Source organism: Prionailurus viverrinus, chromosome X (genome assembly GCF_022837055.1).
Source record: "Prionailurus viverrinus isolate Anna chromosome X, UM_Priviv_1.0, whole genome shotgun sequence".
NCBI lineage: Eukaryota > Metazoa > Chordata > Mammalia > Carnivora > Felidae > Prionailurus > Prionailurus viverrinus.
The window spans coordinates 1,675,480-1,797,375 of NC_062579.1; the positions used below are offsets into that span (position 1 = coordinate 1,675,480).

The 121,896-nt window shown below is 41.5% G+C and overlaps 1 pseudogene; it reads right to left on the reverse strand.

Moving 5' to 3' along the window:
* Positions 1-25,431: 25,431 nt before the first annotated feature.
* Positions 25,432-121,620, reverse strand: LOC125157690 (trifunctional enzyme subunit beta, mitochondrial-like; annotated as a pseudogene).
* Positions 121,621-121,896: the final 276 nt, after the last annotated feature.

Genomic DNA, 121,896 nt, shown 5'->3' on the forward strand with positions numbered 1-121,896 from the left:
GTTCTGGAATTTTCTGCAATATCTTTCCAACATTCCTGTAAATGTACTTTTGTTCTGAAATAAAAAGTTCATTTAAAAAAAGTAAAAGGTAAACCTTGACTCTTAGGCTTTTCCGTATATTTTGCAGATGGTATAGTAGCATTGCTTCTGTCCTAGAAATGTTTCTCTTGCTCCAATGTCAAGCCTTAACCAGTTGAGTTGTCATGCACCCCTTGGGACATTTGTTTTCAAGCTTTAGTGCCACTCAAAGCTTCATGAGTTCAGAGACATTGGCTTCTAGGGTTTTTTTTTTTTTTAGTTTATTTATTTACTGGAGAGAGAGAGAGAGTAAGCATGAGCAGGGGAGGGGCAGAGAGAGGGAGAGAGAGGATCCCAAGCAGTCTCCATTCTGTCAGTGGGGATCCTGATGTGGGGGCTCAATCCCACCAACTGTCAGATCATGACCTGAGCTGAAATCAAGGGTTGGATGCTTACTCAACTGAGCCACTCTGGCATTCCTGGCTTTTAGTTTTAATTTTGTATCTGCCTCAAAGGATATGCTCTTTTTATTTTTATTTTTTCATTATCATCTGATATCCATAGTTTACATTATAGTTCACTCGTGACATTGTGTATTCTGTGAATTTGGACAAATATATAGTGACATGTATCCACCATTACAATATCATACAGAGCAATTTAAATGGCCTAAAAATTCTGTGTCCCAACTATTTTATTTGTCCTCTTGCCCCCCAACCTCCTGATAACAAATAATCTTTTTATAGTCTCCATAGGCTTACTTTCTCCAGAATATCATGCAATTGGAATCAAGCAACCTGTAGCCTTTACAGATGGGTTTCTTTTACTTAGTCATATGCATTTAAGGTTCGTCCATGTCTTTTCATGGTTTGATAGCTCGTTTCTTTTTAGTGCTGATAATATCTCAGTGTCTGGATGTGCTGTAGCTTATGTATCCATTCACCTACTGGAGGACATCTCGGTGGCTTCCAAGTCTTGGCAGTTATGAATAAAGCTGTTATAAACATCCATGTGCAGGTTTTTGTGTGGATGTTAGTTTTCAGTTCCTTTGGTTAAGTACCAGGGAGTGTGATTGCTGGATCTTATGGTAGGAGTATGTTTTCATCTTGTAAGAAATGCCCAAATGGTCTTCCAAAGGGTCTCCACCATTTTGCATCCCGTTTGCTGTTTAATATACTTTTATATGCAGGACCTTGAATGGCATCTGGCACTCAGAGGATACTAATAAATATTTGTTCAATACTGAAGCACCTGGACTCTATTTAAAGTGTGGATTTCCCAGCCAAATCTGTAGAGACTCTGATTCAGTAGGTCTGGAATGGGTCCCAGGAATCTGCCTGCGTAATCAGTATCCAGGGAATGCTAACGGGCATGGTCTGAAACCCATGCTTTGAGAAACACTGCTTTATGAGCTCATTCTGGCAAACTTCCCTGTCCTGCCTAGTGGCTTTGCCCACTTCTGAAAAACGGTAGTTCCTAGTTTACCCTGTGAATATGTCACTGTGTTCTGGGATTGCTACTAGATTGTTTTTTTTTTTTTTCTTAAAAAAAAAACAAAACAGCCTGCTGTGATGGCAGGTGGAACTGTGGTTCATTTCAAAAAATCTTTCATTGAATGAAAATCGATGAGCATGTATGTAAATTCTGAGTGTAGAATAGGGGGTAACATGCAAGACAGCAAGACTTATCCAAGTATTCGACTATGCTCTCCTGCAACAAATTCAAAACTTTGCACAGATAAAGGCCAAATGAATAGTAAATACTAAAATAAGGCATTCTCTTACTTGAATACATTTCAGTGATCAAAATCAGAAACTTAACATCGATTCAATACTATTCTTTATCTGGAGACCTATTCAGATGCTGCCGGTTATAAGACTGTCGTGCATTATCCTCCAGTTGCTCTTTCTGTTTAGTGTTTTTTTTTTAATGTTCTATTATTTTTGTGAGAGTGTGAGCAAGAGAGCGGACAGAGGATCCAACGTGGGCTCTACACTGACAGCAGTGAGCCCTGAACTGTGAGATCGTGACTTGAGCCAAAGTTGGACACTCAACTGATTGAGCCACCCGCCCCCCCCCTAGCATCTTTTGGTTTTGTTTTTTAATCCAGAGTAACTCCCGTATTTTTGCTGGTATATCACAACTTGACACTTTTGAAGAGTGCAAGCCAACTGTTTCACCAAAGGTCTTCGATTTGCCCTTGTCTCGATGTCTCCTTATGATTACATTCAGGTTAGGCTTAAGAAAAAAAATCGAAATTCACAGGCAACGTACTTATCCCTTGGCCTCAAGGTAGGCAGCGTAAGGGAAGATGGATCGCTAAAATGTGTTTGAACACTCTCGAGATGAAATTCTGGTTTTCTATGTCTATATTTTCTATATCTGATTGTCGGGTATCTTTCTTCATTTTTTTCTGTATTCCAAACTGAGAGGATAGAGTGTGACACATCACTGAAAGGTACCTTTTCTTCACCCATGTTCTACTCTTTTTCCATGCCATTAGTTTCTTGGGAAAACTATGTCATTTCTAGTAGAATTATCTGTATTCTAGACTTTGATGAATGCTTATTCCTGTTGTGTTTCTAAAAAAATTTTTTTAATGTTCATTTATTTTAGACAGAGAAAGAGACACCCATGGAGCCTGAGTGGGGAAGGGGCAGAGAGAGAGGGTGACAGAGAATCCGAAGCTGGCTTCAGGCTCTGAGCTGCCAGTGCAGAGCCCAACACAGGGCTCAAACTCACGAGCTGTGAGATCATGACCTGAGCCCAAGTCAGACGCTCAACCAGTTGAGCCACCCAGGGGCCCCTCTGTTGTCTTTCAAAATGGAGTTCCTCTCAACAAAGTAAATATACATGAGTAAGCGATATACCAAAACCTGGGCCAAATTTTACAGCAGTTGCTTAACCACTCGTCATTTAAGCTTATGGCAAAAATTAACAGTATGAAAGTCACTGATCTAGAGGAGGTGACTGCCAACTGCACTCTATAGGCCTAACCTTGCCCTTCAGTTGTCAGATGCCTGGGTATAATGCCCTCAGTGCATTTTAGGATCCACTAAGGTTTGTAATGCACATTTGAAAAATAGTATTCTGGGAGCACCTGAGTGGCGCACTTGTTAAACATCTGACTGCCTCAGGTCGTGATCTCACGGTTCATGTGTTTGAGCCCCACATTGGGCTCTATTCTGTGGGCACGGAGCCAGCTCTGGACCCTGGGTCTCCCTCTCTCTCTGTCTCTCCCCCACGTTCTCTCTCTCTCTCAATAAATAAATAAATAAGCTCATTAAGAAAAACACTACACGGGATTTGTATATTAAGGGGAGCCCTTACACGCTGGATATATGACTGAGAAATCTCCATCTCTACCCATCACAGTGTTGCTCATTTGCACAAACCATGATTTTCACCCCTAGTGAGTGCTCAGAGGTGGAAGATGGTTTCCCATGAATAGAGGTTGCTCTAGATCTGAGGTTGTGATGGCCTGACCACATGTTGTGTTCCATTCATGAGGCTAGAACATTCTTCATGTGGGTAAATCGGGATGCACTTATCTGGAGACCACCCCTTCTGAGCCTGGAGCTCCTCATCAGGTGTGAAGTAATATCAAGCAATATTATTGTCCGTACTAGAATCCCTTTCTCCTATACATTTTTAAACTTGGACCTGTAGGAATAGATTAAAATTTTTTTTTACATTTATTTATTTTTTGAGAGACAGAGAGAGACAGAGCACAAGTGGGGGAGGGGCAGAGAGCAAAGGAGACAGAATCCAAAGCAGGCTCTAGGCAGGAGCTGTCAGCACAGAGCCTGACATGGGGCTCAAACTCAGGAACTGTGAGATCATGACCTGAGCCGAAGTCGGTGCTCAACTGACTGAGCCACTCAGGTGGCCCTCAGACCCTTAGAATAGCGGCTGCCCCAGATTGCTGGGACAACACGTGCTTGACAATTTTGCCTTCGCCACGTTCCCTACCACAAGTCCTGACGCATCAATATTTCTCAAATGGGGTCCCATACTCCCGTTGGGGAGTTTGTTACCGAATATGTTTCTATCTTGGGCCTATGGGAGGAAGAGCATGCCAACTGTTGGTCCTCAGGAAAGCACTGTATTTCCTTGTAAACCTCTAAGGGATTGCATTCCGACTCTCAGCTGTCACAGTAGATGAGCTGCTTTTATGACAGTAATGGCGGCCCCAAGTTCATGGTGAAATAACACACCTCCCACAAAAGGACAGAGAAGGTGGATTCCATAATAGCTATTCTTAGATGTGCCAGCTCACAAAGGGAGACAGGAAATCATAGAGAGATTACGAAGATTGCTTTATGGCGGTGGCCCTATAATTACCCTGGTAGAACAGTCCCTTCCCACCTTTTGGTTCTAACTGAAACATCCAAGTACTTGAACTGAACACTCCTTGCTGAACTCCATCTTCCATCAAAGCCGATTGAAAATGCCATTTTGTTGCTCTCTTTTGCAAAAAAGCCCTGCTGTCAAGATACCTCTAATGCCTTTGCACTTCTTGTGCTAGGAATCACTTCAGATGAAAAGCTGCAATTATATCCATACGACTGTAGAATTGGGGTAAGGGTAAAGAGGTTTGTGCATAAAAATACCTGCTTTCAATGTTCCTTTGGGATAATCATCGTATGTATCTTGGAGGTCATTGTGAACAAACAGGGGTTCGGAAGGAGGCAACTTAATATTTATCTGGCGGTCAAACTCAAATTCTGGAAGTGCATCTTTAGTAAGAAGCAATTCTGTAAACATATACCTCTTCTCTCTTTAAATTCCAATGGCTAATTCCGTTCATTTTCAGTTTTGGTCAATTTACATCTAGATCTGACTGGTTTTTTTCTTTTCTTTTTTTTTTTAATTTTTTTTTCAACATTTATTTATTTTTGGGACAGAGAGAGACAGAGCATGAACAGGGGAGGGGCAGAGAGAGAGGGAGACAAGAATCGGAAACAGGCTCCAGGCTCTGAGCCATCAGCCCAGAGCCCGACGTGGGGCTCGAACTCACGGACCGCGAGATCTTGACCTGGCTGAAGTCGGACGCTTAACCGACTGCGCCACCCAGGCGCCCCTGACTGGTTTTTTTCTAGGTAGAAAGCTACTGTGGAAAAAAGAAAAGAAAAGAAAAGAAATGATTGCTTTGAAGTAGTTATTTGATTTTTAATATTTTCTAACACTGTGCTATGCACTATGTTGAAAATCATTTGGGAACAGAACACGCACGTCCACACACATATATTCCCTTATTATTTATTTAAAACACTATCTAGCATTAATGGAAAAGATAAGGTATAAGGGGAAAGAAGATAAAAACTTGTTTTCAATCATAGGAAAGCTTTAATTCAATTCGCTTCTTAATGTATTTTGAGGGGCGCCTGGGTGGCTCAGTCAGTTAAGCGTCCGACTTCGGCCCAGGTCATGATCTCGCCGTCTGTGAGTTCAAGCCCCGCGTCGGGCTCTGTGCTGACTGCTCAGAGCCTGGAGCCTGTTTCAGATTCTGTGTCTCCCTCTCTCCCTGACCCTCCCCCGTTCATGCTCTGTCTCTCTCTGTCTCAAAAAAAAAAAAAAAAAAAGTTAAAAAAAGTATTTTGAGAGGATGTCATACTCTGTGTCAATATATTGCAATAAAATTCTGTTTCACTGACACTATAATTCATTTATGCTATGAAACCTCTGATGTTTCCTTAATTGATTAATCCTGTATTCATTTGAAATGTACATGAATTACTTTTATTTATATTTGAAGTGCCACTGACCGAGTTTGGATTCTCATGTCTGTAAGTGGAGATCTATCATTTCATTACAGCCACAAAAATTTATTGGTTTGCGGCAATGATTGCACAGAGGGCTAAATGACTTTAGACTTTACACTATCTGTAGCTGGGGTTGATTAATGATGGTCACAGACTTGTGCAGTCATCTTCATCAAGAGATGGAGTCTATGTTCCAACCCCATGATAAGGACTGCCGCCATGGTTGGCTGTCACCAATAAAATGCAACAGAGTGTTATTGTTTCAAGCTTCCGCTTCTAGAATTCCACCAGGCTTTGCACTTGGGCTCTCTCTGAACACTGCTGCTGTGTGAACAATCCCGTGCTAGCCTCCCGGAAGAAGTGAGATCCGATAGGCAGACACACAGCCATCTTAGCTGTCCCAGCTGAGGCCCAGAAAGATGACTGATCCTAGAGATGCCACTAACCGTCAACTTGAGCCATCTAGCTGAGCCCTGCCCAATCATCAACCCACAGTCACATGAGAAAATAGACAATTGGTGTTTTAACCCATGAAATCTTGAGTATATGACTATGCAGCAATGGGTAATTGAGACACCATCCTCTACCAAACATAATCAGAAAATTAATCGCAAAATGTGTCTAGGTAAAGGCTGACAAAAGATAATGACATTAAACTCAAACCTCAGTTGGTGTAGAAATTACATTTATGTCCTATTATTTTCTCTGTTCTTTTAAGAGGAAGATACATTATAAAATTCTTTGTTTTAAAATCTGATAAACGCATTGGTTAGATAAACCATTGTTTTCATGATGCCAAATTTCAAGAGGGTTTTGTCTCATCAACAGTTTATATATAGCAGCTATGTTAGAGAAAATACAAAAATTGTTTGTATCTGTCTCATTCTTAAAAAGGCACAAATGAATACTCAGAGGGCATCTAATGTGAAAGGGATGAGTATTTCTGGGGACATAGCTTGATAAATGATCTGACTTTGAAAATCTATTGAACATTTAAGATTAATATGGCATTTAAACTACTTTTCCCAACCTGTCTCAAATTCCAGTTGTGTTTTATATTAGAAGTTACAGTCTAAATTCAACATTGCACAGTGTGGCCATGGATGCCTTTAATGGTGATTGTTCTGGAGGGTGATGGGAGCTCATGTTGTAATACTGAAAGAATGATCATTATCTCCATGGCTGTCAGGAAGGAAAGTCCTTCCTGATGTTTTTCTTCGACATCCAATTTTTATCAAGATTTATCTCCTGAAATTGTAGCTGTCCAACGGTGCATGCAGTTATTCATCTGAGACTTCATATTCCTGTGATTTGGAGCAGGAAGATGGTATTTTGGCTTAGCAAATGCTGTGTACCTGTTGGACATTTCAAATATATAAGCAGAATGCCATAGTAGGTAGGCATTTCTGACTTGGAGCATCATGGTCTAACCAGGCAGCTGCCAGGATGAATTGGATGTGAAGGGTACCCCAAGTAGCAATGAAACAGTGAAAAACGTTTGCTGTGAACAAAACTTTCTAGTGTCTACATAGCTGTTGTCCACCTTTCTACTAATAATTTTCCACCAAATTCCAGTGTTTCTTCAGGTGTAGAGATTCCCTTCATACTCTCACATTCCTTACCTCTTCCCGTGGCCATACTCTTCTCGATGTGACTCTGTCACTCCTGCCAGCATTGGTTCCAGGGAGCTCCACACACCTTGAGCTCACATTTGTTACCGGCTTTTGGCAGTGGGTGTCCATTTTGTGACACAGCAGAGGTTGGGAAAGTGTTTGTGCTTTTCTGTTTCTGCTTTCTGCTCTCCCCCATCTTGCGGGCACTCCTGGGCTAGCTAGAGCTGGATGGGGCCACTATCTCAGCAGACAGCCGGGCAACTGCCTGGCATGTGAGTGAAGTCAGCAGAGCGTTAAAGAACTGTTCAGCTGAGCCCAATCTAAATGCCTAACCCACAACCTCATGAGCGAAATTACCGCATTGTATTTTAAGCCCCTGAAGTGAGGGATGTTTGGTGTGTGGCATTATGGTGGCACTATATCACCATTCATTTATCAGATTTGCCCATTTGAATGGCAACACAATGATATCACCCCAATAGAATGCAGAAGAGAATGGGTGTTCCTTTTCCCCTTGCATGTGGGCATGGAATCCATCCATTGTTGTGTTGATTTAATCAACTCATTATAAGTTAGTCATGTAATGTTCTCTGCCCCATCTTCTGTTAACCTGCTAACAGTGATAATAACTGTGTTAATATCAGAGGGATAGAGTTCAACTGTGTTTCAGATCACATGACATTAAAGCTGCTTCACCAAGATGACAGGTGGGTTCGAGGCTTATCACTTTTTAGGCATGCTTGTATTAGTTCATCCGGGTTCCCTGTGATTGAAATCAACTGATAAAGCAGGAAAGTCTTTTAAAAATCTCCAAGTATTCTTAATAACACCAGGCTATAGGCTGAATATTCAAAACCAATATGGAACCTGTGTTGTCACTTACATTGTTTCCAGAAGGATGAAACGACATAAGGGACTTTGTGCTATCACATGGCAGTAAGGCATACGTAACTTTGGAGCAAAGGAGCCCTGTGTACATGTGCCACCAGAATAGTTTATCATTGTTGGAAATGTGGATATAATCCTTAAAACCTCTGAGCATCAGCTTTCTCTTTAAAACACGGAGTTATTAATGTTACTTCCATTAGAATGTTGCTTTGAGAATTAAATCCAATGATACATTTAGAATGCTTAGCAGAACACCTGAAGACAGTTAACTGTTCCGTAAGTTATTGTTATTTTATTATTATTATTTGGTTTGTTTATTTATTTATATATTTCTAAATTACAGTTAACATATAGTTTAGTATTGCTTTCAGGAGTAGAATTCAGTGATTCATCATGTACATACAACACCCAGTGCTCATCACAAGTGTCCTCCTTAATGACCATCACCCATTTAGCCCATCCCCCACCTACCTCCCTTCCAGCAACCCTCAGTGTGTTCTCTGTATTTAAGAGTCTCTTATGGTTTGCCTCCCTCTCTGTTTTTATCTAACTTTATTTTTCCTTCCTTTACCCTATGTTCATCTGTTTTGTTGCTTACATTCCACATATGGGTGGAATCATAGGATATCTGTCTTTTCTTTCGCTGACTTATTGTTTAGCATAATACAGTGTAGTTCCATCCATGTTGTTGCAAGTGGCAAGATTTCTTCTTGATCGCTGACTAATATTCCATTGTGTGTGTGTGTGTGTGTGTGTATACACACACCCTACATTTTCTTTATCCATTCATCAGTCGATGGACATGTGGGTTCTTTCCATAATTGAGCTATTGTTGATAATGCTGCTGTAAACATTGTGGTGCATGTGACCCTTAGAATCAGCATTTTTATGTCCTTTGGATAAATACCTAGTAGTGCAATTAATGGGTTATAGGGTAGTCTATTTTCAGTTTTTTTTCCAGAGTGGTTATACCAGTTTGCATTCAAATTACCAGTGCAAGAGGGTTTCCCTTTCTTTGCATCCTTACCAACACCTGTTGTTGCCTGAGTTGTTAATTTTAGCCATTCTGACAGGTGCAAGGTGGTACGTCATTATTGTCTTTGATTTGTATTTCCCTGATGATGAGCGACGTTGAGCATCCTTTCATGTGTCTGTTACCATGTGGATGTCTTCTTTGGAAAAGTGTCTATTCATGTCTTTTTCCCATTTCTTCATTGGACTATTTGCTTTTTCGGGTGTTGAGTTTGATAAGTTCCTTATATATTTTGGATGCTAACCCAGATATCTTCTCCAGTTCTGTAGGTTGCCTTTTAGTTTTGCTGATTGTTTCTTTCGCTGTGCTGAGGCTTTTTATCTTGATGAAGTCCCAATAGTTCATTTTTGCTTTTGTTTCTCTTGCCTCCAGAGGTATATGTAGTAAGAAGTTGCTGCGGCCGAGGTCAAAGAGCTTGCTGCCTGTTTTCTCCTTTAGGATTTTGATGGTTTCCTGTTATTAAGACTGCTTGCTGCTCATATAAGCCTGAAAACTTGGGAGCAGGAGTTTATTGAGAAGAACAGTGGTGTAGAATTCTGATGAGCTATGCAGAAGAGTCATGAATCACAATGTTTGTGACACAGAGTTGCCTCGTTTTGAAAATGGTGCAGATGATTTTTTTTAATCCTAACAGACCCATGCCCAAAGGATAAGAAGAAGCACGGTGACGACTGAGGTGTGTCTTGTTTATAATAGGATGTGAAAATTTGGGGGAAAGCTATCATCCCGAGCAGTATTCAGTGAGGCTACTTAATCATACGAATTACAATGTGCCAGGCAACATTCCTGATGCTACCAAGACCTTGGTTAATTTTGGAGTCACATGAAGCCTTTACCAACTCTATTTTAAGAACAGTTCCAATGATAGAAATAATTATACATTAGGAGAATAGTTGCCAATACAGACAAGTGAAAAGAAAAAAAAATAGAGATCTCTCTTTTCAGAGCATAGATGTTTTGATGGATTATCTCCCAATCTTTCTGGATGTTTAAAGGAGAACCACAAACTAAATTAAAAATTATTTCAAAGGAACTAGTTTTGTTGTTTTTTTGATTTTGTTTTTAAGAAAACAAGGTATTACTTCCTTGTCTCTGACAAAGGAAGCTGAGCGATGAACCGTGAGATTCCAAAGACAACATTCCAATACAATATCAAAGTTCTTGTTTGTACCCTTAGAATTGCTGTAATAGACCTTGACATTTCTGAATCCTTGTTCTGCTGAAAAGTGCGAGGAAATGGGAGTAGGTGTCTCACATAAACGATATTATATTAAACTGCCCTATATTCGTAGGTTGGAAATATGCTGATGAAATTAAATTAACAGTATCTTTTTTAATGTTTATTTATTTTTGAGAGAGAGAGCGAGAGAGAGAGAGAGGCAGAGCATGACCAGGAGATGGGCAGAGAGAGAGGGAGACACAGAATCCGAAGCAGGCTCCAGGCTCTGAGCTGTCAGCACAGAGTCTGACACGGGGCTCAAACTCACAAGCCGTGAGATCATGACCTGAGCCGAAGTCGGACGCTCAACTGACTGAGGAACAGAGGCGCCCCAACAGGATCTTGAATAAAAATGAAAAGTACATTTTCTGGCCTATAAAAAAAAGCCCAATTCAGAAATTTGCCTTGGTTTTAAGTTTATGGGCACTCTGACTTATAGAAGGGATATTCAAAAATGATCTCATAATGCTTCATATCAGCACAATTCATGAATCCTTGTGGCAGAAACGTACTTGATTTCCTGATGCCAGTTTTAATTAGTCACGTAAGGGCATCCTGGAAGCTTCATAGTAACAGCCAGAGTCTTTGTAGGTCATGCATCCAAAAGGAAGTCGAACACAGTGCAGACTGACCCTAGCTAGTAGGCTGTTGGAAAGGTCCATGGGTGATTTCTGTTTAAAGATTTACATTTGGCTCCGTGTCCTGGATTGAAGCAGGTGTCCTGATTGAAGTGAATTCCTGGGATCCCATAAAAAACATCTTTCCCTGCACTCTTATAACCCGGGTCATGCCAGACACTCTCGGGGCTCTTACCTGATTTATAACCACCCAATGGCTCAACGAGCCAGCTGTGAATGTGCACAAGTGCTTAAGTGGATCTGGACTTGGCCATACACAGCCCAGGACAAGGAAAGCTTCAAGTAGATAAAGGAAGTTGCTAGCTGACCGCTTCCATGACTCAAAACCTAAGCCATATTAAGAGAAGCCTATTTATCTTCACCACCTGTGCCCTGCAGAGACCACGGAATGATGGAAGAGGATGCACACATATGCCAGAGATGTGAATTTCTTGCAATGCATGTGCCCGAGACATGAATTTCCCTTTCGATTCTCTGTAGGGTTTGTTTCCAAAGACACAACAGAAAATAACAGAGTGATGCATCAGTGCCTGGCAGATCTATAACTCTCAACACAGAGGAATGACTGGTGGTCGGCCAGATGACGGAGGGATTCCTTTTCAAATTATTGCGTTAGCTCAGATCTACAAACAGTTATTAAAAATGCAGAGGAGGAGGTCCCAAATCACCAGCTTTCAACATTAAGAACCAGAGAACTCATCATCATCCATTTGCTTTCCTAGAAAATATCTCCTTTTGCCATCTATTAATGAAGCACTTACTTGAGTCACTCTGTCTCTGTTATCAGCATGTCATGATTTTGGCATTTCCTAATTGGTGCCCACCCGTTAAATGGAAATTTCACCTTTTTTGACTTCAATCAGTCAAATGACTGATTTACTCTACAAATATATACAAACACTCAAACTATGAGTTGAGAGCAGTGCCTTAATGGGATTTCTCACACACCATTCCAGTATGTCACTAAGGAGCCCCATGCTTTATTTCCAGAGTATGCTCTTTGCTCAGTGCAGATAGATGAGTGTAAAAGAAATTTAGCTTACTTCCCTGTCCACAAATTGCATTGGCTCCCTGCCCCCCCACCCCTGCTGGCTTCTCTATTTTCTTGTTTTTGGATTCTATTTATTTATTTATTTATTTATTTATGTATGTATGTATGTATGTATGTATGTATGTATGTATTTATTGACAGAGTGAGCAGGGGAGGGGCAGAGAAAGAGGGAGTCAGGATCTGAACCAGGCTCTGCACTCAGAGTGGAGAGCCCAATACAGGGTCGAACTCCTGAACCTTGAGCCAAAGGAGGACGCTTGACCGACTGAGCCACCCAGGTGCCCCTAAAAGAAAGATTATAGTGTGAAAGGCAAGTCTGGGTCTGGGCTCTGAAAACGTATGTGGAAGAAGAAGTTAGCAGGTGTGGTCTTGGTGGCATTAGCATCATAGGGCACCACTGACCAGGCATCACCCAGGCACTGGAGTTCTGGTGTTTTCCATTCCTTTCCTTGCCCGACAACTTAAACTTATTAATGATTAAATGGAAACATCTATCCATCAGGTGAGGTGATGAGGAACCGTCACTTAGGAAGCGTTGGAACATGTAAGGATTCATCTAGAAAAGGCAGTGTCCTGCTGTTGAAATAATTGAACACCACAGGGTGGAAGAAATCAACGTAGGCATCAGATTCCAAAGGGCAGATGTAGATCTCAGAGGCATAAGTTACCAGGAGGTCGAGTTACCAAAAATGTAAAAAATATTCTAGGGAATAGAATTCTAAATATACCTCCGTTTCATAACGAACATTCATTAATATCATTATGATATATATTCCAGCAGTTTTCCAAACAATATTGATATTTGCTCATAATAGTTAAAAAAAATTTTTTTTTAATGTTTCTTTATTTTTGAGACAGAGAGACAAAGCATGAATGGGGGAGGGTCAGAGAGAGGGAGACACAGAATCTGAAGCAGGCTCCAGGCTCCGAGCTGTCAGCACAGAGCCCGATGTGGGGCTCGAACTCACAGACCATGAGATCATGGCCTGAGCGGAGGTCAGACGCTCAACCGACTGAGCCACCCAGGCACCCCAACTCATAATAGTAGTTTTAATGCCTTTCATGCTGTCCGCCACTTAAGACATGTTCAATAAGTACTATTATCCTTATCCCTTCTGTTATTATTCTTATTATTAATTCAGAGTTTTCTTGGATATTAATAAAGACTTTGCAGACACAGATCATCTATCACCTGCTCACTTCATTATCATCGGTACTAAGCTTATTCCTGACACGGTAGACACTGAATTAATGCTGGTTCAGTAATAAAAACAAAATAATGAAAGCAACATACTCTTTTTTGTCTGATGGTTAAATAAATATAAAAAGACACTGGAAAGTATATAGAGAAAGCAGGATATAATTATATTAGGAACCACTGTGAAACAGTCACTAATATTGAGCAATATATTTAGTCCCGACAGAGTTTTCTGTAAATCGAAGCAGGCTTGTTGCAGGCTTGCACTGTGTATTGAATAATGGAGAGATTCACAAAGATGTCAACTGGGTCCCTCAGGAGGGTCCTGCATATTTCTGTTTTGATGTGTAAGACACCAGGAAACACCCGAATGATTTTTAGAACAGTGTTAGTGCTATGGATGTGTCATTTTAATCTAATAGTATATGCCAATCTTTTTTTTCCTTTAATAAAAATTGGTGTCATATAGAAATATTTCCTCAATTAACTAGATACCTTAGAGCAATGACTATTTGATAAACAAATATATGGATATGGATATTAGTTTATAGTCTCCTTTGGATATGGATGTGCTAGTTTATACACTAAACTAACCTGGGTGTGAGTAAGCTGGCCTACAGACTTGACTGGATATGAACAAGCTAGTGTATAGGCTCCATTGGGTATTGGTAAGCTAGTATCTATACATTTTAGTGGATATTAATAAGTTAGTCTATGAACTCCAATGGGTATGAAAAAACTAGTCTATAGACTTCACTAGGTATAAATAAAGTAGTCTGAGACTCCATTGAATATGGGGAAGCTAGGCTATAGACTTAACTAGGTATAAGCAAATGAGTCTATAGACTCGATTGGGTATGGGCAAGCTTGTCTAGAGACTTCAGTGGATACACATAAGCTAGTCTACAGACTCCATTAGAAATGGGTAAGCCCGACTTCATTGGGTGGTGTAAGTAAGGTAGCCTGTGGACTTCTTTTATAAAAATAGATCCATTTAGATGGCAGGGGTGGGAAATGCACAAGTGAACATGACGAAGTGAACATGAACAGGATGAGCTAATATTCTTAGGAACAAACACTTGGATTTTAAAAATCAGTAGTGTTTGTGCACTGGGCACAAGCTTGCTTCTGTTTGCCATGTGTTGCGATAATCACCAGGTACAGAATTAAGCAAAAGAGAACAACATTATAACTGGTGCTTTCTCATGGTTAAGGACTCAGAACCGCAAGCTACTGCCTGATGCAAGTAATAATCACAGAAAGGATGGGGCGCCTGGGTGGCTCACTTGGTAAAGTGTCAGACTTCGGCTCAGTTCATGATCTTGTGGTTCATGAGTTCTAGCCCTGCCTCGGACTCTGTGTTCACAGCTCAGAGCCTGGAGCCTGCTTCAGATTTTGTCTCCCTCTCTCTTTGCCCCTCCCCCACTTGTGCTCTGTCAAAAGTAAATAAAAACATTTTAAAAAATTAAAAAATATTTAATCACAGAGAAGACAGTTATGTTACTAAAGTGTAATGTGAAGTCTTTTGGCTGATGGAGAAATTTTTCTCAATGGGTGATTGGTTAGAGAATCCTTCTTTGAACTAAGAATGATTAGTTGTGTTGAGGGTTTAGGAAGACCTAAGCAATATAGGACAACCAAATTGTTTAGTTTTTAAAATATCGGTAATAATTTGACCAATACATTTTTTTTAATGTTTATTTTTGAGAAAGGGAGACAGAGCACAAGCTGGGGACGGGGAGACAGACAGGGAGACACAGAACCCGAAGCAGGCTCCAGGCTCTGAGCTGTCAGCACAGAGCCCCATGTGGGGCTTGAACTCAAGAACAGCAAGATCATGACCAGAGCCAAAGTTAGGCGTTTAACTGACTGAGCCACCCAGGTGTTCCATATATATTTTTTGATAAGTTTATATTTTTTCATTTCTTTACATTTTATTGCGTTGAGAACCTCAAAATTGGAACTCTTTTTTGTTTTTAAAGTGGATTTATTTATTTTGAGAGACAGAGAGTACAAGGTGGGGTAGGGCAGAGAAAGAGAAAGAAAGAGAATCCCAAGCAGGCTCCACAGTGTTAGTGCAGAGCCCGACATGGAGCTCTAACGCAGAACCATGAGATCATGACCTTAGCCAAAATCAACAGTTGCATGCTTAACCTACTGAGCCACCCACTCACCTCTGATCAATATGTTTCTAATTTTGATAATTATAACTAGATAGCACATAATGAATTCAGTCATTTAAAAGTCACATATTTTGAACTTTTTCTTCCATAGGCCATAAACAAATTGTAATAGGTTGAGATTAGTCTTTCATGGTAACATGTCAGTGATACTACTTAGCTCACCGATTATTTTTGTTTCTCCGTTTCTGTTTTCTCTGACAGACTGCCTAAAAGAATATTAGACGTCATAAATGTGAAGAAACTGTTTAAGCATTGTCAGGGTCTAAGGAAAAGTCAGGAAAATCTGACCATTTATTTCCTATGTCACAAATGCTTCCTAGTAATTGTGTTTCTTGGCTAAGTCTGGTTGAAACAACAAGTTATTTATACCCCTGTTGTAGATGAGTGTCATCACGCCATGTTAGACCCCCCAGTTTGTATGTTTTGAGACTTGCTAATTGTGTAAGCAACCAGTCTGCAGAGTCCATATGGATAGGCTATAGGGATAATTCAGATGGTCATGAGTTTGTAATGCAGGTGAACAAAGACTTTGTTTTATATAATACTACGCCCTGGACTCATTAGTAAACATTATTTTTCTATTACCTGTTGCAAAAAGATGGAAGTTGTTTAAAATACAGTATACCTATTATATGCTGAAATTAAAGAGTCTTTTATGGCATTAAAATATCCCACGGATGGAGAGAGTCCAAATCACTGGACTCAATTCACAGCTTCACTGAGCCCTGACAGATCAATTTAATATGTGAACATCATTAACGTCAACATTTCTCGTGCAATTTAAGGCTCCCACCATATAATACAGGGGCAAAGTCAGGGTTTGGACTTGGACAGATAGTTTTAAAGAAAGCTATTAAGATTTAGGAATATGAGAAATTACAGTGGTTAGTAAAGTAATATGAAATATTCTAGAAGATTCTCCATTTTTAAGATACCACACACTAAATATGGAGTGAAATTTACTACAAATCAGGTGGACAGGTTTAGATAATTGTTTCAGAGCTCACATTTGAGATTCACTCTATCTATACTTTATATCTAATATGTATGCAGTACCTGTATAGACACAGCTCGTTTCATCCCCAATCACCATTCTCTTTCACCATCTCATTTCTTGTCAGGAACAGAGGCTGTCACAGCAACATGGAAATCTGTTAGAGATGGACTGATCTTGCTTTTTAGGCACTTAGCCCTAAAATAACATTCCTTTTGTCTTTTACATATGCCAGAAGAAGAAAATCTATAGCTATTTAGAACCATATGTACTTTCTCAAATACAAAGACAAAAGGCATTCATTTTATGCAAATAAATATAACCATTTCTATCAAGTTTTAAAAACAGCATAATCATTTTTAATATCCAATATTTTCTACTGCAAAGGATAGGTTTTTAAATCATATCACAGGTCTTTGGTCTTGTAATAAAAAATCATAAAAAGATTACATCCACAAAGGATTTGACATTAGGCACTTTAATTGGGTCTGTTAAAAAAAACATAATAACGTTAGGGACGCCTGGGTAGCTCAGTCGGTTGGGCGTCCCACTTGGGCTCAGGTCAGGATCTCACAGCTTGTGAGTGTCAAACTCTGGGCTGACAGCTCAGAGCCTAGAGCCGGTTTCGGATTCTTTGTGTTCCTCTCTGTCTGCCCCTGCCCCACTCATGCTCTGTCTCTCTTTCTCCCTCAAAAATAAATAAGCATTAAAAACATTTTTAAATAGTAATAATAATAACGTTAGAAATTTCAAATACTTTTGACTTCATCTTACTCGCATTTTAAACGGAAATAAGACTGTATTTAGAAAAGGAGATCAAGTGTAAAAACCATGCAACTCACCTCTAGGAAATGTGGAATGATGATTAAGGTATGGATGACTTACATTTGGGAACATGACTTCTCCCAGACTTCATTTCGCCTGGATTTTCTCATTGTTGCATAGTTGTGATATCATTCTTCAGACATTCTTGCACACAAGAGAATTTGAGATCCCTATCACAGAATAATGATTATTCTGTATTTAAAGGTCCATATTTCAGAACATTTTTATTGTGGAACCCTTTTTAGTAGATTGTGCACATTTAATCATGTAGTTAATGAGATTTTTTTTTCCCCTTCTGGAATGATGAGACAAATTTTGAGAATTTTTCCCCATGGTGCTTCCCTTTGCCTTTCTTAATAAATGAGATGTCAATAATGAGCGATAGCATTGTTATTAATATGGGTGTGCCGAAGGGAAACCTTTTTGATTTCAGCCAGTCTTAGGGGGAAATTACAGTTCAAGAAGTTCTCAATGAATAAGCAAGAGTCATTGAGCAAAGCCATCCCGCACCGATGTCGCATAATCTCCTAGTCAGTAGTATGAGTTTATATCTGAATTTTTTTCTGTGCATGTTCTGTCATCAGGGGGATCAGAAGGTAACTCGGGGCCACAGAGGGAAATTGTGGATTTCAGGTATGGGAATTACCCTTGAGATTGGGACTTCTTTTATTTGTTCATCTTGACACTGCCCCACATTTCCAGGTGATACCAATGCCGTTTCTAGCCAAGAATTATAATGACACCACCTTGGTTTTTGTAAAGGTGGGATCTAATTAAAAGGAGATTCATTAAATTGAGAAACTTGGAATTGTTTTCTTTAGTACATGTTCCCTCATAAATGAAATAATGCTCCATACATGATAGAACCTCTGCTATATATGTATGTATATATTACATGCATGTATAAAATAGCACATATATTACACATATGTGTGTTTTGTATATGCATACAGATATTTGTATCTAGATCATGTATATTATATACACAATAATATGTATCATGTTGGAACATGTATACGATATGATTATATATCAGAGACTCTGGGTCTGGAGTTCTCTCTTGTCCAGCAAGAGAGCGGACGCAGGATTCAAATGAGATAGAGGCCAATGTCCGGGAAGAGGCAAGAGTCCTGAGTAAGGTTCCTTGCTCCATTTTTATTAGGATAAGAAGGCTTACAAGCATGATGAGCATGCACAAAGAGACAATGAAACTGTGAACGTTAACTCATGGGCCTTGGGAAAATGGGGTTTTTAAGATATGTAGTGTTAGGGTTTGGGGTTGCTAGGTGGAAGGTTGTTTATAGCAGACATGAGGCACCAAGTCTGTTTACCTAAACTAGCCTAGGGAACAAGAAAGACAGAGCATCCTACCTCAGGGTCAACAAGGCACCTTTCTTTTGCTAATTAGCTCCACTTAGGGCATCTTCTGCCCTGCTTTACCTATTTACCTATTTGGGTCCTTCCTTCCTATGAAAGCAGCTTTCTGCTATTGTACTAAGTTGGTCTTAGTTAGGGACGCCTGGGTGTTTTTGTCCTGAATACCTAATCTTGTTCATCCTGAGATGTCTTATTCCTATACGTTTGTAGTATACTGAGGGCCTTTGTTTACCTAATCTTGTTTACCTCATCTTTTTACCCAGACTTGTGTGTGAGCATCCTGTGCTTTCTAATTCTTTATGCCTTGTTAACCCATTGGTGCAAGCTCAGGGAATTCCTAAGCTTATTCCCCACAATTATTTTTCTTCTTTATATTTCTCTTGCTCTCTTTGGCTATTAATTCCAGTATTTTAAGATGTGAGAAGATGTTTGAAATGATAGGATGTTTAAACCTATCATGTAAAAAGATTCTAACAGTGCTATGGAACTTACTTTTCATAGAATATTGCGAATTCGGATTTGGTTACTTGATCAAGCTCAGTTAAGCCAAGCCATTGTTTCTTTAGAAATGGAAACCTGTTTCCAGATCCATTTCACTCTCTGGACTTAATGGATGAGAATGTGAGCTGTTCACTTTATGCTGTACCTGCTTTCACAGCATAAACACAGAAGATACAATATAAAATTATCTACCAGATCTGAGGGTGTCGAAAATTCACAAGGTGCCCTTCTTAAATAGCCAGCCATATGGATTCATTGGCAGTTTACATGAAAAGTATGTAGGTTCCCTATAAAGAGTGTTACTTCTCTGTTTTTGTTTTTGCTTTGTTTTGTTGTTTTTACACAGGCAATGCATCTTAACGTATAGGAGAAGAGTGCTCATGCTATGGGAAGCTTGCGTTTGCAAGATTTTGAAGTAACCGTTACTTTTGTGCAACGCGTGTGATTAAATTCAGCCTTTTCCTTGATTAGATCACCAACAGTTTTCTTTATTCTCTGTAGCTTTTCTAAGAGTAGGGATAAGGGACATCATAAACCTACTGAAATCCTGTTTCAACTGGATGGCTAAAAGTGAGCTTAGGGATTGCGTTCTTAAATCTTTTTTTTTCTTTGAAACACACATAGTAATTCGGGCCGTGTTCTTCCCTAGAAACCTTGAAGTAAGGAGTTCTGAAGCTTGAGGCTGGTGGTGACCCCAACCACTGCCTGTTGTGGTGGGTCAGGAGGTCAGGTGTCTCAAAGAAGAAACTGGTCTTTCAAGTGTGGTACCCTGTCAGATATTGAGCGTTACTTAATAATTACTGAGGCCTCAGGGCGCCTGGGTGGGTCAGTCGGTTGAGCGTCCGACTTTGGCTCAGGTCATGATCTCACAGTTTGTGGGTTCAAGCCCCGCATCAGTCTCTGTGCTCACCTCTTGCTCAGAGCCTGGGGCCTGCTTCAGATTCAATGTCTCCTTCTCTCTCTGCCCCTCCCCTGCTCACGCTTTGTCTCACTCTGTTTCTCAGAAATAAATAAATGTAAAAAAATTTTTAAATTTTAAAAAATAATTACTGAGGCCTCAGCAATCAGGGGAAGAATGCTTCAAATCATATATACTATACTTAACGAATTTGTATTGTTGTGTAGGGACTATAGGTCCTGGTCTAAACTTCGGAATACTGATGCCAATGTGGAAGGAAAGGAATACTCTCAGATGAAAAAGTGACGTGTGCATTTGAGAAATTCACCTGCTCTTTTTTCTCCTTCCCATTCCCCAAGTGCTAATAAAAATTGAGATAAATTTTTAGAATAGATTTTTTTCCCTCTTGCTACTGTTATCATCTTTCATAGCAGTGGTATTTCAAATTCTTTTTGAGATTTTTATTACACCTATGGGGGATATGAAGGAAAAAAAATAACAATGTGCTTTTGTCTGTTTGTTTTCTGAAAACATCAACAGGTGGCTCATGAAAAGGATTCTTAGTTGTAATAACATTTTACTATGGTACATTATTAGTGGATGATGGCATGAGGTGTTCATTTCTGTCACAGTCAGGAAAACCAATCCCTTGCTGTGCTCTCAATTTAACTTAAACCTTATGATTTCATGTTTTGAACAAACACCTACTTAATTTCTGGCACTCACTTCCTCCCACTGACAGCAGATGCCTGGTGGCCGTGATTATTAACTCATACAGTGATGGCCAGAGGAAGGCATTAAGTCAAACCTTGACTTCAGGATAGTGAAAATCACTTAAAGTGTAGCAACACTTACCCATATTAGTGAAAATATGTTATATCACAGAGTCACGTAGTTTAGTTTTTTCACAATACTGGTTCTTTCTTTTTCCTTTGGTGTATATGCATGAATCCTTCCTTTGGGAAATACACAGGTTTTGACTTTTTACTAAACTTAATGAAAGAGGAATTGAAACACAGAGTGACCTACAGATAGCTGCGATGCTCCTGAATCGTGGGTGCTCTTTGAGTATTTCTTCTCCATATACATCTGGGGAAGTTGGCAGCAAAGTCACATTCTGCACAAATGCTTCTTTCGGAACATGCAGTTGTACTGATGGGAGAAACGCAACAGATGCTGATTCTGACGAGCACAGAAGACTTGCATCTCACGTGAGGACATCCATGCAAAGTCGGAACGTCAGCCTGCTGCGTTAACGTGTTGTTTATATTCCCCTCCAACAAATGGTATATGACAACTTCCTTCACATCTATTCAGTGTCAGGTTTGTGTTGTGATCTTCTGAATGTCAGGGTCAGCCTCACAGCTTCAGGTGAAATAATACCTACAGAAAATGGCTTGTGTGCACATAAAGCCTGTGTCTACACTGAGGGAAGGGGCTGGGATCTCTCCATTTGCTCCTTTTCAGTCCTCCCTGTACCTACTTCCTTGTGGTGTGGCCAAGGCCAACACCAGCCATCACTGATTCATAGGGCTGACAAGGCTTGTGTTCTTGGGTCTTTACCACTCGATTTTACTTCCTGCTTGTTCTTGCCGCATGTGATGTTGCCCTGTATTCGCAAGGCAAGTGACCTCAGATTCAGTCTTAAGGCTGCAGAATTTTCCAGTGCACACAGCTCTGTTGCCATATCCGGACAATAGCCACGCCCCGAGAACAGCCACGCCCTCAGAATAATGACGAATCCCAGTCCCCACCTCCTGCCATGCATCTTCTCTTGTTGGGGCTGCATAGATCCAGTATTTGGATCTATGGACTCTTGAGGATGTACCGATGCTGACCTGGAATTGAGCCCACATGCTAATGTCTCCTTGTCCTTGTACACCTAAGTTACTCAAACATCCTGGCTCATCTTTAGCCTGATCAGTCTAAAGAAAGCAGTTTAACGCATGACAGTGAACTCTACAGAGCTTGAAAATTCAGTTTAAAGGAGTTATGTCTCATGTTTCAATAAAGGACATCTGTTTAGCCTTACACAGTTAATTGTCGATCAATCAAGGCTTGAAAGTCCTTTGAAACACGTGAGAAGCAATCAATTATATTTATTAAAAGGTTCCTTTTAAGAGGCGCCTGGGTGGCTCAGTCGGTTAAGCGTCTGACTTTGGCTCGGGTCTTGATCTCATGGTTGGTGGGTTCGAGCCCCGCGTCGGGCTCTGTGCTGACAGCTGGGAGCCTGGAGCCTGCTTCTGATTCCGTGTCTCCCTCTGCCCCTCCCCTGCTCATGCTCGGTCTCTCTCTGTCTGCCAACAGTCAATAAATGTAAAAATAAATAACTAAATAAAAATAAAAGGATCCTTTTAAGATAAAAGTCACTAAAATAGTGTCCAGAATATGCACACACGTATTTTATTAATGTGACATATTGTGTAGTATTAAATAATAAATAAATATTTGGTAATTATGAATAGAAAAAGACCTCTAAAGTTACAGAGGTCCAAAATGTGTGCCTATGAGTAGCACCTGTATTATTAGTGTCAGAAAAGCACACAGTATAAAAATATGCACCGGGGTGATATGATTTACAGAGTTTGTCACTGTCCATTTCCAGAATGCATTGTCACATTTCTCACTGCTGAGAAGTCCCACTACCACATGGCAGGATGGCAGGATCAATGCTCATCATTAACAAGGGGTGGCCAAAGCCCAGGAGCCAATTCATGTTTGGGGATCCCTTGTTTCCTCCAGAATCCTTCCCCTCCTTTCCTGAATCTCATGAGGCTATGATTCTGTGTCTGGCATTGTGTGTGACTCACTCCGATTCTCCACACATCTTTTCCTGCCTGTTCAATGCTGGTGACATTCCTCAACATTGGACACACTGGTAAAGTGATGTTAATACAGTGGGTCTTTCCCACACCCAGCAGGACATCCTGGTTAGCTCCCTATCGTTAGAAAAGTCCCCACTGCAAAGCTCTACCCCAGAGGGAATGCAGTCAGAGGGCTGAGGAGAATCACAAATCCAAATGTGGGCACAAGGACAGTGTCGCATTTGGGAGTTGGCTGTGGTTTAACTCATCCAATTGTCTCAGTGACCTCCTCCATCCATATTGGCTGTTACCTCTTATTTAGTCAATCTGCACTATCAGTACATTGGCTGAAACGCTCCGGAGAGCATTCCAGGTTTCCGCTCAAAATGTGCTTCCGAATGAGTCTGGGCAGCCCTCTCCTGGAAGAGACAGAAGACCCTCCATTTTGGCTTCAGACCCTGATTCCAATCTTGGCTGTGTGGTCCTCCTGCAAAGAACATTCATGTCTCACTTTCTTTCTCTCCAGATTCTACCTTATTTCAGTGTGTTCCTGTGAAATGTGCAGTGAATGTAAAAAGGTTTCCAACACAGAATACCTGCGGGGCTCAGTCGATGAAGCATCCAACTCTTGATTTCGGCTCAGGTCATGATCTCATGGTTTTGGGATCGAGCCCTGCATCAGGCTCCATGCTGACAGCGTGGAGCCTTCTTGGGATTCTCTCTCTCCCTCTCTCTGTCTCTCTGCCTTTCCCCCAACTGGTGCACGTGCTTACGTACTCTCTCACTCTCCAATTAAATAAGTAAGCATTAATTATTTTTTGTCACGCATTGGCATGGATCCAGGCATGTTCCTCCAGCTGCTGAGTAGTGAGGAGGTAGCTGCAGAAATTGTGGCTAATGAAAATCTGAAGGTGAACTGAATAGTGGAAGGTAAATATGTGCTCACCTAGTCAATGGAACAAAGGTATTCTAGACTAATGGTTCCCTCTCCTACATCGAATCTGTCACCCTTCAACTACAACCTAGACCTTCAGAACATTCTCTTGAAACGTGAATCATGCATTCACTTTTATTGATCACCTCCACTGAGAAAGGCATCGTGCTATTCATCAGGAGTATCGCTTTTGGGGCACCCACGTTGCTCAGTCCAACTTTTCGTTTTGGTTCAGGTCATGGTCTTGCAGTTCATGAGTTCAAGCCTCACATCAGGCTCTGCACTGACAACATGGAATCTGCTTGGGATTCTCTCTCTCTCTCTCTCTCTCTCTCTCTCTCTCTCTCTCTCCCCTTCTCCCTCTCCCTCTCCCTCTCTCTTTCTCTTTCTCTCTCAAAGTAAATAAATAAAAACCTTGAAAAACTTTTTAAAAAGTTTTCACAGCATCTCAGTAAATATTAATGACTCACAAATCCCCATCATAGACTTCGGGAATTTACCGATACCCTAAACTTTTTTTTATTTAAGAAAAAATGAAACACAGTATATAATTTCTTTCATTTTTCTTCAATGCTTTTTCACTTGATTAAGATTTACATGGTACTTATGTGCCTAAATACTTACTGTACGTTTTTAGTGACATTTAAACTCTGAATTATCTTTTCATAAGTTTCTTTAGGCACATTGGTTTCTATTTTATAGGAAACCCTTATCTTTACGTCACAAATAGGAAGGTATATGGTTCTAAATTTCAGGTAACCCTCTTCCCGAAATTGCAACTACTCATTTAGTCTTTAATGAAAACGGAAAAACCAAAAACAATTGCATTAACGTGTCACTGTGTAGGGGCACGTGGCAAACTCAGACAGTTGAGCGTCCAACACTTAATTTGGGCTCTGGTCATGATCTCACAGTTCTGAGATCAAGCCCCCATAGGGCTCCGCACTGAGCGTGCAACCTATTGAAGATTCTCTTTCTGCTCCTCTCCCCCACTCTCTTTAAAATAAATATAAAAGTAAAATTTTATTTTTATTTCTTTTAATGTTTACTTATTTATTTTGAGAGAGACAGACTGAGCAGGGGAGCAGCAGATGGAGAGGGAGAGGGAAGATCCCCAGCAGGCTCCACAGCTGCCAGTGCAGAGCCCAATGTGGGGATCAAACTCACGTACTGTGAGATCATCACCTGAGCCCAAACCAAGAGTTGGTGGCTTAACTTTAAGCCTTTGGCACCCAGACACCCCTAAAACTAAAAATTTAAAGGTATCATTGTATCAGAATCTGGTGACTAAGAAATCCCTCAAAGAGCAGTGAGCCAAGATTACTGGGAGACTTGGAACACTAGCAAGGCTTAACTGCAAAGAATTTAACAAGTGGCCACAAATTTTCCTACGAGGAGCTAGGAACTGCAGATTGCATTTGGTGATACATCTAAATGGCATTGCCTAGTGGTACTGTTGCACAGAAACTCCAGGTCACCTCCTCTGTCTCTATTAATTTGGATAAGCTCCCACTAGCAAAGCATGACCCCGCCCTCCAGTTATACAGGCAGCCAGTAAGCAATACTGGTCTCCATCCTTCCATAATCTGTCGGCAGCTGTCATGACCAACCGGCAGCCGGTGGTTCCAAATGAGTGTGCCAGGGACAGCCCTCCATCCCAGTTGTTAATCTTCACCAGAGGAGGTAATCCAACCTTGGTGTTTCTTCCCAAGTATTTTGCAAAAGCCAATCTGTGACTTTAAAATCAGCCACCATCTGACCTGAGAACGCTTCCTGAGACTCAAAGACATCGGTATCATACGTTGTTAATACTGCCTTTTCCGGAGCTTATGGAGCATATGTTGACCCAAGTATAAATGGATCTTTTGCATCCTGAGGCACATGCATAAAATCTCTCAAATATGCCTTCGGTTTATAACATCTGGCCAGAGATTTTTTCCTCTGCCATCATCAGCGTCTCTGAAGCACCACCAGTCAGGAAAGAAGAATTTGTAGCTGAATGCCCTGATCTTTGAGAACTGTATCTTTTCCCGGTAGTCTGAAGGGGACAATATCAGCTAGGAGTCCTTCATCCAGTGCCTTCTTGGCCAGGCTGTGCAAGTACAGCACGTCCTCACCCTGGTCCAGTCAGGAAACTGCAGAAGCGGTGGCCAGCCCATCTGCAGAGTGGTCCATGGTCTCACCAGTGCAGAACTCCACCAGTGCGGGGAGCTTGGATGATAGGAAATTCAGACTGACCCAGAATCTTGGCCTTATTGAGACCAACCATCATTTTCCTTACTTCCCTTGAGTGGTGAACAGGGACGTCAGGCAGTAACTTCATGACCACATCACACTGCCCAGAAGCAATCCATCCAATACCTGTAGTTATGGTTGGTTGGCAGAGATGAAAGGCATGGTGACCGTGGGAGCAGGAGTCTTGTCTGAGAAGCCAGCTCGGAGCCCAGCCTCTCCAGCCACACTGCCAGTTTTCATTTCCCATGTAACTGTGCCAAAGATGACCCTATCAGCGGCTTCCTTTGGGGCATTGGTCTGACGCTTCAAAGCCAAAAGTGCTGCTCTATCCAAACCATGTGGCATCAGATCCTTCGCTGATGTGTCTAATTGCAAAAGTGGAATGTTAACACCAGCCACCACTGCGATGCTCCTCGTGTTAGGTTTGGCTAAGGGGTTCTTTAATTTGGTCTTGGCGACTGGGGCACCCCTTGCTTGGAGGAACAGCTTCGAGGTCTTATGGAAAATCTGAGGCCCCATTCTAGTGCACTGGCAACATTTTTAAATGTGGCAAGACTAGACTATAACTTATTTCTTAAGCAGAAGAAAATAATAGAAGTACTTGAAGGTCTGAATCTGATTTTGTTATTTTTTAAATGTTTATTTTTGAGACAGAGAGAGATAGAGTGTGAGCAGGGGAGGGGCAGAGAGAGGCAGAGACAGAATCTGAAGCAGGCTCCAGGCTCCCAGCTGTCAGTGCAGAGTGTCATCGTGCTTGAACTCATGGACCGCGAGATCATGACCTGAGCCGAAGTCAGACACTCAACCAATGGAGCCAATAGGGCACCCCTGAATCTGTTTTATAGACAGACTATTTCTAGAAGTATTTAAATATGCTCGTTTGGAGTCTCAGTCTTTGTACTGACCTAACGCTTTTCAATATATACCAATCGGTGCTGACTATTGGTTGATCAATTCAACAGTTGGGAATGATAGACTGTTCACGATACCCTCTATTCTTGACTTTTATTTCTTTTCTTTGTCTTTCTCTTTTTCATATAGTAAGGTGGCAGAATAAAACAGCTGGATTTTTGTGTATGTAGAATAATCTTGAACTATTTGATAGGTCACAAATCCTCCCCCTGAGATCTGCGTTCATAATTCCATCCTGTAAGGTATGTGTGCATACACTCATGCACACACACATACACATATATACACAGACTCATCAAAAGCTGATGGTCAGGGGCGCCTGGGTGGCTCAGTCAGTTTGGCATCCAACTTCGGCTCAGGTCATGTTCTCACGGTTTGTGGTTCGAGCCCCGCATCGGACTCTGTGCTGACAGCTCAGAGCCTGGAGCCTGCTTCCGATTCCGTGTCTCCCTCTCTCTGGCCCTCCCCCGCTCACACTCTGTCTCTCTCTCTCAAAAATAAATAAACATTAAAAAAAAATTTTTTTAAGTTGATAGAAAATAAATGATGGTTATTGGCTTCTTCATATACATTTTTACTCAGGTGGAATTATGAGTAAACAGTTTGAATCAGCACTGAAGGCTGTTTCATTAATGTCATTTTTTTTTGAAACTCTATAAAACTTCCTGATAATTATTATTTTCCAGTCTTTGGATTCTTCGCTTCTGGAGTTCTGCTGACAAATTTGCTTTCTCTTCATTTGTTTGATACATATATCTGGTTTCTGTGCTGCAGTAAAAATGCCCACTGAGATTTTTCTTCTTGTTTTTTCCCTTCTGTGAAGAATTTTTGCAGAGCTCCAAAGGACATACAGAAAATACAAGATAAGCTACTGCATGAAATAAAATTCATAAAACGCCCTTCCCGAGTGGTTCTCTGAGAAGCATGCACCTCTAGTTTCTGAAGACTGCCAAGTTTATCTCTTTGATTCAATGGTACGAGCCACCCTCCAATTTCGTCCTGCGGATGTAGGATAGTTTACTTTTCAAGTCGGTCATAAAACACTCTGTTTATAAAGTACTTAGCTACAGTGCACCATGCAAAGAATAACGTGATAAAACACACAGAAGCTCTTTCTTAAGGAATTTGATTTTTGAAAGCATCACAGCACAGTGAATCATCCTCAAAAATCTGCCCTGCAGGATTCATGGTTTCAATTAACGAACGGTTTCAAGGGCCAACACTCCAAAATTCGCCAACTCAGGCTGACATCTGCTCTCCCGTCCTACTGTCTTTGACAATAGAGCTAAACACAGAATCCATTTCCCAGTTTCAAAAAGGCAACTATTCACACCAGTTGCTTGGTTAACATGTTTCATCATACATTAGCCAGTGATCCATCAGTGAAGTTGTTCAGAATTAATTTTGTGACAATAAATAGCACATGTAGCAGACATGATCTGGAGTAGGAGTTCCCCAAAGGTTTCACAATGTTGCAACCATTGACATTGGGGCTGGGCAGTGCTTTCTCGGGGGACTTGTCCTGTGCTGTGCAACGTATTACACAGCATCTTTGGCCTCTACCTTTTCCATACAGGTAACCAACCAACCCTCGTCTGCGTTGTGATAACTGAAAATGTCTCTAGACACCGGGGAGGGAAAATTTGCCCATGTTGAGAAGAGCTGGAATTCTCAATTTCAAGATTTTTAAAGCACTATGTTAAACCACCCTGGGGGATTCCAATATGCAGCCAACTTGGAGAATCAGAGGCCTATTCCTTCGTGGCTCAAAGTCTTGTCTCCAAACAGGGATAATCCCATGACAGCTTGTTAGGCATGTAGAGTGATGGGCCTACAGGATCAGAATGTGCATTTTTCCCAGACCCCCCAGGCCCTATCCGTGAATATCAGGTCTTCAAAGCATGTTCCTCTCTTGTCTGAGAATTCTCCATAACTCCCAAGTCCCGCCAATTGGGCAGTCCCTGCTTTGGTCAGCAGGTCAGGTGGGAGAAGATACGTGGCTCGAGTGTCGGAATTGGGGCAGAATCCATTCCTAGCGGAGAGTAAATCAGATTTCCCCTAGAGAGTTTATGTAACTGGAAAAGACTCAAGAGTTTGTGTGGGTTCTTGTTGGAAGACAGGAAGGAAAGGAGCTGAACAGAGCGGTGTGTGGAAAATGGCCGATCATGGAGGAGTGCCTCTTGTTTTTGTTCTGCAGAGCTTTCTCCCCTTTCTTTCTTTCTTTCTTTCTTTCTTTCTTCCTTTCTTTCTTTCTTTTCTTCTCAGCCCTGCTTTACAGATTTTCCTTTGCCACCAGCTGTTGCTGAACAGCGCATCAGCAGATTTTGAGTTCGCCTGCGAGGGCTATGCTCCTCATGACCAGTTATACCCAGCCAAAAAATGATTCTATTTTAATCAACGTGGAGTGGGGTGGGGGATAAAATAATGATAGTAACACTATGCCATTAAGTTGATAATGAAAATTCTATAGTCACACATTGTTGCTTCAAAATTTCTGAATGGCCATGTGATGACAACATTTAAAACGGGCATAAAAATGGACAAGTACTTTACTGCCTAATACTGTTTTAAAACAAACACATATTTGTTTAAATATTTTAAATGAACACATATTTGGAAATAACCCAAAAGAATGAAAAAGGAGAGTTAAAAACAACTCCGTGCTAGTGAATAAATGAGTAAAAAATGTTTTGTAAACTGATAGAAAGATCTTACAGCCATGAAAACATGTGGCTGGAAAATGTGTGGCTGTATAAGGAGGGAAATGTGAATGAAATACAGAGACGAAGCTTTGTTGTTTAAAAAAGAGATTGTGGGGGCGCCTGGGTGGCTCGGTCGGTTAAGCGGCCGACTTCGGCTCAGGTCAGATCTTACGAGATCTTGCGAGATCTTACGAGATCTCGCGAGATCTCGCGTGATCTCGCGTGGTCTCGCGAGACCTCGCGTGGTCTTGCGAGACCTCGCGTGGTCTCGCGAGACCTCGCGTGATCTCGCGTGAGTTCGAGCCCCGCATGGGGCTCTGTGCTGACCCCTCGGAGCCTGGAGCCTGTTTCAGATTCTGTGTCTCCCTCTCTCTCTGACCCTCTCCTGTTCATGCTCTGTCTCTCCCTGTCTCAAAAATAAATAAAAAGTTAAAAAAAATTAAAAAAAAAAAAGAGATGGTGCACATTTTTAGTTTTTTGTTTTCATAAAGTTAGTCAACCCACGAGAATGTGCATGCGTTTCTAGGATACAGGAGACCTTAGATAGAGTGTGATTGTCTGTAAGACTTAGATGGCACAAATTCAGGTAGCATCTTGTTTTAAGTAGTTTTCAATCTACAGTAAAGATATAATGGTTTCAATGTAATTGCTTCAAGCATACCCAGGTGCAAGAAATAGGAAACAAGTTCTTTGTCTATAGTATTGGATGTGTTTCCAGAAACAAGTACTTTGTAGCATCAGATGTGTATCTGAGCCACGTTTAACCTATTGCTTATTTATGTTCTCACGAGCACAAGTTTGGATGTGGATAACTTGGGTGTGCCTGCCTTCAGAAGCTTGATGCAGTTAATGTGACTTTTTGAACTCGGCAGTATCTCTAAGCCTCTACCTCTTGAGGCATGAAATTAGATGGCTAGAACAGTGGGGCACAAAGGTTTTATTAAAGGGACGTTAACACACAAGACTGAGTGGAGTGCCTGGCAAATTATTCTCACTTAATGGATAGCAGGTGTCATTCTCATTGTTTCCAATTATGTCATCAACAAGTTCATATGTGAGAAGATAATTGTGTGGTCAGTGCCTTCTTTTTTACAGATTTTAAGCGCTAGTGTTTTATTATGATTCATAAACATTAATATTTTACTATTTATTAATATATTAAGGCATACTTATTAAACTTCAATTGATAAAGATGGTTTAATGAAATTGATGGAAGAATACCCACTGATCTTTGAATTACTGTTTGAAAATCTGGCTTGATTAGATACACACAAAGATCAAATTCCTTTTTTAGAAGCCCTAATGGAAAAGTACAAAGTTTTTCTCTAAATTTTTTTTCTGTTATTACATTTAGATGACCTAACCTATTGGAATTACTTAGAACTCTAACAAACCAAATTGTCCACAACTTCTGTATGCTGTTTTTTATTCCCTTAGAAATGTGTTCCCGGTGGGGTGCCTGCGTAGCTCAGTTTGTTAAGCGACCAACTGAATTTCGGCTCAGGTCAGCATCTCAGGGTCATGTGATCAAGCCCTGCGATGGGCTCCTCTTTGAGCGCAGGCCTGGTTGGGTCTCCCTGTCTCCCTCTTTCCCTCTCCCCCGCTCATGGTCTCTCTAACCAAAGAAAAAATAATGTCTTCCTGGGGAGATACCAGCACCACAGTAGTTTTCAATGTCTACTTCCTGTTATAAACCATTCATTTTCCTCCAGCTCAGGATTGCTGTCCTGTAACCTAACCCACAGCACATGTACACACCCATCTTAGCATATTTGCTTCACCCCTAAAGACATTGGGGCAGGTGGAAGTGATGAAAACAGGATAAGTGCTCCGGCTCCTTGATGTGTTGTGAATAATAATCTTTCCTTCACCTCTGACCCAAGATCTCACGTATTCTGCCAACATCCATGAAATGGTGGCAGGCACCTCACTGAGTTGCAAAGAGGGAAAAATTGAAAATCCTTCAGATCTTGATGTGCGTAGGAGTCCACATCCTTAGATACTAAGTTTGAGATGTTTGTATGGCACTTAGGAGTAAGCATTCTTAGCATTTAAAAGTTTCACTTGTCACAATATTGTCTCTGTTCTCTTTGCAAAGATTTTATTTTAAGTATCATTTATTTATTTTGAGAGAGAGAGAGAGAGAGAGCATGTGTAAGCGCAAATGGGCAAGGGGCAGAGGGAGGGAGGGAGAGAGAATCCCAAGCAGGCACCACACTCAAGAGGCGCCCTACACGGGGCTTGATCCCATGACCATGAGATCATAATAAGCACAAATCAAGAGTTAGTTGCTCAACTGACTGAGCCACCCAGGCACCCCTCTTTGCATAGATTTTCAAATCCACCTAATCTATGTTTTTTTACACTATTTCCATTTTTAAATGATTTTTGAAAGATTTTATTTTTAAGTGATCTCTACACCCAACATGGGGCCTAAACTCACAACCCAGAGATCAAGAGTCACACAATGTTTTGCCAACCAGGCACCCCTACACTGCTTGCATTTTTAATTCTAATCACCCAAGATCAGATCCTTGGTTCTTTGTAAAAAAAATTTTGAGTGTGGTTACATATATACATACAAACCAATTTTTATATTTTCTTTTTGCAAATCATAGGGATTTCTTTTATTTTATTCTCAATACTAATTAAAACAGTTCTTTTTTTAATTTTTTAATGTTTATTTTTGAGAAAGACAGAGCATGAGCAGGGGAGGGGCAGAGAGAGAGGGAGACACAGAATCTGAAGCAGGCTTCAGGCTTGTTGCTGTCAGCACAGAGTCTGAGTTGGGGCTTGAGCCCACGAACTGTGAGATCATGACCTGAGCCATCCAGCCGCCCCCTAATTAAAACAGTTCTTAATGTTAGCAGTTGCATATTAGCCTAAACAATGGGCATTTTAAAAAAAATCCCAACGCCTCCCTAGAGCAGTGTGACAAAATCTCTTATTAAATCTCTTAATGCAGTTTGTAATGTGTTTCCCATTTTTATTTTATTTATTTATGTTTATTGATTTTGAGAGAGAGAAAGAGCATGTACACATGAGTAAAGGAGGGGGATAGAGGATGTGGAGAGTGAGAATCCCAACTGCGAGATGTGGGTCTCCATCCCACAAACCACGAGATCATAGCCTGAGCCAAAATGAAAACTCAGATGCTTAACCAACTGAGCTACCCAGGTGCCCCAACGTGTATCCAAATTTTAAAACCATTGGACTAAAGTTGCAAACGGAGCTGTCCTTGCCATGCCTCGCTTGTGTGCTTCTCAAACTTTAAGGTATGTAAAAATCACGTGGTGATCTTGTTAGGTTTCAGACTGTCATTGTTTGGAGGGGGAGCTGTTAATCTGCACCTACAGTAGGTCCACAGTTGAAATCATTGTTCCTGCCTCAAGTTGAAACTTTGAGAAGCAATATCGTAATGGCAATTCCTGCCAAAGAAAGCTAAAGCAAAATAGTATGAAAGAAAGAAAGAAAGAAAGAGAAAAAAGAGAGAGAGAAAGAAAGAATGAAAGAAAGAAAGAGAGAGAAAGAAAGAAAGAAAGAAAGAAAGAAAACATGACCCAATAATCAAACATTTCACCTACTGAGATGTAGAACATGCTTTTTATTTATTTTATTTTTTATTAAAATTATTTTTAATCTTTATTTTTGAGAGAGAAAGAGAGACAGAGTGAGAGCAGGGGAGGAACAGAGAGAGAGGGAGACATAGAACCCAAAACAGGCTCCAGGCTCTGAGCTGTCAGCACAGAGACCGACGTGGGGCTTGAACCCATGAACCGTGAGATCATGACCTGAGCTGAAGTCAGACGCCTAACCGACTGAGCCACCCAGGCTCCCCACATGCTTTTTAAATGACCTTTTTTTGGTGAGAGCACTGAGCAAAAATCGGAATCTAAGAAAAAGATAGAAATGGTTATGCCAGGGTGTCAGCAGACTGTCAGTGTCTATCCAATGCACTGAGTTTTGCTACCTAAATCAGCGTCTGGTACAGAAAAAGCTCACAGAAGTGTAAAGTTGTAACCAACTGAATGCCCCCTGCCTTGTCTTGACATTTATGTAGCTGAAAGGGGCCATTACTTTAGGAAGTGCTCTCTCTGAGGCGTGATCTTCATTAGAACCACAGTGTCGCTTCAGTCATATTTCTTGAGTACACTGTCCTGGACAGACAAACATTGAAGTGAATTGTACTGTGACACCCTTACCATGTGGGCCATGACAGGTGGTCTTAATGTGGTTTTAAAAGCAGACTAATTGAAACACTGGGACAGTACCAGCTTTAGAAATACCTTCCCTGTTCATGTTAACCCTAAACAGTGAGTCAAGTTCAAAAGGCAACGAGAAACGCAAATGACGTGTTGTAGCTCAAATCATACACACACACACACACACACACACACACACACACACACACACAGAGAGAGAAAACAGAGATGACTATACAAGTATAACATCAGGTATGGGTATGTCCAAAACACAGAATATGAATAAGAAAATAAGCATGTTAACCCATGGACACACATACATGTATCTTCATTGATGGGATGTAACTCAAACTTGGAATATAGCAGTCACAGCAGATGTATTGTTCAAATGATGGATACACATACTGTATGTTGGTGTCTGTCTGTACCTTTAGAAGGCCTGAAACTTACATGAGCCTGCAAACCGGACATGGAAAGTGCAGTGGAACCCTTTAGGATTGAAACAATTGGACAGCTGTATGACCTGGTGTGATAGGAGCTTATGTCAAGGGTCAGTGTCCACAGAGCTCCTATGGAGAATTATTTTTCGTTTCCTTTCCTTTCTTCTTATTTTCCTTTCCTTTTCTTCCCTTTCCTTTCCAGCTTACTGAATTATTTATTTGTTTACTGAATTGATCTCTACACCCAACATGGGGCTGGAACGGATGACCCCAAGATGAAGAATCTCATGGTGTTTTGACTGAGCCAGCCAGGTGACCCTGGAAAATGTTTTCTAAACAAAAACAACAAAACTGCACCACAAATGATAAGCAACAGAAGGCCACTTTCTGTGACAAATAGAGCATAAAAGAGTCTTACTTGCTGAGATTTTGACCGAAGAAATGGCAGTGAAATGATATTTATTGTTATGGACACATAAACGTGCATGAGTGTATATGTATGTATATGTAAGAATATGTATTCACCGGGTATACGCGCATACTAGGTGTTTTTACATGTGCAATTTTTGAATTTTTACAAGACCCCGTGAGGCACTTACTATATGGAGCTGAGGCAGTACACAGTGTGAGACCTTAAATAATTTATAGGGTGTCAGGCAGGTAGTAAGTTACGAAGCTGGAAATCAACCCCGTAAGTTGTTTTTTAATGTATTAAGTGAATTTACTGGTAGTGTCCACTACTAATTAGACCAAGAATAGGTTCCTACACCCTGGAGGGCTATATGCTATTAACTAATGCACGAAAGAAACCTATTATTTAAAAAAGAAACAAAGAAATTAATAGTCCCTCATGTTTATACTAAACAGGCAGTACTATCTTTTTTTTTTTTTGAGGCAAATGCTTTCTAAAATTTATTTATTTTTTATCATTTACATCCATGTTAGCACATGGTGCAACAATGATTTCAGGAGTAGATTCCTTAAGCCCCTTACCCATTTAGCCCATCCCTCCTCCCACAATCCCTCCTGCAACCCTCTGTTCTCCATATTGAAGAGTTTCTTATGTTTTATCCTCCTCCTTGTTTTTATATTATTTTTGCTTCTCTTCCCATATGTTTATGTGTTTTGTATCTTAAATGCCTCATATGAGTGAATTCATATGATATTTGTTTTTCTCTAATTTTGCTTAACATAATACCCTCCAGTTCCATCCACGTAGTTGCAAATGGCAAGATTTCATTATTTTTGATTGCCAAGTAATACTCCATTGTATGTATATACCACATCTTCTTTATCCATTCATCCGTCGATGGACATTTGGGCTCTTTCCATACTTTGGCTATTGTTGATAGTGCTGCTATAAACATGGGGGTGCCTGTGTCCCTTCGAAACAGCACACCTGTATCCCATGGATAAATGCCTAGTAGTGCATTTGCTGGGTCCTAGGGTAGTTCTATTTTTAGTTTTTTGAGGAACCTCCATACTCTTTTCCAGAGTGACTGCACCAGCTTGCATTCCCACCAACAATGCAAAAGAGATCCTCTTTCTCCGCATCCTCGCCAACACCTGTTGTTGCCTGAGTTGTTAATGTTAGCCGTTCTGACAGGTGTGAGGTGGTATCTCATTGTGGTTTTGATTTGTATTTCCCTGATGATGAGTGATGTGGAGCATTTTTTCATGTGTTGGTTGGCCATCTGGACATCTTCTTTGGAGAAGTGTCTATTCATGTCTTTGGCCCATTTCTTCACTGGATTATTTGTTTTTTGGGTCTTGAGTTTCATAAGTTCTCTATAGATTTTGGATACTAACCCTTTATCTGATATGTCATTTGCAAATATCTTCTCCCATTCTGTTGGTTGCCTTTTAGTTTTGCTGATTGTTTCCTTTGCTGTGCAGAAGCTTTTTATTTTGATGAGGTCCCAGTAGTTCATTTTTGCTTTTGTTTCCTTTGCCTCTGGAGACGTGTCGAGTAAGAAGTTGCCACGGGCAAGATCAAAGAGGTTTTTGTCTCCTTTCTCCTTGAGGATTTTGATGGCTTCCTGTCTTACATTTAGGTCTTTCATCCATTTTGAGTTTATTTTTGTGTACAGTGTACGAAAGTGGTCCAGGTTCATTCTTCTGCATGTCGCTGTCCAGTGTTCCCAGCACTACTTCCTGAAGAGACTGTCTTCATTCCATTGGATATTCTTTCCTGCTTTGTCAAAGATGAGTTGGCCATATGTTTGTGGGTCCATTTCCGGGTTCTCTATTCTGTTCCATTGAGCTGAGTGTCTGTTTTGGTCCCAGTACCATACTGTCTTGATGATTACAGCTTTGTAATACATCTTAAAGTCCAGGAATGTGATGCCTCCTGCTTTGGTTTTCTTTTCCAAGATTGCTTTGGCTATTTGGTGTCTTTTCTGGTTCCATACAAATTTTAGGATTGTTTGCTCTAGCTCTGTGAAGAATGCTGGTGTTATTTTGATAGGGATATGTAGATTGCTTTGGGTAGTATGGAATCTTTTCCCATTTTTTTGTGTCTTCTTCAATTTCTTGCATAAGTTTTCTATAGATTTAAGTGTATAGATTTGTCACCTCTTTGGTTAGATTTTTTCCTATGGGTTTTAGTGCAATTGTAAATGGGATCAATCCTTGATTTCTCTTTCTGTTGCTTCATTATTGGTGTATAGGAATGCAATCAATTTCTATGCATTAATTTTATATCCTGCAACTTTGCTGAATTCATGGATCAGTTCTAGCAGTTTTTTAGTAGAATCTTTGGGTTTTCCATATAGAATATCATGTCATCTGTGAAGAGTGAAAGTTTGACTTCCTCCTGGCCGATTTGGATACCTTTTATTTCTTTGTGTTGTCTCATTGCTGAGGCTAAGACTTCCAATACTATGTTGAATAACAGTGGCGAGAGCAGACATCCCTGTCTTGTTCCTGACCTTAGGGGAGAAAGCTCTGAGTTTTTACCCATTGGGGATTGTATTAGCATTGGGTCTTTTCATATATGCTCTCTGTATTCTCCCTCCGCCCCCCCTCCCGCCCCCCACTGCATCTCTGTCTTGTCTCTGCAAGCAAAAACCTCTCCCTGCCCTCCTCGGCTTCTGTCTCCCCCACTTCACCTCTCCACGCCGCGTACCTGCTCAATTCTTTTCTTCAGGTTATACAGATTGTTGTCTTAATCCTCCAATCAGTTTTCTAGGTGTGCAGGATGGTGTAGTGTTGATCTGGCTGCATTTCAGAGGCAAGAGATGCAAAAAAATGTCCATGCCTCTCCACCATCTTGGCCCCTCTCTGCGCAATAGTGTCCTTAAAAAGAAGTTGCTTCTACCTAGGACAGTATTTGTGGTGAGGATTTGTGTCTGACCCTACAGGCGATGCTGATAGTTAGGTATGAGGGTCCTCACTTTGTCCATGAGGAAACTGGGCCCACAAGAGGTTAATCTGTCACCTGGTAAAACACCTAGCAAATGACAAAGTCCCTGACCTGCCTCTTCCTTGTTCTGTGGTGTGGGCTCCATGATACCTGTGCACCTTTTCCTGCAGAGAGCATGTCCATTTCCATCCCTGTTGGCCCTGCCCTGGCCCCCTGGGTGTATGTAGTTGCTTCCCTGTCTCCATTCCCCATCGCCAGCTGTACCTGGATGCCCACATGTGTCTCTCTGTAGGCAGGTCCCACTTCTCTTTTCCTTCTGTCCTCCTACACATTTTGCAAGAAAGCAGTTGCTTTGGTGCCCTGCATTCACCCAAAGACAATGGGGGATCCAGAGCCTCATTTCAAATCCGAGTGAGATGGCTGGGCTCCACATCGTCTTTTATGTCTGCCAACACGGTCCTGCTCAGAGGAGTTATCTCTAATTAGGAAGATACGATGCCCATGGCAGGTTGTAGCGTTTAAACCGCTCAGATGCTATTATGTGGACAGTTCATCTGGCCGGCAGCCACAGACCTCACTGTGCCGAGCCCTGCTCATAGCCCTGTGAAGGATCCCCTACTTTCCACCAGGCAACTTCCTCTTTCATTTTATCAGATTATAATATTGGACTTAGTTGGACAGTGGGCTGTAATTCTTCTAGTGATCCCTCTGTGCGTCCAGACAAAACATTCTTGCCCAGCAGTCCCAGAATTGAAATTTTGCAGTGGGCCAGAATAGAGGACCCCCAGGGGCCTGAAAATGGATAAATGATCAGTTCCCAAGCTTGGTCCTGCATGAAATACTTTGACCTCCACTCAGGTATAATGCAGACCTGTTTGAATGTCATTGTAGGAAGGGTTTTATCTGCAGGTGTAAGGAACAGCATGGAGTATCATTTTAGTACCCTGGCTGGTACATATTGCTTGGGGGTGGCTCCATCGTTAAATATTAAAGAAAAGAGTGAAGAAGGCATGAGATGAAATTGTCTGGAAACCCAGTGAATATTCTTTTACTCAGTGATGTTCTTTGCTAAGTAAAATGTGACTAACTAGCACAATATTTTTGTTTTCATTAATTTGGTTCTCAGAGGACTTGAATAAGAATTGTCAATAGCAATCTCTGGCCAAATCTGGCTTCTTCAGTGGTGTCTTGAAAACTTCTGCCCCTGTCTCATACTTTCGGGCTGCTATAACAGATACCATGGACTCGGTGGCTTAATAAGCAACAGAAATTCATTTCTTGTGGTTGTGGAGGCTGCAAGCCCAAGATCATGGCACAGGTAGATTCAGTGTCTTGTGAGAACCCATTTCCTAGTTCATAGATGGCCGTCTTCTTGCTATGTCTTCACATTGCCAAAGGGGTGGGAGATCTCTCTGGGGTCTATTTTATAAGGGAACTAATTCCATTTTGAGGGCTCTACCCTTATGACCTAAACACCTGCCAGAGGCCCCATCTCCAAATACCAACCCAGTAGGGAAAACCATTTAGAGGTGGGTTTTGGCTGGTCACAAACATTCATGCCATAGCACTTCTTAAGACTGGGCTGGCTTCTTGGCACCTTCTTGAAGGGGGATATGAGATAGACACAGGTAATGAATTGAGAAGCCTACAGTGTGTAGTGATTAGAAACCTCATTTTCCCCAACTGAAAATGTCCTGGAATGCTAGAGCCTGTCTCCCTGGTGTCTACTGGGGCCATGACAGTGCTCTCAAAGAAAGCCAATTGTCACAATGGCTTGTGGTCTCTCTCATGGTTTGGGACGGATACAGAGATACTGCCTGAGAGTTGTGACTTCATAGGTTGGAGGAGTGGGGTGTGGCTCACCTGAACTTTTGTGTGACATGTAGGGAACGTAGAAGTTTATGTAAGTGTAATGAGGAGGTACAGAGGTGCTGAGAATGGCACAGTGTCAACAGAGGCTGCAGAGAGGGATTGAAGTCTTCCCTGTACAGACTTGGGAACCAGGGGTGCATGGCACACCTTCCCAGCAGGATAGATGACACAGATATGACCAAGTCCAGGATCCAGACCGCATGGGTTTCTGTGTGAGCATTCAGGGAAGCAATGTGTATCCAGTCTTCCTTCTCCTGAGCACCATGAAGTCATAGTGGTTTGCCAATGGACACAGATGTCATCTTGGAGATAAGCGTTTCTTAGTGGGGCCATGGTAGACTGAGCCCTTATCCAGAAGACCAAGCCATGTAAGAACATGAATGGAAGGAACTGTCCTGCTCAGATTTGATGGGTTGACAGTGTGTAATCATCTCCCTCTCTTAATGAAGTGGGGAGGATTAGATCTACTTTTCAATAAATCAAGATGTCATAACATTTGTTTGCACATCTGAGTATAAAATGAAAACATTTTCAAGTGGGGAAGAGACAATGGAATGTAGGTAGATGCTTAATCTCATTCTCTGTTAATTAAGCAACTAGGTAAAATACGAATTAACAAGTTGCTTTTTCAATAAAGCCCACACAGTAACCTTGGCATTTAGGTCATTTTTGGTGAAAGGTTGAAGAGAAGTCAAAGTTTAGTTATATATTGTGTTTCTAGGGGCAGAAGAAGGGCGTCCCTAAAGACATGTACAGGAATAATTCTTTCTAGACTGGAGAATGAGTTCTAAGGCTTGCCTTGGCTAAGTTTTCCAACGCACCTATGTTCTTGCAGCTGGCTCCGGGCAGTATAGCTCCCATGCGGTCTTTATGATAGAAACACCGCAGTGCGGACCATGAGAGTGAACACTTAGGGTTGTATTATTAAAAACATATTTTTGCTAGAGAGTTTTCAAAAATGAAATGTCTTGCTCCTATGGGTCTTAGGAGAGATCTGGCTAGTTTACAATATCACAATTACAGAACCTGGGAAACAGTCATTTATCTGTGCGTATCAGTGGGCCTTGCACACAGATCTCTTTCCTACGGTGTCTTTTAAAAATGGCATAGCTTGTATACAAAAATGTTCTTTTGAGATTCTTCCGCACATATTTAACTGAAACCTAGGATGATTTCAGAGCTGTTTTTTATTCCCCTAATGGTTTAATTGCTATGGGAACCTATTCCATTCTCCACATCATAGTTACAAACAGAAGCCCTTTATTTTCCCAGATCCATGCTGGGGGAATATTCCATTTTGACCACATCCCAATTAGAGGGGGAGTCATAAGGGCCATGTGCAATTTTAAGTTTTAATAATTGTATATGAACAGAGGATTGATGCAGATACCTTAGTCTGATTGTTCATTCATCAAAACCCAATTCTTTGGAGGAACTCAGGGTCAAGTTCACAAACTCAATTTACAAAATTGCTCAGCAGTATCCAGGGAGCATTTTCACTAAGTTAGAAACTTGTAAGCCTGAAAACTTGGAAAATTTGGAAGAATGAGTAAGGCATTTGCCCTTAATGGAACATGCTTTTATGTATAGAATGAGATTGTTTCAATCATATGCACACATGAGCTTTTTAAAGCTGAAGGGAACCCAATGAATATCACAGGCAGAACAACCTATCTAATAGAATGCTGGGTATTTCTTGATGGATTAGGTCCAAAATATATTTTCCCTACCCCGAGAAACGTTACAGTATATTTTCTCATAAAATCCTGTAACAGGTTTCTTTTTCATGTCCTTCATCTATCAGTAATGAGGTTTGTTTAAGATATAAAATGAGGGGCGCCTGGGTGGCTCAGTCAGATAAGCATTCGACTTCAGCTCGGGTCACGATTCATGGTTGGTGAGTTTGAGCCCCACGTCGGGCTCTGTCTTGACAGCTCAGAGCCTGGAGCCTGCTTTAGATTCTGTGTCTGTGACTCTCTCTCTCTCTCTGTGCCTCCCCTACTCGCCTTCTGTCTCTCTCTGTGTTTCTCAAAAATAAACATTTTTTTAAAAACCACAGAGATATAGTTCACAATTAAGTCATGGCTTTCACTATGCAAATACAGCTCTTAAAAAAAAAAGACATGAGAGGAAAAGTCCAGGCGTGTGTGGGTAGTGGCTCAATCAATTAAACATCCAACTCTTCATACCGCTGAGGTCATAATGTTGTGATTGTGGCATCGAGCCCCAGGTCAGGCTCTGTGCTGAGCGGACCCTGCTTGGGATTCGCTCTCCTTCTCTCTCTAACCCTGTCCCATGTGCACTCTCTCTCAATAAGTAAATAAAACTTAAAAAAAAATAAAGACATGAAAAGTAGTCCATGTCCCTTAGCTTTTCGATTGATCAATTGATAATTGGTGATCATATTAATTGATGAGTCCCCAAGTTAGTGCATTGCTACCTCTATTAATATCCTTTTTCCATACATGTATCGGTGTGTTTCAGGATGAGTCTATTCATTCTTTCCAATGATTAATTGTCCATTGCGAAACAACAATTGTACCTGACCAAAGAATTTACCTAAGTCTACTGTAAGGTGTTTCTCTATAAACTTCTAGCATGTTTAACTTTACAAGATACCAGACATTGGATGATAAACCATAATTTTTGAAAATATTTATTCTAAGTCATTTCTGATAACTTTAAATGCAATAAACTTTTGTATTGATCTTATCGTAGCCCAACCTGGTAAATTCTACCATTTGTTCAATAATTGGTATGCTGATTATTTGGGGGTTTCCACATAGCGATCATTTCATCTCCAAGCCTTTTATTTGTTTTCTTTCCAATCCTTATCCTTTCAATTTATGCATGCATTTGCTTTGTTATTACATAGTATGTGTCCTTCCATGTGTAGTACAACACGAATGATTTCTGTCTTGCATTTGCTATGAACTATACGTTTGTAGTAGTTGATTAGGTAAGATGGTTACTTCTTGTCCTGTTTCAGTAATGGTCACTATCACGAATGAGTGTTGAATTCAAAGTTCACTAAATGTTCTCTAGGGAAACTCTGACTTTTTTTCTTAAAAAATATCATATGTATAGCTTGTAGCCAATAATAAGGTAGGTGTGTAATATTGTGAGTTCATTCCAGTCCTTGTGAAGACTAAAAATTAACCTGCTTTTAAGAAGATACTGTTGAAAGGATATAAATAAGGATTAATTTGGCCACTAATCCTTAGAAATTATGGTGTCATTCATACTTTATCCGGACAAATTATTGATAGTTTCTTACTGAATTATGACACATAATGTGTCCATGTTACAGTTCATAATACTGAAATGGATTGAGTTAGTGGTAGCATTAAGATAACACCATGCATAATAATTTATTTATCGGTTTTCTTGAATGACATTGATAAGTATCAGTTGGTAGAGGTACAAAATTTCAAGAACGTCATGTCTTGTATAAATTTGCTACAGTATAGGGGCGCCTGGGTGGCTCAGTCGGTTAAGCATTCAACTTGGGCTCAGGTCATGATCTCACGGTTTGTGGGTTCAAGCCCCACATCAGTCTCGTGCTAACAGCTCAGATCCTGGAGTCTGCTTCGGATTCTTTGTCTCCTTCCGTCTTTGTCCCTTTCCCACTCATGCTCTATCTCTCTAAAAATTAAATAAACATTTAAAAAATAAATAAATTTGGTATACTATAATGTTAATGCAGTGTTCATACAAATTATATGCCTTTCCTGAAAGCACCTGTTCCATAATAAAATTTGTGAGTGTCCCTAGATGTTGTTGTGGAGGGACATACTGGACACTGCACAGACCCGAACCATGTCACTGGACCGAATCAGGTGGCTTTGTCCATGTGGAGTCATGGGACAAATAAGGTTGACTTCAAGTCTGTGGTTCAGACATAGCTTCTGGTTGAGCCTGCTACATGCTTTCCAGTTGAGGCCACTAGTGTGTATTTGTTCTCCCGAATTTCCTGTCCTGCTGCAATGTGCTTTGGTGGCTAGTGTCATATGGATATCATCCTCTTCCTGTGAGAAGCCCCCCAAGGTGACTTTTAGAAAAGAATGCACACAAATTCAGATCAGATGGGCAAGCATCACTTCCCAGCATGTCTGCTGTTTCATAGTGAAATGAAGACTTCTGATCTTCAGGGTAAGAATGTGATCTCCAAGCAGGGTTTTGGTCATCACGTACTGAAATCCTCTGTAATTGAATGGTCGGGAGGTCTCATCAGGGCCCCCATTTAAATCATATATTTATTGGATATTTTAATCTCTCTGTGTTTTGTTCAACTCACAAGTCGCCAAGTCTTCTCCAGAATGACATGAGAACTTTCAATGAGGGCCCATTTGGACAAAGTCATTGTCTCTGCTGATTAGTGATGAGAACTCTGTGTTCACTTAGAATAGGCAATTATTTGTTTGCAAGAATTGAGGTCATATTCTTTCCCATTTGTTGCATCTTGTTAGAAGGAATTCAAGTTTGCTATTCGGACAGGTGTCCTACGCCCAGCCTTGTCATGACATTTTGCCTCTGGAAAGATATTACCATTGTGCGTACTTAAGGACAAAATATGGGTGACTCTTCCTTTGGGACAGAAAGAGGTCCATCTATTTTGTGCAAAAAGAGGCCAAAATACAGATTCCATTAACTCCTTTAACTTTGCTGACATAGTGTCCTTGTTTACCAACAAAATAACGTATTCAAGAGAACTCCTGAGTTGAAATGAAATTCTCAGGGATTTCCTGAGGTTCTGATTTTAAAATCTTTCAAAGAACAGTGTTGGCTTGAGGTCCTCAGTGTGTTCCTTTAGGGCATTCAAGTGAAAACCTCACCTCCCAATGACGATGGATGCTTACCACTCCTGACTCCTCATTTCCACAGCCTTTCTCTATACGTTATTTTAGTATCATGAATTTGCATGCTGGAAGTCCTGCATGGAAAATAGCAGCACTCTGGGATGGAGACCCTCCTTCATGATACAAACATTTTCTAGAGTAAATCAGGCCTCAGGGTTGAAAACATTATATGTGAGTAATCTCCCTCCAACATGTTTCCAAGGAGAAACAGATGCCATCTGGGTCCTGGGAGCTTTAAACACGAAGAATCCAGATTTAGTTTAAATAGGTACCACCCTCTACTTTGGCCATGATCCCAAGCTTTGGGACTCTTTCTCTGTATACAATTTCTTACTAATCAAAGACCTATTTCATGAAGCTTACCGGTAGTATTTTTTTCTAATAACAAGTGGTGGTAGAAAGACACTTAAGAAATTACTCTGAGGCCTGAGAGAGAGAGACTGAGGAAAAGTTTCTTCTCATTTTTAGCCAGTGTGCCTGGAGCTCAGGGTCAAGTTTGTATATAATTATAGATTCCCCAACTTATTTTTTTAATGTATGTATTCACTTTTATTTTAACTTCTTGGCTTTTGCCTTCTTAGTCAGTTCTTAGTGGTGTGGGATTTTCTCTATCCAAATCATTTATTATTGAGCATTTTCAAATATTTGTACTATAAAATATTAAAAAGATCACTTTATAGTTTTACAGTAAAATAAGATCACTTTACAGTTTTTTAAACTTAATCTAACCTTCATGTATTCGAAAGTGCTAGGCCAGACATCGACAGCAGCAAATGTTTTCTGTTTGGGACCAGAAAGTAAATACTTTTGGCTCTGGGGGCCTTGTGATCCCCATTGTAATTACTCGGTTTTGCTGTTGTAGAGTGGAATTAGCTACAGGCAACACTTATCCAAACAGGCAAGGCTATGTTCAATAAAACTTGAGTGTAGACACTAAATGTTGAATTTCATATAATTTTCACATGCCATGAGATATTGCCCTTCTTTTAATTTGTTCCCTGATGATTTAAAAATGCAAAACCCGTTCTTAGTTTGTAGGCTAAATGAAAACAGGCAGGGGGCAATGAGTCACAGTTGCCCAAGCCCATTCTGAGTCAATCCCAGTATCAAACATGATGAAGTGCCCATTTTGGATCATACCTAGTACGAACATTGAACAGGTGCTTATTCTGGATGTACTCAGTACCTATCATGAAGTGGTTCCCCTTCTCGATTGTAGATAGTGCTTCCCTTGAAGAGATGTCCATTCTGGATTGTACTGAGTATCTACTTGGATTGGGTGTCTAACTTGAAGCGATGCCCATTCTGGATCGTACCCAGAACCTACCCTGAAGAGGTGCCTATTCTGTACTGAAGCCAGCACGTACCTTGAAGAGATGCCCATTCTGGATCATAATCAGTATTGAACTTGATAGGTTACCCATTCTGGATCATACTCAGTACTTTGCCCTATCTGGATCGTACCCTGTACCTACTTTGAAGAGATGCCCCTTCTGGATCACACCCAATACCTAACTTGAAAGGGGGTTGCCCATTCTCGATCATACCTAATACCTAACTTGAAAGGGTACCCTGACAATCCTGCATTCAGCGCTCCAAATTTCTCACACATCTGGACAAAGCATCAAGAAACATCTACACTGTCTCATGTATTTACATTGAGAGGACATTGTTGTTTGTGTCCTTGAGGGAAAGTACATGGGAGTTATTTACTCGTATTAAAGAACAAGTTTTGAGAAGATAAACCACATATGAAATAATGTAGACATATACCTTGTATTGATTTTGGATAACTAAACGTATTCAGTAACACCAAAGAGCAGACAGGTGATTTATTAGGGTGATGATTTTTTTTTTTTTCATAGAACAAACCATTCGGGTTTACCTAATGATAATCTCATTCTGCCTTAAAAAAAAAAGTATGACCATTTTCATGAATACATTGCCGTTGCATATTTTTTGGGAAAATGTTCAACTGTCTTGTGATATATGTGGATTTCCAGCAAACCCAAAGTGATAAAGTTTAGCATTCACTTTTTAAAATCTTTTTTAATGTTTATTTATTTTTGAGAGACAGAGAGACAGAGATAGACCGTGAGCAGGAGAGGGGCTGAAAGAGAGAGGGAGACACACAATCTGAAGCAGGCTCCGGGCTCTGAGCTGTCAGCACAGAGCCCATCACGGGGCTTAAACCCATGAACCATGAGATCATGACCCGAGCCAAAGTCGGACGCTTAGCCATCTGAGCCACCCAGGCGCCCCTACTTAACATTCACAGGACATTCACTCTGCATCTCTAGAAATCTGCTGTCTTCTAGCACTGCTGTGGAATGCTTCTCAAACACCACCAAGACTTCCTGATGACAATCTCAACAAAATCTTCTCATTTCTCATCACAAATAATGGAATAATATTGGCAGGCCCATGATGGATCACTTCAAGCTATGGATATTGTGCCCCCAAGTCCTGATGGGGAAGGCTGGTATAACTTTTTCAAACAATTGCCTGTGACCATGAAATTTGCTTAAACATTGCCCTGGAGTCCCTCTTATCTACTTAATGAGCATGCATTGATTACCCATTGTATGCTAGACTTTGTGCCTGGCTCTACGGGAGCAAGTGTTTCTGCTCCACTCTTACACATGAATGGTTAAGGTGGAAATACGTTCTTCATTTACTTGAAATTTCATGTTTAAAAAGTACTGGGCGAGCTACCAAGTCCAGTTTGCTATTATACTACACTTGAGTAAATCCATACCAATCTACATCTGCCATGTTCGAATACCAAAGTGAGCACTTGGATTTAATGTTTATTTATTTTTGAGACAGAGAGAGACAGAACATGAATGGGGGAGGGGCAGAGAGAGAGGGAGACACAGAATCGGAAGCAGGCTCCAGGCTCTGAGCCATCAGCCCAGAGCCCAACGCGGGGCTCCAACTCACGGACCGCGAGATCGTGACCTGAGCTGAAGTCGGACGCCCAACCGACTGAGCCACCCAGGCGCCCCAGCACTTGGATTTAAATGTCAAGGTTTGGGGCGCCTGGGTGGCTCAGTCAGTGGAGTGTCTGATTTCAGCTCGGGTCATGGCCTCACGGTTCATGGGTTCGAGTCCCACATCAGGCTCTGAGCTCATAGCTCAGAGCCTGGAGCCTGCTTCAGATTCTGTGTTTTCCTCTCTCTCTGCCCCTACTCCGCTCGCACTCTGTCTCTCTCTGCCTCTCAAAAATAAAACTAATAAAAAAAAATAAATGTCAAGGTTTCTGAAACTCTCCAAATGATATGTTCAACACTGCTTAAGCAAAATGCATTTTAAAGTTATATTTTGCCATACATCACATCACCAAATTGTGAAATATCTTAACTGCACACACTGTCAATTAACTTACCACTTAGCGTAAGAATATATGATGAAATCAATGAAAGCTGATTATTTCAACATGCACTTTTCGAGGTGACTGTAAGTCTGGCATTTAGACCCAGGTAACAGACATTTAAATACCCAAACATGACTACTGCATACATTTAATCTTGAAAATGAACTCACACAAGATAGCTTCCCATGCTGATTGCATCATCTCTAAATGACTGTAATCCAACTGCATAAATATTGATGAACTTCTCAAGTTTGGAATTGCTATTGCTGAATTTTACTACGTTCCTTGGCGCTTCTAAAATGGAAATTCTTCTCTCGATCTTGGGAAAGTTCCATTATCAACGTGCCCAAAACAGGTCACATGCAATGATGTAGGTGATAAGAAAGAGCAGATGTGTGAATTGAATCATGTTATATGCATTTAGCTCTGTCTGTCTCTTAAGTATGCCTGAAAAGTCTGTCTTTTGACAGGCCCTGCAGACATAACCAGGGACCATTATTTCCTGTGAAGACACCCTCAGCAATCAGAGTTAACTTTTGGTTATATTAAAGTAGCAATCTACTTACTTAACTACCTATTTCAGAAGTCGTCCCACGGAAGTTCACCCTGAGTGAGGGGTGATTTTGCCAAAAATTCAGGGAGTCCGAAGACCTTGGACCATCATCAGTATGACACCTACAACAAAACAAATAAGATGTTATTTTCACAGGCAGAAAAGCTAATGTGAAGAAGGTAGCTTTCCTTTCCCTTGATTTTAGACGCACAGGTCTGGGGACTGTGAAGGGTTTTGGCTGGAAGTGTGCCTTTCATTTAGAGATATATTCCAAAGCTATGGACCTATCACTTAGGCACTACCCAAAGCTGTTTGCGTTTTTATTTGTTTCTTTTGGCTCTAGAATTGGGAAAGTGCCAAATAGGTATGGGCTTCCGTTCTGCAGATTTGAGACAATTTCCATGTATTGACATTTATCTGGAAAGAGTTGCACAGGGACAGGGAAAGTGTAACAGAATACTTTTTTTTTTTACTATGACAGAAGGGTTCAGGGATTTTTAATATTGTTTTCAGGTGGGTTTACATGCTTCACACTCCCGTCTCTTCCCTTTCAGTCTTAACGCTGTTCTGCCTTGTCGGCAGACTTAATGTAAGTTAAACATTACAATCTCAGGTTGAGTGAAGATGGCTAAGTGGACATACATGGGTCAGTGGGTTCCCAAGGTGGCACCTGTGCCCACCCAGCCATCCAACCCAGACTCACTGGTAAGAGGCCATTTTGAGGGACATGAAAAGCTGTTACCCACTGAAAGATGTAACAGAAGAAAGTCACACCAGTTTAAGTAAAATGCTTAATCCCAGGGGAAGGAATGTCCAACCTGATGCTCCGTGGCTACCAATAGGAGCCATGTGTCCAAGAATGTCCAGGTTGGGAAAGATACCATTTGATTGTGTAAGATCTCCTAACAGTTGTGGACAAAGTCTTGGATGGGCTTCTTGGATGGGATATTGATAATATTGGACCTTCTGCTGGTCTATGTGAGCTCTAACTGTACAATGGGACATCAGTGTGGAATTTAACATGCTGGATTCACTCAGCCCATATTCACACTGTCCCCAAAGATCACCCTAGTGGGTATTCTCTGATGCCAGGTAGGAGCAACCTGGACATGCTGGGCTGGTACTTTGCTAATGATCCTCAACCAGCAACAGTTGGAGTTGATATAAAATGTCCCAGCTTCTTGGCCCCTTCCTTGGACAACTTTGATACATTTTCTCCTAGAGGATTGAGTCCCTGCTTTCCACAGGGGTACTCACTTGTTAACACAGCCTTCATTGGCTTTTCTCTTTCCTGTCTCACCAACCCACACCTTCCTTAAGAAGAACCACCTCTCAAATAAATGATGTGAGTCCTCATCCTTACCTGGGAGGGTGGATTTGATTTGGGGGGAGTCACAAGACAGTGCCTGTGATGGAGAAGCAGGACCGTCAATGCACTGAACCGGTCGGTGAACACATCCACCAAGGGCTAGTACTACTGTCGTGTAACTTTTGAATTAACACTCAGCTGAAAGATGCGTTTGATGGAGCCTACATAATAAGGAGGATGTCGACCCTGCATTTTATGAGATTTAGTTCCAGACCCTGCATTATCATTTGCTACCCTCTCACACACAGACACTCACACATCATCCACTGCTTTGCTCCATCAAGGAGCGGTGGTGTTATCTAGCATCAGGTTGCCGGTCTCTGTTGGTGGAATAGTAGGTTGCACATTTCTGGTTGAAATACTAATCGTATCATTTTCTGACTCTGTGGACCAAGCAAGTGAGATCAGTAATTTTCTATCTGGGCTTCAAAGATAAGACTTTGGACGGCAGTTCCTGAAAATGGACTGTGCTTATTTAGGTCATCCAGAAAACACTCAAAATCCTCTGTGATTCTGCCTCCCTGGCCCAATTTAGCTCTTGGCAGACTTTAGGGGAATGGGCCCAACAGCGCTTCGTGTGTAGGAGTCAGCTTCCTGCACTAAGGGAAGGGTTGCTCATTGTTGTAACTCTGAACTGGAGGTCTGGACGGCCCAAGGGTAGGATTTCCCTTGGATCCTAAGCCAAAGTTCTCGGTAAAACGAGATGTAAAAATGTAAAACAAGTCAATAGCAACAATAATGGTAAAGAAATAATAATAATATCTTGGACATTGGGAAAAGCTGCCTCTCAGACTCCATTTCATGCAGAGCATAGCAGGAGGCTTGTCTGAATATAACACGACCCCAGAAGTACACTGGTAAAACCACTTTCTGGGTGTAGGTAATTAGGGAAGACACTGCATGTAGCAGTCAAGGCCATCAGGGAACAGATGACATACACAAATTGGGTCACTGTGCTACACGTCTGAGTTTTAACATCACGCTGAACTTTCCTTAATTAGAAAAAGATTTACATTATATTTTAATTGTCTGTTTGCTTGTAGCTTTCACTTGTAAAGTCCCTAGTACACTGGAGCTAATCAATGCATAGATGTTTTTCAATGAAAGAATACATTGTGTGTGTGTGTGTGTGTGTGTGTGTGTGTGTGTGTGTGTGTTGTTCCAGTTGATAACTTTTCACTAATCCCTGAGTACTCCATTGTATATATGCTTTCTTTTACTTGGTCCAAGTGATATAACACAAAAGAGCTTTCCCACATTTGCCTAATAGCTCAACAGTAGCAACAGCAATAACAAAACACTCAAAATGGTGAATGTGTGCTATGTGCCTTTGGTGGGGGGCAGTATGTAAGGAAGCATTACCATATACAGACTTGGATGCAAAGAACACAGTGTGGCAACTGATGGGTTTATTTCAACAGTTCCCATGCTGCCTCATCTGCCTGATTTACTCTACTGTAATCTAAGTAAATGCTATAAGGACTAACACACGGTTTCCCAACCAATGCTCGATTCAAGAGTTGAAGCTGAACTTTGACTCAATAAAGTGAAATTAACAGGCAATGACTGTAAAGACTGGCGATTGAAAATAATTAAATATGGATACCCAGTGCTGCTGTAGACACAAGTTAGATGATGACACATGGAAAAACTTGGATATTTCCTCTTAAGCATTTACATATCCATCATTACTAATGTGTAAGTGACATTTTGTAGTTTTCTTTCACTTTTCCATACAGAATCTCCCACGTTTACAATTCCGTACACCTTGCCTGGCTGCTTTAATTTCCACAGTTTGTTGGAATGAATTATAAATGTCTGTCTAGTAAACTTCTGTGACAATCCTGGTGATACAATATGTTGCTGTTGGTGTTTCAAGCTGGTAAGAACCAACCCAGGGTCTTCCTATAAATACAAAGTTTTGGAATAGGGTGGATCTGAGTTGGAAGTCCTTCAAATGATTATAATTACCCAGGGCACTTCATTAAAACAACGTTCTTGTCTAGGGGAAGTCCCAGGATATAGCACTCAAAACACAAAGTGATAAACAGTAGTGACCTTCATTATCTTCCTAGTGTATGTATTTGGCCAAAAAATATTTGACCTACAACCAGTCTTTTCTATTAGTTCTCATTCTTTGGATGTCATGCAATTGCCTAATTCCCAAATCTCAAGTGTTATTATAAAAATTGTTTGTTTCTTCTGGTAATTGTTTTTCCATCCTAACGCCTTTTTATAACAATTTTCTGTAAAAGAAATGGTAACCTAAGTGATTTTTAAAATGAAGGCTTGGATCTCTTTTAATGCCTTTTATGACCAAGAATCTTTGGTTAATGCTTAATAACTTTTACTGTCAAGACATCCTTTTTAATCTCACACCTAACCTTCCCTTGTTGGCACTTAAATCCATTTATTCCTGCTCTATGAAGATTAGGAAGAGTTGGCCAGAGTTCTCTCCATAATGACTCTTCATTTGCTTGACGACAGTTACTGAGTCAGCCTTCTTAGTAAATGTCTCCAACCTTCTTTGCCTTCCCTCAATGCCACTTTCACTCTTGCTCACATAAGTTGTCCTAGATGCAGTGATGTTACCAAAGCAGGGCGTGAGCTGCCTGTGAATATCTCATTGTATAGCTTCCTCCCCCTTCTCTGGAAATTGTACCTGAGAGAGGTTGGCCCCAGTGGTTATGCCCAAGTTGCATGAGCATTGCTGTTTTGGGTAGCTGATTGTTTCAAGTTTGAGTTGATTCAAGGTGGAGTCAAGGTTGATTGATTCAAGATTGACTGGTTCAAGGTTGGTTGACTCAAGGTTGATTGATTTAAGACTAATTCAAGGTTGGCTGACTCAAGGTTGATTGATTTAAGACTGATTCAAGTTGGATAGTTGACTGATCTGTGGCCAATTCACATTGGACCTTCATCAGGTTGATCGAGAGACTGAAATTTGGGATTCAGATTCAGGGGCTGGCACTTCTGCAACCTGCGTTGTGTTTGTGGCTATTCTCTTGGAGATGCATGATCTTCATCAGGTGAGGTCTCCAGAGTTGCCCTTGTCCCGGGGCTTCAGGTGTTTTTCCAACCCTTTCTGTCAGTGAGAAATCTAATCATAATTCAAATTCCCAATTAGGGCTTCAGGTAGCAAAAAATAATGTCTGCTTCTTTTTTGTTTTAACATTTATATTTTTGAGTCAGAGAGTGAGCGAAGGAAGGAAGGGAAGAGAGAGAGGAAGGTACAGAATCTGAAGCAGGCTCCAGGCTCTGAGCTGTCGGCACAGAGCCTGATGTGGGACTCAAACCCACAAACCATGAGATCATGACCGGAGCTGAAGTTGGACACTTAGCTGACTGAGCCACCCAGGCGCCCCGAAGTCAAAAGTATTCTAATACACGTTTCAATGACTCCCCTCTGAAGGAAAAAAAATTCTGCCCAGGTTCTTGTGGAGAGATTAGGTGACCACACAATACGCCTCTCTGTTATTCTGGAGGAAGACGTGGGACTGTCCAGATCTACGTATAAGCATCAGAGGTGGCACAGTTGACACTTGTCTAAATTACTTGTTTACACCTCAGTCTCCCACCTCTGGTGAGGTCTCCAAAGGAAGGGATAAGGCTTTAGGGACTTTGGTTCTGTGACACCCTCCACTGGGATAGAGGGGCAGGTTCCCAGCACATGCTGACAGAATGAAGGTTTTAACAAGTAAAAATAAATGAGTCCTGTCCTTTGCAAAGAAAAGTTAATTGCAGGCACTTTGACTAAAACTCTATAACCACGAGAAGAAATAACCTAGTGTGTGCAGCATGAAGAATATTTACAATGGAGATAAAACAGCTCTTGAGAGCCGATAGTAAGGATCGAGGTATGCTTGATGCTTTTCCTGTGTGATCACATTAGTAACGAGAAGAAACATACAGCTCCAACCAAAAGATAACCCATCTGGACGTGTTTATATGGAGAGGAGAGAGGGAAAGGTTTGGTTAAGAATAACTACAGGGAGGTGGTTGTGGTATTTATACCACTATCCCCATACTGCTTATCTCTCATCCTGCTCTATTATTATTATTTTTGTGCTTATCACAGCCTAACAGGACACAATTTATATTTAGTCATCTGTTTATTTTTGTCTCTCTACATCCTGCATAATTCAAGAAGCCCAGGATTGTGTCTGTCCTGTTCCCTCTGGCATCCACAGACCCATAATCGTGTCTGGTACATGACAGGACCTGGTAGTTCTTGTTTTGTGTTGATGGACTCCACAATGAGTAGAGATTCTGTGTGGGAGCTTTGTCTCCTCAGGGACTTTTGCAAGGAAGGACTTAGATTCGTGTCATGGATGAAGTTGCTGAGCTGGGGAACGGGCATTTTGGTCTCTAATTTCTTACATTCCTTTAGCTGCATCAGCAAAAGCACCTCGTTCTCTCTTAGGAGAAAGGGTTTGACCAGCTAGTGAAGGAGTAGGAGAAAAACTCCTCCAGACCTTTGCCTTATCCACCCAATCACCTTCAGGGCCATCGCAAAGATCTTCAGTAACTAGATGGATCCGTCCACGCCTCAGAATATTTCCACATCTGCTTTGGTGTATCTAATAGTTTCTTACAGAGGACTTTTGCTTGGGGGGAGGGAGAGTGGTTTAGATAGATTTTTTTTCTTCTGCCATAGGAAATAATAACTTTAAATTTAAAAATGTAGGGGCACCTGGGTGGCTCAGTCTCTTGGGCGTCCAACCTCCACTCAGGTCATGATCTCATGGTCTGTGGGTTCGAGCCCCGCGTTGGGCTCTGTGCTGACAGCTCGGAGCCTGGAGCCTGCTTTGGATTCTGTGTCTCCCTCTCTCTCTGCCCCTCCCACACTCAAGCTCTGTCTCTCTCTCAAAAATAAATAGACATTAAAAAAAAATCACCACAAGACAGCCCCTTCATGCATATGTTGTCATTAAGTTGTAATCACATCAGTGTGAATAATAACAAAAACATTTGTTCCCTTGAACACAAGCAGGGAGTAAAGCTAGAAGGAAGGCCCACTTCCTGAGCTGTGGGAGGTGCCACCTCCAAGGGGGGACAGTGCTTCTGAAGCTCTGGGACTCTTGAAGTGAAGCTTGCTGGTCTACTACCCAGTGGTGCCTGGGACCCTAGTCCATGGTGATGGGCATTTAGATTAATGTGTGTTAGTGAGACATGCATAAAAGGATCAACAACTCATATTTGGTGACAATATTTTTTCAAATTTTTTTACAGCTTATTTTTATTTATTTTGTGTGATAGAGAGAGAACAAGCAGGGGAGGGGCAGAGAGAGAGAGACAATCCCAAAGAAGTTCCACACAGTCAGCGCAGAGCCCTACACAGGGCTTAATACTAGGAACCATGAGATCATGACCTGAGCTGAAATTAAGGCAGACGCTTAATGGACTGAGCCACCCAGGCATCCCAGTGATTTGGTTTTTTTTTAAATAACTAGTTCTTTTTGGGAAATCTTTACCCCCAGAGGATAGTTAAGGTTAAGGATATAGTCTCTTTTAGTCTTCAAGGGAATAACGTTTAAGACTTGACTTGATCACACAAAGTTTACAATTCCTAAGTTTTTGCTGATGAAGATGTGACCCAGAACATTGAATTAGCAGAGAATGAGTTGGAATTCAGGGGTACAGTATCAAGGATGACAGATATTTAAAAAATAAAATTACTCAACATTTCTTTTTAAAAAATGTTTATTTATTTTGAGAGTGCGAGCATGGGAAGGGAAGAGCTGCAGAGAGAGAGAATCCCAAGCAGGCTGCACGTTCAGCATGGAGCCTGACACGGGGCTCTATCTCAGGAACCTTAAGATCACGACCTGAGCCAAAATCAAGTGTCAGTGACTTGACCAACTGAGCCACCCAGGTGCACCTCTAAAAATATTTTAGAAACAGAAAAAGATGATGGATGTTATCTGATCCTACTTTAGTATGATCATTGGTATAAATCAAGCCATCATCTTGCATGGGTGGCTTAAACTTATGCCATAGTGATGCATGCAGATTATTTCTTATTACAAGTGGAAAAAAATTAAAACTTCTGCATGTTGGACAGCTAAGGATGGAGTGGGAAGAGAAAGGGTGGACGGTGAGGAAGTAATGGAACAAGTGGATGGGGGAGGTCGGGGAGGACAGGTTGGATGTGGAAAGGAGACAGCTGATGTCACAGTGACAGGCAGGCAGGGCCACACAGCCATACTCTTCTCACTAAGAGAGAGGTGTCCAAGCGTGGGGAAGGAGTAGACAGAGCATGCTCCAGAAAAGGAAACTTTACGGATACAGAGGCACGAATGCAAATGAACCCATTCAGTGTAAGTGAGTATTTTTCAAGGAAGACAAAGCAATGTAGAGGCTAAGAGTTTCAGCTCTGTGGTCAGAGATGTATATTCTGTCCCTGGCTGGGCCACCTTGGGGTTGTGGAGTGAGTTCTGTCCGACAGCCTTAAGCTCCAGTCTTCTCATTTTTTTAAAAAAAAATTTTTTTTTCAACGTTTATTTATTTTTGGGACAGAGAGAGATAGAGCATGAACGGGGGAGGGGCAGAGAGAGAGGGAGACACAGAATCGGAAACAGGCTCCAGGCTCTGAGCCATCAGCCCAGAGCCCGACGCGGGGCTCGAACTCACGGACCGCAAGATCGTGACCTGGCTGAAGTCGGACGCTTAACCGACTGCGCCACCCAGGCGCCCCATAGTCTTCTCATTTTTAAAATGTTTCTTTAAAAGGCATTCATTTCTAGGATGTTGTGTATTCAATGAGATAAAGAACATTACGCCCTCAGGAGAATGGTGGACACATCCTAAATCAGGAGATGGAATCTCAAAGGCCAACAGGTGTGACTCCAGAAAGCAGAACTGAGGGAGGTTTTGGTGAACTAGAAAGTGAATCCTTTGCGAGGAAGCCACTATCCCCTCCAACTGCTGACCTCCAGGCTACAGATATCCAGATATTGCCACATCTTTAGATGACCTTCCAAGAGAAGGTATAGCACATTCAGGCTGTTAATTCAGTGTTTTAAAAATGCTCGCAAAACGATTCATGTTTTACAAACCATGTGCAGGGCTAATGAACACATCTATGGGCTGTGCTCAGGACCTCTATTAAAAAGTATTTGCTCTTACGATCATTGCTATTCCGGTAGCCTATTATGATGATGAATATCATTACGATTGTTTTGCCTTTGCTTTGGGGAGCAAATCACTGTCTTGGGAGCTAAAGAAACTATAAGAGAGAAAACAGAATACATACTGTCATAGTAAGCTGAATATAGAAAATCAGTTAATAGGCACAAATACGCACAATTAAATACCCTCCAAAATATTTTAAGAACTACGAGGACAGCAGGGGATTTCCTTTTTATTTTAAATTTTTTTTTTTTCAACGTTTATTTTTGGGACAGAGAGAGACAGAGCATGAACAGGGGAGGGGCAGAGAGAGAGGGAGACACAGAATCGGAAACAGGCTCCAGGCTCTGAGCCATCAGCCCTGAGCCTGACGCGGGGCTCGAACTCACGGACCGCAAGATCGTGACCTGGCTAAAGTCGGACACTTAACCGACTGCGCCACCCAGGCGCCCCCCTTTTTATTTTAAACACAGCTGTGATGTGTATTTTCTGAAGAGCTTCAAACAAGCTTCAGTTTATGGTGGTCCCATCTGAAATGGATTTCAGACTGAATTAGGTAACGCCACCAGAGAGCTCGATATATGTTATTAGTCATCAACATGACCATCGTCATCATTACATGCAATCAGACAGCTAACCTACTTACGTACATCAGGTCTCAAATCCTGATTTAAATATTTCACATTGCCTCAAGGTTAATGAACTTGACACCAAATATGCAAATTAAAAGTTGTCAGACATTTGAACAAATGAACAAAGATGTTAGGTCCAAGGAAGCTTACTGCAGTGACGGAATAAAAGCTTCTGGGTGTTCATCAATAAGGCAGTTGTTAACTGCCTTCTGTAAAATACGGCACTGTTGTTTAAAAAAGTTAATGACACTAATTATGTAGCCTTTGCAATATGGGTAACACAAGTGATTTTTATTTCCTTTTTTCCTGTTAGGAGAATTTCATCCACATGACTAGTCAGTTTTTCCATGGTGTCTTTCTCTTTCCAGGTCTACTTTTCTTTTGTTTGTTTAGGAAATCGTTATTTTAGACCCAGGCATCCAGTGTGGATTCCTAGTTATATTTTCTTATAACTTGTGAATGTTTTCTTTTGTGTTGGCCATTATTTTTTTTTTCAGTTTATTTATTTATGTTGAAACAGAGAGAGAGAGAGCAGGGGAAGAGCAGAGAGAGAATCCCAAGCAGGCTCCGCACTGTCAGCATGGAGCATGATGCGAGGCTCAAAGCCACAAACCATGAGATTGTGACCTGAGCCAATACCGAGAATTGGTCGCCCAACTGACTGAGCCATCAGGGCACCCCTGCCCATTAACTGGAGTAGGAACTATGGGCTCCAGATATGAGGCTCATCCTTATTCCTGTGGTTGGCATGGTCTGCCTAATTGAAATGTACTTCCTTTCTCCTTACTTTCAGCGGGTGATGTGTTGACCCCTATTTGTGGCATTCTCTGGGTAACTCAGGTGGCTGTGGAGGGCCAGGAAGACTTTCCTTTCCTATACCAGGCTCTGAATGAGTTGGAGACTGTGGGGACCCTCTCCCACTTCTCTTGCTGGTGTCTCCTGTGCTTCTGTAGGCATGAGAAGGTCCAAGATCCATTCAGACTTGCAGGTGGCCTGAGTGGCCCCTTGGGGCTCCAGCACAGAATGGAGACTATGCAGAAGAATCTGTAAGAGAAGTCAATCTGACGCCCTTTTATCTAAGCTCTAAGGATTGTATTGTCTTCTTTCTAATTCAGTGGCTACTGACTTTTGCGTGGAAGCACAGAAAATAAACCCCCAGAATCCACCATGTAGTTTCTCCCCCTGGAGACCACAGAAAAGGCCAAGTTCTAGGACGAACTCTTCATATTTTTCCAGCATGCTCCCCAGGCATGGAGGTTACTCTAGGGGCAGAGATGAGAAAGACAATGGTCAGTGCCTTCTTAACCTAGACCTAGGCAACTACTATCCAGTGGCTACATGGAATAAATCATAATCCAGGAAATTAACACAGCATATGCAGTATTTCTGGATCTATCACATGCTAGTAATTTTCACCACATGAACACTCCTGTTCCTCACACAACAGTTTGGAGATGCTTAGTATGGATTCATATAAATATGAACACTGGATCACACGACACAGGATTTTCTACATTTTTATGATTCCAAATAGGTTTCTTAAAGAGTTGTACTGATTTACAGGACCTGAAACATTGTCCAGTTCCTGTGGCCTTTAATCTCACCCATTAGAGCATATGATTCTTTATAAGCCTCGATTTAAAAAAGAGAGAGAGAGGGGGAAAAAAAGAAGAATTACACCTGGGGCCTTTTCCTCTCTCACTTTATAAAATCCCCTATAGTTCCTCATAAAGTTTGATGGATCCTTATGATAAAAAAGTTTAAAGTACAGAAAATGCGTAACTCTCTTCAGCCAAAGACTTTCCTTTTTATCCCTCATTTGCCTCTCGATCTTTAAAGACTTTGCCTCCCATGGGCTTCTCCAGGTTCTGTTATCTCCTGGAAATTTCTAGACTCTTTAGGGTACAGTAATTCCTCCCACTACAGAATCAACAGGTCATTGATTCTGGGAAGAGGCATCTTCCCCAGTACCTTTTAGAACTGTGCAATTGCTGTAAGTCTTGAGGCTTTAGTTTTGTCAATTTTTGTTAATTTTGTGCACAATTTCATAATGAATTAGAAGAGCTATATTTTTCTATAGGAGGTTTTCAGCAACAGCTGAGTCTATATAGCTAAAAGTGCTTACATACAACCTTAAGAAATGGAATGTGGCCTCTGGGTGGCTCAGTTGGTTAGGCATCTGATTCTTTTTTTAGTTTTTTTAATGTTTATTTTTGAGAGAGAGAGAAAGAGAGAGGCAGGGAGATAGAGCCCAAGCAGGGGAGGGGGAGGGAGAGAAGGGGACACAGAATTTGAAGCAGGCTCCAGGTTCTGAGCTCTGAGCACAGAGCCTGATGCAGGGCTTGAACCCGAGATCATGACCTGAGCCAAAGCTGGAGGCTTAACCGACTGAGCCACCCAGGTGCCTCTTGAGCATCTGATTCTTGATTTCTGCTCAGGTCATGAACTCATGATTCATGACATAGAGCCCTGAGTAGGACAATACAGAGTTTGCTTGGGATTCTGTGTGTGTGTGTGTGTGTGTGTGTGTGTGTGTGTGTGTGCCGTTTCCATACCTGTGTACTTTCTCTGTTTGAAAATAAAAAAATAAACTTAAAGAAAAGAAATGGAATGAATTTCTGATGATGCATTTGAGTGCTCTAATCGTATTCATGGCGTTGAACAGGAAAACCTCATCTGGTGATCCATGCTAACTGTTGAAAATGTGTTCCCTTTGGAAACATTTAGCCATCTCTGTTTCTGTTTTAAATTTGTTTGTAGTTATTTTAGTCCCCAGGTCACTGAGTTTCAGTGTAGATCTTTTTTCTGAGCGTCCTCAAAGCACAAAGCAGCATGCCCTTTCCACGTCTTACTGTTGATCCGGTATATGTAAGATTCCTCTGTCAGAGACCCAAACTTCTGTGCTATCATGTTCTTCTGCCTGTGGCATTTCCTCTCTCGGTCACTTTTCTTGAACGCTTGTATGCCATGCATGTTTCACAGTGGCAAAACTCACCCTAACTTGTACAACAGAAACCAGATGGAGATGGAGAGATCGACACAATTAAAGGTTTGCAAAATGGTCCTCTTGGCTATCTGGCTTCCCTCTCTGTTATAACAACAATGTACGGGTCTGGCATGGCTGCTCCAAGAAATCCTAGTGCTCTTTGCCCTGCCCCTATAGGATTCCTATGGGTCTGGAATACAAATATTTGTGAACGTGCCCTGTCACATTTCCCTACAGTTTTCATCACCCAAAAACCTCACTAGGAGATGTCGATCTTACTTGCAGAGCCCCAGATGGTTTCCCAATAATTCCCATCTTCTGAGCCAATTCTCCAAACTAGCATAAAAAGCATATTTAGGGTATTTTTAATCCTAAAGCAAGCCAAATAGACCCGTGTGGCACGACTCTGCAGCGTTAGTAAAATGATTAGTGCACCTCGATTGGGTAGGTATGCATCGGGAGACTTTCAGAAGTATGCATTTTATTATCTGTTGCTTATACTCTAAGGGAAAGGGTAAGTAAACATTCTGCCTGAAGTGCTGTTTGCATTCTTGCCTGACAAATCCCAAGACACAGATTTGATATATACCTTCATTGAGCAAAGCAGTTTCTTTCTGTTTCACAAATACTGGCAGGAAGTGAGCCTCTTGGTCTTGTCAGTCCCCCAACTGCAAGGAGGTGTTTGGAGAGGCTGAAGTCCCCAAGTTCGGTTTCAACTAGTGTTCGTGTACCACAGTTTCTCAACCTGACACTGTTCATGCAGGGGCTGAATGATTCTTTGTTGGGATAGGGAGGGGGTTGTCTTGTGCATTATAATGTGTTGACCAGCATCCAAGACTTCTCACTGGATGCCATTGGCTCCTTAGCACCTGCTCCCACTTGCGATAAACCAAAAGCTCCTCTGACTTTGCTAGTTGCCCACCAGGATGAATGGGAATAGAGTAAAATCATCCCTGATTTTCTTCTTCCCTGTCCAGAACTTTAGTATCCAATATGGTAGCCACTAACCATTGGAAGCCATTGAAATTAGTTACAATGAGTTACAATTAAAATTCAGTCCCTTAACCTCATGAAACCACTGGTTACCATATATTATAGAATATTTCCTTCAATACAGCAACTAATATTGGACAGTGCTGTTCTAGGGCAAATATTCTTGGTGGGAGATCTCACATCCAAGGCAAAAACAAACTTATTTATTCTTGTATTTATGGCTTTCAAATAATTGAAGGTAACTGAAAATATGGTCATCATTGAAAAGCAAAGAAGCCAGCGAAATTTTTCAGACAAAAGTTGACGAGATATTAGAAACACTTCAAACTGTATGGTTACTAAATGAAGGGACCCTATTTGAAAACGTTAGACGTATTTTGTACTATAATACTGATTCAGTATTTTAACATTTTCATTCAACAAGAAGGGAATGTTGTGAATGAAATAGTGTTTTGATGATGAATTAATTAATGCATTCAACTTAAACAAAAAAAGAAAGAACCAAGCTCTTTCAATAAATAGGTTATTGTAGTGTATTGCCCACCTGATGCCTGATGCCCTTGGTGGGTTTGGGGAGCCTGTTAGCTATGAGGTTTTAGGGAAGACTGAGCTCTGCTATTTGCTTTCAAAGTAACAAGATCCTGGCTCTCCCTGACCTGATCAATGAGAGACCCATGACCTATTATCAGCCATTTGGATGTTCCCACCCAGGACTTTATATCTGGGTCGGTTGACACACTGTGTCAGGCCGTTTACTTTTTTGGTCACCTACATCAGTTCTTTTAATAAATCTCCTAGCGTCTTATATTCCCCAATATCGATACCTATATTTTATGTCTAAGATTCTTGTCTAAGGGTTTTCCATAAGATGCATCTCTGGTAAGAGTTTTGCTTTTTTTTTTTTTTTTAATCTTACAAATTTCTTTTTTCTTTGTAAGTAAACTCTTCTCAACGTGGGGCTCTAACTCATGACCCCCAAGATCAAGAGTCTCCTGCTCTACAGACTGAGGCAGCCAGGTGCCCTACTGGTCGAGGTTTAGAACACTTTTCCTGTAGAGCACCATGCTTTCTGGAATTCTGCCTGGAAGTCATTGCCAACACAGCCTCTCTGAATTTTGTCTGTGTCTTCTCAACTCAGCTAGATTGCCTTCCTCTGCTTTTACAGCCTCGAAAGTTCGTCTGGGTATAATTGGGGCAATTTTCAGACTCACCATATTGTTTCCTTTTATCATGGATCACATTTCTATCCTGGCCACTATGTAATATCCAAAAGCAACTGCTGCATATATTTTTTCCAGTTTTCTCGTTGTTTTTTGTTGATTTCTTTTTGATCTAATGGATAAATCACGCCAATCGTCATATATATTGTGATGTAGATATATAATCAATATCAGTATTGATATTTCTGAGTGCTGTCTCATTGTTTCTTATTTTATTGAAAGTAGCCACACCAATTACTCCATAACTCTTCACTCTGTTCGTTTTCTTTTTAAAGAATTTCACAATCTATAAAAACGTCTTCCTTACTTATGGGTGCACTTGTTTATTGGATTCCTTCTCCTTAAGGCACTTTATTTGCCCAGAGTATGTGCCCTAAACAATGTGGTAATTATCTTGGTGAAATAACTGTATCTCACTAATTTCTGGACTAATCATTTCACAATTAAATTTGCAAATTTTATCCCATCTTTTTTAGAATACCAGCTCTTTAGGGATTTTTCTAGCTCTAATTTTGACAAGAGGATAATTTCATATTGTTTCAGTACAAATAACAAAATACAGAAAGTTCACTGAATAAGGTTTATGCCTCAGAAAATATTTCTCAGATTATTTTCAGTGTAAGGATCTCACAGGTAGCCAGTGGACTATCCACAATGCTCTAGATGGGTTTTCACGGATGCGTAGTACCATACGGCAGTCTTACACAGCTCACAAAGGTCACTTTTCACCATTTTATGTCTTCTGTAACATCGCCAGCTGATCTTCTGTGTCATGGAAGAGATAAAGACACAGACATTCGTAACATACTACCCATAAAAGTCAATTAAAGTTTATATGTCTGAAATTGTTGGCTTGCTGAATTTTTAGGCTTTACAATCGGGGTGTTATCGTTACTTTTCATCTACTCTCTTTGCTTGTTCCCTGGAATATAGTGATATTTACGTTGTCCTGAGACTCATCGAGACACTTCATTTCCCAGCATGGCATCGTAGAGCAGGGACTGGGCCCTTTTACTTCTTTCTGATCACAATTCTTGACATTTGTTCTTACTCTTACTCAGTGGCCACAGTCCAACATCGTAAAGCAGTGGGTTATTCCGAGGGAATAGACAGAGTGGGCTGTTCATCAAGGTTTGATCCCAGACATAACTGAAGTATATCCTTAAGTGACTTTTAAAACCTACTTGAAGTTCCGGGCCACAAAACATATTTATTTTTGATGCAGTTCAAAATAAGAAAGCCTACAGAAAATGAAAAGATTACCACAGCTGTTTTTCAAATCCTAATACTTTAGATTATCCTATAAATTTTGGATTCAAGAAAAAACTGGGAAATAGGTTACGAAAATAAGTCTCACATCTTGCATTGCCTTTGGAAATACCTGCCTAAGAAAATATTATGGAGGTAATTGTTAGAGCTTTTGCATGGGCATGCTGCTGTTTTAGATATATTCCTCTTTTCAAATGCATGTCAGTCTTTCTGAAAACAGATACGGCACAGTGGAAAGACAGGTGCTTCTAAAGCTTGCGGCTTTACAATTTGGGCACAGGATGGTGGCACAGGATGGTGGCAGCTAAATTTCATTTTGGCTGGTTAGACTGAAGGGGAGGAAGAGCCCTCTCTCCGCTCCTCCTGGCGATCACACTAAGTTTCAGCATGGAGGTGGCAAAGGGTTGCTCTTTCAGGATTAATGGGAAGACTACAAGTCTTGAGGACTAGAACGGATAACAAAGGAAGGGAGCCAAGTCTCAGACACCTTTGAGTAGGAGATCTTGTGGACCCGATAACCCAAACTTATAGGCTCCAATGGAGACCTATGGCCAACCTTTCCTAGAACTCCCCTGTGCATTGACAGTAACCCTGTTGGCCTGCTCCCTTCCCAAACCTGAGAACCAACTGCTTTTTTGCATTGCCAAGGTCGGCTCTGATCCACGTTAGCATCTTCACCCCCAATCATACTTCCTCTGGGTATGTCTTGATATCAGAACTGACACCATGTTTGATGGGTCCCATCACTCCTTTTGTTTGAGAGGATGGAGAATATAGTTCTAAGACTGTGAAAATTGTGTGAATGAAATGGTTTCCTATAGCTGGCAATAATTAGAGTCACTCACTGCATTTCCGGCCATCAGAGCTTGCTATATTTCCGATAATTATGTTTGTTGTTTGAAGTATCAGGGGTTCATAAAAATAAAGTTTATGGTTAGACACTGGGATCAGAAGGAAAGAGATCTAAAACGGGGTAATCTCTGAAGATCTTTCTTAAGGATTGACAAGTACTGGAGTGGGGCTAGCGAGATAGACATTAGAGCGGTATTTCTCGGCTGGAGACAATTTTGTCTCTAGGAGACATCTGCCAATGTAGGGAGACATTAGTGGTCTTGATACTGGAGAAGGGTATTAGTGGCATCTGGTAGGTAGTGTCCATGGATGGAGCTAAACCTTCACACAATGCACAGGACAGCCCGAACACAACAATTATCCAATTGACAAAAAGCCATGTTTTGGGAAACCCTGACTTGGGCAGTTCACTGTGAAGAAGACGAAACTGTAAATTACGTTTCGTTCCTTCTAGTAGATCAGTACTTTCTAACTGCATACATTTGAAAAGGTGTGGAGCTCACAAACATGCCCTTCTAGGAAATCATGGCTTATAACTGTAGGTGCCAACTTTAGCAAAACTAGGACAGCAAAGGTGCATTTATTTAAGTATTCTTAATATTTAATCCAGATGCTTCCTACACTCACTTCTTACTTCCTATCATTTATTAATTTAAGTGACTCTTGCAATCTGTAATTTGTTCCAATCTTTCTTTCCTTTTTTAAAAAGCATTTAAATTTTTTTTAATGTTTATTTATTTTTGAAAACGAGAGACAGAGTGCGAGTGGGAGAGGAGCAGAGAAAGAGGAAGACACAGAATTGGAAGCAGGCTCCAAGCTCTGAGCTGTCAGCACAGAGCCTGATGCAGGGCTCGAACTCAGGAGCTGTGAGATCATGACCTGAGCCAAAGTCGGTTGCTTAACCTACTGAGCCACCCAGGCAACCCTATTCCAAGCTTTCTTGAAAGGCCTTTCAACTAAGAAAAGCATATGTATACACATGTATATTTTAAGTTTATTTATTTATTTTGAGAGAGAGAGAGAGAGAGAGAGAGAGAGAGCGTATGTGCACGAATCATATGTATATTTTTAATCCTTGGCACAGTGAGGTAAAAAAATATCCCATTGATTTCCAGTTACAGGGTAAATATTTCTTTTTTTTTTTAATTTTTTTTAAGTTTTTTTTTTAACGTTTATTTATTTTCGAGACAGAGAGAGACAGAGCGTGAATGGGGGAGGGTCAGAGAGAGGAAGACACAGAATCTGAAACAGGCTCCAGGCTCTGAGCTGTCAGCACAGAGCCCAACGCGGGGCTGGAACTCACGGATTGTGAGATCATGACCTGAGCCGAAGTCGGCCGCTTAACCAACTGAGCCACCCAGGCGCCCCACAGGGTGAATATTTCTTATTTCCACTTGTTTTCCTCTGAACATGTGTAGCGCATGCCATGTGTTCCTTGGGGCAATCCTGGCTCCTCCCCACTGTTCTAAATGACATCCAAGTCTGTCTCTTCTTGAGAATTCACTGAAAGTTCCAACCTCTTCCTGCCCTGATCTCCCCAACTTTTGTTTTTCTATTGGAGGTGATTCACATGTCTTGTTTTGCACCTTGGACTGTTACCCTGTTATCCATCGAATTGCTTCTCAAATAGACTTCATGAACGTACCTTCTTCATCTTTGTTTCTGTGACCAGGTTTCTCCCGTGTGTATGTCATGGAGCTTTGAGAAAAGGAAGCCCAGACGGCAGTTGTTGGCATCTCCCATAGGAACTAGTTCAGCTTCAGAACATAGTGGGAGTGTTTATTAAGGCACACTTGTGGGCACTTGAGGATACTCTTTGGCCAAAGTTTTACTCTATGAAATATATTATATGGCATAGGTGTAAATATATATGTAGATCATGTATGTACACCACATGTGTAGCATATATTCATATGTATAAGATATATGTATGCCCTGTATCTTTATATATACACCTATTATGTGTGTATATATTATATATGCATGTACCTATGATATATAAATATATGTAATAGACATACGGCATCCATAAAGCTGTCTGTGGTGTATGATATGTGTGCATTTCTGATACATAGGTATTTGAGAACAGGAACCTCAATACAGCTCATGCGAGGAGGAATCCTCAAACCTGTAAGCTCTCAGAAAGAGCGGAGTGGGTACTTTTCATTCCCTTGACTTTTTTTAAGGGACCCGTGAAGTTTTACCAACCCTTCTCTTTTCGCTTCTGCTTCACTTTTCTCTGTGTGGATGTCTCTGCTTTTTCTTTCTTATAGTCCACACATGTCTGCCCAGATTCTACCCATGTCATGGTCCCTCTGACCAAGTCAGTGTCCTAGGTGACGTGCTGGTGGTGTCCATCTCTGTTGGCTTGGCATCGGTAGCTGAAGGAGCAGGAACTAATGCAGGCTGATGGCGTGGCAAAGCAGTGTACTGAAAACACACTGAAAGGCTTACATCATTGCCAGGAATACTGGAGAAATATGCTTAGAATGCAGGTAGGAATAACGGGAATCCTTGGGAGATAGGTCATGCAGACAGGAGCACCGATAAAGGCTGGTGTGGACAGCACTGTCTTCAGCACAGGGCGTGGATGATGTAGCTCTACCTGCATCCAAGAAGTATGGACACATGGTCCATTGGCCCCTGGAAACTGAATGTTGTGGCCACCACTTTCATGGCTAGCAGGAATGTTCTGACATTCCTAATACTGGATCACCGTTGACAAACTCAACATCCTCATGGTATGTGTCTGGTCACATGGTCAGTCAAATGCTGTCTGTCTGAGAGGCGGAGAAAATAAACACATGGGCTTTTGTTTTCTGCAGGGAGAGGTGGATTCTGATACCATAATAGCAAGCATGATAAGGGTGTCCCAGTACAAGGAAAGGGTTTTTGTGCTAAGGAATTCCATTTGGCCCACTCAGATAAGTCAGGGTAATCTCACTGTCTCCAGGCCATTTGGTTACTACCCTTAATTCCATGTGCAATTTTAATTTCCCTCTGCCACATAATGTAACATATTCACCAGTTCCGCGACTGGGATTTTTGAGGGCTATTATTCTGCCAGCGACAGTAACTTATATTATCAATGGTATTTTGGCCATATAAAATAATATTTTGTATAAAGAGACCTAGATTTGGAGTAAGAATGGTCTCACAAGTTGACTCTGGTATTAGGCATGATCCAGGTCAACAGATAACCTTCTCAGTTAAATTTTCAGGTATGAGGAGCTTGGCACCTACTCCAATGTTGTTTTCCTGATCTTTTAAGCTTGGTCTCGTCTGCAAAAGGAAGGAAAATCCTATGTGGAGTTTCTGCGTCATGTAGAAACCAGATCAGTCTTGCTTTGAATCATGACTGTCCCTCTTTCTAGTTAAAGTCACTAAGTTTCTTGGCTTGTCTTTCTCCATTTTCTCATCTCAATAATGGGTGCAACTTCCTAGGACAATTGTGAGAATTAAGTGAGGCAATTGAAATGGAGATGCTAAGTGCCATGCCTGGTTCACAATGAATATAACACCAGAAAATATCTAAGTGTATTTAGACCACGATTTCTGCAACATTGCACTTCAGATATTTGAGCCCAGGTAATTATGTTTGTTGGGAGTAGAGAGGGCTTCCCAGTGCATTGTGGGATGCTTGGCAACATCCCTGAGGTCTTCACGTTAGCCCAGTTGCCTCTTTCCCTTCAGCTGGAGACCAGCTGATCTCTAGATACTGCCAAATGTCATCTGTGGGGGAGATCGCCCCTCCACTTCTGAGAATCCTTTCTCCAGACAAATGACCTAATGGATAACCATATGTTCTTTACAGTATCTAATTGTAATTATACATGTGACTCGTGGAAAACCATAAGCAGTCATATATTTACATGCTGTCTTACAGGTAGATAATAAGGAATATGTGCAACCCCATCTCCATCCATAGAGAAAGAAGAGTAAATGTCATTTTTTTTTAATTTGTTGCCGGCACAGATAAATATCTGATTTATTGAAGACCAAAGAGTCCATGCTTAACATCCCATTTAGTGTGGGATATTATTCCTTTTTTTTTACTTATCTACATTCATTTTGAGGCAATTACCACAACACACTTATCAGTTTAACTTAATCAACTGTGTACATTTCTATTTTGCTAGAACGCAAATCCAAAATAACAAGTGAATGGGGAAAGCTTATCTTTTTCACTAAAACCTATTACTTGTAGTCTTAGGAAGAAGCCTCAAGCTGTGTCTGTCTAAATGCAAACCATATGAGAAAACTAAACATGCTCACTATTTTAATTATCAGCTTCTTGGGGAGCGGGGTGACAATGACCCCAGTTTTCCCTCTTGACCTGAAGGAATATGTAAATTAAGTGCTCTAGCAGGTGAGAAAGGATAAGCATAGGGAGCGCCTTGATTAAATTTCACAAAAGTATATGGATTATTGATTAGGTTCACAGCATGAAACAGCCCAGAAATGTCACCCTTCAGTGGACTTAGTAGATGAGGAAATTTTGCCAACCATGAGGTAGATGTTGAAATCATCCCTTTGTTGAGTGTCCCCTTACACATTGATCATGAAAGTTTTTCCCTGTGACCCAGGGTCCAATGGATTAAAAGGCTGTGGTAAGAATGTAGATCCCACTGAACTTGATGGCACAATCATCAGAGTTAAGAACTGGCCAGTTGCCTGGATGGTGTCCAGATATTAACTGGGAGGCTGGGACACACCCCACATTAAAAGTTGGATGGTTTTTAACTACAGAAGGTTGGAGAGCTTCCAGAAAATACTAGACCATATTTGGGTTTCCTTAGATGTTTGTTTGATAACCAGACCAGGGTCACAGAGCAATGCGAAATGGATGAAGCTGAATAGGGAGGTTCAAGGTTGTCCAACCGAGAATATGAAAGGTGACCCAACAGGTGGGTGATGGCACTGAGGGCACTTGGTAAATGACAGCAGAACTGATGAGGGTCTCAAGAACAAAGTCGTAATCCATTCTCTTAAGGGAATGTGATCAGGTGTCTCCTGGAAGAAGGTCATTCCTAGGAGAAAAGAGTTTGGACCCTGGAAAGTTTACCAACCATAGACATAAGCCCAGGGGGATATAAAGGCACCATCTGTGAGAACAAGACACCATGGGGGTCATCTGGGCTCAGGACCAGACTTGGATCTCAAGATCAGAGCTAGAGCAACATCTGGACTTCAGGGAAATGCTCGTTTCATCCATAAGATAGTTCTCAGCAAACTTCCAGAATTTTGTCTGTACAGCTGCCTTGGCGTCAAAGTTAAAGTCTGAACAGCAGGAACTGGACGTGCATGTAGATCTCAACCCAGAGCCTTGAAAAGCAGTCTGCTTAAAACGCAAACCTGCTAATGGTTCTGCGTTTAACAAACGCTCTGATGTTACCTTAGATGAAGGAAACGTTGCCTTCCCGCCTAATCTGTATGTGAATTTATTTTCCAAAACAGGCATAGCCTTGGGTAAGTTACTATTTTTCGTATCCTCTAAACTCGAGATAAAGCATCCTCCGCATAGGAATGTAAAAATAGAGAAATCTGTATTGGTTTGGGATTTTTTTTTGTCAGTTAAATTATTAGTATTATTCTCATCTCTCAAATACGAAAGTCAAAACCTGTAAATAGTCCAGAGTCACCGAACCACAAAATGCATTCCGAATGGAAATAGCCTTTATTATCTTGCCAGCAGAAAGTAAAAGTAATTAGTATATGGGTGCTTGTCAGGTTTCGTCTATAAGGGGTCTTTAGACCAGCCTCATAATAACAGTGTTGAAAATGAGAACTGAAGAGGTTAAGATGATAGCCAACAGAGGAGAACAGTGAACAATCCATCAGCTTGGAACAAAGGAAGATAATTGCACGTTGTCCCTCATGGACTTACATGGTAGGCAAACCCTTCATTTTGTCCACTGAAGATGATTTTGTGACCAACAGCCCCAAGTTTCAAACTAGCAGCTGTGGCCTTCAAAGAAGAAACATGATCCAAATCTCCAGCTTCACCTAATGGATAAATCAAAGTGAGGGCTGCCAGCAGCCAATAGGAAGAGTCAGAAGGCAATGTAGAGAGGCAGCTTCCAACTCTGGTGGCAGGAATTGTATCACTAGCGTCGTTTCTGAAGGTCAAGGCAGCTTTAACAGAAAGGTGATTTTTATTTTTTATTTATTTTAAATGTTTATCTTTGAGAGAGAGAGCAAGCTGAGGAGGAGCAAAGAGGGAGGCGGGACAGAGGATCCCAGGCCAGCTCTGTGCTGAAAGTGGAGAGCCTGATGTAGGGCTCGATCTTTTTTTTTTTCTTTTTTGTAATTTTTAAATTTATTTTTGAGACAGAGACAGAATACGAGTCAGGGAGGGGCAGAGAGAGAGAAAGAGAGAGACACAGAATCCGAAGTAGGCTCCAGGCTCTGAGCTGTCAGCACAGAGCCCGACGTGGGGCTCGAACCCATGAACCATTAGATCATGACCTGAGCCAAAGTGGGGCCTTTAACTGACTGAGCCACCCAAGCATCCCCAGAAAGGTGACTTTTTAAAATCTGTGTACTTGCACATCAAGGCAACAGTCTTCTTGGGCACTAGAAAAGCAAGGAAGTCTGAAGTCGAATGCAGAGTCAGTCAAGATCACCACACCTCAGTCAAGGTCACACGCACCTTGTAAGCACCCAGTCTGACCCAGGTTCCCAGTGATCTTGAGGGCGTGGGCCTACAGTGTCTTAGCAGCTGCTTCATGACACCTCTTGGACAAAAGAAAGATTGAACAGTTTGTGTTAAGCAGGCTGCATAGGGCGCCTGTCTGGCTCAGTCAGTAGAGCATACAACTCTTGATCTTGGGATTATGAATTCAAGCCCCATGTTGGGTATGGAGATTACTTACATACATACATACATACATAAAGAATACATATAGTAACGTTTTACTCAACACTAAAAAAATTATATATATGAAATTTAAAAAACCATATTTTTATTTTATCCTTGAATGACCACACCCATTTACTAAGACGTATGCCTGTGAGTCACTGCAAAACTTCACAAACGTTGAATCTGCTTACACGCCCCCACCCCCATTTCCTGTTCCACTTTGATTTTTCACATATGCCCAGAATCAGATCGGTAGGAAGAGAGCATGATTTAACGTTACAACTTGGAACAACCTCCAGCAAGTTGTTTGCCGCTGTCTGATAGAATCAACTGATTCTGCCTTTCCCTCAAAAATGTGAAATATCTTATGATGCCTCTGTGCGTCCTGCAGCCTCTGTTGACGCAAGTACTCGATTCTGCTGTTGCGGCACAAAAGCGCTATAAACCCTCCGTAAAGCAGTGGGTGTAGTATATGGCTGTGTCCTAATAAAATCTTATTTGTAAATATTCCCACATTTTGTGAAAACACACGGGCGATGTAATGGATATGACACATACGCCATATTTTACCGATGCTTGTGCAAACACTTTCTATCCTATGTAGTATAGGACTGTCTCAAAGGTGGGCATGACCAGGAATCCTCATTGTTTCCTTTAAGTCCTGTAAAAATCCATGTGTTATAATATCTGTGTTCCGGATGAAGGACTTGGGCCTAGAGCTGGAACTTGCTAAAAGGTCAAATGGTTAGCCTTGCAAGGAAGCTGATACTTTTGTGGAAACCAATTCCTGGAAGTTGGCAAAGCCCCAGGCCATTCTGTTCCACCATAATGAAATGGAGTCTGGTCCCAGGCTCCCAATCACTTGCTCTTAAACTCTGTGAAGGACATTAGCTTCCCTTGGCTATGTTGGTGATTTAGAGAGAGCGAGCCCTTTTCCCCTACCCTTCCAGGCACTGTCCAGCTACACAAAGGTCATAGATGTGGAACATTCCGGAAAAGCAATGGATGGCAACATTGTAAGTTCTCACTCTCCACGATGGCATCTTCATTCCCTTTCTCTTACCCACACGGTTTTTGCACGTGGCTGTCCACGCTCAACAAGTTTCGCAAACTATTTTGTCAAAGGAACATTCCATGTTGTTGTTATTCACGTCTCAATGTCTCTCCTTTCTCCGCAGTGCTGAAGTTTATTGATCCCTTGTCATTTCTAAATTCTCCATGTTTTGACCCACCACAAGTTCTTCTCTAGGGCTGTTTTACTCCTGTGAGCATAGTCTAGCTTACAGGGACTAAATAAGCTATCTTTCTTCAGTGAGACAAAACAATTTTCTATTTCTGAAAACATTCCATTTCTTTGAGCCTGTTCTTAGAATACTTTTTTTTTTGTCTTAATTGCTCAGAATGCTGGAAGCATACAACTCAAAGGAAGTGCCACAGATTGCCAAGTCCATAATAAGAAAGTACAACAACAACAACAACAACAAAACACAACTCCAATTAACATTTTGGTTCGTAACTTAAGTAAATGATTGGGGAGATTACTACAATACATTTTTTTTATAATACTCTGTGTAATATATATAAAATGAACAGAGTTCTAAGCATCAACCAGATATAATTAGAGAGGTTTCCATCATAATTAGGTTATTTTAAAGTTTTGTTTGCAAACGCCTTCAGTTCTGTCTCACATGTATTAATAGCAATGACTGATTTCATACTCTAGCCCCATTCTTTTTGTAAGTCCTGTGTAAGTATAAAGGAGTGATGTCAGTGTATGGCAGGAGTGATACAAGCATTTGGAGCTCCCCGCAAACAAAACAAAAGAAGAACAACCACAAATACAAAAAATAAGAGAGAAGATCGGAAGAAATAAAAGAGCTCTGTGGAAAACTAAAGAAAACAGGAACAAAGGAAATGTAATACTAAATAAATAGCCACTCTGATTGAGTCTGATTCCCACTGCCCTCAGTTTATTAAAAATGTTGTGATTTCTTCAAAACTCAGTGTCACGTGTGATAGCTAAGGGGTGATGGATGTCTTTGGACACTATCCAACCTTAGCCAACTTACCACTGCCCCTTTTGAAGACTGAACTTGTTTAAGTCCAAGGCAACTCAGAAATGAAACACCCATTTGGATTTGCATCTTTTTGTGGGGATTGAAATGCGTAGTGTAGTGAAATGTACATTGATGCTGATGACACCTACTGTTATAGTAATTTGGACCAAAAAATCTTGAGAACAGAACTTTTCATTCACTTTTCCACCCCGAGCTCTTGGCAATAGTAGAATAGGTTAATCTAAATGATAAATCACAACACGGGTTTGGGGTTTGAGAGGAAGTTTATAAATGGCAGTCTGGGAGGTACATGTTTCGCCTTCGTAAATGAACACTTATTCACCAGTCTTTTTGGAAAATGGAGGGAAGGAAACAAAGGACAGAATGTACTTCTCTCTCGTGCAGAAGAGTGATCAGTTTGATCGGTATATTCGTTCCACAAACTTGTACTCAGTGTGTGCTGCGTGTTAAGCACAATTAGGAAGGAATCTGAGACAGTAGCAAATACAAGAAAACATTATTGAGATCTTCTTCTTAGGAAAATAGGGGGTTGATTCCTGAAAACTTATAAGCATATAGAATAAATGACAGTATTATCTAATGAAGCTCCACTATTGAATAAAAACCCTGCATGCAGTGTTGCCTGCAAAACAACTCCCCCCGATATCCATACTCTTTGCCCTATGACTTGGTAGGTTTTCCGCTAGAGGCAAAATAGATTTCCCCTTTCCATTGCTTGTGCGCTTGGTCATGTAACTTGTCTTGGCCAACGGGGCGCAAGAGAGGCTTACAGTCTCTTTGGGTGATGAGGTATGTCCACTTCAGCTTTTGACACAATCATGAGAAGAAATTGGCTGAGATTACTGGCCCCTCCAAAGACTGTGTGTAATGGAAGTATCCAGCCTAGACCTACTGACCACCAGATGACTCACATACATATGAGAGAGAATAAACAATTATTTCCTTAAGTCGCTCAGCATTGGGAATTTTGGTGCATAGCAAAAGCTGACTCATACACCCGTGTGTACATCCTCTTGATTTCGCCAATTTAGTCCTTTTGACATATTATGTTTCACTTTTAAATTTGTGTTTCGACAGAAATTACGGATATCATTGTATTTTATTGCAAAGCTATCTTTTAGGGGTGCCTGTCTGGCTCAGTCAGTGGAATGGGTGACTTTTGTTCTCAGGTTTGTGAGTACACGCCCCACACTGGGTGTAGAGATTGCTTAAAAATAAAATCTTTATTTATTTTTTTTTAATTTAAAAAAAAAATTTTTTTTTTCAACGTTTATTTATTTTTGGGACAGAGAGAGAGCATGAACGGGCGAGGGGCAGAGAGAGAGGGAGACACAGAATCGGAAACAGGCTCCAGGCTCTGAGCCATCAGCCCAGAGCCCGACGCGGGGCTCGAACTCACGGACCGCGAGATTGTGACCTGGCTGAAGTCGGACGCTTAACCGACTGCGCCACCCAGGCGCCCCAAAAATAAAATCTTTAAAAACAAAAATCAAATGAAAACAAAACAAAACAAAAACCACACAAAGCTATCTTTAAAAAGAAATGAGTATCTTCCATCAAAATCACAGTACTTTTTACATACCTAACAGTAAGATAGTTTTCTGAATATCACCAAGCCATATTTAAATTGTCCCAGTTGCCTCCATGTGGAGGGTTTATGGAAGGTTTGTTCCAACCAGAATGTATTCAAGGTTGTTTCTGGAAGTCTACATCTGTTATCCCAACCTCACCATTTTGTCATGATACTGACTTGGCATGTATGAAAAAAAAATGGTTAGCAGAGTGCTTTGGATTTGTCTGATTGTCTTCTTGTGTGATAACTTGCCCTGTCTCCCACATTTCCTAATTGTGGGTAATATTACAGGCTTTAGTTTTAGCGTAGTCATGACATCTTCCTAAGTGGTGGTGTTCAATTCCATCTGGTGGCGCATGATGCTTCCTTCTCCACCACCAAGATTGTAAGAATAACGCTGGAGTAAGTCAGTGGGAGCCTGATCCCTCCACTGTACCCTTGCTCTTCCCCCCTGTAACCAATAATTTTGCCAGATACACAGGTATATCTAGTTCCCAGGAACCTTGCTTTTTTAAAAGTGAGCTTTTAGAATGAGATCTTGCCATTTGCAACAACGTGGATGGAACTGGAGGGTATTATGCTAAGTGAAATAAGTCAGAGAAAGACAGTTACCATATGTTTTCACTCCTATATGGAACTTGAGAAACTTAACAGAAGACCATGGGGGAAGGGAAGGGGAAAAAACAGTTTCAAACAGAGAGGGAGGCAAATCATGAGAGACTCTTAAATACAGAGAACAAACTGAGGGTTGATGGGGGAATTGGAGGGGAAGGGAAAATGGGTGATGGGCATTGAGGAGGGCACCTGTTGGGATCAGCACTGGGTGTTGTATATAAGCAATGAACCACAAGAATCTACTCCCAAAGCCAAGAGCACACTGTATATGCTGTATGTTACCTAACTTGACAATAAATTATATTTAAAAAAATAATTCTTTAAAAAATAAATAAAAATGAAAAAAATAAAACATTTCATTGCTGGAAAAAAATAAAGTGAGCTTTTAGATTTTAGAATACTTCTAAGTTTACAGAAAAAAATTACAAAGATAGCACAGAGAGTTCCCATATACTCTACATCCCATTTACCCTATTATTAACATCTGACAGGAATATGGCACATTTCTCACAATTAATGAACCAATATCGATACATTTCCATACGTTATTCAGATTTCCGTAGTTTTTCCTTAATGTCTTTTTTCTGTTCCAGGATCCTGTCCAAATTCTGCACTATATTTAGTTGTTATGTCTTCTTAGGATTGTTTTGGCTGTGACAGGTTTTTGGGCTTTCCTTGTTGTTGATTGTCTTGACAGCTTTGAGGAGCACTGGGCAGTGTTTTGTTGAATGCGTGTCAATTTGAATTTGATATAGGTTTTTCTCATGATTAGACTGGGGTTATGCATTTTAGGGAGACAGACCCTAGGTACAGACTGTTGTTTTCATCACATATCCAGGATGTATATGGGATTTATCACAGTTGATGTTCACCCCCATCACCTGTCTATTCATGTTTGTCAAGTTCCTCCACTGTAAACATACTGTTTTTTTTTCTTTTATCTCTACCCATACTGTACTTTAACAAAAAAATTTTTTTAACGTTTATCCATTTTTGAGAGAGCATGCGCATGAGCAGGGGAGGGACAAAGGCAGGAGGACACAGAATCTGAAGCAGGATCCAGGCTCTGAGCTGTCAGCACAGAGCCTGACGCGGGGCTTGAACTCACGAACTGTGAGATCATGACCTGAGCCGAAGTCGGACGCTTAACCGACTGAGCCACCCAGGTGCCCACCTATACTGTACGTTTTAGAAGGAAGTAGGTACCAAGGATGTAGGGAGTAACTCTCCACCTACTTAAGGCTGGAGCACAACATCAATTATTTGCAATTCTTCTGCATGGAAGATTTGAGTATCCTCACCTATGTATCAAATATTTCATTTATATCACCATGGACTCTTGGATATTTAATAATTTGGGTGAATAATCCTACTTTATTCATTTTGACCATTAAACTTTTAAATAATGGTCTTACCATTCCCTGATCCTTGCATTATAGATGTATCATTAGGAAGTTTATTCGTGTTAACTCTGTCATTTCTCATGCATTTATAACTTGCTTCCTTACCTAGGGTGACCCGGCTCCCTGAAATACAATTCCTAGAGAGGCATACTCTGAAATGCAGCTTTTCAATCCCTAATTTTCAGAGTAAAGGGTTGGTGCATTGGTCTACAAATATTGTATTGATAATTATTTTTCGGAGTTTATTTTATTAACCAATTATGACACGGAAGTCACTGCACATTATTTCAAATACCCCTCGTAAGAGGCTTATTAAGAAAGGTTAACTTAATTTGCTTAGATTACCAAACTTTGAAGCTCTATAGGAGTGACATATTGGAGCACCAGTCTGCTGGTTCCGGAACCTACCACCTATACATTCCCACATTTTCTAAGCATACCGCTCCGTGTAGATATACCCCACTTACATCTTAAACTATGTTTTAAGAATGTGGAATGTTTCATTATATAAAATTATTATTCCATCTCATCTTCTCTTGTACCTTATAACCATTTAAAGTGAAAGACTACCATGCCTCCTATCCTTAGTTTTCTTCAAAATTGCTATTTCCCAACACAGAGAATCAGCAATTTACACAGAACTATGAGTACATTGTCCTCCCCCCCCCCTTTTTTTTAAGTTTATTTTGAGAGAGAGAGAGAGAGAGAGCATGTAGCAGGGCCAGAGAGAGGAGCAGAGAGAGAATCCTGAGCAGGCTCTGCGATGTCAGCATAGAGCCTGACGCAGTGCTCAAACTCCACGAACCAGGAGATCATGACCTAAGCAGAAATCAAGAGGTGAGTGCTCAGCTGACTGATCCACTCAGGCACCGCTTTCCTTTATTTCATATAAACAGGGACTTTTGCATGCTCAGTGCTGCTGGGGGATTTTGATGCTCAGTGCTGCTGGGGAGAGGGGCGTTACTCCCAGTTGATATAGCTGCAAATACACCGTGTGTGCACATAAGAAAATGCAGATTGCATCGGACTCTTTGCCCCCTACTTCTGCATGGTTGTCCCTCGTTTTGTTATGAAATAAAAGAACAGCCAATATTGGCTTGAAATAGTTGCCAGCTGTCCTCAGTATGTAGCTGCTCCGGGTGCACGTAGGGAAGCAGAGTGCCATCTAGGAGGTAGAAAGGAGGTCCAAAGGGCTAAGGTTTTTAGAGAGGGAACCGGAAAAAGGGAAATTATTAACAAAGAACCCATTGTTTTAGGCAAGGTGGCCCTCCTCAGGGGATCCGGAGGGGTTTGTTGGCACAATTCCTAGTACTGACTTGGAGAGTCCCAAGTTCACTGCTTCAAGATTACATTTCTGGGGGTTTCAGACCGCAGTTAAATTAGATATTAAGTCTCGGTTTACTTATTGGAGGCTTCCACCCAAGTGATGCCAGTTTGGGCTTGAGATTTTCTTTGCAGCAGTGTTAACATGGTTCCTTTACATGGGAGAAAAGGAACCTAGAGCGAGAGTTAGAAACCTGCTGGTCTGGTTCTGTGTACACGTGTGCAGGCCCTGCAGGCTGGGCGTGTGCACACAGCCCTTGGAAAGCACCGGCAAGTTCAGGGGTGTTTGCCAGGTCACCGGTGTGACCTGTTATCTGGAAGCTTGGGCTCGCCAGGTGGATGCGCGTTCCCACCTGTGCTTACAGATGTGAGTTCCTGCCTGAGCTCCCCAGGGGGGATGCACGTTCCCACAGTTAGATTTTCCTGGAACTTTACCTACTGCTGGGTGCGTTTTGCAGTAGGAAAGAAAAAAATGCTCCCACACAGCTAGAAAAAAAAATTAAAATTTGTTTCCTCCCTCTCACAAAAGAGTCTCCTGAGGAGAGAACTGTTGACAAATGTTTGGACCCTTCCAGAACTCAAGGCCCGGGCTATTTAGTGGCAGGGAGTGGCAGTTAGAAGGGCCTCCTTCACCTAATATTAGGCTTTCTGAATCATATCTTAAAATATGACTCTTTACTTATATCTTTTGAATTAAAAGATGGTTTGAAAACCCCAAACCCAACGATTAATTTATTTGTTCAAATAAATGAGTAAATGTTGTAAATGACTAATGTAGTTACTCATCTTTTTATTTTTATCTCACATATTTTTATAAATATATATTATATAATGTTTTATATGTACAGAGAATAATTGTTTATTTCTTTTTTTTTTTTAATTTTTTTTTTCAACGTTTATTTATTTTTGGGACAGAGAGAGACAGAGCATGAACGGGGGAGGGGCAGAGAGAGAGGGAGACACAGAATCGGAAACGGGCTCCAGGCTCCGAGCCATCAGCCCAGAGCCCGACGCGGGGCTCGAACTCACGGGCCGCGAGATCGTGACCTGGCTGAAGTCGGTCGCTTAACCGACTGCGCCACCCAGGCGCCCCTGTACAGAGAATAATTGTATAAAATATATTTCTCAGAATAGTATTACATATAGTTATGTAAAATATAAACTAAATATATAAGTATTTTTTGTGTATAATAAATATGAGATATCTTTTTGTAAGTGCATATTATTCATTTGTTTGTTTTTCCATATTTCTGTAGACTCTTTTCTCCTGTGCGTTCATCGTTTTTTTCTAAGTTTATTTACTGATTTTGGGAGAGAGCAAATGAGCACGAACGGGAGAGGGGCAGAGAGAGGGAGAAACAGAATCCAAGGCAGGCTCCACACGGTCAGTGCAGAGCCCGACCTCACAAGCCCTGAGATCATCACCTGAGCGGAGATCAGAAGCTTAGCTGACAGAGCCACCCAGGTGCCCCTCCTATCTCTTCATCTTTGAAATGATAGAGAAAACTCTTCTGTGTGTGAGGCTTAGTAGGACCCTGAGTGCTATATCAACAAGGCCTTAAATGCCAAGTGTGGCCAGATAGTTTCTTCCCAGAGGCTTGTGACTCTAAGTTTCCCTCTGGCAGCCTCAGTGTGGCCTGAGCCTATTGGAAATGCAAACTCCTGGGCCTGACCGACACTCAGCGAACCTGCAGTCAGCGGTTAAACAACATCTTCTGGTGACACACATGCACATTAACAATTGAGAGCACCTATTTAGACCAGGGTTTCTCAATCTTGGCTGCACATTAGAATCACTTGATGATCTTGCTATAAATCCAGATGCCTGCAGGATGGATACAATGTGCAGCCTGGCAAAGGCAGTTAGCAACACTGTATCATATACTTGATGTTTGCTAAGAGAATAGTTCTCAATTGTTCTCTCAAAGGAAAAACGAATAGTTCTGTGGTCATGGTGATGGGTGTGGTTTTTTTTAGCATGATGGTGGTAAATATCTCAGTGTATAACATAGAGAAAAATGTCATTTTGTTCACCTTAAATATACACAAGTTTTATTTGCCTGCTATACCTCAATAGAGTTATGGATAGAAATAATGATGCCTGACCTTTGGTGGCAGATATTCTGAATTAATTTATCTAGTGGTGTGTCCTGTCTCCATTTCCTCTTTCCTTTTCAACCTGTGATGTACTGAATCTACATAAGAATCAACTAGGAGTTTTTTAGAAAGTTGAAATCTCACAGTCTGAGTTTGAGCCCCTGCATCGGGCCCTGTGCTGACAGCTCAGAGCCTGGAGCCTGCTTTGGATTGTGCGTCTCCCTCTCTCTCTGCCCCTCTCCCGCTCATGCTCTGTCTCTCAAAAAATGTATAAATGTGACAAATTTAAAAAAAAAAAAATTTGAAATCTCGTACCCTGCTGCAGACCCACGAGCAGCATGGCCCTAGGACTTCCTTCCTTTGGGAGGCCCTACATCATGTGTCTTTAGGACTTGCAGAGATGCATTTGACTTGGGGATTATACCATCTATGCATTTTTCTATTTGGTGGATACTGAACTCAGAGTTGATACTCTGACTCAGACCTTCTCTTTTTCTGACCTTAACACTTCCTTTTTTTTTTTTTTAATTCTTTTTTAATGTTTTATTTATTTTTGATGGAGAGAGAGAGAGAGAAAGAGACCATGAGCGGGGGAGGGGCAGAGAGAGAGGGAGACACAGAATCTGAAGCAGGCTCCACGCACTGGGCTGTCAGGATGAGCCTGATTTGGGGCCTGAACTTACAAGCTGTGAGATCACGACCTGAGCCAAAGTCAGATGCTCAACCGACTGAGCCACCCAGGTGCCCTATAACTCTTGTTGCTTGAACCAGATTTCTTCCCAGTTCAAAGGTACGTGTTTCTTACCTCATTTGGAAAAACGAGCCTTATGTTTCTTTAGTGTGTTCTTTGGTTTAGGCTATTTTTTTTTTTAATTTTTTTTTTCAACATTTATTTATTTTGGGGACAGAGAGAGACAGAGCATGAACGGGGGAGGGGCAGAGAGAGAGGGAGACACAGAATCAGAAACAGGCTCCAGGCTCTGAGCCATCAGCCCAGAGCCTGACGCGGGGCTCGAACTCCCGGACCGCGAGATCGTGACCTGGCTGAAGTCGGACGCTCAACCGACTGCGCCACCCAGGCGCCCCTGGTTTAGGCTATTTTTAACAAATGCTTGAGCTGCAAAGATCTCTGGATTATTGTAGTAGCACAGAGAAGAGATCTCAATCCCCAGACAACGTGATCAATCAGATATGTTTTTGGAATTTGGGATGCTTTAAGAATGTAAATCAGTGAAACATTCTCCTGTGATGTTGAGACACTAGATGAACATCACAGCCAGCTAACTGCCTTTTAGAAAGTTGAGCGCTGTTTCTTGGCTATTTCCACTTACGTGTCATACACTATTTCTGCTCTCAATATAATAAAATGTGGATTTCTAACTCAGAAAACGGGAGACTCAGGGTGCCTGGGTGGCTCAGTCGGTTAAGTGTCTGACTGTAGGTTTAGACTCAGGTCATGGTCTCACGGTTTCGTGAGTTTGAACCCCGTGTCTGGCTGTGTGCTGACAGCACAGAACCTTCTTGGGATTCTCTCTCCCTCTGCCCTTCCCCCCCTCAACGCTGTCTCTGTCTCTCTCAAAATAAACTTTAAAAAGAAATGGGAGGCTCAATAAAATTGAACCTGTTTCCCAATTCTTGATGGATTAGATAGGGAACGGGATAGGTTTAGATTACAAATGATCTAATGTGCCCTTTTTATTTTTTCTGGCCAGTGAGTGCATCCTGAGTGTGTTGGGTTTATGTGGTAAGGTATTATTCCAATTAATGGAAATGGGCAGAATCAGACAAAACTATCTAGGTTAGTGTTGCCACTGCTCCTTTACTTCCCCCCAAGTTTCTAACCATCACCCACTCCGGTTGGCCATTGGACTGACTTATTCATCAGGATGCGAAGGGAATGTGCTCTCGTTGCTTGTGGATTTACTTCTTAGTGCAGATGTCACGGGACAAGGATGTCCACCTGCACACAGACGTTTATATTCCGGTGAAGATAAGATCAGGTCCTCTGAATTACTGCCATGTTCCATCAGAAACACTTCACTGGGTTCGAAACGGGCCTGATGGTTTAAAAACCCAGGTTCTTACAAACTGCCTGAATCACCAGTCTTGCATCTTTGACCTCAGGGAAGTCAGCTCACACTGCCCATACTATTTTTGCAAATACCTGGGCCTCACAGTCTGAGAAGACCGTTCACACCGGGTACACATGTGGGTCCTTTTAGACACTGTCCTCCACTGTCTCTCACTGTTAAGAGTGTCACAGAGGGGCACCTGGGGTGCTTAGTCAGTTGAGTCTGACTCTTGGTTTCAGCTCAGGTCATGATCCCAAGGTTGTGGGATTGAGCCTCCTCAACATAGGTCTTAGCAGGGAGCATGCCTAAGATTCTCTCTCTCTCTCTCTCTCTCCCTCTGCCCGTCTACCCTACTCATGTCTCTCTGTCTCTCTGTCTCTCTCTCTCTAATAAAATTTAAAGAAAAAATTTTTAATTAAAAAAAAGCATCACAGGAAATGACCCACATATAAATTACACATTTGAAAATGCGAGCCACCATTCTGTGACAGCTAAGCTAATAAAACTACTGTTCATTTAATATAATTTAATATTGATAAAACTGTACACGGGTGTATGTATTTTATAGAAATGGAGGACAAAATACAGTTGCAAAATTAAATATTCACTAATGGGATTGATCACCCTGATATAAAATCACAACTAGCTTCATCCTGTGTTACAAATTATTTGTGTTACAAATAATCGGTTAAAATCACTGTCTAGCATTATTTTAGCACATTGTGTTTTCACGAGAAATATTTACAAAGGTAAAATTCTTCTCCATTACCACGGGACATTGTATCATGCTCCTCACTGTGTATAGTATTAGCCGATGAGGCTGCTGCTAGCTCAGAAATGACAAAGAAGATGGTATAAAGTAGTTTTCTTAGGAACGATTGCCAAGGAATACCCTGGTGGTTAAGGAGAGATAACACCCGGTTTCCCATTAGAAAGCAAACACTGACTTTTCAGGTGGCTGCAAAATAGCCTTTCACAGCTCATTTTCACCGAGAACTCATTCATTCCAGTTTCCTAATCTAAATATTCCATGGTGTTCAGGACAAACCCTGGGGATTTTACCCCGGTTTCCACAGAGCTTCCAAAGACCTTGAGTCCGAATTCCCATTTACAACAATCAGCCCTTTCTCAGTGAATTCTACAGGGTAGTTTTCAGAACGGTGTGAAGCTTCCATTTAAATAATTTGAGAAAATGACATGGATGAAAAATAGAGGAGTCAAAAACAATATGCTTGAAAAAGAAGGGTTCCTGTTTGTTTCTTTTGCATGGAAATTCTCAGTACTCTAATATCCCGAGTTTCCTTCATTTGCAGAATGAACTTGTGAAATTGCTTATTTAAATTCCACTCAGTCCATTCCCTAAGGCCATCTTGATTTTATGTATCCATATATACAACAAAGTGGTACGGGTGGGTAATATAGACAGTAAAGGAAGGTTTTATTTATTTATTTTCTTATTACTGTTTTGAACCAGTATTTCAGGCTCCAACACATTTACTTTTTTTTTTTATTAGATTTTTTTAAGTGCATTTATTTAATTTGAGAAAGACAGAGCACACAAGTGCATTTACTTAATTTGAGAAAGACAGGAGCAGAGAAAGAGGGAGGGAGAGAGAATCCCAAGCAGGCTCCGTGCTGCCAGCGCAGAGCCCGGTGTGGGGCTCAAACACGTGAAACCATGACCTGAGCCGAAACCAAGAGTCCGACGCTTCACCAACTGAGCCACACCCAGGGGCTCCTCCAACACATTATCTTTTCCCAACACATTTTCTTTTAATCTGGACTATTTGGTTTGTCAAGTATATTCACCAGGGAATTTACTCTATAAGCATAAAATCTTTGTTTCTAACGTCTGCTCTTTGCTGAGTAGATTGTCACAAAAATGAAGAAGCCGAATTCACGGTGCTAATGTCACTTTTTGTCATGTGGTGACCAGTTTATTTCATGTAGAATAATGTTCTCAGGGTTCATCCATGTTGTACCTTGTGTCAGAATCTCCTTCCTTTTCAAACCTGTGTAGTATTCTATAAAGCTGTCCCTTGATTTTGAACAGGAAGGGCACGTGCCGAGATCAATACTTTACAACAAAGCGGTTTTATCAGGACTCTACCTAATGTAAGGTGTTCCTTCATCAGCTACCCTCAGTGTAACATACCTCCAGTCCACACCTTGTGGTTGCTGTGCACACCACTTCTCTCTGCTCTCCAAGTTTTTGCCTAAATCAACTTCCGTAGCCTAACACTTTCTTCCAATTTCCTTGCCATTTGATGTGATTGCTTTTGGCTTGCCATGAACGCTGGCTAACTATAAATCCCTGGTCCTTTTTCTGCACTCCTTTTTCTGATATTTATTGCTGACGGGAATCCTGCACCTCTGTATGTAGAACTCTGTTATTCACTTTCATCCCACATGAGAATCGTAGCTGGTAAAGAGCTCTGCAACGTGACTTTTCCCTTTGCTGCCTTTGTGGGAGTCCAGGACGTTGCCACATGGATCCTGAGGCAGGACTGCAGATTTGGAGGACAGCAGGCTAGGAGGTACAAAACAATCCGTTAGAATTAACTAACAGGAACTTAACACAGCGTCCACTTGGTTGGTGGTTTATGCATACTTTTTATCCTTCTCTATCGTGAATGAACAAATGGATCCTGAGAAACTGTCAGCCCATTCCCCTAACCTTCTGGCGTGTTTTGGACGTCTGTACCGTGTTATCAGCTACCAATGAAACTGAAAATCTGATAAGGGCATAGCATGGCGGCACTTGTAATGTTAGATTCATTCTGTGCCCTGTTCCTTTTCTCGTTAGGGAAGGAAGAGAGCAGAGAGCTGAAACAGCTGGCCAAGCTGGCCAAGGTCCTGCGATTCCCAGGATTAAGTCCGGCACCCCAGCGTCTGTTTCCTTCCTCCTATCTGCTTCCATGCATGTGTGTGCCCCTGTGCACGTCTACCAAGCATGTAGCTTACTTGGTGTGTGCCATCGTGGTGCCTTATTTATAGAAGTGCAATCCGAGCACAAAAAGTCAATGAAATAGAATTCCATTCTTTATTTGTGTCTCTCCACGAATATTAAGAAGAATCCAATTAATGATCTTTAGGAATGCTTTCATTTCCTTAATTCTGCCCCGTTTCATATTCTGGACCCTCTTTTTCACCTGCCTTCTCCCCAAACCATCCCTTTTTGCTTTTCCATACTAAGTGGTATTATCTTCTCCCAGCTCATGAATCTACTCAGGCAGAAGAGATGGACACATTTTTATTGGAATTATCCAGGGCCGTTTCGGGGGGGCTCTGTTTGACTTTGTTCGGTCCCTGTACTCCAGGATATAGCTTAAAATCTCCTTCCCCAGCAAATCATCGGGCAAGATAAGAAAAGATGAGCTAAATTAAAGGAAGGAATAGTTCTCTGAAAGATTAGCCTAAAGGCTGTTCACGAGTCAACCAACACACCAGTAGGGGAAGTCTTGGATTTCAGGATGTTTAGTCCTGATATGAGTACCAATTTGTCAAGTGCAAGGATCTGAAGCATGTTCAAGAATTTTCACAAGAGCTGAGGTTTAGGGGGATCACAGGTGTCTTAGTGAATTGAATCAGGATTTAAAAAGCTTCCTGCCAGCTGGAATCACTACCAGGTCACAAGATCCAGTAGGAAAGGGTCAAAGACATACTTAAAACCAAGTACAAGATGGCCTGCAACCCAAGAAGAAAACTTTGCAGTCCACTGAGAAGTGTCTTTCACCCACTAGGACCTCAGATGCCTCACAGTGATGCCAGGGAGAGGTTGTCCCGGGGTTGCAGAGAGGAGGGGAGCAAGTCTTAGACAGACACAGAAGCGGTGCCGAACCCAGTTCACCTCAGAAAAGAAGGGTCATGCCTTTGTGCATGACAAAGCATAGGCATCCGGGGGATAGATGCTCGCAAACATTGCTGACCAAAGTACATTTTAGCTCAGTGTCCATTGGAGTTAGGATCAGAAACAGGGACTCTGTTTCTCTGTAAACATTTTTTTTTCTAGCTCCCTGTGGAGAATTTCATGTTTACTGTTAGCTATCTGATAAAAGCTATGCTTGAACATTTCCAAAGCCGTCTACCATCAACTCATCGGAAAGATACCAAGTCATGCAAAAGATACCAACAGACTGGAACTATGCGTCTACTTTTCCAAGATGAATGCTGATGATGTGAATATCCCAGCCTTTCCTCCGGCAGCCCTAAGAGAACTTTAAAAGAAAACAGACTGTGGATCCGTGGCACCGAATTTAAAAAAAAAAAGAAAAATCAAAGCAAAACTCGAGTATCTTATTATTTCATAAATTGAAGATATAAATTGAACACAAAGACACCTGGAGTAGCATCTCAGGCTTCATGCCCAGGGAACAGTATCTGGAGGGAAGGAGGCGATGACCGGGTTGCACTCTGCAGGCTGGGAGACGTTGACTCCATGGTATATTGGAGTAGTTACCTATCTGTGGTGACATTGAAAGCTCTGGGAATCTTGATCTTGAGAAGCAGCAGACTACAGGAGGTGTGTTCCTCAGAAGGACCCACCATATGGGAGAGAACTGTACAACCTGAGGAGCTGAGACACTTGAAGAGAGGCAAGTCTCTTAGTCAAGTCCCCTAACCTTTGAAAGCCTGTTTTGTCTCATCAGCTGCAAGGAGGGTGACACTGCTTACCTTCAGTGGGATTTTATCATCACAGAGGTCAGAGGACATGCAAGGAAGTTCTATTTGATCTTCGCATTGATTCTTTTCCACCTGAATTGAGTGAGGACTCTCTCAGTGCTCAGTGTCGTTTCTATCTTCTTCAAAAGATAATTCAAGGAGGGCTTAACATTGAACCTGTGCAAACAGTGGATGCTCTGGCCTCATCCTTATTCTGGCTCTTCTTTCAGCAGCTCATCCCATGTAGCCATCAAGACAGATGAAAAGGAGACAGCTGCCGAGCCGTGCAAACCCGGGTGGGAAATGCTTGTCTAGATTTCTAGTTGTGGGCCCCCCCGTCTCTCACCTTGAAAAGAACACACTTGCATGGAATGCTGAAATGGAAGAGATATAGGAAGTCCTGACCGCATCCCTTCCTTTGCTTGAAGAGTGAAGGAGAGATAAAGAAAGGTGCCTCAATGGCAACATCAGGACTGAAAACCCTGTCCCTTGTCTCCCAGACAATAGCTTTGGTCACCACACCATGTGCTTCCCTACAGATAGGAGCAAATTAGCTTCCAAAACAGTACACCCTGTGGGAAACTGACTTGAGGGTCAATAGTATGCATGTATTGACTTAAGGAATAGTCAAGCTGCAGAAAGGGTCGATGCTAGTTTTCTTTCCTTGACATTTTTATTAATAATTTAGGCTATGGAGAAAGTAGGATGCCTTCTGGAATTGATATGAGTTGTAAATTTTTAGATGTTAGCATGAAAAGTGAAATTAAGCCAAGAGATTAGGATGTTAGATTGTGACATTAAAATAATGCGAGATGCCCCGTTAGCACAGATTGATAAATGCAAGATGTGAGGGTAAGGAAATACTAGTCTGTAATTTTTGCTCTTTACTGTGGTTTTTGTTTATGGTTCATTTAGAGCAGTTATGTTTTAATTGCATTTTAAAAAGATACCCAAACTCCCCTCTCCAAATGAATATTTCCTTTCCAAGTAGTCAATTTGTAAGCTTGCCTACTTATTCCAGGAATGTTTAATATTTTTTTTAATGCTTATTTATTTTTGAGAGAGAGAGAGGGACAGAGTATGATCGGGGGTGGGCAGAGACAGAGAGAGAGAGACAGAGAGAGAGAGAGAGACACAGAATTGGAAGCAGGATCCAAGCTCTGAGCTGCCAGCACAGAGCCCGACGGGGAGCTCGAATCCATGAAATGTGAGATCATGACCTGAGCCAAAATCAGATGCATATCCAACTGAGCCACCCAGGTGTCCCTTAAAATGTTTTTTTAATGCCTCCTTTAGAGCCTAAGTCATTTTCTTTAAATATTCTTATTAAACAGAGTTTCCCGTGAAGTCTAGGTTGACATTTGTGATAGAAAAAAAAAATCTTTATTTAGATAAAAAGTATGTGCTTATATAAAGGATGTGAGAGGATGAGAAAATCATTTGGAATCAAAAGGGAAAAGGGGTAGATGACCCAAAATATGGCAGGGTCTTGTAAATGGATGTGTGTGTTCTGAAGGTACAGCAGACAGTGGGAGATCAGGATGTGAAGGTGGGCCATTGTGCCTTCCTCTATCTAGATGACTGTACTTTAGTTTGAATGAATAGCAGTTCTACAGGTGAACATGTCCTGTGCCGTGTTAGTCAGACCTTGAACCAGCGTTCTCCAGCAATGCTGTCTCTGTCTCCTGCCTCAGTCAAAGGCACTTCACTGCAGTGACTCAGTCTATGTCTATTTTGACATGTATATAAGCTTAGACAGGAACCAAGTCATTCAAATGTTGTTGTGGTTAGCCAATATGTAAAGGAGTGGTAGATGTGTGGGACCGATATGAAGACAGACAAAGGATGTTGAAGATCTGTCCATTGTACATGGCACTCTGCTCTGTATTTGATGCAAAGAAGAGGAAAAGGAGAGCCTTTAACACCCAATGTCAAGTCAAAGAGACAGATGGAGGCTTCCTGGGTTTTCTTTGACTCAGTCATGCCACTGGATCCCAAAGCTGGCCTTCTGTGATTCGCCCAATGCAAGAAAGTATGCGGGCAGGGAAGGGTTGCACAACAGCAGCCATGCATTTGGAGTAAGCCCATAGGAGAGCATTTTTGAAGCATCTGCACTTACCTGTATTTCAGAAGCACAATGTTTTGGTGCCTTTTGTGGTGCAAAGCATGTCTTATCCCAAGGACTCAGAAGCTACATCATTTCCCAGGGAGCCACTAACATCAGCCCCAATTCAGAACTTCTGGGTCAAAGTCAGTTTTAAGAGAGCCTACTTTGGTGGTCTTCATGCAAGATTGAAAGATGAACCCCAAGCAAGTGTTGAGAGCGATAGGCACTCTGTTGTTCTTTACATCTACCAGTGACTTACTCCAAAGGGGATCACTCATAAGAAAGACAGTTGATAAAGTAGAAATCTAAAAAACATAACTGAGCGTCTGCAATGAGGTATAGATTCCCCAGGTGGGAAGAAATGTGCCAATCAGTGCTGATATATAACATAGAACTTGGTATTTTTATATGTACATTTCAAATCCTTTTTAAAATGTAGGTGCATTTCACATCGTCTAAAAATACAAATGCTGGGGCTAAAATCAAAAGGGAAAATTGTACTTTACACTGACAGAAGGCCATCAGGAGGAGGACAGAGGAGCTGAGGAGTAGGAAGATACAACCTCATTCGTTAACGGGGACTTGACGCTCTCTGTTGGGCGGGGTGCCTGGGTGTTTATTTTATATGGTCTGTTTTTCTCTACAATCTACCATTGGCTCCCGCAATAGAAGCTCATGTCAGAGTTCCCTTCCCAGGGTGCCTAGTGGAAACTACACAGTCCCTTGAGGTTTACTCTCCAGATCTCGCTGAGCATCCCGTCCACCATGTTCTGTTGGTTATGGCACACCACAGGCTACGTCCGGTTCAAGTGTGTGCAGGCCGACTCCACGTACTTAGGGGATGAGCAGCCACTCGTGGCTGGGTGCACACGGATGTGTGATGCGTTGGCAGTCAGTAAGAAAGTGATGTGCAACATTTCTTTCTGCATTGACCCTGGCAGAGAACATGACCAGCGTCTTGATGTCTGTAACTCGTGTCTTAAACCCTCAGGTGGTTCCTTTCATTACACAGTTGATATCTATGGGAAAACGAAATCTGGAGAAATTAAGGTATAAGTTCTACAGAAAATAGTCTTGACTATATAATAGTTTAATTAAAAAGTTTACATGTTTTGGTATCCTGCAGTTAAATTTATTTCTGATTGTTCATTTGTTTTAATATACTTAGTATTGCAATAAGTTTATATGCATATAGTACAAAATTCAAAGATACTAAAGGGCATATAGTAAAACATAAGCCTCCTTTCTGTGTCTTTTTCCTTTGCTACCCAGAAGCAACCATATTGCTGAAATTGTGGAAAATTTGCCTTTACCTAGATTCATCCTATTCAGATCACATATTCAGGACAAAAATAAGGAGACCCATGGAGTCCGAAAGAGAGTCAGCAACTGACTGTACCACTTTCTGTGGATTTACGGATTAGAAACATAAATTGGAGCTGGGTGGGGTGGGAGGAAAAGGTTGGAGATGAATACAGATAAAAGTCCAGGAAGTTCCAGCAGGGCCCATCATCCTGAGCTGCAAAATGCCTGCAGGGTGACAGGGCAGAGGATGTGGAATCCTCAACCTGATCTCCCAGAGCATTTGCAAAAGCAGTTTTTGAAGGTCATATAAAATATTAATAAGGTGCATACGTTTATTCAGCTGATGCAGACTATGAATGACCCGCGTCACCGTGGGCACTACATTAGCGTTTGTCTGTGGTGCTGCAAAGAGGCTGTGATCACAAAAGAAGATTCAGGAAAGGTACCGGAGTTTGTCGGGAGGCAGGAAAACTTGCTGAGAAGTGTCCAGTTTCCAAGATTCATTTCAGACGTTTACGTGGGGCAGAAGCGAGGCTGCTGTGGGTTGAGAAGTCAGACAAAAAAAAGAGCAGGTCATAGACAAGTCTGTTAGTGTTTGTGAAGCAGAAGGACATAGCCAGAGTACTCGTGTGGTCACAGAAGTGCCTTTTTTTTTTTAATAAGAAAGACTTGAACATCAGCCTTTCCTCTTGCTATCAGCCAACTTTGTTGGAATTGAGCAAGTTTTCTGGAGAGTCACACATAGCCACCCCACCTTCAGTAGACACCTCACTTCCTGTAACTATAGACACCTGTTCCCCCTGCCCCATGATCCAGGTCAGGGATGACTGAGGAGGAGCTAATGACTATAGCTGGTGTTGACTGGATGGATATACCCTGGCCTATCCAATTTACACACGTCATGCCATATTATCATCACAAAAATCCAAATGGGGACTTACTAGCTGTACAGTAGGTATAATAAGATGAGGAAACTGAGGTTTAAAAAGAGTAGCTGATTTTCGGAAAGTCACCCAGCTAGTAAGTGGCCAACGTTGGTGTCCGATCCCTGCAGCCCAATAACAGAAGCCACCATGTTATTCCGCTATTCCTGAGACTCACAATAATATCAAGACCTGGGTGAAAGTGTACGGAGATATTTGATCACGTAGACCAAACCTCTGTAAGCATAGAGTCCACGAATGTAGAAGTTGGGTCTAAGTGTTTTCCTTTGCGTCTGTAGTTCCCGCTTATTTACAAACTTCATTATAAACACAACTAACCTGAGTATCATCATCTGTGACTTGAAGATTTTAGGGATTAGCCAGTGTGCAAACAAAGTCTGAAATAATGCGGATTTATCCAGGGTACGGTAACTGAAATGACTCAACACGGAGGAATCTGTTCTCTCTGATGTGAGAGAGAGGTCTTTCATGGATAGACGGAAGAGGTAGTCAAGGGTGAAGATTAAGTTTTATGTGTCGGCATGGCTGGCTCTGGTGCCCAGATGTTTGGTCAGACTCTAGTGTACTCACTGCTATGATGGTCTTGTAGATGTGAGTAGCATCAATTAGCACTTGACTTTAAGGAGATTACCCTTGATAATATGAGGGGACCTCATCCAGTCTCTTGCACACCTTCAGTGCAAAACATGAAGAGTCCCAGGAGTTAGGGATTGAGCTCAAAACTGTCACATAGAAATCTTGAGTTTCTAGCCTCTGAGCCTGTCCTACCAAATTCAGCTCCCACGGTCGTATAAGCCAATTTCCCAAAGGTAACGCTCAATATACAGATACACTGGAAGGTAGATAGACAGATCTGTGGAACCTATACAGGCATCTCTCTACCTACCTACGTGTCATCAATGAGTCTGTCCTCTATTGATCGATCGATCAGTTGATCTATCATCTGCCCTATTGGTTTTGTTTCTCTGGGAAACCTGATGATACAGCCAGTGTGACAAGAGATGGAGCAAGGTTACGGAGAGCTTATAGGTGAAACTCCCGTTTCCACAACAGCTTTCTTTCAAGTTGACAAAGGCTTGATTACTCACGTCTGGGGCTTCGGTCTGGACACGTTCACAGTATTTCTTCTTTGATTTTGGTGTGCTCTTGTCTTTGTTTAGAATTCTCTATCTTCACCATCAAATATTTCTTTTTTTCTCCTGATCTGTTTGCTTTCTTCTCTAAATTTCGTCGGTAATTCTATACTCTTCTAATTGCTTCAGAACACTTGTGCAGTATAACTTCCCGACAAGAAGCACTATTTACCATTGCAATATGCCAGTTGAGAAGCATGGTTTCCTGGGATCCCAGGAGGTGAACACATGCTTTGGCTCCAATGGATTCAGGGGATAATCATGTTCGGTGGTATTAATTATGCAGTTGGTACCTAAACATCGTTTGTATGTCCATGAGCCACCCAGCCAGGCATGAATGCTAATGGGCGTGCCTTATTTACCACAGGGATACCTAATCATTGTTTTATTGTAAATTTCATCTGTACCTTTGGATTACAAACTCAACTGTTAACTCAGAATGTTAATGTTTACAAAAGTAATATAGCTTTATTATTTCATCAAAGATCCCTCAATAAAATTTAATAAAGCTTTGGTGCCAGATAAATCTCTTTGCAGAAACGTGGCTCTTGCAATTTATGATTTGACGGCGAAAACAGCAAGCTTTTAATCTCTATAAATGTCTTAGGTTATTTTCCTTCAATATTCCATAGCTAAGAAAAGCATTACCTTTTTCCTGTCCAGTTAATGTGTGCTTGAAGTATTAACGGAAGAGATAGATCCCTACGAGAGAAAGAACATATATAAGAAAGATAGGTGAATATTTAATAAGATAGGTAGAAAATATATTACAGAATCAAGTACGAAATTTTATTGTTTCCTAGAGTGTCCTTTTTCTTTTAAAATCTTCTTTGTAAATTATTTTTCTTCATTCCCTGTGCTGCTTGAATTTTCTCTGATGTCTTTGCAATGATATTGCTGTGCAGATACCTGAATTATGTCAGATCTACAGATCACGTGAGAATGTAGCCATAGCAACGGACAGGCCAGGTAATGGTTCTGATTTTATATAGATTCATGAGCCCTTAAAATTAGACCTTTTCCATTTTAAGAAAAAAAAAAAAAAAAGAAACGTTTCTACCCTTAAGAATTAGGAATGCTGAGTAGTTTTACCCTTTACAATCATATGTACGAATGATTGTATTACAATTATTGCAAGAGTAAAATGCAGTGAATAAAATATAGATTCTATTGTGAAAATGTCAGAAGTGTCAATTGTACATCAAAATAGAAAATTTGTAAACCTCACTCCCTCACATTAGTTGAAAGAGTGGTCTAAATTATATTACAATGTAAAGGTTTCCCATTTTAAAAATCTGTACAATATATGAAAGAGAACTTGGCAAAGATAACATTTTGCTAGGCAATGTCTAAATCTCATGAACTCTCAATTAGATCAGCAATAATGAGATGTTATCTTAGGAGGGGAATGTCTTAATTAGTGAGTGCAGCTTAATCTGGTGTTTGCAGAAGTGGCTTTATATCAAGTGTGGAACCTGCATTGACACCTGATTTTCCTCTACCTATGCTATCCTTTCTGATGCACAAGGAACTCTCCAGTATAACATCTGAAGAGTAGGAGATCCCGATGTAAACTTCTGAGGTCTTCTAGTACGGTGCACATTTTCCAGGGCAGTATTTCAAACAAAAACGTTAACATCAAGAAAGTATTCATGTTGTGACCAACTCATTTTCCTCCTTAAAAATTGCCATCTCATCTGTATAAATAAATAACGTTTAATTTTAAAACCTCTACCAGTTCATGCCACCCTAAATTATTCTCATCACACCCTCCTCTTAATGATCCATTACTCTTAAGAATCAGTATTCATGCCGGGACCTTAAATTCATATTACTAACTACAAAAAGCTACTCTGAAAGGATTGCTGTATGATCCCAACTCTGTGACATTCTGGAAAAGGCAAACCAATGGAGACAACAAAAATATCAGTTGTTGTCACGGCACAAATAGAGCACAGAGAGTTTGGAGGGGGGGCATCGTAAGGACTCTGTATGGTATTACAATGAGGCATATATGTCGTTACAAATTTGTCCAGACGCAAAGGATGTTGTGCGAATGCTAACATAATCTGCGGATTTGGGGTGATAATGATGCATCGGTGATGTTTCATCAGTGGTAACAGATGCGCCACTCTAGTGGGGATGGAATGGGCCTGTAAAGGATTAGGGGGGTTATGAGAAATCTCTGTACCGCCCCCCTCAGGTTTGTTGCAAACTTAATACTGCCCTTAAAAAATAAGGCCTTTTAAGAGCAGTTTTAAGTTTGCAACAAAGTTCAACCGACTGAGTTTGCAGTCAGATTCTCAATCGATTGGGCCACCCAGGCGCCTGAGGAAATTTGTATTTTACTTAAGTTTTTAATTTTAATTCCAGTATGAGAGAAACTGGGGGGAAAAAAGCTAGGGGAATACACTTTCCTCCAGCATTTTATACTTTGGGTCTCTGTGTTCCAGTCTTCGTGAGTTGGGGACATGAGGCGAGGTAAGGGCAACAAGGAATGTTTATCCCCAAGTGTGCGGCGTTGTTGAGCAGGACGATGGATTCTATTTTTGTGTGACCTGTGGTGCCTATCACGTGTCGGCACCCGTCACCCTTCCAGGTAAACACAGGGTCCTGATTTTTAAATGCTGAATTAACACTTTTGACATAAAGCACACTCATCAACCATCAGTCTCATGCCAGCAGTCCTAGTCACTAGACTTTCTTTCTGCATGTGCCCTGTTCCATTAGTTAAAATGCAGTCAGTTTCTCCTTAGTTTGTAAGCCCAAAACAAGTCGTCAATAAATTTCCCTGCAACCTATTTATTCCCTGGGCTTTGTAGCTGGTATGTGATGCCCTCTGTCTACGGGAAATGGATATTTCTTTTCCAGTCTTAAATAATTAACCAGTGTGATTTTCCACCTTCCTTTGCTGCCTGAGCACATGCCAATTGTGAACATCCATTTTGTTTCCAGTGACTTCTTTCCTAGCCCTCATCCAGTAAAAATCACATGCTCAAGTATATTTCAAACAGTACATGGTTAGATTTGTTTCAAAATCCCGTCTGCTTTCCGAGAAAAAGCTTTGGACTATAAATCCATTTGAGGGAGGGAGAAAATGCAAAATCGATTTTTTTTTCTTTTGGCTCTTATGCTTCAAATCTAAAAGTCATTAATTTTTAATTTTTCATCCTGAAAGCATGTTCTTTCCCATCTATATACAGTGCCCAAGCGTATCAGGGAATTTTAAGCTTTGGAGACAAAAAGTTTTTTGTTTCTCTTTTTGTTCTTTTAATAATACTCAGTTGAAACTTTCTGGTTAACGAAAGGCTTTGGGAGCGATCACGTCTGTGTATGGTGGTCACAGCTCTCTTTGGTATCTATTATTTAGCATATCCTATATGGGAAAATGCATTTTGTGCTTGGGGTTTTGATACTGATTTTTCAAAAGGATGTTTTGAGTCGGGGTTCCACTTCTACCGAATCGTAGTTGCCAGGATGCGCGCCCTTAGGTCCCCCTCGTGCAGCTTCGGACGTGCTGCAGTGGGTACCAGTGAGTCCCGTAACCTCAGAGGCTTCCTGATCTCCCCAGTCTCTCTGTGCTGCTGATCCCACTGAATGCCCCCCACTGGAGAAGAGCGGTGGCGGGGTTTAGGAACAGACAGCTTACAGGAAAGGAGGACATGTCATGTGCCAAACACAATAAGGAAGTAGCTGTCCTTGTGTTTGGCTTGTCCCCATTCCCCTGCCCCCCTTTGCTTTTTCCCCAGTCCTGTTCCTGGCTCGTCCCTCTGGGTCTACTGCTGTTCTCTGTTCTGGATCTGAGTTGCCTCTCCTGAGCTTTCTCCCTCAGGTGCATATTCTCCCCCCAACCCCTGAGTCCCCTTTCCCCAGTTCCCTCCCTCTCCCATTCTAAAGCTGCCATCAGGCTAAATTTTAAGAAATTAAGATCACTGAAATGATTTGTGTAAAAGAGGGTAGCTTAAATGTAAATTAGAATAAATGCATATAGCATAAAAATTGACTTAATTTTGAGTGTTCTTTCGAAGCATTTTCTTACCATCTGAAAATCTTTTTCAAGGCTTGGTTCCAAGGCCACTCTCCCCTCCCCCCACCTTCACGCCCCACCCTTGTTGGAGTGAATCACTCCTGATTTAGCACTAACCAGATAGCTTTTTCTTTGTTTCTTTTTTCTTTGTTTGTTTTACTTCTGTTGTGCATTTTATCCTGAGAGGCTTAGCTGTTTGCCTGTCCTGATTTATAGAAGCTGCCAGAGGGCAGAGGTGAAATTGCACATTCTCTTACCATTTTCCGACAATTGTGATAGAAACAACAGCTCCCTTTTTTAGACACAGATTTCTGTCTTAAAACCCCTTGCATTCACCCCCACCATACCTCCGTGCTGCCCCACACTGTAGTAGTAAACTGGATTTTTTTTTAATGTTTGCATCCCCAAGTTTATAGACCTGAATTAAAATCTGTCGATGTTGTGCATTTGTGTGTGTGCTGACACTTTTTAATGCACGGCTTTTTTTTAATGTTTTATTTACTTACTTATCTTGAGACAGAGAGAAGGGGCAGAGAGAGGGGGAGAGAAAGAATCCCAAGCAGGCTCCACACTATCAGTGCGCAGAGCGCGATGTGGGGCTCGAACTCCCAATCCGTGAAATCATGACCTGAGCTGAAGTCGGATGCTTAACCGACTGAGCCTACCCAGGCTCCCCTAAACAATTTTCAATTAAACGTTTGCAGTTTAATGAAACTGTTATGTTTGTGAAATCATTTTCATCCATCCAGTGAAATATCAAAAATAAAATCTACCTAAAACTTATGCTCCTCTAAAAAATGATATTTTGAACAACTTTGTGATATAAATACACAAAGATAGCTTGCTTCTGCAAAAACCTGGATTTTTGTTCTTTGCAGCAACTTTAATAGTTAGATTTTTCCTAATCAGATGATTGACTTACCCTGTTTTCTATTTTGGGGTTGTTGCTCACTGAGTCATCTTGAGCTATTTTTAACTTTTGCCAAGTTTATGCAGAAGCCCTAAAATTGGGAAAGAAAGGAATTGTGTTAACAATGTCTGTTTTCCCAGAGTATAGTGAAACTTTGCTTGTAGAAGTTTAATTTGCAAGGCACAATTTATAACACTGTAAAGAGACATTTCTCATGAAAGCAAGAGCCCCATCATTTCTTTTCTCCTTCGACATCTGCAGAGTGAGAGTAAATATTTCTTAATTTAGAGGTAGGTGAGGCTGTTTTTCAAGCAAATCCCCTAAATTAATCATCAGGAGTAGGCGTTATGTCCTCTATCACATGTCTGCCTTAAATATAGTACCTGCAGAGATGAAGCAAACATAAAAATAGCTTCTGCTTTAAATAGGTGATATTGTCTCATATAGAAAAGATGAGTCTCGTTGGTGATGTAAAAGTAGCTGTGGTTTATACTTGTAGATTTTCTTCATAGAGTTCTTCATTTGGAATGTAATTAATGGAGAGACTTAGCTTTGCCCTTCAAAAGCTTTTCATTTTTCTAGTAGGATTGAATCACTTGCTAATAATGAACAGTGCTATATTTCTGGCTACCTATTCATCTATTTTCTGTCTAAATCATTGATTTATCTATAGCCTGTCTTGTCCCAGAAGCTTCAAAGGTGATAACACATCTTAGGAAATGGTATCCTTACTTATATGTAATCCTCAGTTTGAAGATGTGAGACTATGGCAGTATCCAGGTTAAGAGGTCAAGGAATGATTCCACATGAGAAATGTGATTCTGGTTATATATTCAACCAAATAGCCAGTATCCAAAATATTTCCGTGAGATTTACATGTTGTCATGTGCACAACGTGCTACATGCACGTGTTGATAGCAGATCTGCAAGGCCAACCTCATTTGGCTCCCTCTCAGGTACTTACCTGGCCTGTTAGGTAGAGGGATCATGTCTCTTGTGGCTTCCTGTCTTGGTGGGCTCAGGCTGCCATAACCGAATTCCGCAGACTTCAAGAATACAAATGTATTTTCTCACAGTTCTGGAGACTGAAGTCTGAGATCAGGAAGCCAGCCCTACGGGATCTGAGTCTATCCATGTTGCTATGGCAAAGCACTGTTGACGGATGACTTATAAACTGGTAGGAATATCGTCTTCATGGTTCTAGAATCCGGGCAGTGTGAGATCAAGGTGCTGGCAAATTCGGCGTCTGGTGACGACCACTTCCTGGTTTATAGATGGCCATTTTCTTGCTGTGCCCTCACATGGCGGGAGGGAAGAGGGTGTTCCCTGGTGTCTGTTTCATAGGCGTGGACCCCCCATGACCTAATCACTTCCCAGAGGACCACCTCACATACCATCACGTTGGGAGTTAGGATTTTAAGGTTTTGTTTTTTTATTTTTTGAAAGTAGGCTCCATGCCCAACATGGGGCTGCAACTCCCAACACTGAGATCAAGAGTCACATGCTCTACCAACTGAGCCAGACACGTGCCCCAGCTGAATCTGGGGGGACGGGGACGCAAACTTTGTGTTGTGGTGGAAAGAAACATCTCTGGTGTCTCTTCCTTCTTCACAAGGGCCCATCCTTATGACCTCATCTAAACTTACTCAGATGCCATGGGCCCATCTCCAACTCTCAGATCACACTGGGGGTCAAGAGGTTAATCTGAATTTTTGGGTCCCCCAATTCAGTCCATAGCACCTCCATTTTAGATGAAATTTTAGTCTCACACTTTGAGGTCTGTTCTTTGCTTTTAACATGTAAGACTGAGAGATAAAACATAAAAAATAATGGAAGGTCCTGCCACGAGTCTGTGAAATGGCCCATCCCTTCCTACAACAAAAATATTCGTGTTGCATGTTTGTTTCACTCCTTTTGCAACTTCACCCTCTCCATTAATATTTTACTACATTTATTTTACCTTTATTGAGGAAGACTTTCAATAATTAAACAAAATGTTCTAGGAAACATAACAAAATAGAACAAAAATGTTCTAGGAAAAAGTTGAAAGGCATCAAACGTTCAAAAGTGTTTTCCCCCCCAAAAGTAATTGCCTGCACAACCAGAACGAAAGTGGGATTTCCTACAATAATAAAAGCTTCCCTTACTGGGAAGGAAAGCTATTGTTTGTTTTCTAGTCCAGTCTGCTATGTCTGGGAGCAGTTTCCTCTTCCAAGTGACAGGACCGGTTCTGTATCTCAGCCACAGCATGCGACGTATCTGTTCCCGGAACATCCACACACAGATAAGGGGCTGCTTGTTCAGTTCACTGCACATCTTCTGTAGGGGCTCTTTCCCAGATGCATCTTAGTCTCTTATTTTTCCTTCAACAGGTGCTCGTGAACTGAGTATTGCAACCTTTTCTTGAAAACGTAACCAAGTGGTCTGTTATTGAGGTACCACATTTTTAAATAAGCTCTGTTATTTTTTTCATAGAAAATACATCACACGTTGAGTTGATCAACAATACGCTTTGACCACAGAAAGGCTGTTGAGAAAGACGCAAAAAGGATGAAGTAGGTTCAGTTCTCCAATCGTGAGGCTCAGAAACAGGGATTGCTCTTTCGTTATTTCCAGCACATCCTCTTTACAAGCATAGGAATGTATTAATACGTGTAGTCACAAGAGAACGCAAGGATGAAATTCTTTAAAACACAAACATGCACGCACATGCACACACACACACGAGGGTGTTTCTTAGAGAAATCCACACCTATGTTGCATGTTGAGGGTTTTTTCCAGCTGTTTGTCTAGCCGAATAATACACAAACATGTCATTCGTGACACTCAAGAGGGAGAATGAGCAAAATAATGTTATTGTGCATGAATGCTGCTTTCAGAGATGCAAATTAACCTATCCGTTGTTGTTTCTTTTTTTATCACTCGGACAAAGCAATAGCATAAAATATTACTCTGTCAAAATGTCTTTTGGGGGGAGAACGCTTGATTGATTCAGTGCCAGGGAAGCTGCACCATGTGCAAGAGAGAAAGGCACACGTATAACCAAAGGCACAGGTGTGGGAGTTAATATTGAAAACCATCAGCCCAGCAGTTAGGATGTCCATTCTCCTGCAATCCCCAAAGAGCGCCTGTCAGTCCAGACTCATTTTGAACTTGGAATTGAAGAAATGCCAATGAATTTCGGCTTAACCAAGAGTGGTATACCTTTGAAGACTGACACGTAGAGTCACTAATCCAATTATCTGTTAGTCCTTCGCATAAATGTTATTGCCTTTCAGTCACTTCCTTTGTTGCTCCATATAGAGTCAATGGAATTCATTATAAGGGATCAAAAACTTTAACCATTCTGTTGCTTCTTTGTAAGCACCTCAAGAATGATTCTGCAACGTCTCCATCCTGCTTTGCAATCCATGGCAGTGCTCATTTCTAGGAGAAAAAAGAAAAGATGCACATTCACCAGCTCATGGTCTTGAGAGGAGCTAAGAAGTTTATTCCTACCCCTTCTAGCCCAGCAGCGTATGTTACCATAGCCAAAGGCAGACCTCCAGGACAGCACATCACACACCCAGCAGAGCAAAAGCCAGAATGGGACTCCATGCTCCGGCCCTCCCTCTTTTTTCGTTTCCCGCCTGCTGTGTCCAGCTAGATGTCTAAATACAAGAGTCTAAGTTTCCACATCAGACAGGACGGGTTTTATTTTTGGTCCCTCTTCTAACCTTGGCAATCGACTCGACCTCTGGGGCTCAGTTTCTTCTTTTATAAAAGTGATGTGTCAATGCCTACCTTACAGGGTAGCCATGAGGATTCACCAGTGGACATACATAAACAGCTAAGCAGAATGTCAGGCCTTGGGGAATGGTGATAGAATCAGAAGTGCCTTTTCTTGGGGTACATGCACCCCAATGTTTATAGCAGTGCTATCGACAATAGCCAAAGTATGGAAAGAGCCCAAATGGCCATCAGTGGGTGAATGGATAAAGAAGATGTGGTATGTATACACACACACACACACACACACACACACACACACACACACACACAATGGAGTATTACTCGGCAACCAAAAAGAATGAAATCTTGCCATTTGCAACAATGTGGATGGAACTGGAGGGTAGTATGCTAAGCAAAATTAGAGAAAGACAAATACCATATGACTTCACTCATATGAGGAGTTTAAGAGACAAAACAGATGAACATAAGGGAAGGGAAGCAAAAATAATATACAAACAGGGAGGGGGACAGAACATAAGAGACTCTTATGTTCTCTACAGAGAACAAACTGATGGTTGCTGGAGGGGTTGTGGGTGGGGCGGTGGGGTAAATGGGTGATGGGCATTAAGGACGATGCTTGTTGGGATGAGCACTAGGTGTTGTACATAGGGGATGAATCCCTGGATTCTACTGCAATCATTATTGCACTAGATGCTAACTAACTTGGATGTAAATTTAAAAATAAATAAATAAAATTAATGAAAGTCGCTCTTAAAAAAAAAGCAGTGCCTTTTCTCTTTGGATCCCCATGGGGACATGGCCATCTTGACCAAGCCTTCCCTGACTGGTACTATGTAAGTCAAAGCCACCCAGCCCCAAGATATTCTAGAATCAGAACTGTGTAGCAGCAAATACAGCAATGGCCTTGGGGTCTATATCTGACTGCACACAGGAGCTTGCAGACATAACTGTTTTTAAACCAAGTGGAAATTAATTTTATTTTGACAGTATTCTAAAACTCTCCCACTCCAACCAAGGCCAAATCCTCAAATTCATGAATTTTCCACAGGTATATCATCAATGGTTTCTTTTCATCTCAAAAGCTTTCCTTCCAAGGATGATCCCCCTGCAAGGGATTTGTACTGCTGGAGGGAGAAAAAAACATGAAAAACAGAAAAACAGAAAAAACAGAAAACATGAGGCCCGACTCTGTACAGTTCCGCAGGGTAACTTGAAAGGAAAGTGCCAACTTTCACCGACAGGTTTCTAACCCACCCTCACGAGGTGATCTTGTTCTTTCTTACCCATCTGGTGAGCAGGTGAAATCATGGTGGCTTCATTATTAGCGTGTGCACCCCAGCACGCTACCTTAAGTGTGACGAGCGTCAGCCTGCTAATTTGCTTAGAGCAAGAGGAAAGTGTCTTTCCTAGTGGACGTGGGAAACAGGCGCTCTGCCTTATTGTTCTCGCGAAACCTTATGGTTTCCGAATTTAAACCACCCTGTGAGGTCTGTTAAGGGCTGTGGAATGTGGACTCTCTTTACTCAACAGAGAATTCACTCCCTTGGCAGCTCTTTCTGCCCATCCGTTCTGTCCCTGTGTTTTAATAAAAATCACCTTTGGGATGCCTGGGTGGCTCAGTTGGTTAAGCATCCGACTTTGGCTCGGGTCATGGCTCACAGTCCATGGGTTCGAGCCCCACATCGGGCTCTGTGCTGACAGCTCAGAGCCTGGAGCCTGCTTTGAGTTCTGTGTCTCCCTTTCTCTCTCTGCCCCTCCCCTACTCTCTTTCTCTCTCTCTCTCTCAAAAAGGAATAAACATTTTTAAAAAATAACATTTTTTAAATTTTAAAAACATTCTCTCTCTCTCAAAAAGGAATAAACATTTTTAAAAAATAAAAAGAAAAATCACCTTTCTTGCACCAAAAAAAAAAAAAAAAAAAAGATTTCGCTCTCCTATTTTGTCATCAGTGATTAAAGCAAAAGTCAAGCCTTTCTCAGAGTGTTTGAGCCCAGAGTGAAAGATAGTGACTATGGAGGAGGCTGTATTTTCTGGAAGTAATACTGTCCAGCCTTTAGATGCTTTTCTCTAAATCTGGCTATTTCTTTCCTCTCCAAGAAAATTCCATTCTTTGTTCGTTCGTGTCCCCTATCTCAAGACCTCAGAACAGTGTATGGTTCTCCTGTGTGCTTGATTTATAAAGTTGTATGCATCTCTTTAGAGAAATTTCTGAATCTGTGCAGTTGAAATGGTTTTATTTAACACTTATAGTCCCTTCTGACTGCTGGGCTCAGTGTCAAATGCTCAACTTGCGTTAATTCTTTTCCAACTGTAGGACAACCACATTCCTTAGCCATTCATGTCCCCCCATCTGCAGATGGACATATAGAGGTACATACAGACTGGTTAATTTGTATTTCATCAGGAATACTGCTTCGATGGTCACAGTCGGGTGTGTCTTTCCAAACCAGGGCTCTGAATGCTTGTTCCCTCCACATCGCCCTGTGAAAGCGTTAGGACACGACTTGGGTGGTCCTTACCTCCACTTAGGTAATCACACTGCCATCTCTTGCAGTGATGGGCAAAATCTTATTCTTCCGCCCACTAACCTCCATCAGCCACCATCATTCTTCAGGTAAGCCTTATACCTTATCATTCCCTAGTTTGAGCCTTGTAAGCTGCTTGGATGAAGGGTTGCATTGGGTGTGATAATCCAGGGGCAATTATTGAGTGAACACTTAGCTTTCAGAAGGAGGATATAAGTCCTGAGAGGTATGGAGCCTTCCACAGGCTTTGGGTGGGTAAGATCCTGCTCGAACTCAACCCTCTGCCTTCTGTCTCTCACAGCATGGGCTAATCTGGTCTGAGAATCAAACCTATTTCAAGGCTGAGACAAATATAGTCCTCCAAAATGTTTTTCTAATTCTGTGTGTGTTATCTATAGAAGTGTAAATGGTTCACAGCAAGGAATTGCTTTTCAGAGAAAGACATATGAGATACAGAAATCTCTAGATTTACCTGTACCTTATCTTTGAAAAGGGGAAACATTTAAGACAGAATTTCTTTCTGAAGAGTCATCTGGAAAAGTTTTTAGATCTTCCTGATTCACAACCATCATTCCCAGGAATTGAGATTATTTTGTAATTAGAATGTTTGAACTGACTTTATTCTTCCAGACTGCAAAAATACAAAGGCATTCGTAGCGTGTAAGAAGAGAAAAGGACAAGATGAATGTACAGATGACCAAACAAACGAAAAACACCCAGAAACCCCAAACTCAATAACCACGTTTAAATTTGCATTGAAGTTATGAAAGAACGGAACAGACATTTTAAAAAATCGATTTTCTGGCATATAAATATGTGGGCACTTTCCCAGACTGTGTAAAAATAGGGAAAATAGACTTACACAGAAAGTGATTAAGATTATAAATGACAAAGAAGAGAATCGACTTATAATTAGTGTTCTTGAAGGTGGTTTGAAACCACATGGAGCAGAAATGATAGTTAGGGTTTGTGACGAAAGACGAGTTCACCAGAGTGAGAGAAAAACATGATTCCAGCTTGAATGGGTTCACTAAGGTTTCTGGCAAAGTTAATCAAAACAGAAGCAAACCAAGACAAGCTGTGTCATTACGATTTAAATACAAAACATCTGTAAATACGCCACAAACAAGGCAGGTGGGACAGAAAGGAAGCAACCCTGGGTTGATCTCCACCTGCTCTGGAACACCAGATACTAAATGGTCACGTGACATCTACAGACCGTCAAGGGGTCAGTATTTGTGAGCCGGGAATTCAACCTAAGATTCTCCTTGACTGGGAAGGCAATGTAAAAAGATAATCTCAAGCATGCTGTGGTTCGTGGTATGTCCCATATAAGTAGCTTTTCTGGAAAAAAAAACAAAAAACAAGCACATGAAAATATGTTCTCGTGTACCAGGATAGAGGTTAAGATAGTGAATATAAAATTGTTCCTGATAATGAGCCACTAATTGAATTATTCAGCTTACTAGACAATTATTGAAAATGTGGTTGTAATTGAAAGGGTGAACTCAATGTAATGTTAGAAAAGGATTAAATGGGAAAAAGTAGTTATGTAGTAATTGCTCTTGTTTGTGTGTACCTTCTAGAAGCTACTCACTATATCTTGGAATTCATATTGTCATCTGTTTTCAGGCTTGTGATGAGCATATGAGTTCTATATCATAGCCCAAACACATAGAGACAAAATACACGTGATGTCATGTCCCCACGATGACATGGCTGTCTGTAAGTACTATATTCAGGATGACAACAAAAAAAATATGCTGACTAATTAATTACATTACTCCTCTAATTGACAAAAAAATCTAGACCAGCGGTTTCTAAATGTGTCTTTGTATCAGAAATACCGTGGGAACATCAAAATGTAGTGATGCCAGCCTGCCACTCAGAGATCTTGATTTTATTTTCTGGTTGTGTCACATGGTCTTTGGAGTTTTAAAAAAATCATTGGATGATTCTCAGGTGCATACAAAATTGGGCACCTCTCATCTAGACAGTAGTAATAGTATCTGATATACTCCACAAAGACCAGGATTTTGTGTGAGAGGAACAGAAAGAAGTTTATATCTGTCTTTAGTTCAGTGAGGAATAATCTTCACTTGTTGGGGTGTTGTTCATTTTGATAATTAAAAGTTGCTTGAAAAACACTTAATTGGCTTCAGGGAACTCATTGGTGGGAAATGGTGAAAGACTCGAAAGGGGATGTTCCCATGGAATGGGGTTGAGCTAGGTTAGCGATGCTCACTTGGAGGGTGACTGTGCCCCCAGCAGATACCTGGCAATGTTGGAGGCCTTCTGGATTATGACTAGGGAGCGAGGAGGGACCTGGAAGCTGGCGTTTAGCATCTAGAAGAAGCCAGAGATGCTAATGAAAATCTAGGGGGAAGGCATGGGTTTCCACTAGAGAACATATGATGTAAGTCCTAAGGATGTGTGATGGTTAATTTTATCTGTCAACTTGATTAGGCCACAGGATGATCAGATACTTGGTTATATATTATCTCTGGGTGTGTCTGTAGGGTGTTTCCGGATGAGATTAGCATTCGAATTGGTTGACTCATTATAGCAGATGGCCCTCCCCAATGTGAGTGGGCATCACCCAATCTGTTGAGGGCAGGAACAGAACAAAAAGCTGGAGGAAAGGAGAATTCACTCCTCCTGCCCGACTGCATGGGTTGACCATCTGTCTTCTGTCCTTGGACTGGCACTTAGTAACACCAGCTCTTCAGTTCTCTGGTCTTCAGACTTGGGCTGGAACTAAACACAAGCTTTCCTGTGTCTCCACCTTGCAGATGGCAGATCGTGGTACTTGTCAGCCTCCATAATCACATGAGCCATGTCTATACATATGTATGTGGTCTGGTTGGGGACTTAAGGAAACAGGCTGGTGAGAACTTCCCAACTAGCTTTAAAAGAACCTTACTGCAAACAATGCAAACCACATTTCATTCATAAATAACCAAAGCCAAGAACCCCACCAAAAAGTTATGCAAAAAGGGACAACTAACGACTCATACAACTTAACAGTCAGTAACTGGTTAGAAGAGCCTTTATCCAGGACACTTCACTTGCAGCTGTGTTCTCTGCTGAGCACTGGACACAATAACGTCTGCTAGCAACTCTGCAATATCGTGCTATTGTCAAATTGTGAGATAATTTATTCTGATAAGAAATCAGTCGGCATTATCCTTGGTATCTGCAGACCAACTGTTTGGAGCAATTCTTTTCCTGAAACTCTTTCTTGGAATAATTTGTCATTTTTCTATATACCAGGGATGGGTCAAAAAGGAAATAGTATCAGAAATCTTGCAGAGAATGTATCCCAAGAAATAAGAGGGGCACTTGGGTGGCTAAGTCAGTTGAGCATCTAACTCTCGATGTCGGCTCAGGCCATGATTGCGTCGTTCATGAGATGAAGCCCCACATCGGGCTGAGAGCTGACAGCATGGAGCCTGCTTGGGAATTCTCTCTCCCTCTCTCTGCCCCCCTCCTGCTGTCTCTCAGAAAGAAAAAAAAAAGATGTCAGTTCAAAGTAAAAATTGATTTTCAGAATAAATTGTTAGCTATTTGCTACTTTTAATCAGCAAAGATTTAAGTTCACCAATTGATGTAGCATAATGTTATCCAGGTCTGTCTGTTTCCTTCCTTTTGAGGCTGAATAATATTCTCTTATATGTATATATATTTTCTTTATCCATTTATCTGTTGATAGACACTTGGGTTGTTTCCATATCTTGGCCACTGTGAATAGCGCTACAATGAACATGGATGCAGATATCTCTTCAAGATCCTGATTTCAATTCTTTTAGTTATGTACCCACAAGTGGGATAGCTGGATACTATGGTGGCTCTATTTTTAATTTTTTGAGGAGCCCCCAAACTGTTTTCCATAGTGCTCCGCCATTTTGCTGCCATTTTGAGGGTGCAGTCTCTCCTCATCCTCACCAGCAGTTAACTTTTGTGTTTTTTTGTTTTTTGGGTTTTTTGTTAGTTACTTTCAACTTAACAGGTGTGAGGTGATATCTCATGGTAGTTTTGATCTGTGTTTCCATGAAAGTTAGCGGTGTTGAGTATCTTTTCCCATACCTGTGTGGCCATTTGTGGGTTTTCTTTGGGACAATGTGCAGGAGAAAGAAGCCAGTTACAGAAGAAGTAAGCCAGTACAGAATACTGCATGATCCTACTTAAGTCATGCAGAATGCGGCATGATTCTACTTAAGTCATGCAGAATACGGCATGATTCTACTTAAGTCATGGAGAATACGGCATGATTCCACCTAAATGATCAGACTCATAGAATCAGAGAATAAAATGGTGGTTGCCAGGACCTGGGTGGAGGGCGAAATGGAGAGTTTGTGGTTCAATGAATATAAAATTTCAGGTATGCAAGATGATTTAGTTCCAGAGACCGGCTGTGCAACATAGCGCCTAGAGTTAACAATATAAGGGAACTTGAAATTTTGATAAGACCGTAACTATCAGGCAAGATATTCTTACCACAAAACAAACACACACACACACACACACACACAAAAACCAACAGAGGGATACACAGATACTTCAGGAAGCGTTGGAGATGTCCACTTCCCTGTTGTATCCATAGATGTGTGCATATGTCCAGTGACATCAGATGGCACACAGTTAAAAATTGCCATTTTCGATATGTCAGCTTTAAGTCAATAAAGCTGAAAATAAATAGATAGATAGATAGATAGATAGATAAATAAATCAATTCACCCACTGAAAATATTTATAATATCAAAAGTATCAAAAGCAGAATTAGGGGGAAAATGTTACATTCAAGGCTAAGAAGATACCAAATAATGTATTTGAGAATCAATAAAAGGAAACTTTTTTTTTCATTTCTGAAAGCTGTAATATATCAAGAAAAGTTGTAAAAAAGCACTTTCATAAAGAAAGCTTGCCTATTTAAAAAGTCACAAGTAGATAATGGAAAATTTTTCCATTTAAAAATTGTTAATCTGTATTAAAGAAATCCTGCCAAAAAGAGCTGGGAATCTTTCGTGAATTTATAGGCACTGTTTGCCAACCTGATCCAATTTTTCTCTTGTTGAAACTGCTTCATTAATTTAATGTGCAAGAAATAAATATTTGATGTGCAATTAGTTGGAGATTATTATGGCCATAATGGAACCTTTCCAAATAAACAGCTGCTCCAGCACTTTAAATGCATGAAAAGCAAGGCAGAAAATGGAAAATAGAATGACACATCAGCTCTGCAGAGGAAAAAAGTTAAAATATTCAATTAGCGAGTAAGATGGTCGCTCATTTAGAAGTTTGGTGATGGTTTATCAAAGCATAACAACAAAAATGCTACCAGCCATTTACGTAAATATCCATCCACCGGAATCATCATGGAAATGCTCGCCTGCAGATGTAACATAGTCTTGCCCAAGGAGAAAATATTATGGAAATAGATATTGATCCGTTCTAACAATTCTTTCAGGTGATTCATTTTTATTTATATATGGACGTATGTCAATGTGCAGTTGCTGAATTTGATTATTCTATATTAGCACTTATACGCATGGTACAAATGCTGTTTTTCTATCCACATATAACTGTAATGATCCCACTTCAGGAGGGAATGTTCTGGAAACTTTCTGGAAATTTCACCATTGGCTGGGGTTATGTTAATTTTGAAGAAGCCTTTGACATTTCGTAGCACCTGCTCAGACCCTGTGAAGGAGCTCATTTAGGTACTTCAGCTCCCTGTGAGTCTTACAAAATTGTACCTTCCTTTCGAGACAACCGTAAGGATTGGAGTCAGTTGTCTTTCTCCACTTCCGCACCAGGAACTACCTGAGGCAGAGATTGTGACAAATATCTCAGTATCTCCAAATCCTGATGTAGTTCCTGACACAGAGTAGCTCAGTGATGTTCATTGAAAGGCTGCCTGAAGCTGTTTGCAATACAGAAGGAGGAGAGAAACGTCAAAGGGCGAGCATGATGAGCTCCACAGAAAACTGTCTGCTAAAAATAAATAGACGATGTCTTTTATGAAAAGGGGCGCAAGAAAAGGCATTTCTCTTTTCTGTTCTCCTCCCCTTGGGGAGTCAACGGCAAAAGAGCAAAGGGCATTCCCGGAACTGGTAAAATTCTGGCCTGGGAGCACAGATTTGAGGATCAGAGCGGTCAGGAGTAACTGCTTACAATAACCAGTGTTTTGTATATTCTTCTGGAACACAGACTTGGGGCACGTTTATTACTTACTGGGTTCTGTTGCCCTTCCGATTAAAGTCTGCAGTGCACTGCATTTTACCCTTACTCTGCTCTAAAACACGCCCTGCTCCGAGGGAGGCCAGATTCTGTTATTGTCTCAGCCTCTGCTGCCTCTGTGACCAGCACCCACAGGCACAAAGCACAGCACTGTGGAGAAACAAAGGGTTAGACGTAGACGTACGTGTGTAACGCCACTTTATCCTGGTGCAAAGAGTGGCCTTGTTCTCCATCGACGCAGATCTTCCCTTAATAGGTAGGATTAGCGCTCCCTCTCCTGCAGTCAGTGTGGGTCTGTGATGTCACTAGGGCAGAAGTGATGTCCTGTATCTCCCACGCCTCCATACCCAAAGGTAATCCAGCGCCTGCCTCAGGCTGGGGGAATTGTCACCTTGGGACCCAGCCACCATGCTTCGGGGAAGCCAGGGGGCCACACAGACAGGTAACACGCCTGCCAGCAGCCCAGCTGAGGTCCCCAGATGACCGTCCCCAGACAGGAGAGAGTCACATTTCAGATGACGGCCTCCAGCTAGGCTTCCAGCAAGCCAGCTGTCACCACGTGGAACAGAGACAAGCTACACCCCCTGAGACCAGCTCAAATCGCAGATTTGTGAAAAATAACAAAATAAATGGTTGCCGTGGATTTCAGCTGGTAAGTGTCGGAGTCTTGTTGGGGAGCAAAGCAAAAGGGAAACACACATGTGCCAGACCCGGGGCCACTTAATAAAGGTATTGTTAGCTAATAATGTACAAAGGCTATTCAAATGTTAGCACTGTTGTTATTCACATCCTGCTCACCCTGCATTGCAACAGCAGGGACGGGACATTTAGTATAAACATCCTTGTGTGAAACCAGAACTCGAGTCATTTCTGCTTACATTATTATAGAGAAAATAGGGACAAACACATAAATTAGTGCCATAAAAGAGTACACGGGAGTGCTTTGCAAGTTATTCATACACAACTCGTGTGTTGAGAACTACTGTAGGCCAGGAACATTGCCCTGTTGCACCATAAGCACTGCAGGGATGTTGCGGGTTGCGTTATCAGGGATCTTACATTCGTGTAGGTGTAGATAACCATCACGCTAGCAAAGGGATAAACCACTGCCGATAGAGACCAGTGCGGAACAGGGCCGGGTGGAGAAGCTGAGATGAGCTAGGACCTTAGAGGCAGGATCAGAGAATTCTTTGATAAAATGGCATTTGTGCTGTGACCCTGCCATGACACCTGGCTGGCTTTGCCAACATCCAAGGGACCAGTGAGAAGAGAAAGTAGTCGTTGTTGGAGGAACGCTTTGAGAAACACATAGAATATAAGGAGCAGGGGCAAAGCAGTGAAAGGAATATCTTTTGGAGAAATGGGCAAGCTGTGAGTGGGTCCTTGAAGGCCGTTGGAAGGTGCTAGAACTGTATTATTCTGACTGCAGTGAGAAGCTGCCGTGTGGTGTTCAGCAGGAGATTCTAACGATTATCTATATATATGGCCGATAAATGATGTCAACTGCCATGTGGTGTCTAGGCCAGAGTGGAAACAGGGAGACATGTCAGGAGGCTGCAGTCCCCCCTCATTATTCACGGATTCCGTATTTGCAAATTCATCTGCTTGCAATCTGTTTGTAACCTGAAAATCCATACTCCAGTCCTTTGGGGGTCATTCATGGATTTGCACGCAGCGGTGAAAAATTCAAGCAGTTTTCCAGTTGGGGTTGACCAAGGTGACACTCTGTGTCATTTCAGCTCTCAGGCTATCAACAAGTGTCCTCTCTGGAGATTGCTGAGTGCCACATTTTCCACATTTCTGTGCCCTTTGTTTGTGATATCTCTGTTGAAAATGACCCGCAAGCAAGTGCTGATTTGCTGTCTGGTGTGTGTAAGTGCAAAAAGCCTGTGACATGTTTTATGGAGAAAATACATGAATTACTTACGCTTCTTGTAGACACGAGTTATTAACATTGGGTCCCATGTGAATGAGCAAAATTACCTTTAAATATGGTGTCTTTAGGGATGCCTGGGTGGCTCAAGTCAGTTGAGCATCCTACTTTGGCTGAGGTCATGATCCCACAGATCCTGAGTTGGAGCCCAAGTCAGGATTGGGATTCTTTGTCTCTCTCTCTCTCTCTCTCTCTCTCTCTCTCTCTCTCTCTCACTCTCTCTTGATCTCTCTCTCTGCCCCTTCCCCACTCGCGTGCTCTCTCACCCTCAAAAACAAATAAACATTAAAAAAAATTACATATGGTGCCTTTAAAACACACTTAAACACACTTAAAAACACTTAAAATACACAGAAACACACTTAAAACTAGGTAATATAGTGATCAGTTGATAAAAGTGTGGTGACCAAAGACTCCCAGAAACCTAACTTGATATTTCAACCCTCAGGCATGGTTCAGTATTCGCTAATTCAGTGTTGACAGCTCCATTATAGACCATAACAACAAGAGAATCGACCGTGTTTCACTAGGTCCACATGGTCCGCAGAGGTTGTGGGGGGTGAGAAGTGGTTGAGCTTGCTCAAGTGATGGGGATTGAGAGTGACGGGGATGTCAGGCGTGAAAAATCCAGCACTATTCCCAGGTTTTGATGTTGAGTGGAAGCTAGGAAAAGATTCTTCCAACCGAGGAGAAGACAATTACATATGGGTTTATGTAGAATCCAGCGTTTGAACTGTGAAACAATAGGCTAATGGATATGAAATTTAATATTTGATCACACGTGCACATGTATTTTTATGTGGGAATTGTGTACTCACAGGGCACAGGAAGTGCAACTCAGAAAAGTTGTGAGCAAATTAGAGTCATTGCTTACGGTATTTTTAAGATTACGTTTTGTTTGTACATATCAAGAACCTCAAACCTTATCCACAGCAACATGTATGTTAACTCAAATGAATCACAGGTACATGTAATTAAAAAATGCCCGCAGAGTCAAGAAAAAAGTATAGCAAAGGCAATAAATGGTATGCTCTCTGTAAACCTAAAACATAGAAGTGAAGGTTCTGACATAGAAGCAGAGTCCGACTCTGGGAGTTAAGACTCTTTATGCTATCAGTCACTAGAGAAAATCTAGATAAGAGAAACCAATTACTTACAAATAACACCCTTCCTTCCCATCCTCCCTCCTTCCATCTCTCCTTCCCTGCATGATTTTTTTTCCAGTATTCAGTGAACACTTCTGATGTTTAAGAGACCTCTCCAGAATCTAGGAATACTTTAGAACTTACGTTCTGTTAGAGTGAGGGCAGAGGAATATTGAGCAAAAATATATTTCACAGGGTTATTTCTTTAAATGGGATAAAGTGCCATGAAGAAAATAGAATTACATGCTACAGGGTAAGGGTGAGTGTTGGCCTATTTATATGAGATGGTTAGGGAAGCAAAGCCAGTAACGCTTTGTATGGCTAGAAAAGTAAAAACGAAAATATCATTCTATACTTGATGGTGTATTTCTTTTTGTTTTTGTTTGTTTGTGTGTGTGTGAGAGAGAGAGAGCACACACGTGCAAGCAGGGGAGGGGGCAGAGAGACAAAATCTGAAGTAGGCTCCATATTCATCATGGAGCCCATCACAGCCTTGATCCCACAACCCTGGGATCACTACCTGAGCTGAAATCAAGAGTCAGATGCTCAACTGACCGAGTCACCCAAGCGCCCCTAGATGGCATATATCTGTACATCCTCTATCTCTAAATATGTAGGCGGGGTGCCTGGGTGGCTCAGTCAGTTAAGCATCCAACTTCAGCTCAGGATCTCACAGTTCGTGAGTTCGAGCCCTGTTGGGCTCTGTGCTGACAGATCAGAGCCTTGCAGCCTGCTTCAGATTCTGTGTCTCCCACTCTCTCTCTGCCCCTACCCTGTTCGTCCTCTGTCTTTCTCTGTCTCTCAAAAATAAGTAAATGTTAAAAAAAAAAGGTAACAACTCGTTAACACAACATATATCATCCAAAAATAAATAAATAATAAATAAATAAGTAGGCATCGACAATTTGTCTTTAACCCATATTTAGCTGTCTTTTTGGTTTGTTTGTTTGTTTTTTAGCAAGGATTTTGTTAACTACAGAGCAGAGAGTGAGTTAAAGCCAAGTAATGGGAAACATCAGTTACGAACAGGTGGTACCTCTGGGTCTGCCTCACCCACTGTCAAACTTGGTGGTTTTCAATAGGATGTCCTCAGGCCATATGCATCATTATGTAAAAGGCAGGTTCCAGAGTCCCACGTTCAGTCTTGCCATTAACAAACACATGCCATGATAATCTGGAGCCTTAATGTTTGAGCATCATTGACTGTCTGGTTGCAAATTCCAAATTTCTGACATAAGGTTATTTGCTTCTTGGCACATCTCTGTGATCATGAGTCACAATGGACCTTGTCGCTTCATTCAAGGACTTTTTAGGTTTTCCACACTCCCCAAGTTTCTGTCTTTCTGGGAGAACTCTGAAATGTGAATGTTAGACCGTGTGGCCAGAAGTTGTAACACAAGTTTAAGATCCACTGATGCAAGAAAAGCCTCTGAACGTCCCAGTATCACACTTGAGCAGAGGATCAAAGGGACAGTAAGTGCAAAACCGTATAGCCTGCCAACTCCACTGATGTCCTAACCTGCAATTTTGGTGAGTCAAATATGTAAATCATATGTTGATATAACTTTTCCACGAAGGAAAAGGACCAAAAGTGATTTACATCCTACTATGTGCCAAGATCTTTCACAATATCTCAAACGAAATTGATGAAATCCTTTCCAGCACAGTTTAGGGACAGCATTGCTCCCTACATCCCCGCAGGAGAAATCACTTGCTGTGGCAAGTGGGAGAACAGAATTGCGCACTTACCATTGGCTTTTGCCACAATTCCAGGTGAATTCTAAAAGTATTATTTCATTATTTTATTCTAATTTCCTTTTTTTAAATTAAGAGTATTTTATGTGTTCCTCATAGGCATCAACCAAGAAAGATTTTAATTTGGCTTTCCTTAAATAATTCACCGTTCTTTCTCCTACTGTTTAATAACACGTTCTAATATGAAACCATGACTGAGATCTAAGAATTCACTTCAGAACATATGGCTTATCAGCAGTAGCAAGGTTAAAATGCACAAGAGGTACAGATACTTATCCCAAGAGTTTACATATGTATATTTATTTACATATATGTATGTGTATATTTATATTTATATTTTGCTATTGACCATCAAACTGTAGACCGGTTTTTGTCTAATCATATTTCAAACATAGTGTTTAATTAAAAATATATAAATATATTAGGGACACCTGGGTGGCTCAGCTGGTTAAGCATCCGACTTCAGCTCAGGTCATGATCTTGTGGTCCATGAATTTGAGCCCCATGTCAGGCTCTGGGATGACGGCTCAGAGCCTGGAGCCTGCTTCAGTTTCTGTGTCTCTGTCTCTGTCTGCCCCTTTCCTGCTCATTCTCTGTCTCTTTCTCTCAAAAATACATAAAATTTAAAAAATAATAAAAATTAAAAAGTAAAAATATATACATTAAATATATCTTTAATATAATTGTTGCTGTGGGTAAAGGTTGATGTTCTTGATGTGTACAAACTGTATAAGTAAATATACACACTATATATGTATATATATATATTTATAAAATACTACGTATAAATATGTGTATGTGTGTATGTGTATGTATGTGTGTGTGTGTGTGTATATATATATATACATATATATATAATTTCTATATATATATAATTTCTATATATATATAATTTCTTTCCTTCCTCCCTAACCTGTGGAAACATCAGCAACACAGAAAAGTACTGGTGAATAAAGCTGTCCATTTTGGCAATCTAGGGAATGCCTTATAGCACACTCTGTCCTACTTTGTTTTTCTGCTCAAGACCCCTGTAAAAATTCCCCAGCCAAAGATAATTCATGGACCTTCATCATATACTGTCCAATATGCATGTCAAAGCATTGCTATAATCATATATATTGTATAATGTCTCCATTAACTTACATTGTGTTTGCTTATTATTTTTTATAATATTTTTTTATTTTTTTAAACATTTATTCCTTTTTTGAGAGAGAAAGACAGAGCGAGAGTGGGGGAGGGGCAGAAAGAGAGGGAGACCCAGAATCCAAAGCAGGCCCCAGGCTCTGAGCAAGCTGTCAGCACAGAGCCTGACATGGGGCTCGAACCCATGAACTGTGAGATCATGACCTGATCTGAAGTTGGACACCCAAACAACTGAGCCACCCAGGCGCCCCCTGTTTGCTCATTATTAAAACATTTGTTCTGTGCCCTGAAGCAAGGTATCTGGCCACTTTTTATTAATTCACTTTAATATATATTGGGAGAATCAACATATTTAATATTCCTACAATGAATATTTACCAATGTGTAGTAAAACCATATTTAAATGTATGTAAAAGCATTCTGAACATAGTATATTAATGATTCAAGTACGTCAACATATATGTGAGTGCATATATGTGTGTATACATATAGAGAGAGAATTTTTTAAGTTTATTTATTTTGAGAGAGAGTGGGAGAGAGAGAATCCCAAGCTGACTCTGCAATGTCAGAGCAGAGCCAATGAGGGGCTCCAACTCATGAACTGTGAGATCATGATCTGAGCCGAAATTAAGAGTTGGATGCTTAACCGACTGAGCCAACCAGGCACCCATGTATAGAATTTCTTTTAAGTTTATTTGTTTATTTTTTGGGGGGGGTGAGTGTGGAAAGGGCAGAGAGAGAGAATCCCAAGCAGGTTCCCTGCTGTCAACCCGGAGCCAGACAAGTGGTTTGATCTCAGGAAACCTGAGATCATGACCTGTGTTGAAACCAAGAGTCTGACGCATATCTGACTGAGCCACCCAGATTGTTTAAAATTTGTGCTCCACAAGCAAGCTATGACGAACAGTTGTATGGACTCTACAGGATTAAATTAACTTAAACTGTGTATATAATTAACCTAAAAACAGTACTCAGTGGGGTTCCTGGGTGGCTCAGGCGGTTGAGTGTGGACCACTCTTGATTTTGGTTCAGGTCATGAATTCGCGGTTCATGAGATCAAGCCCCGTGTCAGGCTCTGTGCTGACAGTGTGGATCCTGCTTGGGATTCTCTCTCCCTCTCTCTGCCTCTCCCCCACTTGTGTTCTCTGTCAAAAATAAATTAATACACTTGAAAAAAGAAAAGATAAAAAAACAATATGCAGCAACACTGCAGTCCCAGAATTTAAGTTTTCCATTATTTTATACATTCATTCCCTTTCTATAGCAAATATCCACTGGGGAATGACTTATACTCCTGTGGTTAACTGTAGGATTTTTAAAACCCAATAAAACCTAATAAAATAATATTTTACAAACAAGAGAATTAATTTCTATTAAGTATTTATCTGTTTGTATCGTACATCGTCATAAATCAAATAAAAGCATGATATACCCTGGAGCTGAGAAGGACACATAACATACCCATCCTAACATGATTTTTATTACCTGCCTTTCCCCCCAGAGGAATACAGTGAGCGAATTAATGAAATCTGCTTTTATTACTGATTCACTGCTTTTGAAATGAAGACTCAACTGTGGAAGTTCCCGTATTTAAATTGAAAGTAGACTAGGAGTTCGGAAGTCGGTTTTCTGGGAGGGACAGGTGGTTTCTGGTGGGGAGAGTTTTGACAGCATTGAGGGCATGGGTGCCTGGGCCAAAGGGGCCAGCAGGTCATTTGTAACTAAAGCGTAAAAACCCTCTGCCTGATAGTTTTAGTATGAAGTGCAGGATGGCCGAGGGAAACCCATAGGGAATGCAGACTTGTAAGCTGAAGGATCTTATGGAGTCTTCAGCCCCTAAAGGTACCCACCCAACTGAGAAGGTAGTCCAGATCCTTCCAGGAGTGGGGCACACAATGTGCGGGTTATTTCCATTTCTTCCATCTTCACGGGATTTAGCTTACCCTGGGATATGTCTCAGCTAGGGAAAGCAACAATGGGCCAAAGCACAGTTGATGCATACTGGAAACTTTGTTGTGTGTGCAGAAGGGAGGTAGAAAGGCGGGGGCGGGGGGGTGTGCCTGGAGGCTGCACAGTGTAATTCAGGCTGTGTGTCCTCCAGGTGTCATTGTGACTTCCCAACGTAATGGCGTTCTGTCCTCTAATCAGTCCACAATGTAAGCAACCTTTTCTCACAGTGCAGGACTGGCAGGAGGGACGTGGTTAATATTTGTTGGAGGAAAGGAGGACAGGCAATGGATGTGTTGGAGACGGATGGATGTGTGCACAGATGGACGGTCCATGGTGTGTAGATGGGGCAAAATGAGAAAATGTTGCTGACGTTGTTTTGAAGTTGTTCAAGAATGCATATAAAACAGGGTAGTCCCTTCAGAGAAATAGTGGATTGCACAAAGCCTCTGGCATCAGGTCTTAAGCTCGTGTGATTCCTTTAACACTGCTGGACAAGAACCTTCTACCCTGTATACAGAACATCAAAACAAGCCCCGGATGATTGAGCATCCATTTGTGGCTGCAGGTCTGACAAAACCCTCTCGGCTTCCCACTGAGCTTTCACGTGTTTTGTGTCCAATGTACCCCCTCTGTTGCTTTCTCTTCTTGTTTGAAACTTAGCCACTCTTTAAGATTTAGACGAGGATGGGCTTGGTTAAATTGCAAATGTTATAAAACCCTGCTTTGGTTTCCTTCATTTAGCTTTCGCTACCAAACGGTGCCTCTAGATCAACACTGATTCTGACCACGGGACACCAGAAAAATCTTCACTGTTGCACAGGAGCGGATCCCGGAGGCACTGGAAATTTATGGAGCATCAGGGAAGCAGATGTCTGGGCAGCTCTACGAGACGTCAGGAAAGCTGATGGAGATGTAGAATTTCACCTGTATCATTCCGCAAAGACCATCCCTCGTGATGGTAAAAGTCCTAACAATTAATTACACACCTAAAGGCGGCACGGTACAGCTGGGAACGTGAACATCCCAGGCCGGCGAGTACAAGGAGGGCCCTGGTTATAGAGTCAGGGCAGGAAGAACCATCTAGTAACACCAAAAGAGGGATGAAAGAGGATGTGTAAAGGATATGTTTCAGCAGGGAAACCGTAAGACACTACACAAAGGGGCAGCTATGAATCACAGTGTCTGAAAAGAAGCCAGGAAGTCAAGGAGGCGTAGGATGGAGTGGAGATGCTTGAAATGATTCTACGATGCGTTTTCCTGAAGCACCCAATGAGGATATTCTCCAAGTGTTCAGTAATACATGCAGGGTGAGTCCTCTGAGCACGTTAGCTCGACCTAAAGGGACTACGGTAGAGATACAGTCTTCATTACGTGTGGCGGCACGCACGTGTCTGTGGAGATGACCATCAGAGAATTCGGGAACGGTGTGCCATAAGATGGAGTGTAATTTTTATCCTCTTCAGAGCACATTGGATGCCTTCTCTGTGACAGCCGTTACATGACTTGAAGCTGACATGCATGTCAGGTGTCTTCGCCCACAAGTTCCTACCAGGGCACCAGATGCAAATGCCTCACAAGAGCTCAACAGGCACCTACTGGCTGGGCACCTTAACTATCTCGTGTCAGCATGGTGCTTACAGTTTAAAATGTCTTAACGTTCAGGGACGCCTGGGTGGCTCAGTCAGTTCAGAGTCCCGCTTCGTCTCAGGTCATGATCTCATGGTTGGTGAGTTCGAGCCCCACGTCAGGCTCTCTGTCAGCACGGAGCCCACATCGGATCCTCTCTCTCTCCCTCTCTCTCTGTCCACTCCTTCCCTGTTCACTGTCTCAAAAATAATAATAAAAAAATGTAAATGTCTTCACATACATTCACTCATTAAAATCCCCCACTATTCCACGAGGCTGGTGCTAATCTCATCTCACATGGAGAAAACGGAGAGGCTGAGACATGTGTCCTAATAAAGGCAGGGTTGTCTTTGTGCCAACGAGGTCAAGAGCCCTTCCCTCTCTTCTCTAACAATGGAGAAGTAGCAGCTATATCCCCAAATGTCCACTGTTGAACCAGTCCTAACGGTCTTACAGATGTGAGAAGTTAAGGTGCAACATTGGAAATTTAGTATTTCGTTCTTTAGTGGCCCCACCTACAAAACACTAGTAATAAGAAAAATACCTAAGAGACCCCTGGGTGGCTCAGTTGGTTAACCTCTTGACTCTTGATTTCGGCTCAGGTCATGATCTCGTGATGGGTTTGAGCCCCACATCAGTCTCTACGCTAATAGTGTGGAAGGAACCTGCTTAGGATTCTCTCTCTCTCTCTCTCTCTCTCTCTCTCTCTCTCTCTCTCTCTGCCCCACCCCTGCTTGAACACTCTTTCAAAATAAGTAAACATTAAAAAAAAACAAAACAGAAAAATACCTAAACCACAGAGTGCTATGCGAATTAAGTAAATGAACACATGTGAACTTCCTGGAACAGTGCTTGGCAGAAAGCCACCATTATCACTGTTGTCGACACTCCATTAGTACAACAGACATGAAAAGTGCACATTTTCCTTGGGGAGGCCAGTTATTCATGTGTGAGGTATCTCCCGTAAGTAATAAAGAGGTATTTTGGGGGGCACCTGGGTGGCTCAGTTGGTTAAGCGCCGGACTTTGGCTCAGGTCATGATCTCACGGTTTGTGGGTTCAAGCCTCACATTGGGCTCTGTGCCGACAGCTCAGAGCCTCGAGCCTGCTTTGGATTCTGTGTCCTCCTCTCTCTCTGCCCCTCCCCGACTTGCATGTGTGCGCTCTCTCTCTCTCTCTCTCTCTCTCTCTCTCTCTCTCTCAAAAATAGGTAAACATTGAAAAGATTTTTAAAAAAGAGGTATTTTTTTGGCTCCCGTTTGAAGCAGGCAAATTTTCAAGGGCCAAACAGTGATGAAAGCCGGTTAACCTGCCTGCCTTTCCAACGGGGGTCTCAGGATCTGATCAGCCGCAAAGCTACACACAGTCTCCTAGCTGGACTGCTACCTGCTGCCCGCCAAGGACACCGTCCTCCCGGCAACAGCAGAGAGGAAGCCGGATGTCCTGTCGGCTACGCCAGGACTGTTCCTTCAGAGCCACCTTTGAGCCGTGCGGCCTTCGGCACACCCGCTCGGAGGGCACCAGGTCCCCGAGATCCACTCTTCCCGCTGGCATCTCATCAACATGGTGGCAGTAATCCCTCAAGAGAGTTGGCTGAGAGTATTCAATCAATAACACAAACAGGTTCTGAGTTAGTGAGGAAATGCTATGAGCTATGAATTCCTATGGCTGATAGGAACTCCTGGCAGATTAGCAGGGGCCAGGGGGAAGGATGTGGGGGTGCGGGCCTCTGGCCACAGCAGCCGCGTCACAGTAACCTCTGACCTCACAGAGAAGGCTGTGGCAGCAAGGGTGACATGACGCTGTAGCAAGCACAAACGTCCCATGCAC